Source organism: Gopherus flavomarginatus, chromosome 11 (assembly GCF_025201925.1).
Source record: "Gopherus flavomarginatus isolate rGopFla2 chromosome 11, rGopFla2.mat.asm, whole genome shotgun sequence".
NCBI classification, from domain to species: Eukaryota; Metazoa; Chordata; order Testudines; family Testudinidae; genus Gopherus; species Gopherus flavomarginatus.
Window position 1 is genome coordinate 49088501 of NC_066627.1, and position 141924 is coordinate 49230424.

General features: G+C 49.3%; 4 protein-coding genes across 11 annotated transcripts; 1 reads left to right on the forward strand and 3 right to left on the reverse strand.

Moving 5' to 3' along the window:
- Window positions 1–15563: 15563 nt before the first annotated feature.
- Window positions 15564–42551, reverse strand: LIME1 (Lck interacting transmembrane adaptor 1). Of its 3 annotated transcripts, none has more exons than XM_050918374.1 (6): window positions 42329–42551; window positions 29564–29711; window positions 27238–27289; window positions 25494–25581; window positions 24601–25037; window positions 15564–18756 (listed from the first exon to the last, which is right to left on the reverse strand). In XM_050918374.1, the coding sequence occupies exons 2-6, from the start codon at window positions 29659–29661 to the stop codon at window positions 18325–18327; spliced, it is 1107 nt and encodes a 368-aa protein (XP_050774331.1). In that variant the 5' UTR covers window positions 29662–29711; window positions 42329–42551; the 3' UTR covers window positions 15564–18324. The 3 variants fall into 3 exon arrangements, with proteins under 3 accessions (XP_050774331.1, XP_050774329.1, XP_050774328.1); XM_050918372.1 differs by having other exon boundaries at window positions 42248–42551; XM_050918371.1 differs by lacking the exon at window positions 42329–42551 and adding an exon at window positions 32623–32894.
- Window positions 42552–43618: 1067 nt separating this feature from the next.
- Window positions 43619–62068, reverse strand: ZGPAT (zinc finger CCCH-type and G-patch domain containing). The gene is made up of 7 exons (XM_050918320.1): window positions 62014–62068; window positions 58569–59362; window positions 51648–51781; window positions 49501–49659; window positions 48189–48320; window positions 46839–47247; window positions 43619–46118 (listed from the first exon to the last, which is right to left on the reverse strand). Exons 2-7 carry the CDS (start codon window positions 59201–59203, stop codon window positions 45980–45982), a joined length of 1608 nt encoding a protein of 535 aa, XP_050774277.1. The 5' UTR covers window positions 59204–59362; window positions 62014–62068; the 3' UTR covers window positions 43619–45979.
- Window positions 62069–62355: 287 nt separating this feature from the next.
- On the forward strand, window positions 62356–78262 carry ARFRP1 (ADP ribosylation factor related protein 1). 3 transcript variants are annotated; one of them, XM_050918418.1, is made up of 8 exons: window positions 62356–62473; window positions 64007–64106; window positions 64503–64590; window positions 65064–65146; window positions 66543–66624; window positions 67234–67304; window positions 75250–75350; window positions 77316–78262. In XM_050918418.1, the coding sequence occupies exons 2-8, from the start codon at window positions 64014–64016 to the stop codon at window positions 77401–77403; spliced, it is 606 nt and encodes a 201-aa protein (XP_050774375.1). In that variant the 5' UTR covers window positions 62356–62473; window positions 64007–64013; the 3' UTR covers window positions 77404–78262. The 3 variants fall into 3 exon arrangements, with proteins under 3 accessions (XP_050774375.1, XP_050774376.1, XP_050774374.1); XM_050918417.1 differs by lacking the exon at window positions 62356–62473 and adding an exon at window positions 62933–62953; XM_050918419.1 differs by lacking the exons at window positions 62356–62473; window positions 75250–75350; window positions 77316–78262 and adding exons at window positions 62784–62953; window positions 67742–70389.
- A 38074-nt stretch (window positions 78263–116336) lies between these two features.
- TNFRSF6B (TNF receptor superfamily member 6b) lies at window positions 116337–138494 on the reverse strand. 4 transcript variants are annotated; one of them, XM_050918382.1, is made up of 5 exons: window positions 138124–138494; window positions 129394–129576; window positions 127961–128339; window positions 125649–125846; window positions 116337–117249 (listed from the first exon to the last, which is right to left on the reverse strand). In XM_050918382.1, exons 2-5 carry the CDS (start codon window positions 129481–129483, stop codon window positions 116975–116977), a joined length of 942 nt encoding a protein of 313 aa, XP_050774339.1. In that variant the 5' UTR covers window positions 129484–129576; window positions 138124–138494; the 3' UTR covers window positions 116337–116974. The 4 variants fall into 4 exon arrangements, with proteins under 4 accessions (XP_050774339.1, XP_050774336.1, XP_050774337.1 ...); XM_050918379.1 differs by having other exon boundaries at window positions 116337–117296; window positions 138124–138486; XM_050918380.1 differs by having other exon boundaries at window positions 116337–117296; window positions 129394–129579; window positions 138124–138486.
- Between the last annotated feature and the right edge of the window lie 3430 nt (window positions 138495–141924).

A 141924-nucleotide genomic window follows, 5' to 3' on the forward strand; every position in this document is an offset into this window, starting at 1 on the left:
ACAGCTTACTTTGCTTAAAAGTCTTTGGTGAGGAACCTTGTCAAAGGCTTTCTGAAAATCTAAGTACACTATAGCCACTGGATCCCCCTTGTCCACATGCTTGTTGCCCCCCTCAAAGAATTCTAGTAGATTGGTGAGGCGTGATTTCCCCTTTCAAAAACCATGTTGACTCTTCCTCAACAAATAATGTTCATCTCTGTGTCTGACAATCCTGTTCTTTACTATAGTTTCAACTAGTTTGCCCAGTACTGAAGTCAGGCGTACCAACCTGTAATTCCCAGGATCACCTCTGGAGCCCTTTTTTAAAATTGGCATCACATTAGCTATCCTCCAGTCATTTGGTACAGAAGGTGATTTAAATGATAGGTTACAGACTACAGTTAGTAGTTCTGCAATTTCACATTTGAGTTCCTTCAGAACTCTTGGGTGGTGTAGAAGTGCAGACTCCCCCCCTGCAGTGCCTCCTGCTGGTGACTTCCAGGAACTAGCTTGTTGCAGCTCTGAAGCACCATCTGCAGGCCGGTGATCCGCCTGTCCTCTGGCCCCGTTTCCCTCCCGGACCTGGTGCCCTGTTGTCTGCCATGCTGCCCCCTGGCAGTAACCCCTTTCTCTCAGGGTCTCCCCTCCCCAGGGAACCCCCACCCACTATCCCCACCTCACCTCAGTATACGGATACTGCCAGTCATTGTCTAGCCCCCGCGCCCTGGGGCAGACTGCAGTATCAGCCTATTCATCACTGGCAAGGTTGGGTTTGGACCTGCTGCCTTGGCCTGCCCCTGGGCTGCCCTCTGCAACCCCCAGTACCTATTAGCCCAATGCTAGGTCACAGCCTGGGGCTTTCCAGGCTGGAGCTCCCCAGCTCCTCTGCCTTTCCTCAGCCCTGCTCCACTCAGGTACCCTGTCTCTCACTCCCTGCAGCCAGGCCCTTCTCCCTCTACAGGCAGAGGGAGACTGTTTGGGCTCTTGGCTTCCAGCCTCTTTATACAGGCCAGCTCTGGCCTGATTGGGGTGTGGCCCAGCTGCAGCCGCTTCCCTAATCAGCCCAGCTTTTAGAGCTGCAGCCCTCCCAGGCAGGAGCAGGGGACCACCCCACTACAGCTGGATACCATCTGGCCCTGGTGACTTATTACTTATCAATTTGTTCCAAAACCTCCTCTAGTGACACCTCAATCTGGGACAGTTCCTCAGATGTGTCACCTAAAAAGACTGGCTCAGGTTTGGGAATCTCCTTCACATCCTCAGCCGTGAAGACTGATACAAAGAATTCATTTAGTTTCTCTGCAATGGCCTTATTGTCCTTGGGTGCTCCTTTAGCACCTCGATCGTCCAGGGGTCCCACTGGTTGTTTAGCAGCTTCCTGCTTCTGATGTACTTAAAAAAATTTTTTTGCTATTACTTTTTGACTCTTTGGCTAGCTGTTCTTCAAATTCTTTTTTGGCCTCCCTAATTATATTTTTACACTTCATACCAACCTAGCCACCCAGAGTAGACAGCGTTATGTAGACAGGAGGGCTTCTCGGGGAGTTGGAGTATTGACGCCAATGGCAAAGCTCTCTCATTGGCGTAGGTAGCATCTTCACTAAGGGCAAGTCTGCATTACAAAATTAAGTTGCCCTAAGTTATTTCGACGTACAACCACCGCAGTAATTGAATCGCTTTTGCATGTCCACACTACGTTCCTTGTGTCGGCGGTGCGTGTCCTCACCAGGAGCGTTTGCACCTATTTAACTGTCAGTGTGGGACAACCAGTGCTTAATTTGTGCCAGGGCTTGCCAGGGCTGAGCCCTGGCACCTCTGGGCTTGCTACATCAATTATGAAAGTAAAACAGTTGCTAATTGGTTGAGCCCCGGCACCGTCTTCATTACAAATGAAACACCAGGGCCAGCTTCTGGAAGGCAGCAGGAGTCGATGTAAGCAATGCAGTGTCTACACTGACACTGCATCGACCTAACTACATTGACTTCAGCATTATGTCTCTCATGAAGGTGGAGTTATTGAGTCGGTGTAGTCAGCTAGTTACATCAGGGGATCAACATTTTAGTGTAGACGCTTACAGAGTTAGGTTGACATAAGCTGCTTTACACCAACTTAACTCTGTAGTGTAGACCAGGCCTTAGAGCAGACAAGCCTGCACTCTCATAACATCTTCGTGAGGTAAATATTACTCATTTTATAGATGGGTAAAATGAGATAAAGCAGGCTTAACTAGAGTATTGTTGGAGCTTCCCGTTGTAGTACAATATGAGAGTCAGTTCGTTTCGGTGCATCTTCTTGTGGGAATGTAAACCAATGAGGGATCTGCAGATGCGTCCGCAAGTCGGGCAGACGTGGCCACATTTTTACCACAGCTTTTTTCACTCACGCTTCTCTTTGGCTTTTTCTGTTCTGCTGTTCTCAATGGCTTTAACCATAGGCCAACAGGTCTGCTGCCGTCCTGATCTATCTGCAGTAGCAGCTTCCCATGTGTTCAGATCAGCTTGGCCAGCTGTTAGGGGAGCTTTAAGAGTGTCCTTATGATCATTTTCATCAGCCTCCCCATTTTCAACAGTTGATAAAATATGGCTTTGAGGAGGCACAGATTAGCCATACATACAAGATAATCAGTCTTGCGATGTTGCACCTTTATGGTTAGGAATTCAGTGCTAGACATGCAGCACTGGTCCAGGACCTTGATAGTTGGTATCCTGTCCAACCACTTGATGTTACAGATGAAACACTGACAATGCACATGAAAATGCTGTAGTTACTTTAGAGTGTCCATGTTTCACAGCTGTAGAGAAGAGTGCTCAACACAATTGCACAGTAAACACTACTCTTGGTGTGAAATCGAATGCCGCTTGCATTCCACAGGCAGTGACAAAGTCAACCATAGGGAGAACTGGCTTTAGAAATGCTCTGCATTGGTTTAATCATCAACCATGGAATTATGAGACAAAATGGCTTACTAAGACCACAGTGGTCAGTAGTACACCAGAAATAGGATCCAAATCCCTTGACTACCAATCTAATTCTTTCTTAGTATTTGAATGGAAGTAGCCCCATCCAAAACCAGGCCCCTGTTGTGCTAGGCACTGCACATACACATAGTAAAAGACAGTCCCTACCCCAAAGAGCTTACAGTCTAAATAGACAAGACAGTCAAAGGAAGTTGTATTATCCCCTTTTTACAGATGAGGAGCTATGACACAGAGAAATTAGGTGACTTGTCCAAGGCCACATAGGGAATTGTGACAGAGCCAGTGACTGAACTCAGTTCTCTTAAATCCTAGTCCACTTTCTGAACTGCACCACCATCCTTCCTCTCAAGCCAGTACTACATCTTACTCCTAAATAATAACTAATTCATTTTATTGCAAGTATTAAAAATAATATTTACCTACCTAACAAGGGTATTGTGAAGATTCAGGTGTATGCACAGCACCTTGAAAATGCAAAGCATGATTGAAAGGCTAATTATACAATGTCTTGCACTTCTACAGTGCCACATTTTAACCAAGGTTCTCAAATATATCCATAAACACTATCACTTTCTATTGAATGCAGCCAAAGGCATCCCAAAGCATTTCATAGAGCTAAATGATAGTTACAGAGGGAGAGAGAAATAAGGAGACATCGGCAAGGGACAAAAGGGAATTTCTCATCTGAGATTTGAAATGAATTTGAGTCAACAAAGTAGAAGGTCTTCCCAGAAAGAACTGCAGAAGAGGCTCTCACACTAAGGGCTGGCCTACACTGGGGGGGGATTGAACTAAGATACGCAACTTCAGCTACACTATTCATGTAGCAGAAGTCAAAGTATCTTAGTTTGACTTACCTGGCTGTCCCCACGGTGGCAAGTCAACTGCCGCGGCTCCGTCGTCAACACTGCTTACTCCTCCTGCCAAGGTGGAATACAGGCGTCAATTTGCGGGTCGATTTATCCGCGTCTAGAGGAGACGTGATAAATTGATCCCCAATAGATCTATTACTACCCGCAGATCCGGCAGGTAGTATAGACGTACCCTAACAGTGGCAAAATTATGTGAAGGCACAGAAACAAGGCTGGTGCTAAATCAGCAGAAGGAATAGGAAGGGAAAAAAAGGGAGACAAGATCCATTAATTAATGAAGTCCCATGACAATACACATTCTAACATACAGGGACCTGTTTTGAAAAAGTTATTGAGCATCTTAACAGGAAACCAAATTACATAGATAACAGAATATGATCAAAATATCTAAGATCTTTGTGAGCACACAGACGTCTGCCCAATACACAGTGCCAGGTCACATATGCATATGCAGTTACACTAACTAGTCATCCTTGGAACCTCTAAATATTATAGATGACATTTTCTTAACTCAAAAAGTGTTGCATCCACCACGGGGAGAATTCTATATTAGATCTCGTCTTGACAGATAAAGAGTAACTGATCACAGAGCTAAAAATTAGTAATTTAAATATAAGTTATCATGACTTGATAAAATTTACAATGTGCAAACAGAATAAAGTTCAGACCAGTGATCTCTCTCTGTCTCTCTCTCTCTCTTACAGACACACAGACACACACACACACGTGCTTTTAAAGGGCCAATATCACAAAAATGAAAACAATTATAAGCCACTTCAGCTGGCTGGAAGAATTTAACCAGAAAAATTTGAATAATAACTGGGAATTGTTAAAGAACACTTTACGAGCCAAAAAAACCACAATCAAGAAAGAAAACCATATTGATTAAAAAAGCCATCCTGGTTTAGAGGGAAAGTGAAGGCTGCTATGAAAATAATATATAACAAATGGAAGAAAGGGTAAGTTGATAGCAATTAATATAAATAAAAAGCTAGGAATTGTAGAAAATTGATAAGGGAAGCAAAGGAACACACGGCGAAATCTAGGGCCGGCAGAGTTAAGGACAATAACAAGGAATTTTAAAAGTATATTAGGAATAAAAAGAATCCTAATAGTAGTATTGATCTAGATGAAAATGGTAGAATTATGAATCATAATGTAGAAAAGGCAGATGTATTAAATAAATATTTCTGTTCTGTATCTGGAAGAAACAGATGACATAGTCATATGCTATGATAACACTCTTTCCATTCCACTAGTATCTCAGCTACTAATGTTAGACATTCTTAAATCATCATACCTGGATAACTTGCATCCAAGAGTTTTAAAAGAACTGGCTGAGGAGCTCACAGCACCATTGATGCTTCTTTTCAATAAGTCTTGGAACACTTCAGAAGTTCCAGAAGAGTGGAAGAAAGCTAATCTTGTGTCAATATTTAAAAAGAATGAGCCAGGTAATTATAGGCCTGTCAGTCTGCCATCAATCCTAGCAAAATAGTGGGGCAGATAATACAGAACTCAATTAATAAATCCCTGGATGAACAGTGCTGAGGAGGAGCAGAGAATTACTCTGTCCTAGGACATTGTCGGGTCATTTTTTCTTTTTACTCTGCAGCCTGTGGTGCAATCAGGCTGACTTGTCTTCTGCAGGGCACATTCTTCCACACGTGGAGGCTGCCTGCCACTAACCTACGAATCTGGGCTCTTTAGTTCTCTTTGGCTCTGTAGCTCCTCATGCTTCTGTGAGTGTATTTACAGTGTGAACTACAAGTTTGCTCCATTTATCTTACACTTGCCTGTCATCTTGTGACCATTGTGTTGGTGATTCATTTCCTGTCATCTGACGCCTTGACCTGCCAAAAGATAGATTCCAACTACTGACCTTCCCTGCTGAACCGAGAGAAGCCACAAGGTTTGAAGGTGGAGCTGAGCCAAGAGGTCTGGCTTGGGGGAGCCCGGTCACTGGACCTGAACTCTGAGCATGGAAAGGGAAGTTCAGAAACTGATCTGTGCGGTCAGTGTGATCATTGGGAAGTGATGCCAAATAAATCTCTGGCAGCCCAGCTCCTCCTCTAGCTCGGACACATAGCTGGTTACTCTGCTCCTGCTTAGCCTGAGCGTTCGTTGTCTCGCCCAGCTCTTAGCTCCACAGTTCTTGTACACAAGGAAAACCCTAGCGAGATCACGCGTGTGCAGACAGACATGGGGGGAGCTGAGAGAGGAAAGCATGAGGAGGAAGAACATGGACATGGCAGGCCCGTTAGCATTTTCTCTGAGCACCGTCTTCTCCCCCAGCATATGCTCAGTGCTGGCAGCCAGCACAGGGGGTAGAAGCCATCCAGATGCTCCTACTGTCTGCTTTGCAAACCGGAGGCTGAAAAGCCAGGACAGAGTCAATATGGATCCCTCGCCTTTCGCTGCCCGTGGAACGTGGACTTAGGTGTTTCCGTCCGTTCTGTTCCCTTGCCGCGTGACTTATCTCTCTGGGCTGACAAGAATATTGAGGTTCAAAAACTTCTCGCGTGCTCATCCTCCTCCTGCTCTCATCAGGACTGTGAAATGAAAATTGTGTTACTAGAAACCAGACGGTTCTGCAGAAACTACCCCCGCCATGGCCCTTGCACCAGGATGATGTTTTCCCCTCATGCACACACATAACTTCTTTGGCGTTATTTTTATATTTAGTTCCTCCCACATGGTTTCCCTCTTTTCGCCAGGGAACAGCAATTCCTTTTAACCCTTCAGGAACCAAACAGTAACTGAGTAAACCCCCAAAGCCCCGATCTCCACACACAGCAGTGGGTAACAGTCATATTACGGGTACAATTTGAGGTCCTGGGTACCCTACATTGGCCTAGGCTCAAGCTTCCTTAAGGCCCCACCTCACCAGCTCTGTCCCACCAGGTAACCAACCCAGAATGCTAGAACGTGATCGGGGAGCAGTTCTGGGGGCTGAAGTCAAACCAGACTCACCCCCTCTAGAGTTCACCCCCGTGCACCTCAAGGCCTACGGACCACTGAAGTCTTCGAAGACCAGGCATCTGGTTCAAACTGAAGTGGGTAGGACCACATCTGTATTTGCATCTAAGCCTGGGCTGGATGCTCATTAGACTCTAAGCTGCCCAGGGCAAGGATTCTCCCTTCATCTGTGTGTGTCCAGTGCCCATCCCCCAACTGGGGCCAGGGGCACCACCATCATGTAAATGCTCAGTAATATTATACCCCTCTCTTGCCTCCACTCCCTTAGCAGAGAGCCCCCAGGTCTTTAGCTTTGGGGTGCTACAGGAAAACTCCCCAGCCGGAGGCAGCCTATTGCAGGAGACTGTCCATCATGGAGCAGTTACCAACAGGATCTGTTTATTAGAGATTGCCTTGGGGCAGGAGGGTTCAGAGCTACCACTCTGGAGGATCCCAGATCCCCATGTCCAGGGCTAATTCAGTAACGATAGCCCATAACTGCACTCGGGTGGTTTGCAAAGAACATACAGATTAGGATTGTAGGCTTCCTTCCCTCACCCTCCCACCCACTCTGCATTCCAAAGCAATGCCTCCAAGAAACCTGTGTGGAACAATCTCCCCAGAGAGCTTCTTGGGGTGACCAGATGTCCTGATTTTATAGGGAAAGACCCGATTTTTGGGTCTTTTTCTTATATAGGCTCCTATTACCCCCCACCCCACCCCGTCCTGATTTTTCACATTTGCTGGTTGGTCACCCTAGAGCTTGTGGAAGTCCTGGTGCCATTGCAAACCAGATGGGACAAGGTGTTAGAGACCACTCCGTAGGGGAAGGTCCTGCAGAGGTGGAAGGAGCGTGGCGGATGGACTAGCCGGTCTCTTCCAGCTCTAGTTCCTGTGACTCCCTTGCCATAAACAGCAACTAGGCTTGATTTTGCAGCCTTTAAGCGGGCGAAGCGCCCACTGGCTTTGACTGGAGTTTGATGCAAGGAGGGCAGGGCCCAGGGCAGCCAGCAACCAAGGGTGTTGCTCGCTTTTCCTGTGACAGAGACACCGTCAGCTTTCACTTTAAACAAACCCAGTCACTGAAATTAGTGGAGTTAGGCTAATGCTCCATAAGACAGTCAAATGCAAAAAGGATCACGTGAGGGCTGCAGTATGGAGTCGGCAATGAACATGAGCTCTGACTGCTCCATCTGTCCAGGTACTTATCTGGCCCTCCCATCATGAATGGATTTGATCCTCGCAGCACCCCAGTGTGGTAGGGATGGGTTACCCCCATTTTACAGATGGGAAACCGAAGCACAGGTTAGATGAAGTGACTTGCCCAAGAACACACAGGAAATCTGTGGCGGTGTGGGCAGTTGAAGCCACGTCTCCCAGTCTAGTGCCCTCACCATAGCTGACTTTCCTTTTCTGACCCTGCTCCGCAACCCTGGGGTTGCGTAGGTCACCGTGCCGTTAGGAGCAGTAACTGTTTGGAATTCACTTACTCAGCACACAAACTTTTGCCCACCCAACTCACCACACCTGCAAACCTGGACAGGAACTGGCATCACTTGGGCAAATGGGACAGCTGGGCTTTGTGCGTGCGAAACGTGTGCAGCTGGAGCATTCAGCTGCTGGGACCAAAACTGGCTGTGAAAATTCCAGGGGAAGCTGGAAATGGACCTCTTAATGAACCCCAAGTGCAACCCATCTGCCTTCCCTGGACTGCTCCTTGGTAACCTTTACTGGCTAAAATGACCAGAATACTCATGGTCATTCAAACCCGAGCTCTCAGAGCCTGTCCACCTAAGGCCTGTAATTGCTGCAATTAGTGCTGTGCTTACAGCTGTCCCTGCTCATATGCAATTCTACGGTCATTACAAGGTATGGACCAATGCAGAAGCTGGGGGCAGGCTTGGTTAAACCTGCCTGTGTTAGCTGAGCTCAGAAAGAGTTAACTGCAGAACAACCTGACATTGGCTGGAAAGGCAACGCCTCTTTTTTTTTTCTTTTCTCAAATTATTATCGAAATAACAAGTCTGGGCTGTTATCATGCTGGGACCCGGGTGTCAGCTTGCAGGCCGCCTTTTTTCCAATCTTGTTTAATCTTTAACATAAAAATGCTGAGCTGGCTTCTTTAGTCAATTTAAATATTATGCAACCACAGCTAATGGAGTTTGCAGTCGTTTCACAAGAGATCCCCTGCATCGGGAACCCATGGCACAGGCACCCAATCTGCCTTTATCCTCCGGGGCAGAGGGGTCTCTTAGCTGCTACTCCATTTGTCCCAGCTACCTTGCTTCTCCAAGGGGGCTCCAGGATGTTATTTAGATGCTCCAGGAGATTTCCTTGTTGGTATTTTGTCTGGGGAAGACCAGATTCTAGCTGAAAGGGAGAAGATGCCAGATGGACAGTCCTGGGGCCTGACCTCCTCTGATTGTCCACAGAATCCATATGGGAAAGGCAGCGGTGGCACAGGCTTCCCCCATGCAACCCCATCAACAAGCCTCACCTCTAATTTGGAGTCCCCACCTAGCTAGGCAAGAGGGTAGCTTTGCCTTCTCACTGCCTGCAGCCGGCTCAGCCTGCTAACACCTGTGGGAAGGGGCATCTTTCATCCCGCACCTTGGATTGGCACATTTCCTACCCAAAGGGCAGACGTCTGTTTTCTTCATCTTGGAGATGAGCCACAGGGATCCCCTGAGAACAGTGCCCAGTATAAAGCAAAGGCACTTAGAAAATCAAAGCAAATGGCATTGCTCTACATGCTCCAGGATGGCTGGGCCGGCTCCACTCCTTGGCTCCCTAGATCTTGGCTGTTGCAGCCACACTTCTGCCTCCCATCCCAGCTCCCTGGCTGCAAGCTGGAGGCAGCTCTGGCTCATCAGCCCCCTGCTGACCAGCTCCAGGAACATGCACTGGGCTCCATTTAACTCCCCCTCGTGGGGAAAGCTGGAAGGTTGCAGCTAGGCAGGCCAGACAGACACCAGAACTCCTGTTCCCAGCTGCAGCAAGGCAAACCCTGCAGCGAGAAAGCTGAATTCTGTGGTATCTTGGGGACAATGCCCAGTTCTACAGCATGGTAGTGTCTACAGAGGCCTAATCATACCAGGGCAAGTTCCATGAGGAGCACAGCAGAGAGGAGCAGCTCTCAAGGGCTTAGGAAGAAACAGACGGGGTTGTGCTGCGTGGCTGGACCCCAGACACAGCAAACACGGTTTCCATTCAAACTCAGCATCACCAACCCCAGATGAGTCAGGCCTCCAAAAATCATGAGATTGAAAAGAAAATCTCCTGATTTTTTAAGTCAAATCATAAACTTGGGGTTCTTTTCACTTGGTTTTGGATTTTTGAACCTTTAGGCTGCACTCGGGCCATATTTTGATGCTTTTCTACACCTTCGCAAGGAGCAGATATTTGTGCTTCTTTTTTCATTGAAAGCTGAGATTTTCCCTTTATCCCTGGACTGCAGGAGCTGGGGCTTGACGGCAAACTCCAAATACCGTGAGACTGGTGACAAAACCATGAGCACTGGGCCAGCTGGCAACACGGCAAACTGCACCTTTTCGCCAAATGTTGCTCACACAATGCTGCTTAGAGCGGGTTTGGGAGACCTCTTGTAGTCACACCATTTAATGTGAGCAATAGGCGCATCACTGGCCTTGGCATAAGTGGGTGCAATTCCCACCACTTCCCAGAGCTGTGTGGGAGCCTGGCCACTGGCCCGACTCCAGCATTTTAGTCTGGGAGTGTAGTTGGGTCTTCCAGCCATCGGGCTAGTGAAGTGCAGGTGTGTTGTGGAGAGGAATCCATAGCAAGGTCTTTTCTTTATTCCAAAGGCATGTGCAGCCTAGGAGGAAGACCTCTGTCTTTCTGACCCTGTAGACTGGGATAGCTAATGCTTTTAACCCAGAACTCCCTCACATGAAACCTAGACTAGATTCTTGTGCCCATGTGGGATGGATTCTGGTTATGAGACCGGATAGAAAGAGCCTATCAGGAGCCTATCTGGGAACTCTGGGTGAGGATGCTGGTTAGGAGGGCAGGGTAAATTAAAAGGGCACTGTTCTTGGTACCAGATGCCAGTGTGAGTGCAGTTTGATGCCTCTCCGCAATACACTTTGGCCCATTCTGACAAAGAGACCTGGTCTGAAGGCACAGGTGCCATGGCCCCAGACAGAGATCTTTCCTGCACAGGAATAGATCACATGCACATCAGAAAAAGTCACAAGGCAAATGTTGATTAAAACGGTCCAGCTTTCCCCCCAGCCCACACAGATACAGCTATTGTTCAGGACACCCAGTCAGCAATTCCCTTTCCACACATCTGTGCACAAAGCCCTATGACAGTGATTAGACTATCCTTTTCTCCTTGATTTCTTCGCCATCAGAAGAAGAGAATGGGTTCCCCAGTGGTAAGAGAAAGCCCCAGTTCTTGCAGCATTCCAAACTGGGTTTGCAGACGGGACACTCATTTCCTTCAGCGCTCTCCAACCTTCGTTCCTGTAACTAGCGTGGGACACCATTTCCCAGCAGAAAATCTTACCTGTAGCAGGGTCAAAGGCCACAGGGGAAATCCTTGGATGAGCTGAATAATGAAACCATCCCACTAGCATTACTAAAGGCATGAATCTTAAGAGGCTTTGCAGCAGTGGACGGGACCAGTGGTCACATCACCCTCTTTGCAGGACACACTGAGTCCTCCCGAAAGTCAGAACCCCGATGGGAGCAGTTATGCGACATGGATAGACACACTTGACTCCTTTAGGGCCAGATCCTGCAGCCTCGGGAAGGCCTTGGAGCCAGGGCAGCTCTGACGCAGAGAGAAGAACCCAGCCGCAGGAGAGCACTAGTCCACGATGACTCTCCCTGCACTGCCTGGCAAGGGGCTTTGTGGGCCGAGCCAGGGTGTGGCAAGATGGTCCAGAACGCCCATGAATCCTGCAGCTGCAAGGTGAGTGCAGGAACCACAGATGTGAATGCAGCCCTGAGGGTGTGAAGCTTCACTCCTGCAATGAACCTTGGGTCCCACCTATTTGTACAGGAGTCACACATGGCTCAGGACTGGCCCCCACATCTTCAGCTGCATGTCCGATGGCTCAGCAGGTTCCTCTCTTTCTGGGAAGCTGAGGAAAAAAGGGTGCCCTGCCAATTTGCACTTTCATCTCTTCCCAGCTTCCGAGCTCACAGGGAGGGAAGCTGTTCTCACCCAGGTGTTTCACACCCATGTGACACTTCACATTTCAGGGCATGTTGCCTTTGCTGGCAGGTGGAGGTTAGCCAAATCTAGTATCTTTCCAAGAGTTTCTGAGCCCAACTAGGTTCTATTGTAGCCCACGGGCTCCGGACGTTCCCACTGCGGGTAAATCCAGCCAGCTGGGCAGTGGGACAGGTTTCAGAGCTCGCTGGCCAGAGATCTGGATCCTGCTGTAGTCTGTTTCATTGGCATCCAGGAAAAACTGGAGCTATGAACTGAGCGCTTTGGAAGATCTGCTACCCCCTACCCCCAACCAGCACTTTAAGGATTAAAAAGCTTGTGGCCATTCAGGCCTTGATGAATGCTTTGGCCAGCCCAGGTGTGGGAAACCACCTGCTAATGAGGGCAAAAAAACACTTTAGAGCTGCAATTGGCTAGGCATGAAAGTCAAGCCATTCCCAATGAGCGTTTCCGCTGCCCTCAGAACCAGATCCCCCCCCCCCCAACTTCATTGCCTTTGCCAGTATATGCTGCTGTCATTGCAATCAGTGAGGAGGGGAATGGGCATCCTAATCCTCAGCATCACTATCTCAGCACAGTAACTAACAAACTAGTTGGATGCCCAGGGCCAGAGGCTCAGCCGGTACCACTTGACATCCCTTCACTGAAGTCACTGACTGACGACTTCAGCAGCTGAAGCCCTGGTCCCCAAGCGCTGATGTCACGTCACTTGGTTTGGGTCCATCAGCATCATTACTCAGTTGTGTTACGTTAGCAGCTGGACGCTGTACCCAAGAACAGGGCTCCATTGTACTAGGCACTGCATGCTCTGCTAGTGAGCAAGAAGCTTTGCCCTGCAGAGTTTACAATGTACATAGATAAGAGAGACCAAGCGTGGGAGAAGAGGAAGATTAGTATCCCCATTTTTACAGACGGGGCACGGAGGAGCAGCGGTGCCCAGGGTCACACAGGAAATCTCTGGCAGAGCCAGGAATTTATTCCCCTCTAGAACCACATACTTTTAAGTTCAAAGTAGTAGCATACAGTGGGCTAATGTTATAACTACAGGCTCACTATCTGATATGTCCCCTATGAGGCAGAGGGGTGGGACCAGATATCTAGCAGGGCTTTTCTATTGCTAAGGGCTGCGGTTCACCATTGAGCATCCAGTCTGACAAAAAGGCCCATGAAGAATGTCCCATTAACTCCCTGCTGCCTGGAAGGCCATGGCTACACTTACAGTTCTGCAGCGCTGGTAGTTACAGCTGTGTTCGTACAGCTGTGTAGGGCCAGCGCTGCAGTGTGGCCACACTGACAGCTACCAGCGCTGCAGTGTGGCCACATTTGCAGCATTTGCAGCGCTGTTGGGAGTGGTGCATTGTGGGCAGCTATCCCAGCATTCAAGTGGCTGCAACGTGCTTTTCAAAAGAGGGGGGTGGGGTGGAATGTGACAGGGAGCGTGGAGGAGACAGACAGAATGGATTTTTGGAGTTGACACTGTTCTCAGCTCCCTGCCTTGCAAGTTCTAAGGACTGGAAGACACACAGTGCCTACCTTCAATCAATTTAAAAGTTCTGACCCCCTTCCCCCACCCCTCTCTCATTCACTAAATGCAAATTATGTACTCCTAAATACCCGTCAGACCAGATAAGCAACTGCTCAACACGGACTTCCCCCTCCCCCTCTGCCATGTGAGCGTGCTGTTTCTCTCTTCAAGCAAACAGCTGTGAACATTCCAAAGTAATTCCCCTGCCTGCCTCCGCTCGCTCAGCAAACAGGAGCTGTGTTTGTTTTTTAAATAAGTAGTTTGGCTGAACTCGGAGGTCTCCCTTTCTTCCGGTTTGTTGTGGACAGGAATTCTGGGATACCTCCTTATACCCCGGAGGTCAATAAAAGCGCTGGTGGGGTCCACTCTTGCTGATCAGCGCTGGATCACCAGCGCTGGAATCGCTGCACCCGAGGCTCGACCGGGTGTACAGCCAGTGCTGCAACCAGGGAGTTGCAGCGCTGGCCGTGCTTTGCAAGTGTGGCCACATCCTAAGTTGCAGCGCTGTAACCCCCTCACCAGCGCTGCAACTCTCTAGTGTAGCCATGGCCTTAGCATACTTAAAAGCAATGTGAGCATGATTCAATAGAGGGTCAAAGCCACTGGGAGAGGCGAAGTGATTTCCATCGTGTGAAGCAGAAAGCCGGCTCGGTCTCTGCACTGGGACCAGTGTCATTTTGGTGTTCGGAAAAATATTCAGCCTAATTTCTGCATCATTTATAAGTTGAGGTGTTAATACAGTGGTTAAAGGTCACCAATTGCTTGGTGCCTTGTGCTCAATGTCTGTCCCGTCAGGATACCGCTTTGCCAGTTACAATCAAGGATGCCAGGAGAGCTGTTAGAGGTCACCCTTGTTTCAGTGCTTGCAGAGAGGTGCCACTACAGGGCTATGTAACCTTTAGTTAAACTGAATGTAAACGAGACGGGAACTTCAATCAGAACCAACTGGAATTGAGTTGATTCCAACGTAGTAACAGTATGCCACAGAGATGCACTAAACCGCATTCAAATATTACTGTATTTGCATATTCCCCAGAATGCACAAGAGGAAAATATTTGATATTCTATGTTAATGCCACATGTTTGTTGACCCCTGTAGATTACCTGCTCTGATCACCGGGGGAAAGGAGAGTAGTAAATCTATCTTAGGTGTGTGTATTTGTGCATCCCCATTCCAGGGCACAATGGCTGCAATAGCACACAGCAAATGAACACACATCTTTGGCACCTGCAAACGAGGTGCACAGGTCTGAACATCTGGGCCACGGCCCCTTGATAACTCATGGGCAGCTGAAAGGCAGATAAGTGTTTCCTTAGCTTCCTCGAGGACAACGACAACGTCTACAGCCTAATCTAGTTAATGGTCTGATAAGTTTGCACTACCCCTGAAACATTTCCCTCCAGCAGCAATCCAGAAACCAGCCTATTCGACTGACGGTGGAGGGGGACAATGAAGTACAAAACAAGTTGTCCCAGCTGAGGAATGCAGAGTTTTACCTGTATCAACATCAAACCTCCATAGGGCAAATCCTGACTCCGCCCTAGGGTGACAAAATGTTCTGATTTTATAGGGACAGTCCCGATATTTGGGGCTTTTTATTACATAGGGTCCTATTACCCCCCACCCCCGTCCCGATTTTTCACACTTGCTGTCTGGTCACCCTACTGCACCCACACGGGCCCACAGAGCTCCAGGGGCAGGGGAGCTGGTGGCATTCTGCTGGTTGGGAATAAGTAGGATTTACAAAACTTGGGAGAGGGATTGTACTTCCAGCAGCCCACAGTGCAGCTCAGGGCTTTTCAAACGGTCAAGCATGCGCGTGCACAGGGGAGGTGAGCAGGCCTGAGGCTCTCGGAGCAGCCTGGAGTCCAGAACTCCCCACTCTGTGCACAGCCTGGTCCCTCCAGCTGTGCTCTGGATTCAGGTTTGACACAAAGGGAACCACTGCATGGAGCAAGTCTACACCATTTTTAGGCTCTGCAGAGCCACTTGTTACCTTCGCCTCCGAGCACCTTTGGTAACGCAAACACGCTGGCACACATGAAATGTAGCTCCTGTGTTTATTATAACCCTGACGCCGTCCTAGTGGACAGGACAGTAAAGTCTGTGTTGGGTGGGTTTGGTTTGTGTGTTACAATGTGTCAGGAAAAAAATACCTCAAACCAAAATCCAATCCTAAGCCTGTTCTTTAGGTGAAAGTTTAAAAAGATGTTTGCTCCAGTATAAAAATACTCCCAGCCCTTTAATGATATTATTGGGTTATTATAGTGATAGGAAACGGTAGGGGGCTGCAGGCGTCCTGACCTTCAAAGAGCCAGCAGGAGACATCTAGAAGGAAAACACTAATCCCTGAATCTGATCAGTAGTAGATCTCAAAGCACTTTACAAAGGAAAGCAATGTCATTATCCCCATTTTACAGATGGGGAAACTGAGGCACAGATCAGCAAAGTGACTTGCCTATAGGCACCCAGCAGGCCAGTGGAAGAGCCAGGAATAGAACCCACATCTCCTCTGAGTCCCACTTGAGTGCTCTTCTCACCAGGCAACACTGCCTCCCAAAGTTACCATCCAAACTATCAAAGCAGTGCATGGAGGTTTCCGCCACACGATTTCTGTTACAGGGGAAGGGCTTTAAAAGGGTAATACGTTACCCAGAAATGATCTACATAGGCCCCCATTTTGAACAGCGCAGCTAATCAAGCTCTCCTGAACCCAGTCTGTTGATGCCGGGATTTCAGCCACTAGTGGAAGACCCCCAGGTACCTCTGTCCCTGGCGCTGCATGATTTGAACAGTTTATTTGCGGCTAACCGTGCCAGTGGGCCAAACAGAGCCCTGCATTAGTGCAGCGGCACCACTGGCTGGAATCCCGGTGGAGATGAGGCCAGACTTGCTTTCTGGGTAGCAGTACCATTTCTGAAGCACCTAGGGGCAGAGTCCTGAATTCTCTCCTCCTTTGCTGGACTGTGGGTTTCTCTACACTGGAAATGCTTCTGCGTAGACGCTAGCGACAGCGGCGGGAGGGGTTCTCCCATCAGCGAAGTTAATCCACTGCCCCGAGTGGTGGATGGAAGAACCCTTCCCCTGACCTAGCGCTGGCCACACCAGGGGCAGGGGTGGTTTTACTATATTGAGCAGGGATGTGGATCTTTCACACTCTGAGCTACATAGCTGGGTCGGTTTGAGTGTAGACCCAGCCTAAGGCAGGGCAGATGTAGTGTGTCCCCACCGTGAAAGGGATAATTTGAGCACAGCCCCGGTTTCCCCAAGCAGCAAGCATCAGTGTCTGGGGTCCTCAGAGTGTTGTCAGCCCATGTGGGTTCCTTGGGTTAACACATCAGTCAGCAAGGAGAGGAAATTCCTAGATCCAGACAGGGCAGGCGTTAGCCCTGTGCAGTTCTGCAGAAATTCTCCCTCTTAATAAACTGATCTTAGTTTGCTAATTTGTCTCCGTCCTCTTTAATATTCCAAGCACTAGAGGAGCCAGTTACTCCATGTAACCGGTTAGTGGTGCCCCTCCGATAAGTCCCATGCTTAGCACATGGGTGCTCTGGGCCAGATGCTCAGCCCTCTGGCTGGCGTGCATGGCACTCGCAGAACAAGCAGTGCACCTAAACCGGGCACCCAGGGACTCCTCGGACCCTGGAGAATCCCAGGCTGGTGTACGAAGGGCAAAGCCTGTTCTCAGCTACCACTGGGGAAGGCTGGCAGGAGGGGCTGTGGCCAAGTGGCAGATCCTGGGCAGCGTAACAGGATCTAGAGGGCCATTCCTGCTGGCACTGTTTTTGCTCGGGGCTCAAAGGGCCCTGCTCAGCCCAAGAATGGAGGAGGTGGACAGGCGGCTTCGAGTCACCTTTCTCCTCTTGCCCTCAGGCCCTCCACTGAGCACAAGGCAATCTGGCTCCAAATCAGCTCTACCTGCTGTGCAGTCAGCCCCAATTGGCATGCTCCATCCATCCACTGCACTGCCTCAGTTTCCAGCCCTCTCCTTTTGCCCCTCCAGAAACTGTGGCCTGCGTCCTCCAGCCTGACTCTGAAATCTGGCCAAGGTTTGCCTTGTTTTGCTGCCCCTGAGCTGTTATAGCCCTGGGCAGCTCAGGCTGAAAATCAGAGCTCCAAGGGCCCGGACAGGAAACCCTCACCATCTCAACAGGAACAAACAGGCACCGTTATCCCGTGAAATGTGCATTCTCAGGCAATAAAAACCATCCTGTTTCTGGGCATCTCAGTTACTGCATTTTTAGCCTGCTGGCTGGGACAGATGCAGAAATTCAGAACAGGATTAAAATATATATGGGAGATTCCTCTTTATTAACTCAGCTGCCCCTTTCCTTACCTAGGTTTCTGTGCCCAGCTTCACTGGACCCTGCATAAAGACTCAGGGAAGAGAGGCACCTGATTTGGGTGTCTGTGCCCCCTAGAATGGGCACAACCCTCAACCAATGCCAAACCCATTAGAATTACTCAATTCTTTTGCCTGTAGTTCAGGCCACCATAGGTCCACCGAGTCCAGTGAACTGCCTCGGACAGCACCCAGCACCAGCTGCTTCAGAGGAAGGTGTGAGGCGTTCTGCAGAAGGAGCATTGGGATACCCGGCCCGCAGGGAAAGTTTAACTCCTGTTAGCGACAGGCTGGCCTGAGACCTGAGGCAGGAGGGTTTAGAGCGGGTTGATGTTTTTAGTATTTACTGTTGTGGTGTTGGATGTTCTTGTTATGCCTCGCCATGTGGCTGAGACCTGAGACAGCTGGAGGTCTCAGTGGAGGAGCACAGACCTTTCCAGGAATGGGGAAGCTAGACATAAGGGGTTATAAGTCTGTTACGTAGATCTCCAACCCATTGGGAGCCGCCAGGGTAGCTGTGTTCCTAGAGTCCCCTTCCCACATTTCACTGATGCTTTCATACAAGTTCTCGGCAGGGCAGTTCTTGGTATACTTGTCCCTTCTCTTGGGTTTTTTCCAGTTGACATCTACTGCCTCGTAGGCCGGTTCTGGGACTGGGTTCCTGCCATGCTCAGTCCAGGATCCATCACTGATCGACTCATAGCAGGGCTCAGTGAGTAAGACTCGACCCGGTGTGGACTGATACCCCGCCCTGACATCTCTGAGATGGGCAGCTGGCCACCCCTGTTCTCCTTGGCCTGTCTCCCTAGTGTCCATTCCTTCAGAAGGGGACAGAGCAGAGCCTTGGTGTTTCTTCTTCTTGCCAGCTTTGCACACAGTCGAGTACATTTCTTCTACCTACAAAAGAATACCTGTGGTTACTGGGAATTTCTGTACAGCAGTAGGACAACGAAACCCGCCTATGTATCCCTGCCTGTGACTCACGCTCTGCACACTTCCTTTATAAAGTCACCCCATCCCACCAACAGAATTAAGGGCATCCAGGCATTTACCCAGCAAAGGTCAGTCTAGACCGGGGGTAAAGGAGCCATGATACAGAAAAGGTTGAGAATGACTGATCTAGACTTAACAGGCCAAATTCAACCCTGGTGTAGCTGAGCTGTGCCCATTATGCCAGGCCTGGTTTCACCCCAAGACCTGGATTTCAAAGAGGTGCTACTTCTACCCGACCTGCCAGCACCCAAAGCACTTCCTAAGTCATCAGCCCCTGACCCCTGTGACGGGGTATTGTGTCAAGGCGCATTAACCTGAGGGCGACAGCCTGGGACTAATTCAGGGGAAGGCATGCCCAGCTCCCCGAGACACTGGTAGCAAGGGGGCGCAGATGGGGGAAGATGCCCCCCCATTAGGCCCAGCCCAGATGTGATACAGGGAATGCTGGGCAGCCATTTCAGTCGCCCTGTTCCTACCTGGGATGATCCTGGGAATAATTCACTTCCTTTGATTTGCCTCCCACCCTTCCCTCCGGGGAGACATCTGATCCACGAGTAACACAAGGAGCCTCCGAGAAGCCTTTAGCTGTGGTGATGGACTGACTCAGCTCCCGATACAAACCCTTGGACAAAGTGCCCAGTGCTTCTCAGTGCCCATCACAGACCCTCCTAGGAAGACTCCTGGTTTTCCCATTAGGACACCATCTACCGGTGAGGTTTTCAGGGTCTGAACTCAGCGAACAACCCCCTTCTCCGTTCACTATCTTCCTCCTACTCCGTGGGCAAACCCACAAAGCTCAGATTCTAGAGGGATTCATTGTCCTCACCTGCCTCTTGTGATTATTCATATTCCTCTCCTGCAGCAGGGACCAGGGCCCCACAGTGCTAGCTGCTGCACAGATGCACACTAGAAAGACAGTCCCTGCCCATAGACGCCCATGATCTAGGTTATAGCAAGAGAGCGACGTGCAATGGGGAGATGAGACGAATGGGGTGGGGGTGACGTAACAGCAAAGAGAGTAAATTATAGCACGAAAAACCAAGGTCCTGGAACATCCTCTGCCAAGCTGCGGTCAGCGGCAAGTGCTTTGCAGTAGCACAATGGGCTGGGGGCTCTCTGCACTCCAGCCTGACAGGTTCTAGCAATGAGACTTTGGCACATGGCTCTCCAGGCAGGTCACCGCAGCATCCTCGGTGGAGGCCTGGTGGCCGCGGAAACTCCCCCCCCCCCCCCGCCCATTGGGCAGCAGCTCAGCCCACATCTGGCTTCGGTCTCGCTTTGGGGAGGCGTTTTTCTGATGAGGCTGGGTCTTTGGGACAGAGGGTCTGAGCAGGGAGGAACTCTGCTGCCATTGGGGGGAACCCTGCATGTGCAGCCCAGCCTAGCACCGCATGGCAGGTGGGTGTAGGAACACACACGATGGCGCGTTACACCTTCAAACATCACCTGCACGCCACCCCTACAAGTTCAGCATCTGCCCAGGCCCCAGCGAGCTACTGCACCAGCAGAACAGGCCCCTCCTGGCACAGTTCCCCCAGTGTGGCATGGCCAAGAGAAGGCTGTGCTGCAGCTGGGAACGCACCTCCCAGCCTGGGTCGACAGCCATGTGCTAGCACACTACAAAGAGCTGGGGGGCCGAGGCTCAGAGTAGACACCAGAAGCTCCCCCCTTGGTGCAACCTCGCATGGCTAGCCCATGCCGCTGCCGCAGCGCCCACATGGCTAGTTACTAGTGCTCAGCATCACCCCCGCCACCAGCAGTCTGTCTACCCAGCTCTCAGCTGCAGTGCGGACATGCCCAGAGTGTCTGCCCAGGCACCTCTGGCCCCAAAAGCCAGGGAGTGGGAGCTGTGGTTTATACTGTTATTTAGCCCGGGGCTCGGGCAGCGAACGTCACTGGCTCCGGATGCTCCCGCGGGAGATAGAGAAGGAGATGTTGCTGGCACTCACATCCCCACACTGCCCCCACTGCTGGGGCTTGAGACAGTAACAATCAGCCTTTTGCTTTCTCTGAAGCTGTTAATGCTCTTCTGCCTTCTGGTCTCTGTAAATGCACAATCTTCACTAGGGCCGGCTGGAGATGCTGCCACAGACTAGCCAGCAATAGTCCCGGAAACCCCGTCGCATGCTGGAGCCAAAAAGCTGGCGAGACAGGAGGAATTTTAAAAATAACCCAGTGCGGAGGCAGAAGGACTGGCAATCTGCTGCTGAATTCCCCCTGCCTCGACATGCTTAGGGGCTCTGTTCCTCCTGTTTGGACCACGGTCTGGCCTCTTGCAAACTGAACCAAGCCGGCCTCCCTCCCTTTCTCCCCCTCCTGCAGAGAAGCCACCTTTACCCACTGGCCCCGCTCGCAGGCTGCATGAGACACTTAAAATCCTGTGACTCCAGAATTCCTGAGTTCTTAGTTCCTTGGGGGTAAAAGTCCAAACTGGTCCCTGCTTGTGTCATTGCCCGGAGCTCACTGGCTTCCCACAGTTCCATCGTAGTCTGCGGTGGAAACAATCTTCCTGTCTCCTTTCTGCCAGGCTGCTGGCTGTATCCTCTGCTAGCAGCTCTCAGCTGAGCCATGGCCAGGTCTGCGGCCATCGCCCAAACTCACCAAGGGGAAGGAGCATTATCCAGATGGTGCCTGTGATCTGACAACATAAGGAAGGAGGAGGGAATTGGGCAAGGCTGGAGAAAGGCCTCTTGCGTATCTGATATGTGCAGCCCTGCTAGGGGAACCCTCGCCATAACAACAGAAACAGGGCAAATTCTGCTCTGCTTGAAGCACCTGCCACTCCACGAAAGTCATCAGCGTTATCCTGGCTTACACCTGCCCTGGCCTTCTTTGCAGGGATCACCCTCTGCAAAACTTCAGACCTTGTATAAATGGGAGACAAACCTACTGAAGTGAATAGATTTGCCTCAGTCCCAGGGACCGGCTTCTGAGGACCCAGCCGGGCAGTCTCCCTGTGACCGGCTCCACTAGGGAGAACAAGCCAACCCAGTTTCACCTGTGCATAGTTAATCAGACAAGTCACTGAGCTGCAGTTAGTTAGTTAAGGAACACCAGGGTGCAAGGGCTCACAGGTGCCAGGCAGCCTTCCCCCCGGCCCACCCAGAACAGCTGGAAGTGAGAATCTAGCAGAACTCGAACCCAGCCCACAGGCACTGTGCACAAGAATCCAGACTGGGGATGATGATTGGCCCCACCATACTATTTAAGTCAGGAGACGGTACAGGGAGTTGTCCAAGCACTGAGAGATTTCCCAAGTGGCTACTGCTCCCTGATTCCAGCTCTGATCCATAGCTTAGACTCTGGCTCTGACCACTAGATCAAACTGTCCCAGCCCTGACACTGGGCTGTATAAAGGGTTATGAGCACTCAGTCAGGAGGTCCCAGGACAGAGGAAGCTCTGGGGGAGAGAGAAGCTACTCCCAGTGGTGCCACCCTGGAGAGCAGAGGCATCTGCTCAGATCCTCCCAAAATGCAAAGAGAGAAAGCTCCAGAGGAGAAAGACAAAGACTTCAGTTGTACAGACGAGAGGTTGCAGAGCTCAGGCAGTGGAGAAGCCTGGACACTTAGAGCAGAAGGAGATGGCTTATTTACGTGCCATGCTTAATAAACCAGACCCCTGAAGGAGCACTTTTCACTATATACAAGTCTCATTGAACGTACTGAAAGCTTACTAGGGGAAACTGAGGCACACATAAGTGTGGTTCCACACTGGGCTGCCAGGGGGCACCCCTGGGATGAGTGCCTGTCACTACAGCCAGGTCTGCATCCAGCACTTTGACTCAATCAAGCTTATGCCCACCCACCCAGAGCTGGTATTTGTTAAAAAGGGCAAATATATTTCACAAAAATGTCGATAGAAACAAAATGTTTGTTCATTTAATTGAAAATTCCCACAGTGTGTGTTTATTGGTGAAAAGACTGGCAATTCTCTGTGGATAAAAACCATCCCTCCCCACCCCCCAGTCTTCCCATGGAAAACGTTTGGGGGAGGAATAAAACCAAGGGGGAAAAGGCTGGGATTTCACCCATCAAAACACATACGCACAGCTCAGAATGGCTGGCTGAACATTTTTGACCAAAATTTTTTTTTTTTGGCAAAAAGTTTTATTTTACTGAAAACACACTTTCACCAAACTCCCCCCTCAACTTTTTATCAGAAAGATTTTCACCAGTTCTGTGGGCTATGTACACATGCAGATGTGTGCACGTTTAAGGGAAGTGTTTTCCCTGAGTCATTCCAATGGGTCTCGCTCTCCCAGACCAATCGTGTATCCCCCTCAGCCACCTGAGGGCCTGTGCCACAGGTTACCTAAAGCAAAGCAAAGCCTCTTGTTTCCTCCAATGCGCCTTGGATAAGGCGTGGACTGATCTGCCTGATGCCCCAGTGATCCCCCAAGGTGAGATCTGCCTTAGGGATTGTGGTGAACTCTTGAACCCAGCTGCACAGTTGATCCCCTGCAAGCTCATGGGCTCCTGAACTCAGCTGATAAGCTACTCATCAGCCCCGCAGATGCCCGGTTACAACAGCGAGGACAGGATAAACTGTTCTCCTCCCTCCCAGAAGCACAGGCAAAATCCAGCCTAATCCAAATCCAGAGTCAATCCAAACCCCCTCCTTTCCTTCTGATGTGTAGGTAAGGCAGGTCAGCTCACCAGTATGGCTGGGAGGGTGGCACACCTAGGAGCAGAGGATTTAATAGACTTAGAACCTTAGACCGATAGGCATCAGCACCAGCCCAATCAAGCTTTGTTTGAGGTGGACCTGGAATCTTCCTGTAAGGAAACCTTCCACGGGTCATCTTGCAGCTAGTCTGTACCCAGACCCCCCCCAGAAGGAAAGCAACACTGGTTACGTGTGTTCTTCAGTCGGGGAGGGGAGGTGGCGGGAAAGAAGGGGGAAAGAAATCAAGCCCCACATTTTCAGTACTGCATGTACATCTGCACGTGCATTTACTAAGATTGCGCACGCAATTCCCAACACTTGGGCCTTTCACAGGCACAATATTTACGCCTCTGGGGCCTCCTGCTCTAGTTCCACTTAGAACTTTCTGAGAGCGTAAAAATTATCCCAAGCTTCTGGCTTCCTTCTTGCATTCAAGTTCTGTTCCCCCCGTCCACAGGAAGGACCCAATCTCCCTGATCGGGGGCTTGCAAGTCGATTCCCACCTCCTTCACCTGTCTATACTAGAGGTGATGGGTTTGGATGAATATCCTCAAACTCTGGGCTGCTCCCACCCTGTTCGCTTTGACTAGTCACTCTTCATGGCGAGTGGTTGGCTGCTAAAGTCACATGCTACCATTTCTGCTCCCTGGTTGGATAACCAACATTTCAAATGGAAGGGGCTGACAAATAATGAATAGCTCGGTAGATTCATAGAGTTTAAAGCGAGATCATTTACCCTGAACTTCCTGTAGAACAAAGCACTGAGCTCTTCGGGGCTTGTCAGTCCTGGTGCTCTGTGTTTCCGCAGCCCCCAGCACAACGGCCCCTCTCGGTGCTATCGATAATAGACAGACCCTTTCTGCTGACATTCAGGAGGCTGGTGGGATTTGTAACCATTTCCACAGATCTCCCCGGCCACCTGAATCCTCACAAATAAAGAAAAATGCGACCCCCTGGATAATGGCAAGCCAAGCTCAGGACTAGGCAGCATGTTCCTACCCACCCAGCACCAACACTGCCCATCTCCCGTCCCCCAGCACTGTGGGGCTCAGTGTGGGAGGAGCTGATGGATGTTACGGTACCTTCACCGCTGCGGGGTTACAGGCAGCTCCTTCCCAGGCTTCTGGGTCTGCGGGCCCCACGGAGGATTCGCCCTGTGTCTCATCCTGGAGCTCTGGCTGGAAATTCTTCTTCACCTTGCGGACACAGGCGTACTCAGCCGTCACTGCCTTGTCCTCCTCGCTTAGAGGTGTTCCCAAGACAGGCATTGGCTGAGGCTCTTCCTGAGTCATGGCCGCACACTCATACAGCGCCTCCGGGGCTGGTTTTAGTGGGGCTAAGAAGGACAGGTTTGAGTAGGTCTGGTCAGGACTCAGGGCATCAGCCGAAGGGTTGGAATGGGGGATCTGGGGCAGCTCTCGGTGCAGCAGGATGCTGAAGCTCGAGCTATGCACAGCTCCTTCTCCATCCCCCAAAGACCCTGATGGATAAAGGAAATCCACGCTGGCTGGTCTTTGGTCTGGGAAGAGAAGAGAAGGTGCGTGAGGAGTCCGCGCTGGAGCCAGCCAGCTCTTGTAGGGGACACTGGCTGGCTCTTTCAATGGACTCACTAAGCAGAGTTAGAAAGATAAGTGATGATAATACCCTGCCCCTGCCAATCCCCCTTCACTGGAAAGCTGATTCACAGTGTGCAGCAAGTGTCATTGCTCATGCTAACGAGGAGGACTTGTATGTGCAATGACCCTGTTGGGACACGTGTGATCGCAGGAATACACCAGCCATCCAGTAGCAGGCAACGCGGCCCTACCAGAGAGGATGTGGGAAGAACCACCACCCTATCCCTGCAGCTGGAAGGCTGCGCTGCCCTGTGGGCACAGATAGTATCTCCCTTCGCATCCGTGCACTCCCAGCCCCAGAGCCGCTGGATCTCTCTGCACCTCAGCTCCAGCTACTGTAGAATTTTACAGCCACTCACGCTCGGAAGGGCACTTCACCCTGTGGAGTTCATGCAGTTTGGTGTCAGATTTACTGAGCGATCGGAGCTGCATCTGCCTCAGCAACGACTGCAAAGAAAGGAGGAGACACACCAGTGAGACTCATAAGAACGGCCACACTGGGTCAGACCAATGGTCCATCTAGCCCAGTATCCTGACTTCCGACAGTGGCTGGTGTCAGCTACTTCAGAGGGAATGAACAGAACAGGGCAATTTACAAAGTGATCCATCCCCTGTCATCCAGTCCCAGCTTCTGGCAGTCAGAGGCTTAGGGACACCCAGAGCATGGGGCTGCATCCTTGACCATCTTTGCTGATAGCCATCGATGGGCCTATCCTCCATCAATTTATCTAATTCTTTTTTGAACCCAGTTATACTTTTAGCCTTCACAACATCCCCTGGCAATGAGTTCCACAGGTTAACTGTGTGCTGAAGTACCTCCTTTTGCTTGTATTAAACCTGCTGCCTATTAATTTCATTAGGTGACCCCAGCTCTTGTCTTATGTGAAGGGGTAAACAACCCTTCTTTGCACATTTTCTCCACACCATTCGTGATCGTATAGACCTTGATTATGTCTCCCCTCAGTCATCTCTTTTCCAAGCTGAACAGTCCCCGTCTTTTCAATCTCTCCTCATATGGAAGCTGATTCACACCCCTAATCAGTTTTGTTGCCCTTCTCTGCCTTTTTTCCAATTCTAATAGATCGTTTTTAGATGGGGAGTCCAGAACTGCATGTAGCATTCGAGGGGTAGGGGTGCCACGAATTTATATCGTGCCATTATGATATTTTCTGCCTTATTATCTGTCTCTTTCCTAATGGTTCCTAATGTTCTGTTCACTTTTTTGACTGCCGCTGCCCATCGAGCAGATGTTTGCGGAGAACTATGCATGATGACTCCAAGATCTCATTTAGACCCAGCATTTTGTATGTGTAGTTGGGATGATGTTTTCCAATGTGCAGTACTTTGCATTTGCCAACCCTGCACCCATTTTTTGGGATCCCTCACAATGGAAGAGGGGACACCGTGCTCTACAGCCAGGCTGCACTGCCCTCGGCACTCCCAAATCGGCTCCGCCCAGCAAGCCTGCTCCAGCCGCCTAGGGCAGTGCTGGTGAACTTTACCCTCTGATCTATGCACCATCCAGCAATAGCTCGGGCTCAGCGCCCTCTCCCTGTCACATAAGACGGTGGGTGGAGGCTGGTCTCTGCTGTTTAACAAGCACTCCAGCCCCCTGCTGCTTGTGTTTTTGAATTATTGCCTCTGAACAAACTAACCGAGTTTTACAGTGCATCTCTCGACACCAAAATATGCTGCTTCGGCTAGAACCTGGCTCCCGGCTCAGCTGGTCCCTCCCAGAGCAGTATCACAGTCACCTTTCTACAGGCCGTCCCAAGGATTCCCCTTCCCACGGGCTGCTCACTCCAGGCAGAGAAGACTCACTCCACCTTCTACCTCAACAGCTCTTCCCCAGCGTCTTCCAGACAGTCCTAGCTAGGTGCTGAGCACCCCCAATTCCCACAGAGCCAGGAGGAGATGCTCCGTGCAGGACGAGGCTCTAAGACAGCTCATTTCTAGAGCTTTTCCTGCAACAGCTGCTGTCCAGGAGATAACTGTCCCGCACCTTTCCTCAGGCAGTGCTGCCAGGCTCCCCACAGGCCAGCTCCTGCTGGCTGTTGCGTGACTTTGGGGCCATAAGCTTATCTAGCCAATGTGTGCACTTACCACATCTACCAGCTTCACCCCATCTGGTGGGACCACCTTCTTTCTAGCTTTCCTGCAAGGAGAGGGATTAAGCCAAAGGTTGGATGATGGCAAAAGATCCGCCAGCAAGCACCGTGTGAGAAGAGCTCTCCTGTGGCCTGGAGGGCAACATTTTCAAATGTGATCAGCGTTTCTGGGGGCCCAAGTGGAGAGGCCTCCAACAGGCCCCATTTGCAGCCTGCCCCTGGGAATCTGGCCCCAGGGCGACCTCTCTAGTTGGGCACCCAAAACCAAAGGTCACTTTCAAAAGCCTCGGCATTAACGTATTGTCTCTGTGGAGCATTGGTGAATACTAATTACCCAAGGAATCTGCTTCTCCCAGCTAGCCCAGCAGATCCAGGTGTACAGTATCCAGGGTCTTACACCGTGCCCATCACGGTTATATCTGAGGCCACGTTTCCTACTGCAGTACAGCGGTCACGCTGACGTTAGGAGCGTATATCGAATATAGGGAACAATCCTAATGAGAGCACCGTCAGGGCGCGCTCTGCTTCCTGAGGCTACTCGGTGCATCGTACAGCTGCACGGATCAGTCAGACGAACACACCACATCCTGCCTGCGCGGGCACCAGCTGCAGCATGCCCATGACATTGTATCCTGTCGGCACTGCACAGCTCTAAAGTTTGTACAACACAGTGCATTGGGTTTGTGCCCGCCTCGCTGCACCCGTGCCCCGGGAGCCTGCCCACCACTCTGCATCTACGCCCACATGCTCCTGTGAGCGTGCCTGCCGCTCTGGATCCACGGTGCCCATACACTCTGTGACTGTCCTGCCTTGTATCTTTCCAGTGCTTGGACACTATGGGAGGGGGCAAGCCGACGCCCTGCGCCTCCTGCAGCACTGCTCTCCTGAGGGCAGAGGACATTTGGCCCCCCTCCCCTCTGCAGCGCAGCCATTGCCCTGTATGTCTGGGCTCTCTGACAGCCTGGTGCAGCAGAGCGCCCTGCCTGCTCCTGCTGTGCTCAGCGTGGGAATCCTGCCCACTCCCTTTACCTTGACAAGACCTTCGACATGCTCAGTTACATCTAACCCTGATGGAACCTTCAAGGCTCCCTCTTCAAAGGGCCTGGCATCTCTGCAGCTGCGCTGTGCCCTCCTTACACGTCAGCCTATGGGAAGTGCTTAATGAGGCTCTGGTGGGATTGACACATGCCTCCAGGCCCTGGCAGCTTTCCTGGGTTCATGCTGCTGCCAAGTGGCGGAGGGGTGTTGCTGGGAGCTTAGCTGCAATCAGGCTCCCGCCCAGCTGGGATCACTTCCCCCTTGCATTTCAGGCTCCCCTAACCTCCCTGCTCTGAATCTCTGTGGTGGCATAAGGGCCAACTCCTCCTATTAGCCACACCCCACCCACATGGCATGGTGACACTGGGAGCAACGGTCCAACCCCACCTCCAATGGGCAGCACTTTGTCCGAAGCCTCCCTAGGCCCTTCCCAGGACAATCCTGTCTGGCCTTTAGTTCAAGCCCTGCCTCTGCAAGGAGACAGATCTTTCCTGGTCCCTTGGTGGGAGGGTTAAGTCAGGTCTCACTTTACTTAGCCGGGACAGATACGTCCAGCCCCCTTTTTATGACAGCGATGGGCAGCTGCTCTGCCAGGGAAGCGCTGGGGCCTGGAGACCAGGCATCAGAGAAGCATGGGGAGAGACACAGTCGTAGCTGAGAGTACAGGGCTGATTCTGATCCCATCCCCACCCTCAGCAGGGCTGGGAGTTGCTCTGGGAACTGGGAGCCTGGCTGGGCTTTGTGGCTTGTGGTTTGGGTTGGCTGGAAGCAGCAGCCAGTTTGGGAGATACAGGCCTCTCCCTAGCCTGTGACTCATGTGTTTGCAGCCAGTGCAGCACTGGATTGGAGCTTTGTTCCTGCTTTGATGCTGGGGAACAAACCTGACAGGGATAGTCCTGGGTGGAGGGGACAGAAGTGAAGCAGGAGGGTGGGAGCTTTTGGAATCTAGCTGCATGTCTGCCGCTGGGGGTTTCATCCCAGGCAACTGAAATCCAGCCACTGGGGTCCTCACACTCCTGCTCTGCTGAGCTGCAGGGATAGGTGGGTATCCACACAGCATCAGCTAAGCCCCACAGCCATGCCCCAGCATGCACGGCGCCACGGTTGGATAGCTGCATTTGAAGGACAGCGGGTTGGGGTGGGGCTGACATACAGACTGTCACTTCCTAAGCCAAAGGAGATCCATGTATGAATAAACCCTTCCATGACCCATGCAAAACTCCTGAGGTTTGCTCTGCCCTGACTCACAGTTTACGCTGTGAGAGGGAGGCTCAGCCATGTACCTTCTGCAGGCAGCACACAGGGCTGAAAGGAAGACCAAGACACCAAGCAATGCCAGTCCCAGGGCAGCAGTGAAGGGGGGCAGATGGGGCCCAGCCATCCTTTCACCACGGTCTGGAGCCACTTCAGAAATCCACTTCACACGGAGATCTGCAGGAAGAGAACATGGGTAATTAGTGCACCCTAAGAAGAATGCAGAGGGCATGCCATCTAATGTCCCCATCTCAGGCAGGTGATCACGCAAACAAGGAAAGTAATAGTGCCAGGCTTAAAAATATTATTAAAGCTAATGTTAAAAAATTATAGAATATATGGTTGGGAAAAGAGTGTCTGGACATCTGGGAAGAGTGCTTAGATTATCCACAAATATAAGTTAGTTTTTAAAAGTCACATCATACATAATCAGCAATAACCCAAATTTAGGTGAATAGATTTAACAATACAGTTTAGATATTAGAATCTGAATGCTCGGGTACATCACTCCTGAGAAGTTGTACAGAGATTTGGTTGTGGAAAGCAAAATACATCAATGAGTGGAGAGTGTTCCTCAGTAATTGAGAATTAGGTAGGTTGTCCATTTAGAGCCAGGTCTGACAGACTGAGCATGATGCCAGGCCCCAGCAACTCCTGTCCTCCTGTCTGTCCCAAGCACAGAGCATCACAATAAGCAGTTGGTTGGCATGTCTTGAGCTTGCAACAACGTATCCCCATGCAGCAGCCCAGGCCAGGATTCAGGCACTGATTGGCCCAATGGGTCGCATCACCTGGGGGAAGGGTTTTAGCTGAATGCAACTACAATAGCATCTTCCCAGGGTGGATGGGAAGCCACAATCCTTGCAGCCGATCTCCTGCTCCTCCTAACTCCGCTTCCCAAAGCAGCGCCTCTCCTGCTGCATGCAGCTAGTGTGGTTAGGAAGTTTAGTTTGACAGCATAGACATGGAGTCCAACAAAAAAGGATCAAACCCCAGCACAGTGCACAGCTCCACCCTGGAGGTAGGTGCCAACCTCTCAACAGCCACCTAAAGGATCTGCCTCGCGAATTACACTCTGGCAGCCCGCATCTAGCTTGTCCTGCCAATGCAGTCTCCTAGAATGGAACTGCTGAAATCCATATGATTTGCCACCAGAGGGAGCCAATAAGGAAGAAAAGCAGCAGCCACGGCATTCCTGTGGGCAGCCACTGCCTTCAGATCTGGCCTGATTTCCCCTTTTCCTAGACAAACGCTGAATGGCTGGAGTAAACCGATCTCCCTCCTTGCTGAGTTTCTAGGGCTCCAGGGCTGTTCCTTGCACGTACTCTCTCTCAAATGTCCTTTGGGGAAGAGCGGGCTGAGCCCTGTGATCTCCCAGGCAAAGGTGTTTTGGGGGATGGAGGCCGTTTCTCACCTAGAAGGCAGAGTTGCAGCTCAGCAAGAGGGTTCCCTCTTCCTTGCTGCTGCTTTGCCCCAAGCCATGGGAGATTCCCCCGCAGCCGTTCCTGGCACAGCCCAGCCAGGTGGATTCCGGCATCACTAATTCTCATCGTTATATCACGAATCTGGCTCAAGTTGGCGCTTTTCTTGAAGCCCCAGCTCCTGGGGGCCTCACGTTATTAGGCGTCAATTGCAGCTTCCACTTAAAAGAAAAAGTTCCTAGCCCACGTGGTTGCCTAGAGACGCTCAAGAACATGACCCAGGTGCTCCTTAAGGACTCAAACAGCACAAGGCCAAGAAAAGGACCCCAAATATATTATTTTTCAAAATCTTGTCATTATTAAGCCACTCTGATGATTTCTGGGGGCCGGACACCTGCTCTTTGAATGCTTGGGGCTGCCAATACTAGGTTTCCAACTATAAGCCAGGGTTCTAATGATACTGGACCCAAATGGGCATGACAACACTGAATTCTGGAGCCGTGGCACTTTGTCCTGGAGCCAGCTCGATGCTGGAGTAATGGCACCTGCTTGGAAGAAAGGAAGGGAGGGAAAAGAAGAGAAAAAGATGGGGGCCCAGAGCATAAGACGGGATTTGAACTCTGACCCACCTAATGCAGCAGAATCAGAAAGTGCGGGCCGGGTTCACTCTGGCCCGTCAGCAAGTTCTTAACAGAGCAAGCATAGGGGTGATGTGTTTGGAAATGAATATGGAGTCAGATCAGCCTGGCATTTACACAGAGCGGGGCTAAGAGGGCATCTGCTCTGCATTCAAGCAGGCATGGGAGTTGCAGGCTGAATCCAGACTGGGATTCAGGGTCCATGGTGCTTCTGTCTCACAAGTCATTCTGGTACTCACTGGTGGAAACTTTGCAAGATTGTCTGTTCTCATGAGATTTCTCCTTACCTCCAAATCTCCCAAGAATGGCTATTCAGGACCTGAGATCTCAGTGGGTAACAAGCCCCTCTTGGTTCTGATCCTAAACTAAAGGTATAACGGCATGGAGGCGAGGCTCTGCTCCAGAGAGAGTCAGATCCTCCTGAAATTCAGGGAGCTTCAGCCGTGAGGCTCTGGGTGGGGCCCAGCTTTAGGTTTAGATTCAACACATTTTTAAATCTAAAATGAGAGGCAGCCCCCAAGCCTGAAATCCCCAGGCTGGGTATTGGGTTTATGCAAGGTTGGGAGCCTCAGTATAGCAAAAAATTCACAAGGGAGAGTTGGGTTGGCATTAAGTATTGCCATGGGAAGGGGAATATCCTTGGAGCTCCCAGTCCCAGTCCCAGAGCACCCGATCTTGGTCTGGTGGTTGCATCACCTATCCTGCCCCGCAATCCCACTGTCCTTCCTTGTACCCCCGTGTGCCTGCGGCCGGACCCTGTCAGGACATCACAGAAACCATCTGCCATTAACAGCCTGGCTGCACTAGTCCAGCTACCACACCATTACATGCCCCCTCCTGGGGACATGGCAGATGCAGTCAGCCTGTTCAGACGTGGAAGGGGTGCTCTGGCACTGGAACCAGGTGCCCCAACGTGCACATATGGCTTATCTGGACAGGCCAGACAGGCCCTGGCCCCAGCTGGACTTGGCCTTATCTGCCAGACTCCTTCATGCGTCCAGGTCACCCAACCACTCCTTCCCCACTCACCACTCTAGCCGGCACATCGAGGCCTTGGTCTCGTGGTTCCAGGGACGAGGTGGAGTGGAAATGCTGTGCCCGCTGTCAGAGAGCTCAGCTGCCACACATTTTCACGGCCTCTCGCAGAAGCAGGCTCGAGTTGTGGGGTGGGGTAACAATGGGAAGGCAAACAGGCTCTGTGTCAGCACACAGGAAACCATGAGGGCTTCACAGTCAGTCACACTGCCTGCCTCCCGCAGCCCAGCCAACCACCAGACCTACTTTAGCAGCTGTGTACAGTGGGAGTGGCTCTGGTGTTCTCCTTGGGGCCTGATCCTGTGGCTTCCACAGGCACTCTCCCCTCCCATGCTCAGGCCTTTAAGAAGTTAAGTTTTGTAGAGCAGCAGCTTGCCAGTGACATGAGTCCTGTAGGCAAACAAACCCCCAGATTCAGAGCTGGTGCGAGCGGATGCAATGGCGCCTGCTCCCATGGAGTTAAAACTGGTTTAACGCCATCACAGCATCTTGGACACCAGCTCTGTGTGTGCCCTATGGCTTGAAGACTAGGTCGCATCGGAGAGAGAAAGAAGTCCCTCTCTGGCCTTGAATATTACAGTGAGATCTGATCCTTGCTGAGGTCAGAATGGGGCTTATAGGGAAAGCAGAACAAACTCTGTGGGACAAAAGAGCAGGGCTGCAGGCTCATCACCCGTTACAGTAGACATGCAGCCGGTTTTGAACCTCAGCCTGCCCTGTGTGTTATTTCAGAATCCAGTGCTGTCCTGGTGCGGCCGTTTCCCAGTTCCTATGCACGCTAAGTCACCACTTGTGAGCCCAGCCACATCCTGTGCTCAAGGTATGGCCCCAACGACCGGTTCAGATGCTGTCTGTGACCAGGGGACCCAATAACCAGGATGGGTTTTTTTGGAGAGGACTGGCCAGCCGTTCCTCTGCCTGGAAAAGGCAGAGACAAGACGCAGCCTCTGCTGGCTGGATTCTCAGCCCCTGCACGTATCGCATCTGGTACTGCAAACAAATTCCTTTCCTGGCACAGCCTCTGCTAATTTCCCCTGGCTGTGGCAGCTTGCCCAGCCTCTGCTAGCCTGAGGAGTGAGACAAGACTGGGGCTTCAGCCCCTGGCCGTATTCACTGGCAGCGCAGGGCACCAACCAGCACAAGGTCTGTCCTGGGTTGTAGCAAAAGTCGCACGACTGGGGCGCTGCTGACTTACGGGGCTGGGGTGCATCCAGGGGCAGCTCTAGACATTTCGCTGCCCCAAGCATGGCGGCATGCCGCGGGGGGCACTCTGCCGAAGCCGTGGACCTCCAGCAAAGCCACAGGACCAGCAGACCCTCCGCAGGCATGCCTGCGGGAGGTCCACCGGAGTCGCCTGCCGCCCTTCCGGCGACCGGCAGAGCGCCCCCAGCGGCATGCACCCCAAGCACACGCTTGGCGTGCTGGGGCCTGGAGCCGCCCCTGGGTGCAGCCAGATATCTCACAGGAGCTCTTTAGGCCTGCAAACCAGTGACTGCATCTAGCTCCACCTCCAGTCTGCAGATAGACCCACACTGAGCAGTACCCTGCTCTCACCTGCCCCCTTCAGAGGGGCTGAGTGCTTCTACACAGCTGTGCTGGCGCCTCCCATGGCACACAGCCAGGCTTCTGGCAGTGCACCGGGGGCAAGTCTCGGCTGCTGTCCTTTCCTGCCCAAGCTGCTGGAGCGAGTGGGAGAGGACTGGGGACGTTCATCACCTGGCACAGGGGGTGTGGGCTGTTCTCCCATCCAGAGGGCTAGGAGAGAGGAGGGGCCAGGCTGGGAGAAGAGCCATCTTAGATCCTGCTTCAGCCTGACCATCGCCTTACAGCCCTGTTCACGAGCAGGCTTGGAACATGGCCCACCCACTCGAGTAGGAGCAGGCATTAAACATGGCACATAGGGACTCAGCCACATGACGAGCTCAGTAACAATCTGAAGTGCTGCTGACCCCTTTAACAGGCACCCCAATGCCGTCCCCAGGAGGCTGAGGCTTTCCTGCATGCAAGCAGGCATGTAGTCACATCCTCTCTCTGGGTTGGCTCCAGTTCCATCTATCGGGGCAATCAGTTTCCTGTGCCCCCCACACCAGGCGTGTTCCTTGCAACAGGCCCACAAAACGAAAAAGCCACAGCTCCCCTCCATCTGGCCTGCCAACCCCCCAAGCGCGCTCACTGTGGTCTCCAGTGCATCCGACGTGCTGCAAGAGAAACAAGACAAGAGAGTGCGCCGCAGTGCAAGGTTTTGCAGAAAAGAGCAAACTGTGCAACAGCACAAGGGGTTAGCAAAACTTCCTGTGACACGGGACATGAATCTGCTATTGCCTCTTACCATCTACGGGCCTGGCCCTGAGAGGGCACTAGCAACCGTGTCTAAGCACAATGCATGTAAGCAGGGTGCTTGCATGGTTTCCACGACCACTGTGCACAGGGGTTTCTAGACCACGTCTACACTTAGCTTCTTGTTTCAGTGGTGCGCGTCCTCCCCAGGAGTGCTTGTATCGATTGTACTATCAGTGCAGGGCATTGTGGGACAGCTTCTGGAAGACAGTCGATGTTAGGGATAGACAAGAAGACAGAAAATATCATATTGCCTCTATATAAATCCATGGTATGCCCATATCTTGAACACTGCCTGCCGATGTGGTCGCCCCATCTCAAAAAAGATATATTGGAACTGGAAAAGGTTCGGAAAAGGGCCACAAAAATGATTAGGGGTATGGAACAGCTTCTGAATGAGGAGAGATTAATAAGACTGGGACTTTTCAGCTTGGAAAAGAGACAGCTAAGGAGGGATATGATTGAGGTCGATAAAATCATGACTGGAGTGGAGAACGTAAATAAGGAAGTGTTATTTACTCCTCTTCATAACACAAGAACAAGGGGTCACCAAATGAAATTAATAGGCAGCAAGTTAAAAACAAACAAAAGGAAGTATTTTTTTCACACAATGCACAGTCAACCTGTGGAACTCCTTGCCAGAGGATGTTGTGAAGGCCAAGACTATAACAGGGTTAAAAAAAAGAACTAGATAAATTCATGGAGGATAGGTCCATCAGTGGCTATTAGCCAGGCTGGTCAGGGATGGTGTTCCTAGCCTCTGTTTGCCAGAAGCTGGGAATGGGTGACAGGGGGTGGATCACTTGATGATTACCTGTTCTGTTCATTCCCTCTGGGGCACTCGGCATTGGCCACTGTCAGAAGACAGGACACTGGGCTAGACGGAACTTTGGTCTGACCCAGTGAGGCCATTCTTATGTTCTTAAGCAACACAATGTCATTGTGCTGATTCACAGCTGCGGAAAACGTGGCGCTGCGGAGAACTGGGGGCCAGCACTGGACTTTACATAGTTGTAGCACAGACTAGGGATGGGGTAAGATTTGGTTCAGTGCCAGCCACATGGCAAGAATTAGCTATATTTGAACCTAACCAAGTTCTCCATTAGGCAGCACTTCCAGGGCAGAAAGGAGCTCTGCGCTGTCATAAACAGATAGTTAAGGGTTAATGTCTCTTTTACCTGTAAAGGGTTAACAAACAGGGACCCAAACACCTGACCAGAGGACCAATCAGAAAACAAGATACTTTCAAATGTAGGTGGAGGAAAGCCTTTGTTTGTGGGTTTTGGGTTTGTGTGTTGTTCTCTCTGGGTCCTGGACGGGACTAGATGTGCAACCAGGTTTCTGCCAGTCTCCCTGCTACAGTCTCTTATCTATTCAGAATAGAAAATAAGTAAAAAGGCGGTTATAGTCTTTTAACTTTTTTTTTTTTTTTGCAGATGTGTACTTGCTGGAAGTAGCGTAAATTGTGTTACTGCTGGAGAAAGCTTCTTTCTATTGTCTATAAGCTATAAAAACGCTGTGTATTTACCATCTTGATTACAGAGACAATTTTTGTGTTTTTCCTTCTTTATTAAAGTTTTCCTCTTTTTTTTTTTAGAATCTAATTGATTTTTTGGTTATCTTTTGTAAGACTCCAGGGAAGGGAGTCTGCACTCACCAGGGAATTGGTGGGAGAAAGGAAAGGGAAGAGGGAAGAAAAACCTGCTCTCTGTGTTTATCTCTGTATCTCTCTCTGGGGAAGAAGGGAGGGGGAAGGTAACATTCCACTCAGGGTGGTGATTCAAGAAGTTGAATCACGGTGGTCTCCTAGTGTACCCAGGGCAGGAAAGAGCTGGGAGGAAGAAAGGAGGGGGAAGGGAAATGGTTTATTCCCCTTTGTTGTGAGACTCAAGGAATCTGGGTCTTGGGGGTCCCCAGGGAAGGGTTTGGGGGGACCAGAGGGTATCAGGCCCTGGAATTCCTGATTGGTGGCAGCGCTACAGAATCTAAGCTGGTAATTAAGCTTAGAGGACTTTAGGCTAGTACCCATATCCTGGACGCTAAGGTCCAGAGTTGGGAATTATACTATGACATGCGCCTGTCTGGATAAAGCTCTGCCATGGGGCACAATTCACAGGCGGTTCTAAAGGTGGGAGTTTCAAGGCCACGTGCATGTTTGTCACACCATAGTTGAAAATAATGCACTTTCTGCCTTTGAGGTTTCACCCACTTCCCTCTTTATAAAAAACATCATCTTTTGGGAAGAGGGAACTCCTGCCTTAGCCGTTCCCTTGTTAAAGGGAAACAACAACCCAATGGAGCTTTAGAAAAATAGATGTGGACAATGTGCTTGGCTCTAAGATGACTGTGAATCCTCCTTGACCTATTCTCTCCTCCTTTGACCAGGGGAGGCAGCGCCAGGCAGCATGGAGAGGCCAGGGTGTCAGCAGCCAGGTGACCAGCATTCTCTCTGCCACTCATTCACTGGGGGACCACGGGAAGGTCACTTACACCATGTGCCTTGGATCTCCCTCTCTTTAAAAAGGGAATAATGCTACTTGAGACTCTTGAAGTGCTACAGAAGGACAAAAGTATTTTATTTTGCATAGCCCTATGGAATATAAGTCACATCTGGCCTAAGCCTGCTTATCTGTAGCTGGCCCTCCTCCCATATCCATGCATGCAGGCCAAGTATATGGGCACAGGGCCCTAGGCAACCCAACAGGCAGCATAAACCCAAGGACAACACTGCCAAGGTGGATGTGGTGCTGAGCCCAGGAGCTAGGAGAAGGTAAGAGTCCTATTCTCCAGGGCTTCTCCAGAATCCCACCTTCCCCAGAGGAGGTGGCAACGCATAGTTGTTCCCCAGCTGCCAGTGGCATTCACAGTTCTCTTCCTCACCCCCCAACCTCTATTGGCATGTTGAAAAATGGGCCGGGGGTTTCCACCTCCATGCAGATGAAAGGATGGAGGTGGGAAAAGAATGACTTAGGGCAACCTCCCATCATTGCAGCTGCCATGCTGAAAAGAAGCCATTGAAATAAGGACAGGCAATGAAACAGCTGCTGCTCACCTTAGCGGACAAGGTGGCATAAAGGCAGATTCACTACTTAGACAAACCGCTCGCAGTCTGGATTGTGCAGAGCAGAAGCGCACAACTGCAACAGCATCCCTGGAGAGGAAAGAACCAGCCTGGCCGTGCTGTCGGGCCCTTTGTGCTCCTCCTAACTGCCCCATCACCCTGCCCAATACTAAAGTACTTAGAAAAGGAAAACCAAGCCAGGCAGCTACCCGGCTTCAGTCAGCCTCCGGCAGGCCCTGGTGTCAGCCCCATGCGCTGAAATTAGGGCCCAGTCCTAGAAGGTGCTGATCTCCCTCATCAGCCCTTGCTTACAGTCAGAGAGCGCTCAGAAGCTGCAGGAGTGGCCTCCTAACAAAGCAACACAATCTGCGGCCCCAATCACATCAGAAACAGAGGCCCTCAACTCTTCCTCAGCAATCAAAGGCCACGTGCCTGGGGAAGCCTCTTGAGAAATGGGAGCCGAAGGAAGGAAAAGGTCCCGTAGACTGATCCATCTCTTCGCTGGCTTACACGCCCGAAGGTACAAGCCAACGTGCTCGACAAATCTTTGCCCAAATAAACAGAGTGCTGCACTCGGACAATACCTGCCGCCTGAGAATCTCACCATCCTTTGAAAAGGTTAATGACTGAAGGTTCAACACCCAGAGAGGAATTATTCCAAGTTTTACAGATGGCAGAGCTGAGACAGAGGTTAAGTGATCTGCCCAAAGAGACAGCGAGTTAGTGCCAGAGTTGAGAAGAGAACCCAACATTTCTGACTCCCTGTGTGATGCTTTTACTAGACAATACTGCCTTTATCTCCGAGGATACAGTTCTTTTATGCGATACTTGCAGAACAAGCACTCATTTTGGTCAGCTCCCTTAGCTAGCACAGTCCTAGCACAGGCTTTGAGTGTGGGTCCCGCCAAGCAAAGCTAACACTCAAATCGACAGGCACCTGGTCATGCACACGAATATTTTTCACCCCTTAGCAGACTTGCAATGCTGCCAAGGGTAGCTGCAGTCCAAAAGCATAAACACAGTGGAGGGTATGCACTACAGTACACTTACAGATTCTGCTTTTGCTGCACAGAGCTAACCCTATATCTACTCCCATCTGTTTTTGGAAGGCCCAGTGCTTTGGGACCGTATAATACAGATACAGCCTTTAGTACAGGGATCGGCAACCTTTGGCACACGGCCAGTCAGAGTAAGCCCCTGGCGGGCCAGGAAGGTTTGTTTACCTGCAGCATCTACAGGTTCGGCTGATCGCAGCTCTCACTGGCTGCGGTTCACCGTCCCAGGCCAATGGGAGCTGCGGGAAGTGGCACGGGTCAAGGGATGTGCTGGCGGACACTTCGCGCAGCCCCCAATGTCCTGGAGTGGCGAACTGCGGCCAGTGGGAGCTGTGGTCAATCGAACCTGTGGATGCTGCAGGTAAACAAACTGGTCCAGCCCACCAGGGGCTTACCATGACAGGCCACGTGCCAAAGGTTCCCAATCCCTGCTTTAGTATCAACGTACCAGTGTGAATAGGTAAACATTACTGTCTATGTAGCACCAGAGAGCCAAGTCCCCAGCCTCACATTATAGGCAGTTTTCTTCCTGAAAGTTTTCAGTCAGGTTTTAACATTTCCTCAGGCCCATCAAGTGTCCAGATAGCCTTGTACAATAATTCCACAAAATACAAATCACAACAGTAAGAACACTCAAACCACAAAAAATGATCCCAGAACCCACGATGAGGTAATGCTCTCATCTGGCCTCAAATTCTATGAATTTAAGAAAAAACAGAAGAACAAGGCAGGAATGAGGAGTGGGAGGGAAATCCTACATCTGTTGACAAAAGTATGATCATTTTTGAGATAAACCACTTTTGGGAGGCTGGAGTCAGCATTATGGACTATGAATCAGGGTCATCTGAAATTTTAAAATGTAATGGCTGACTCTGCTTACATGAGGAGTCTCTCCTCCTGCGAGTACCTCATGGAAGTCAGTGGGGCTCATTGCATGCATAAGGGCATGTTGCACAATTAAGGATTTGCAGGATCAAGTCCTTAAATGGACTTTGAAATGTGCAATTAAGCTATAGACCCAAGCCCCTGCAGCTGTTCTCTAAGGTAAAAACACAGCAGTGCTGCACAGAGGACAAGCTTCATAGGCCATAGCAGCTTTGATCAGGCAATTACATTATTAGCATGTGTCCAGAGTACAGAAAGACCCTGGCACGATGAGAATTAGCGGGGAAAGCATGCAAAGATAGGTGCTAATCAAGTATGAAAATAGTTCATTGCTGTTGATTTTTCTCCCCTATGATTGTTTTTGGTGGCGGTACAAGGACTTACATCCAGCTAGGCTTGGTTGTAAATAAAATTAACTCTGAGATGAAATTCTATAGGGTGTGTAAAATAGGAGGTCAAACCAGATAATCTAATGTTCCCTTCTGGTGAAAAATAAAATCAATGAACATAAATCTACATTTAAGAAATAGCAGCTTGAAAGAGAAGAGCCCACAAAATCTCCCAAAATATTGGCTCAACTTTTTGCTGTTATTTAAGGAGGAGAAAGAGAGGAAGGGTCCATGCTGGGCACCACCAGAGACCATCAGCTGGACTGGCTGACACACCTCTCAGGGATTCGGGGCAGGGGGCATTATTGAAAAAAAAGACTGTTTCTCTTATCAAGATTTCTACAACAGCACAAGCAACCATAGAGGTAAACTTCAATGAGAGCTGCAGTCAGCCCAGGACAGTATCATGGGAGGCTAATAATGATAAAGCACAAATGATCCTAGAAGAACTTTTCAAACGTGAACTGAGCACAAAAGCTCACGGCCAGCAATTCAGCACCAGAAGACCATGAGGTGGGCAGGCTCTGAGTGACAGTTTTTGCTAACGGATGTGTGTGTGGTGGGGGAGTGTTTGGGTTTTTGAAGAGCCACACTGGATTTAGGAAGATTAGCCTCAGAATGGCCAGGGCTAAGGGCACAGAAGAACAAACACTTCCGACTGCAATGCTTACTGCTCCACGTAGGGAGGGGTTTTTATGCTGGCCTAACTCTGCTCCCCTGGAAGGCCATGGGGAAATTCTGAATGATTGTCACACAGAGCTGGGCCAACACCAAGTGCTTATTAGGTGCCTGGCAGCTTAGGCCTTGTATTTGATCACAGCATAGGTGCTTCTGTTTACACTAAAAATAAGTACAAACAAATAAATAGAAGTAATAAAGAAAGACACCAGTGGCTTTAAATATTAGGTTGGCTTCCCGTATCTTGAATCCTTCTCTTCGCACCATGGAAAACTGGTTGAAACCTTGAGACTCAGAAATTTGATTGTTATTTTGTGCCTCCCTCCTGCTGACTGAGACAATAAAACTTTTTCTGCTGAACGGAGTTTATTTTTAAAACAGGAGCCAGGCACTGCTAGAAAGGTTTCTGATGCAAACATTGGGCTGGAAACAGCAAGGTAGCAGTTTCGGTGAGAATACTCATTGTTACGTTTATAGAAAGCCAGACTGCAAAATACCGAGTCGTGCTGTTCGCCAGGAAGGTGCTTTTAGAGAGATGTTTGGTAGTTACTAGAATCATTCACCTGCTTTGGAATTTTTTCCAACATAAGAGCAAGTCCATTTACACACAGTTTGAAGTCCCAGATATATGCTGTTATTTCTGTGATCAGTCTCTCCATCCCTAACAACCTCAACTGCAGTGGTGTGGTCAGCAACCCTGGGGATTTCTGCAAGAAGGTGGCTCACCCCCAAACAATCAGGGGCCTGACTTTTCTTCTCTCCCACCTCTCCACCCCAGGTGCTGAGCCTCCAGTTTCAACGGATTCCAAACTCAGCATTTCTGAAAACCAGGCACTAGGAAATTAAACAGCCCCCACTGTATTTAACATGGTGTCAACTGCAGGGCTGTGAAGTTCCACTCATGAGATGCCAAACACTATCAAGCTCAGCGGACCTCTCTGTGCATTTAAGCCTAGATGCTCCAATGGGTACAAATCTTAATTTGCACAAAGCTGATAGCCCGCATTGGCCAGTGATTAACACACGGGCATTTGTTAAGTAACCTGACCAACACACAAGAGAATCTTGCCATTCCAGCAGTGCCAGCCTAACATTGTGTACAATATTTAGAGGGTTATGAACAAAACTGGTTGATACAGGAGATGCAGCAATGTTTTTCAGTAGTTGACAAGGGAACACCGGAGTTTGCTTGGTAACAAACGAACAGCACTTACTTTACAGAGACTCAGAAGAAGCCAGATAGCATGAAGAGCAGAAATCCATCCATATCCTCTTCCTTCCATATCCTTCCTTACCTTCTATTCCTGCTCTCCTTGCACTGCAGAATGTGACTGTTCTGAACTACATATTCTGGAGTTTTTCAAACATCTTGATTGTGCCTCTTTCTCAGGCTGCTCCTTTGTTCAACCCTGATTTTCAGCCGGAGATAGAGATGCCTTTGAGCTGAGACACCAGGCAGTCTAATACCACAGCTCATTTCCTGGCCTGCAAAAGTCATCACATCACCCAACTGACTGACTTTCTCTCTACTTGGTTTTGCAAAAACAGGCAGGTGGATGGAATCAGTAGGACTATGTGCAACTGTGCCCTCCGCTGGCCATTCATCAGTACTTGACCTCATTTCTATAACTGATTATTCCGGGGGAAATTCTGCACCAAAAATTTAAAAATTCGGCACACAATATTTTAAAATTCTGCAAATTTTATTTGTCAAAATAACACTACATAATCATGCCAGTTTCAATTATTTTGGAAATTTTATTTCAGAATACGTATCAGTAAGTATGTCTGTATCAATAGACACACACAAAAATTCCCCCAGAAGTAGAGTTAAAGAAACCCCTGTGACAACCCAGTTCCTGTTTCTCTGGCACACACACACACACCCGCCAAGCCCAGCCAGGTGGCCAGACACCCACAACTCCTCTCTCCCAGAGCCCAGTTGCAGGCCCCCGCCAGCCAATACACCTGAACCCTGTACCCCCCAACCCCTGCTATGAGGTCCCTCCTTGCCCAGATACCTTTCCCCTTCTCCCCTTCCCCCTAGAGCTCAGCCATGGGATCCCACCCACCTTGACACCCACCCGCTACCCCTCAGAGCCCAGCTGTGGGCCCATCTCAGCCCAGACATCCAGAGCCCAGATAGCCACCCCCTCCCCTCAGAGCCCATGGATCCAGAGGGAGAAACAGCCTGATGCTGGGTCCCAGGCTTGTGTGGAGTTTCCTGCATGCTGCCCTCTCCTTCCCTCTGCGTGTGCTGGGAACTGCAGCTTCTAGGAAGTCTCTACTATTCCCCCCACCACCACCCGGCAGTGTCTTCTATGTGTAAGCTGGCCTCTGCCAGGTTCAGCATCCCCTATTGGTGGCCAGCAGCACTGCAGCTCATTTGTCAGGGGGCGGGGGGGAATTCTGCATGCACAACATTAATTTCTGCAAAATTCAGCATTGCACAGTGGCACAGAATTCCCCCAGGAGTACATAACACCTGCAGGAGTTTGCCTGATTTGTTTTGTAGATTAATATAGTGAAAAAGAATAAGTTATCTTTTGATATAGTACTGTTCATTGTGAAGGATCACAAAATGCTTTACAGAGATTGCTTTATCCACCATTAACATGCGATTGTCTCAAGGTGAAACTGTTTAGGACAGTACGTGAGGAGGCAACTAAAACCACTGAGAAAATTCAAGGGACTGAAAATGCAGTTATGCTTATTGGACAATGGAACTAATATGCCCACTCTCACAAAATAAATAAAAGATGGCATGCCCATGAATACTGGCGAAAGATGATAAGCTCCAGGGCAAGACTCCTCCACCGTGACAACTTTTCCAGTACCGGATCTCTCCAACAGAGACAGGTAACCATGTGGAACTGTGAATCTTATCACAAAGAGCACTTGTATGAGACTACTAACTGTAACTTGGGAGCTACATGCATTAACCTTCTTCGCTGCCTGTCTCCCATTTCCCACCCCAAACCAAGCTCTGAATTAACCCAATGCAGAGAGAAGACCCATACTTAGTCACAGAATGATAATGCTTGTGATGTTGGTGCTGATTAGTTGCAGGCTTGGAAGGATACTGATGTGTTCAAGACAAAATCCACATCACCTTCATTTACACTGTAAACAGAAGAGATGAAACTTCAGCCCCTGATCAGGGTCTTATGATAGTGCCCATTGCTGTAGCATCGAGTGCTTCTCAGGAAAGAACAATCACGAAAGATCTAATTTTCTTCCCGCATCCTGAAGTAGCCAAGAATTTTGTGGGTTTTTTTAAATGTATTTTCTCCCTCTCGTTCTTGCCCTCACTTCCTTTTCTGTCTCCTTTGTTACTCTTAAGTCACAGGGGGGAACTTCCACACCTCGGTCTGAGGCTGTGAAAGCTGTGGTCATTTTAATCACCCCTGCAGTGAATTTAATTGCCCTGACCTGTAGCCAAGGAAACACTGTCTCCTGCTCTTGTGACCATTACCCTTGAGGTTGATAGCTCTGTAATCCTTCAAAGGCATCTGAGAGGTGGAGATAAAAAGACAAAACAAGTCTCTTCTAAGATAAAAGGGGTCCGATATCTTTTACTTTAAAAAAAAAAAAAAGTGTTTTTTCAAGACACCTGCAAAAATTACAGAATCAGAAAATAAAAGTCCACAGAAAAAATACTCAAATGGATAGGCCACTGCCTAACACAGAATGCCTGACAGAATCAACACCTCCTCTACAGCAAGAACCAGCCACCACTGACAGAACCTGTCTGGGATATTTTCAACTGCCTGAGACTGTCTGTACCCACGGCAGGGCAGGAGAGTCTGCTCTCAGGGTCGCAGGAGCTCTTTGACAGGGATAGCTGTGTGTGGTGGGTACACCTGGACCTCGGGTCGTTTTGTATGGTTCTGTGGTGTTTCATAACAAGGAGAACCTACTTGTTCACATAGATATCTAGAGCAGAAAAACTCAAAGCAGCCAGAGTGAAAGCAAAAGGCTGCCTGTAGTACTGTTCCTGGCCAGCAGGTATGTAGCTGACCTGTTCCGTACATAGTTGTTTATGTGGTTGCCACATTCCCCTGACTCTGGCCCTCGGTGCTGTGATTTGGAAGGGGGGCAGCGTACTATACTGTCACCATTAGCATGCAGGCTGACTTCACAGGGAGGCCTAAACCTTTTGTACAAGGTTGGGACCCAGTAATGCTTTTGCAGTCAGCTGGCAATAGTGCAAGGCCTGGGGATCTCAGAACTTAACACTGCCCCGCCTCTTCTCTTTCTGTTCTTTGTGCTGGTGCTTTAAACAGCTACTCTAAATACCACAGCAACATCAGAACTAATAGGGGCAAACCCAGCATTGACTCCTGCGTCCCTGAGTGACGCCCACAGCCAAGGACAGCGGGACGCTGATAGCTGAAGTGACCTGCCCTGGTTTTCACCAAAACCAGACTGTCTTTTCTGCAGTGCTGGAATGTGTTTGGGACTCAGTTCCCAGCCTAATGGATAAACACACAGAGGCACAACCCACTGAGTCTCCAAGGCAGAGTGACATGCCCTGGGGCTCCCCGGGCTCTTCTCACCAGCTGATCTGCGGACAACCATGGTATCACCCGGGTGGCTATAGACTCTCTGGATGGAGAGAACTACCATGGTGATAACTGGGAAAAGGGAACAAAAGCAGGGTGCAGGGGCCTTATTTTGTATAGCAGATCAATGTAAGCAGCTTGGGTCTTCTGAACACCTTCAGGACTGAGCACGTACTCGCTCCCCCGCCCCCCTCCCCCCAGGAATGCTCAGCTCAGACAGCACCCGTTTTTATGGAGAACTGCTGCTTTCCACCCCAGTTTCACAGCTGGGCTGCCCAAGACGCAGAGGTGATGGCACAGCTCTTCCCGGTTGCAATGCGCTGAGCGCTGGCTCAGACGTAATGAAAACCAGTACATCACATCGACAACTTTCCTTGGAGACTAGAACTCAGTCATTTTCTTGTGTGTCTCTGCTTTCTTCTGCTCCTGCTGCAGGCTGGCCTCCTGGGCCCGCAGCTGCCCCAGCTGCCTGTGGGCACCAGCTAGTTTCTCCTCCAGCTGGGCCGTGGCAATACTGTGCCTGAAAGCAGAAGACAGGTACATTAAGGATATCTAGCACGTTAAGAACAACGGCTCCTCGTTAACATCTCCATTCTACTGCTAGGAATCTCATTTTCAGCAGTAGGTGGATGTAAATGACCCTCTGGGAGCCATGATGTGTCAGATATCAAGCAAAACATGAACCAGAGAACTGCAATTGTTCTTGCCACAATACTCATCACAGAAATGCTACAAGAATGGCCCCAATCAGTGTAAAGATGAAGAAAAAATTCTGCAGGACTCTGGAGGGTTCTTCTCCTTCCTTGATTTGAAGTCTGGCCCAGGGGTCTTTGCCTTCTCAAGGCAGCAATGAGAGAGACAATCTGGTCCAAGTCATGGCATGGAAGCTTTTGCCTACACTTTATTCTAGGCCTCCTCCCAAGACAGCGGTTAGAGCAGGAACAGTGAAACACCTTAGTATAAGCTCAGCTCTTCTCCTACAGACAGCCACCTCATAGAAGTATAGGACTGGAAGGGACCTTGAGAGGTCATCCAGTCCAGTCCCCTGTGCTCATGGCAGGACAAGGTATTTTCCAGACCACTCAAGTCCCCACTGAGTCCCCTTCAAAACTGGTACTTTTTAATGTAACATAATCCAACTTTTCACCTTCAGCTCCCATCACCTGCATGATCTGCCCCCAGCCTAAGCAACAGACAACCCAAAATCATTCTGGAACCCCAACCAGGGATTTCCCCATACCGTCCAACATTGCGTGCCAGGGCCTCCTGGATTCCCCTGATGGTCTTCTGCATTTGGTCAATCTTTTCCATTGTTTGGAAGAGGCGGACACTGAGGGCCTTCCTGGTGCTCTTACTGGCGTGGTAGATCTCCTTGTTGTTTCTCTCCATTGGTGTCATCCCTCCATCCTGCTCCCCAGAGCCCTTCCCCTGAAGCTTCTCATTCAGAAAGTCAAAGACATTGCGGGGGGGCTTGCGGCTCCCTGCAGAAGGACGGCCAGCATGGTTTGCCTTCACTCGCCGTTTCCTTGACTTGGCTGGATCCAGCTGCTTCTTCTGAAGGATCTCAGCACACTGGTCAAGCGACTTCCCTTTAGGCAGCACTATGGCTTGCACTGGCTCCACTCGGCCCTCTGCGTTCTTCCCCAAACCTGAGGGAGGAAGAAGGGCACCAGAGAGAAGTCAAATGCTAACAGTGGAGTCTCTCCATACACCAGTGATTCCTCCCATCCACCTTTGCACAGCCACCAGGCTCAGAACAACAGAAAACAGTCTGTTGGGGATCAATGCTGCTACCCTTGAAGACAACAGGAGCAGTGTTGGACTATATACTTGATGGTAAGGTTCACTGCTGAGTGACAAGACATAAGATGCACCTTCTCCCATACACACTTGATTCACACCATTACACACACAAGAACCTCAATGATACAGAACAGAGTCACGCAGCTGAGGCCTTGCAGCGAAGCCAAGCTTAGATCTGCACTGTCACCTCCTTGAGCAGAGAAGACATTCCCCTTCAAAAGCAGGTTCAGTCACTTCACAAGAACAGGAGGCAAGCATGGGCAGCAGACTGGCTTCCCAAGCCCACTGGGCTCAGCAGAACTTCAGTGCAAGCTGTCTTGAGTCAGAAGCTGGCTCCACAGGCTTTGAAGTCTGTGTTTGGGGCCAGAAGTCCCTGAGCCAGATTCCCCATTACCTAATGGCCTATAGGACAGCTGAATAGTTAAAGCCCTACTCTGACAGCTTTAATCATTTGGCCATTGCTTTAAAATCCCCTCCACTGATGTATCACGGAACATGAACATCAACACGCACACACCTGCATCCCCCCTGAAACATCGGTATTAAGACTTTACCCCTTAACTGTACAAGGTCATTCTTCAGCACCACCACACGTGCAATCCTGCATTTAGTACTGAATACATACCCCATTCTGGGCCTGATCCAAGCAATGCTGATTAGACTTACTGTCACCCCATTCCCCACTCCACAGGAACAAGCCCCATGTCCCTTTGTGAGGCTGGGATTAAGAAGCAGGTAACATACGCAGGCTCCTAGTCCTGCAGGGATTTTACTCTTCTGCCCTTACCTTTTCCAAACTCATATCCCATTTGAGCAAGTAGTTTGGAGCCGATGCCACGAGTATGAGCCTCCCAGCCACCAAAGGAGGAACTGCAAGGTTGAGCCCCTTCCCCATTCTCCAAGGGCCCCGAATCGATCACTGCAGCACAAAACAGAGATTGAGCAGTAAGGCTGGGGCAGCAAAGCACCAAGTGAAAACCTCAGCAGGCATGAAGCTGTGAGCAACATCGCAAAACCCAGCAACCTCTCCCTCCACACAAGCAACTTCACAGCCTCTTCTTTAGTCCTCTGCAGTACAATTAGTTCTGCCCATGAAATAGTTCCTACTGAACAGCCACTCCCTAATCCATCAGGCCAGGGGAAGAGCATGAGGAATAAGCAGGGTTTTAAATGCTGGGGTTCATGGGGAGATCCCTATTTACTGCACATAGAAACCCCTAAGTCAGGCAGAATCATCCAGCAGTGTTAGTAGATCCTTTCCATGCTCCTGGGGTCTGGATAGATTTCACAGCTTCATCAGGATACAATTCAGCATGCCGAAGAGCATCATTCTGTTCCGCCATTGTACTTCCAACAGGTTCAATGGCACGGAGGAGCCTTTTATCTATTTACCTAAAATTAAGGATCCCAGGACACTCCCAGTTTGTTTCTATGATGTGGTTAGGGCACTAACCTAGGACTGGAGAGAGCCAGATCCCTGCTCTGTCAGACTGCCAGTGTTACCTTCAGCAACTCACCCAGGGAACTGAGGCAGCCAGAGGAACCTGTAGAGCGGCAATAACAGCACTGCCCTGCCTCACAGGAGAAGTGCATTAAAGATTTCAAGGCACTCAGATACTACAGTGATGGGTGCCATGTAAATATGTAAGACAAACAGATGTCCTGGCATCCTGAGAATTTCCTTAGGAAATCTGAAGTCTCCTGGTTTTTCATTTCATTTTCAAAACTTTATTTTAGTAAATAGGTAGCTCGCCCAGAGTCACACAGCAAAACGGCAAAAAAAATGCAGGGGTTCCTACTCCCAAACCCCATTTCACTCCAATATACTCTCTAGTCCCATTGGGGATGAAATATGTTTCTTTTTCATTGAAGCCATTTATCTGCATCAGTTTAGTGAAACTCATTAGCATGAAACATCACAGAGATTTTAACTGGAGACAGTGATATGCATGATACTTAATGTCCTCATCTCCTCCTGCAGCAGAACAAGAGGTAAAAAACATGGGTTCTACTACGTTGGGCAGTGGTCCAAGAGGACCTGAATTAAAGGGCAGACCCTTGATCACTGACAGTTGCAGTTCACTCTCTGCCTTGTGTACCTTTAGCATAGCCAGAGTCATCTATGTTGTCTTCCTCAGACTCTGGGGAGGAAGAGTCTTCCTCGCTTCGCAGTGGAGGCATGATGCCATCTCCCTCCAGTACAGCTTCCTTCAGCAGCAGTGACTCAAATTTCACTGTGTAGTAACCACTGTCAACATCTGCGGGAGGAAAAGCAATGGACTGCATGAGCAAATCTCCACAAAATTACTCCTGGGGAAAGTCTGCACATCTGCAGACGTGCAAAATTCATCTGTCTCACATATTTTTTTTTTCCCCGCATAAAAAAGACTTTTGCCTATGAAGTGATGCAGTTCTGCCTTTTAACCACCAGAGGCCGCTGTGGCGCCATAACAGCCTACTGCGTTCATGCCTGCTGTTATGGCGCCACAGCGGCCTCTGGTGGGTAAGAGGAGGAACTGCAGCACTCCTTAGGTAAAATGTATTGTATGCGGGAAAATACAAAGTTCTATGCCCAGAATTCCCCTAGGAGCAGAGTTCCTCACAATACCCTGCCCGCGGAGCCAGGTTAGCAGAGAGTGGGGCACACAGGACTGCTGGGGGGGGGTCACAGATGGGTTCTGAATGGTTAGTGAGGGTGACAGACTGGAGCATGAGCTCAGGAGCTAGTGGGGTGACAGCGTTGAGTCCGGGGACAGGGGCTGCAGAGACCCACGAGGAGGAGAGGTGCAGTGACAGAATGGCAGAGGCTTGGGGCCAGCCAGGGTCTGCATGCGGGAGGCTTCCCAATACTCTAACAATCCCTCCCCCCACCACCAGAAAAATCTCCCACCCACACCCAACATCCTCCAGGTTCACTCCTAGGCTCCTTCCCTCTCCCTCAGCAATTCCGTTATCCCTAATCCCCAAAGCCTTTGCACTGCTTCTGACAGGTGCAGGAAATACAGTTGTGTTGTAATTTAAATGAATTACACAAAGCTCTGTGTGAATATGCCTAGTAAGGAATCAATTTGTCAAAAAACAATTACCAGATTTTTTTGGTGTATATTGTTACAGACATACTTGCTGACAGATATTTTGAAATAAATTACCAAAATAATTGGCATAATTATGTTATTTTGACAAATACAATATGTAGATTTTTAATTTTTTGGTGCAGAATTCTCCCAAGAGCACGAAATGTAACTAGAGGACCACGTTCATCCCAGCTAATCGCACTGACTTCAGTGGAATGACACGTGGGATGAATTTGGTCCAGGAACATCTATTTGGAGTTTTCTTTTGGAAGGTGGAACCATCATCACCCACTGCCACCATCTGATATTGCCACATGGTACAAACACAGTTAGGGTCATAGTAACCAGCACTAGGGTCATCACTTAAATTCAGTTTCTAATGGTACCAATGTGTTTCACAGCATCTGAGCACATTAGTCAGAGTTTGTTCTTACAGGGGAAGGAGGATAGGTCTGGGGAAATATAAGAAATGCTCCTTCACAGTAGCTTTGAGATGAAGCATGAGGAACAAATCTAACCTCCTCCTCCCTCCCCTGCCCCCCCCCCCCACACACACACAGAGTGACGCACCAGTCAAACACTCCTCTCGGTGACTGGTGTGCAGACGAAGTTCTCTGGCTTTGTTTAAACTGGAATTGGATTAAAACAAGGACCAGTGGTTCCAAGTATCTAATTTCAGTATTTGACAAGATACCAGGGATGATATTTGGACAAAGCTGAACAGGGGGTAGGAAAATAAAGGACAATTTACTGAACGTCTAGTTGATTGTATTGATTCTTTCATTCTCTTTTTCATTTCTATGTCCTCTATTCTGCTACTATTCCCTTCTCCCAGGTCTCCCCAACTTTCCCTGTAGGCCCCTGCCACCACTTTTCTGCCCTCCCATCCCTAAATCCTTCTCTGGTTTCCCTTTCGTAAAGATCATCTGCCTTTAAGGTTTGTAAAGTGCTTTAAGATCCTCAATGAATTAAGCATCACAACATCGGAGGTCCCCCATAAGCCACACCCAAAGCCTGTGGCAGAGAACCCAGTTGTCTCAGAACCCCTAGCCCTGTGCTTTAGCCTACAAGACCATCCTTTGCTCTGTTTACGTCTTAGGAGTTTAGTTAAAATGAAGACTGAAGTACTTCTGTTCACCTTTCAACATCCGCCCAGAGAAAACAAGACTCACCAGTGATTTTTGCAGCATACCATATTCCATCATGGTGCTTCGCCAGGCAGGCTGAGCCCACTTCTAGAGAGCTGAGATTGGGCTCCTGAAATGGATGAAGCTCGTCCACAGATACCACTTGCCCATGGGAAAACCTGCAGGGGATACAGGGAGAAGCAATCAGATCTGCCCTGGTCTGAAGGGGATTCTAGAAAAAGTTGCCTTCCCTTATGGAAGTATGGGCAAATTGTCTGCCCTGTCCTCACCAATAATTGTGAATATCTTACCACTAGAATAGTTTCAACTGCATAAAGCTTATTCTTCACTGTGTCTTTTTTTAAGACTGTTTTATAGCATTATTGTATTCTATTAAACAAAAGACGGTTACTCACCTTTGTAACTGTTGTTCTTCGAGATGTGTTGCTCACATCCATTCCAGTTAGGTGTGCGCGCCGCGCGTGCACGTTCGTCGGAAACTTTTTACCCTAGCAACTCCAGTGGGCCGGCAGGTCGCCCCCTGGAGTGGCGCCGCCATGGCGCCCAATATATATCCCTGCCGGCCCACCCGCTCCTCAGTTCCTTCTTGCCGGCGACTCCGACAGTGGGGAAGGAGGGCGGGTGTGGAATGGATGTGAGCAACACATCTCGAAGAACAACAGTTACAAAGGTGAGTAACCGTCTTTTCTTCTTCGAGTGATTGCTCACATCCATTCCAGTTAGGTGAATCCCAAGCCATACCTAGGCGGTGGGGTCGGAGCGAGAAGTCGCGGCATGGAGCACTGCAGATCCGAAGGCCGCATCCTCTCTAGACTGCTGGACCAGGGCGTAGTGGGAAGCAAAGGTGTGGACCGATGACCAGGTCGCTGCCCGACAGATTTCCTGGATGGGCACGCGGGCGAGGAAAGCCAGCGACGACGCCTGCGCCCTGGTAGAATGCGCAGTCACACGGCCCGTAGGGACGTGGGCCAAGTCATAGCAGGTCCTGATGCAGGACGTTACCCAAGAGGATAACCTCTGGGAGGAGATAGGAAGCCCTTTCATGCGGTCCGCTACTGCCACGAAAAGCTGGGGGGATTTGCGGAAGGGCTTGGTCCTCTCCACGTAGAACGCGAGAGCCCTACGGACATCAAGCGAGTGGAGCTGCTGCTCCCTGCCTGAGGAGTGAGGTTTCGGGAAAAAAACCGGGAGGAATATCTCTTGGTTGACGTGGAAGGCTGAGACCACCTTGGGGAGAAAAGCAGGGTGTGGTCTCAGCTGCACCTTGTCCTTGTGGAAGACCGTGTATGGGGGGTCTACCACAAGAGCCCGGAGTTCCGACACCCGTCTAGCTGAGGTGATAGCTACTAGAAAGGCCGTCTTCCAAGAGAGGTAAAGCAGGGAGCAAGTAGCTAACGGCTCAAAGGGGGGCCCCATGAGTCGGGACAACACCAGGTTAAGATCCCAGGTTGGAGCAGGGGGACGGACGTTAGGGTATAAACGTTCCAGCCCCTTAAGGAATCTAGACACCGTCGGGTGGGAAAAAACAGAGTTACCATCCGCACCCGGGTGAAAGGTGGAGATAGCCGCTAGGTGGACTCGTAACGACGATATGGCCAGACCTTGCCCTTTGAGGGACCAAATGTAGTCTAAGATGTTGGCTACTGAAACTTCCATAGGGCGGAGATTTCTCTCCACGCACCAATAGGAGAAGCGCTTCCATTTGGCCAAATATGTCGCTCTTGTGGACGGCTTTCTGCTGCCCAAGAGCACTTCCCTCACCGGCGTGGAACAGCGCAGCTCAGAGCCAGTCAGCCACGCAGGAGCCACGCCGCTAGGTGCAGCGACTGCAGGTCCGGGTGACAGAGGGTCCCGTGCTCCTGGGTAATCAGGTCCGGATGAAGGGGCAGGGGAACTGGGTCGGCTATGGCCAGGTCCAGCAGCATGGGGTACCAGTGCTGTCTGGGCCACGCCGGGGCTACCATGATCACATGAGCCCTGTCCCTGCGCACCTTCAGAAGGACCCTGTGGACCAACGGGAATGGGGGAAATGCATAGTACAGGTGGGTCGACCACTGGATGAGGAAGGCATCCGCTATCGACCCGGGTTCCCTGCCCTGAAAGGAGCAGAACGCTTGGCACTTCCTGTTCCCCTTGGCCGCGAAGAGGTCCACCCGGGGATAACCCCACCTCCGGAAGATGGAGAGGGCGACGTCCGGGCGAAGGGACCACTCGTGTGACAGGAAGGATCTGCTCAATCGATCCGCCAGCGTGTTCCGTACTCCGGGGAGGAAGGAAGCCATGAGGTGAATGGAGTGGGCTACACAAAAGTCCCAGAGTCGTATCGCCTCGTGGCACAGGGAGGAGGATCTGGTGCCGCCCTGCTTGTTGATATAATACATGGTCGTCGTGTTGTCGGTGAACACCGCGACACAACGACCCTGGAGCTGATGACAGAACGTTTGACAAGCAAGACGGACCGCTCTCAACTCCCGCATGTTGATGTGTAGCCGCACCTCCTCCTGGGACCACAGGCCCTGCGTCCTCAGGGTCCCTGCGTGGGCCCCCCAGCCGAGATCTGAGGCATCTGTTGTTAGGGACACCGAGGGCTGAGATGGGTGGAAGGGGAGACCCGCACACAACACTGACTGGTCCAGCCACCAGCCGAGAGAATCTAAGACCCTCTGGGGGATCGTGATTAACATATCTAGTGGCTGTCTTGTCGGCCTGTAATGACTGATGAGCCACAGCTGGAGTGGCCTCATGCGGAGCCGAGCGTAATTGGTCACGAAAGTACAGGCCGCCATGTGGCCTAACAGGGTTAGACACGTCCTCACTGACGTCAGGGGGGCTGTCTGTAGTCGTTGCACGATTGCCGACAAGGCCTGGAACCGCTGCAATGGCAGCAAGGCCCTGCCCACAGTGGCGTCCAGGACGGCCCCGATGAATTCCACCCTTTGTGTGGGGGCCAGGGTGGACTTGTCTGTGTTCACCAAGAGGCCCAGAGTGGCGAACATGTCGGTGATCACACGGACATGGCTGCAGACTTGTTGTTCCGACGTGCCCCGAATCAACCAATCGTCCAGATACGGGAACACGTGGATACGACTGCGCCGAAGCTGCGCCACAACAACTGCCATGCATTTCGTAAACACTCTCGGGGCCGTGGACAAGCCAAATGGGAGGACTGCAAATTGGTAATGCAGAGACCCCACAACGAAGCGAAGGAAACGTCTGTGGGGTGGCCAGATAGCAATGTGGAAATACGCGTCCTGCATGTCGAGGGCGGCGTACCAGTCTCCCGGATCCAGGGATGGGATAATGGTCCCCAAGGAAACCATGCGGAACTTCAACTTCACCAGGTACTTGTTGAGCTCTCGCAGGTCGAGGATGGGCCTGAGGCCTCCCTTGGCCTTGGGGATCAGAAAGTAGCGGGAATAAAACCCCTTGCCTTTCTCGTTCTCCGGCACCGCCTCTATAGCTCCTTTGCGGAGGAGCGTCTGCACCTCCTGCCGAAGGAATTGCTCGTGAGAGGGGTCCCTGAAGAGGGACGAGGAAGGGGGGCGGGGAGGAGGAAATGAAACAAACTGCAGGCGGTATCCCGACTGCACCGTGCGTAAGACCCAGCGGTCTGATGTTATTAGGGACCACGCCGGGAGGAAAAAAGAAAGGCGGTTGGAAAACGGGGGGAAAGGATCCAATGGGGAAACTGTTACTGCGCCCTCGGGCGCACCTTCAAAATGAAGGCTTGGGACCAGGCGGGGGCTTAGAGGAGCCTTGGTTTTGGCCCCCTTGGTTCCCCGAGTGCCTGCGCCTTCCGTTCCTGCCGCGGCGCCTGTTAAGGTCCTGCCGCTGGCGGAACTGGAGATACGGCCTGCGCTGTTGTTGCTGTTGCTGCGGCCGGAAGGGTCTGCGCTGCGTCACTGGAGTGTGCATCCCCAGTGACCTCATGATGACGCGGTTGTCTTTTAGATTCTTTAGTCTAGGGTCTGTCTTATCCGAAAACAGCCCTTGGCCTTCAAAAGGAAGGTCCTGTATTGTGTGCTGGAGCTCCGGCGGAAGGCCGGAAACCTGCAGCCAGGAGAGGCGACGCATTGTTACACCCGACGCGAGGGTACGGGCAGCCGAATCCGCAGCGTCCAGAGAGGCTTGCAAGGACGTGCGTGCGACCTTCTTGCCTTCCTCTAAGATGGCCGCAAACTCCTGACGAGCGTCTTGTGGCAACAGCTCCTTGAATTTGTCTGCTGCCACCCAGGAGTTAAAGGCGTATCTACTTAACAGGGCCTGTTGGTTGGAGACCCTGAGTTGCAGCGCCCCCGCCGAGTACACCTTACGGCCGAGGAGGTCCATCCGCCTAGCCTCCCTGGATTTGGGGGCTGGAGCCTCCTGACCATGACGCTCCTTATCATTGACGGATTGGACCACCAGGGAACACGGAGTCGGGTGTACGTGGAGGTACTCGTAGCCCTTAGAAGGAGCCATGTACTTCCTCTCGACGCCCTTCGCAGTGGGAGGAATGGAGGCCGGGGACTGCCAGATGGTGGTGGCGTTGGCCTGGATGGTCCGTATGAACGGCAGGGCGACCCTGGTGGGAGCGTCTGCGGAGAGGATGGTGACAATAGGGTCCTCTACCTCCGAGACCTCCTCGGCTTGTAGACTCAGGTTTTGGGCTACTCGCCGGAGGAGGTCCTGGTGCGCCCTGAGGTCCAGCGGGGGGGGGCTGTTGGAGGAGGTCCCAGCCACCGCTTCATCAGGGGAAGAAGATGAGGAGACCCCCGGCAAGAAGGTGTCTAAAGGGGGGTCTCCCTCGGCCCTCGCCTCTGCCTCAGGAGCCAAAGTGGAGTCCTGTTGCTTGGATCCTTCCTCCCCATCCGGGGAGGGAGGGGGGCGAGACAACGAGGCCTCAGGTGCCCTGCGCTCTGCAGTCGCCGGCCTAGCAGGGAGCTGTTGGGGGCCCTGGGCCTGATGATACGCCCAGGGTGTCCAGAAACCCCATTGCTGTGGGGCTGCGTCCTGCTGTGGAGGCTCGCTGAACAGCGCCGCCTGCCGGTCGGTGCCCAGCGCGTACCCACTGTCCGCCAGCGAAGACACGGACGGCTGCCTCGAGGGCCATGGCGGAGCGGACCCTGGATGGTAATGGTCCGCGCGGGCCGGCACGGGCGATCTTCTCGGTGCCGGGGACCGGTGCCGGGAGTCGTAACGGTGCCGGGAGCGGGACCGAGTTCTGCCACGGTGCCGGGATCTGGATCGGTACCGGGCGCCGCTTCGGTGCCGGGATCGGGACCTGCCACCGGTTCTGTACCGGGAGGTCGACCGGGACCGGGACCTGCCACCAGCTCGGCGCCGGGAGGTCGACCGGTGCGGCGAACGTCTGGATCGGCTCCTGGACTCGCGGTGCCGGTAACGACGGCTGGACTCTGACCGCGACCGTCTCGGTGTCGACCGGCGCCGCGAGTACGACCGGTACCGCTGAGGGGAGCGGTGCCGGGACTGCGAGCGGCGGCGGGATCTGGAGCGACCTTGACGTCGGGACCTGGAGCGAGAACGAGAGTCCCGGGACGGTGCCGACATCATAGGCTTGCCTCTGGACACAACCCGCACCGGAGGTACCGGGGGTGGTAGCTGAGTGGGCTCGGTCATGGCTATGAGGTCCCGTGCCGAGGCGAAGGTCTCTGGTGTAGATGGCACCACTATCTCGACCCCAGATGTCATGGGGGAGCTTGGCGGCACCGGACTCGACGGACCCGCCGGGCCCGGAGTCGACGGTGCCGGCGGCGCCGCGGCCGATGCTGAGGCCGGGCGCTCCACTCGGGTGTGCCTGGCCGGAGTAGTGGACTTCGACGGCCTAGGCTCTGTCCCCGGTGCCGGAGAAGGTCGGTGCCGGGGAGTCTTCTCGGTGCCGGTGCGATCCGGTGCCGGCGCCGACATCACGGCCTGCGAAGCCGCCGGGTCAAGTGCCGCCTCCAGGAGGAGAGTCCGGAGCCTTTGATCCCTCTCCTTCTTAGTCCTTGGCTTAAAAGCCTTGCAGATGCGGCACTTGTCGGATCTATGCGATTCCCCCAGGCACTTCAGGCACGCGTCGTGGGGGTCGCTCGTGGGCATAGGCTTCTTGCAGGCCGCACACTGCTTGAAGCCCGGCGAACCAGGCATGAGCCCGGTGCCGGGTGCCGGGAAGGGCTAAGCCCCCGGCGAAAAACTATTTACAACTACTTAACACTTAACTACTACTATCTAACTAACAGTCTAATTAACAACTACAATAGAGATAACGATAGAAAAACAAGGAGAGCTAGGGACGTGGAGGACAGCTATGCCGCGCTCCACAGTTCCAACGACCGACACGGCGGTAAGAAGGAACTGAGGAGCGGGTGGGCCGGCAGGGATATATATTGGGCGCCATGGCGGCGCCACTCCAGGGGGCGACCTGCCGGCCCACTGGAGTTGCTAGGGTAAAAAGTTTCCGACGAACGTGCACGCGCGGCGCGCACACCTAACTGGAATGGATGTGAGCAATCACTCGAAGAAGAACTGTCACATTCAACCCCAGAAGCAGCAGCATTTCATAGGCCAGTGACAAATCCATTAAAAAAAACCAACAATGCTCACATATTTTAGAACCAAATACACTAGCTAACTGCAAACTTTTTATTAAAATGTGTTACTTTCCCTACAGTAGATTTTATTTTTTCGTCTTTAGCCAATATTCATTTAGCTACCGAATATATTAGAACTAATCCTTGTACTTTTCCCTCTAAGGATTTTCCACTGTCTCCCTGGGTTAGCTGAAAGAGTGTACACCCACCGACATAGCACAGTAAAATGACAACACTTTAAACAAATAAAAAGTTGTTTGGCAAAATTACAGCTGATTTAAAAACCAAGTAAGGTGAGATATTTACAAGTGAGAAGTTATTCCCACTGGCTAACATTGCCACTAATTGCCCTCTGAGAGATAAGCTGTTTTACCGACAATTCTCTTTAAATCTGCATTTGCCATCCAAGAAGAATGGACAAGGCTTCAAGGACTTGTGAGTTGGGTAGAGATACAGCACTCGGACTCCTGCACTGCCATCTTCCAAACACTCTGTCCCCACAATCATGGCATTATGGTACTCCAGGGTACCCCATGGACTGTAGTACGGGGCTTTAACCTTCATCCCACTCACTTCCTCCTCCTCTTCCTCAGATGCTTCCTCCTCTTCACTGTACTTTGATTCATTTTCCCAATCAGCCTCTCCATCTTCCTTTGGAGAAGCCTCAACTTCAGTACTCAATGGCTTAAGTTCAGCAATAGCTTCCTTAAAAGCAGCATACTCCTCATCATTGCAGGACCTGCCTGAATTACAGTCCTGTTTTAGGTGACCTGCTGGAGAAACGGAGGGTGCAGCTGTGTCTAGAGTGGCCAGTAGTTTACTCTTTTTCACTGACACCAGGCTGGATTCAGTCAGTTCTATCAATTGGTTCAAATCCTCCTGCAGTTGGATCAAGTCAGATTGCTGAGACGGATCCGATCCCACCCCTAAAGCCAGTTCCACTTGCTGCAATTGTGCTTTATAGGTTTGAATTGCCGTTTCCAGACTCTCCTCATCCATTGTTATCATGCAAAAAACTGTTTTGCTGATTCTTGTCTGGGAATTCAGTACACACTCAAGCAGTTTACTAGATAGGGATGTGAAATATTGAACCTTTGTCCAAACTAGTTGTCAATCTTCTCGGCAGTCCTGTCTTTTCTTCGCTTTGGTGCGATCAAAGGGAGATCCCTGCAGTGAACAAATATAATAAAGCTGTGTTAGAGAAAGGAGTCACAAGAAAGGCAGACATCCTAAATTGAACAAGGTATCTTTAATGCAGACAGCTACCACCACGTGGCATTACACACACCTAGCACGAGTCGCACATTCAATCTGACATACCGCATTTGCAAAACTGCAAATTGAAGTGCAAACTATTAAGCTTTTAACTTAGCTCTGGGAATTCAAGCATGATTAGCTATGACGAGAGAACATTAGCATTGCTTCTCTGTCCCTTTAAACCTGCAGCCCCATGAAATGACACCATCACTACCTACCTCTTCTTTAATCATATCTTTCTGCACACTTTGGCTCCCGCTCAATGGCATGCAGCATCTCACCTGCTGCGGAACTGGGGGCAGAAAACCTGTTCCGCTCTCAACCTGCACCTTTCCAATCCCTCCCATCAGGAGCCCCACACTGCTTCCTACTCACTGGGGGCACAGAGTCTACCCTATCACAGAGGTGAGGTGCTTCAAATCCCCCTCATAGAATATCAGGGTTGGAAGGGACCTCAGGAGGTAATCTAGTCCAACCTCCCCTACTCAAAGCAGGACCAATTCCCAAATAAATCATCCCAGCCAGGGCTTTGTCATGCCGGGCCTTAACAACCTCTAAGGAAGGAGATTCCATCACCTCCTTAGGTAACCCATTCCAGTGCTTCACCACTCTCCGAGTGAAAAAGTTTTTCGTAATATCTAACCTAATCCTCCCCCATTGCAACTTAAAACCATTACTCCTTGTTCTGTCATCTGCTGCTACTGAGAACAGCATAGATCCATCCTCTTTGGAACCCCCTTTCAGGTAGTTGAAAGCAGCTATCAAATCCCCCCTCATCCTTCTCTTCTGCACACTAAATATGCCCAGTTCCCTCAGCCTCTCCTCATAAGTCATGTGCTCCAGCCCCCTAGTCATTTTTGTTGCCCTCTGCTGGACTCCTTCCAATTTTTCCACATCCTTCTTGTAGTGTGGGGCCCAAAACTGGACACAGTACTCCAGATGAGGCCTCATCAATGCCGAATAGAGGGGAATGATCACGTCCCTCAATCTGCTGGCAACGCCCCTACTTATACAGCCCAAAATGCCGTTAGCCGTCTTGGCAACAAGGGCACCCTGCTGACTTATATCCAGCTTCTCGTCCACTGTAACCTCCAGGTCCTTTTCTGCAGAACTGCTGCTTAGCCATTCGGCCCCTGGTCTCTAACAGTGCATGGGATTCTTCCGTCCAAAGTGCAGGACTCTGCACTTGTCCTTGCTGAATCTCATCAGATTTCTTTTGGCCCAGTCCTCCCTTATTGCTTGCCACTCACTGGGGTACAAAACAGGGGAAACAACTGCCAATACTCCCCAGTGGGAGCCCCTTCCCAGCCATGGAGACCCCAGGGGAGCAGTAACTTCCAATCCCCTCATGAGACCCAGCCCCCCCCCGCTATGTAGACCCCAGGGGAGCGGTAACTTCCAACCCCTCATGGGAACCAGCCCCCCCCCAAGCCATGGAGACCCCAGGGGAGCGGTAACGTCCAATCCCCTCATGGGACCCAGCCCCCCCCCCAGCCATGGAGACCCCGGGGGAGCGGTAACTGCCAATCCCCTCACGGGAACCAGCCCCCCCCAGCCATGGAGACCCCGGGGGAGCGGTAACTGCCAACCCCTCATGGGAACCAGCCCCCCCCCACCAGCCATGGAGACCCCGGGGGAGCGGTAACTGCCAATCCCCTCACGGGAACCAGCCCCCCCAGCCATGGAGACCCCAGGGGAGCGGTAACTGCCAATCCCCTCACGGGACCCAGCCCCCCCCACAGCCATGGAGACCCCGGGGGAGCGGTAACGTCCAATCCCCGCACGGGAACCAGCCCCCCCCCCCCAGCCATGGAGACCCCGGGGGAGCGGTAACTGCCAATCCCCTCACGGGACCCAGCCCCCCCCCCCCGGCCATGGAGACCCCGGGGGAGCGGTAACTGCCAATCCCCTCACGGGAACCAGCCCCCCCAGCCATGGAGACCCCAGGGGAGCGGTAACTTCCAACCCCTCATGGGAACCAGCCCCCCCCCCAGCCATGGAGACCCCAGGGGAGCGGTAACTGCCAATCCCCTCACGGGAACCAGCCCCCCCCCCCAGCCATGGAGACCCCGGGGGAGCGGTAACCGCCAATCCCCTCACGGGACCCAGCCCCCCCCCCGGCCATGGAGACCCCGGGGGAGCGGTAACTGCCAATCCCCTCACGGGAACCAGCCCCCCCAGCCATGGAGACCCCAGGGGAGCGGTAACTTCCAACCCCTCATGGGAACCAGCCCCCCCCCCAGCCATGGAGACCCCAGGGGAGCGGTAACTGCCAATCCCCGCACGGGAACCAGCCCCCCCAGCCATGGAGACCCCAGGGGAGCGGTAACTGCCAATCCCCTCACGGGACCCAGCCCCCCCAGCCATGGAGACCCCGGGGGAGCGGTAACCGCCAATCCCCTCACGGGACCCAGCCCCCCACAGCCATGGAGACCCCGGGGGAGCGGTAACTGCCAATCCCCTCACGGAGGCCCGGGGGGAGGGGTTACTCCCAACCCTCCGAAGGGGGCCCGGCCATGGAGGTCCCCCTCAAATGTGAACGCCCCCAACGCCTCACTCACCTCAGGCCTCCGGCTCCTGCTAAGCCACCGCCAGGACACCCTCCACTGCCCCCCCGAGTCCGCCCACCCCCGCTGAGTCCAAACGATAGATACCGGCCGACTTCCGGCTAGAGCTGACTTCCGCCTCTGCCGCCATCTTGGGCGAGAGGGCGAGCAGTCCTCCAGCTCCTCCTCCACTGGTATTTCCGGCGGGCTGAGGCCGGGGCGCTTAACGTCGGGTGAGCGCGCGGAGCATTCTGGGAGTGGTAGTCCACTAGGCCTGCCGCTTCCCAGTCGCTGGGGCGGGCCGTCTCAGCCGGAGGAACTACGTTTCCCAGGGTGCCCGGCGGGACGGGGGGTGCGGCCCACCCGGGTGGGGATAGCGGGCGGCCGCGGGGGAGCTGATACGAGCCGCAGCAGGAAGTGTGGGGGCTGCGGGACCACTGAGTGGCAGGAGGAGCCGCCGAGACCCGTCACCCAGGTAGGGGGCGGGGCCTTCACTGCCCCCCCCAGCCGCCGGCTCCTCGGGCTCCCCCTGCCTGCGGGGCCGGGCTGGGTCGAGCTGGGTGGTCCCGGCGGTGGGGATGGGTCTATGGGCAACGGCCCAGTTCTCTGCAGCCTGGGCCAGGTGGCCGGGGGGGGAGGGGCGGATCTCTGGGTCCCAGCCCTGCAGCCTGAGCCAGGTGGCCCTGGGGATGGGGGTGGGCTTGTGAGTCCTGTCCTAGACTTGGGGCTGAGGGGGCTCTGTGGGCCCTGGGTCGAGATGCTGTGACCCCAGCCCGCTGCCGTTCCTGGAGAGCAATGCTCCATCCTTAGCCGAGCAGCTCACAGGGGCTCCCGGTCCCAGCTGAGCGACTTGTCCCCAGGAAGGTTTGTGGCGAGCTGGGACTGTAGATGCCACAGGCTGCCCTTGCGCATTAAGAGTAATTTCCATTCTGGTCATGATGGGACCCAGCGCAAGGTGAGACCTGGAGTCTCAGGGCTGCATCCCCATAAGGGCTAGTTGCAACGTGTTCCATTTCACATGAGTCAGGTGTGGCCCTCTGGCTCCCAGGAAGAGGCCAACATGCCCCATCATAGGGGTAGAAGGGCAGGCACCTTCAGTTATAGAGTTCAGCCTCCTGCTAACACAGGCAACCCCATCATATCATCCAATTCATAAACTTAAAGTAAACTTGGCCTTGGTTGGGCAAAGTGTATGTGCGCACCCTGCTATGCAGACTTCATGGAAGAGTGCTTGTTTGTACACCAGCCATCTGGCTCTGTCTGATTCTGCCACCCTCACTCAGGGTACTGACTAGTCAGTTTCACTGTCTGGTCCTCACGCATGGTGATATAATGCGTATACTGCAAACAGGGTAAGAGGAGGTCCTGCTGAGGAATGTTTGAATTCTGACAAGAAACTGTTTTGCAGGCTTTTAAAACGTAGGTCCTGTCTGCTCAGTGTAATAATTAAGTATGCTCCTCAGAGTCAGGTGTTGCCCTCTGCATTCTTAGTCAAAATACCCCCTCTCTGCACATGTGTGGGTGCTATGCATCTGGCTGTCACCCTTTCTTTGTGGAGGTAGCTACGTTTCAGAGAGCTATCTAGACAAACACGAGTGCTCAGCTCCCATTTAGTCACCAAAATACATGGCTAGATTTTCAGAAATGCTCAGCATGAGGGGTAAACATTAGATGCTGAGCTCTTTTGAAAATCTGGCCATGAGTGTTGTGATAGAAGCTGCTGGGTGCTGAGCATGTTTGAAAATCTGGGCCTATTTAGATGCCTAAACAAGAGTTGAGCTCTTTTGAAAATCCACTCCCAGGTATTGTTTGAGCACTTGAAAATCTGGCTTTGAATTCTTTTTAAGGTCAGTCTCCTAGAGTCTGAGACTTGCTCTGGCATCCCTCAAGGTGAAGTGCTATATAAATATAAAATTGTATTATCATCTGGCAGTGAACAGAATTATACAGTTGAATGGAAGGCCCTGGGGAGACTCATTTGCTGATAATGTCTTGATATTTGTTGCAGGAGCAGGATGTATACACTGCTGTCTGGACTTTATAAGTACATGTTCCGTAGGGATGAGTACTGCATTTTGATCCTTGGGCTGGACAATGCGGGGAAAACGGTATGTGCTTTTAGTTACCTGTTAACATGGAGGACACATTTAGCCCCACTCACTCCTCCCCAAAAACACAACTATGTTATCATGGCCAATTTCTTCCCTGTTGTCACTTCAGTTGTTTCAGGGGTGTTATCCCAAGTATGAATTTGACCCCCATGCATCTAATTTTAGTACAATAAGCCTACAGAGAGAGACACACATGGGCTTCGTTAAGCACGTAATCAGCTGTGAACTCTTCCATGACTCTGTGCTATAATGGGAAAACTAAAGGCGATGTTGTGTTCTAAGATTTCATGGAGAATCCTGATCCAACAGGGGGAGAATGGGTCTTGGATAGGATTGTCCTTGCCAATAAAGTGCATATAATACTAGCTAGTTTTATTTCTTCTTCCCTTTCAGACCTTCCTTGAGCAGACTAAAACCCGATTTAATAGGACCTACAAGGGGATGAGCTTATCCAAAATCACTACCACTGTGGGCTTAAACAGTAAGTGAATCCTACAAAGTTAGACAACTAGTGATCATTCTAAGAGTTTACACTGGGAAAATAGTTCCTGATAAGAGGGACCCTACCAACACCCCACCTGCCTACATATGCTTTAAAGAGCAAATGGACTTCTCCATCAGATGGAGAAAACATGCTGGATCTGAAGGCGAGTGTGCCCCTTTTAATGATGCTAAGCCAAATTCGGCCCTGTAATGCCATTGAAGTTAGTTAGCCTGATTCCGATCTTATTTAGACTGGTGTAACTCTACTGAAATCAGTGGGTTTGTATCTGCTGATACCAAGGTGAATTTAACCCGCTAATGATAGGTGCTGCTATCCTGCTGAGGATTAAAAGTGTGTGTGATGACTCTTCCAACCTGCCTTCCCTCATGTGGGACTCTGCCTGCCTGTCTGCCTGCTTTAGAGATTAGTCAGTCTGCACTGGGTTATTTTTTCTTTTTTCCCTGCTCTAGTTGGTACTATTGATGTGGGCAAAGCCCGGCTAATGTTCTGGGATCTTGGAGGGCAGGACGAGCTGCAGTCTCTCTGGGACAAGGTAGGGAAAATAACTTTTTTCTATTTTAAATGTTTTGTCTCTCAGAGTTGCAGAGAAACAAGGGTTACTTTATAATTAGCCAGCCCTGCTCCTTAGCACTGACCCTTGTGCTGTTGTTCCACTTGTCTGTTTGAGAGAGTCATAAAAATTAATATTTAACGGTTACACATAGTTTTACAGACACTAACTACTTCTCACAGCACCCATGTCAAGTAAGTACCGCTATTATCATCCCTATGTAACAAGTAGAGGAAATTGGGAAAGAGCTTAATCAACCCAGAGGTTGTTATGTGCACAGAACCATAGAGAGATGTGGTAGCCTAGCCTGTATAGCTTCTTAAAAGATATGTTATTAAATGTAAAATAGGGATATTGATACTGACTTTCATTATATAGTGCTTCTCATCCATAATCTCAAAGTGCTTTACAAGAGCTAGGTATTATCGCTCAAACAGGAGCTATGGGTTTGATGCAAAAATTATTGGGGGAGCTTCTCTAGCCTGTGCTACAGGAGGTCAAACAGTCCCTTGTGGCCTTAAAAATCTATGAAAACCAGTATTAGAACTCAAGAATTCTTGGCTTGACCATGCCTCTTGGTTATTACAACACTGTGCAAAAGTAAAGTCTGTAACTGTTATCAGCACCAGTCTCTATCCCTAAGAGCCCTGCATTCTGGGCACTAACCTCTCCAGCAGAGTCTTGTGTTGTGTTATAAGCTACGTTGACAGGAAGAATTATTACACATCCATCACAATGGCATCTGGCAGCTGTCCAATGTAGACACTGAATAAATGTACCCACTGGTCAGACAGACAAGCCACCTTCGCTGTTGGGTGTACTTGTCTGACAATAAACGGAGCCTCATGGCTGCCGGATCAATAGTCAACAAAACACTTGACTAAACATACTTTGTACCATGCTCTAAAAGCCACCCAATCCACACTGTGGTGAACTGTTGGGTGAGGCCAGCTCAACAGGTTCAAATCTGTTTCCTGGAGTTTTGTCATCTCTACGTAGCCCTTTGTGAATTTGTGCATATCAGAAAACATCCGCACAGCTGAGTCCCACTGTCGGGCTCTGCCTAAGAGCGCCTGTGGCACTGGAATAGCACAAGGTACTGTAAGTCGTGATTGAGATGTATTGGCAGAATTCAGTAGGAGATTCATAACAGGAGGAGCAGGCAGCGCATCTTACCTGTCTGGATAGAGGAACTTCGGCAGATCTGTGTGGATGAAGCTTGCAAAATCAACTGCCGGCACAGTGCCTGGCTCTGGCTATTTGATCTCAGTCCGTCTCTTTCATGAGTACCAAAAATCCTATTAAATTCACATCAACATTGAAAAGAGAAGCAAACAGCCCTCGCTGTTAGGTGCTAACACCTGTGCTGTGATTTCAGTACTATGCTGAATCCCATGGGGTCATCTATGTTATCGATTCCACTGATGAAGAGAGGCTCTCGGAATCTAAAAGAGCTTTTGGTGAGTATGCTGGGCTTTTAGCGGCAGTTATGTACTTTTTATTATATCCTATGGAGACTTCCTCTTATTTCAGTCAACCCCCTTCCTGCCACTCTCATTGAAATATACAGTTGATTTTATTATGCATGTGACCACCTCCGTGCGTATCATGGCTTGCAGACTGCGTGGTCGTTCTTCGCAGGTATACATTTTGAAATCAGTGGGGCTGTTTGTGCGTGTTGCCTGTTCTGTCATTCAGACATTGTTATTGACAAAATCTTTACTTGTTGTCCCCTTTAGTTGTCCTGGATCTTTCCTTGGTCTTGTTTTCCTCACCTATCAGCATTTTGTCCCTTATTCCAAATGTAGCAAATTTTTTATAACCAGGTGTTAACCTAGCCAATTAACACCTGCATAAAATACTCACTATTGAGCAAAGTAAAGAGTGGAAGTTGTGATGTTTTTGTACCACGATGAATTTGGCTCTAGAAGGTTTGGTTAAATTAAACAGTGATGCATGTGGTGCCTTTCACTCCTTTCTGTCTATCCAGCCAATGTAATTTTTGTGTTTGGAGGAGTCTCTGTGTGCTCTAGAAATACCTAGACATTGTCTGTTTCTGTGCCTTACAGAGAAGGTGGTCACCAGTGAAGCTCTGGAAGGGGTTCCCATATTGGTGTTAGCTAACAAGCAGGATGTAGAGGTAAGATCATCTCCTGAGGTTCCAGCCCCATGAATTGTGTTCTCAACTCAGCAAATATTATTTTAGCTCAAAAAAGGTGGGCCGTGTCTTCACTCTGCATTTCTTTCATGCTCTTAGGCTGGTCTCTAATAGCACTGCCATTGCTCAGCAGATGTAATTGCTGTGAATTTAATTTTCAAGTATTTTCCACTTCCCCCCCTCCGCATTGTAAAATGACTCTATAGCAAATATTTCCATCTTTTCAGTAGCTGTTGTGTACTTTATGTAAACACCAACACGGTACATTTGTTTTTTTTAATAGTGACCTAATACAGCTGATCCCATTTTTGATGAGTAATAATACTCAGTGAAACTATTTTGTGCTGTGCTCATGTAACATCATACCAGTGTGACAAATCATGTGATGAGATGCTCTCATTCCTCTTTCCTTTAACCAGACCAGCACTACTCAATGAGACAGTCTGTGCTACCGCTCTCCATCGGAAAAAGCTGTGAATTGCAGAGGATACAGTCTGCTTTTTCTTGGGTTTATAATTTCAAAACTTTCTTGGATATATAGAATTACAGAATAGATCTACTGTAGTTTCAGATCAGATTGTGGATACTGTTTGGGTGACAGTTTGCTGTTCTAAGGAAATGTAAGACTTCACCCTTCTCTCTTTCCTTTTTGCATATGGTCTACCTGAATTCCAATAGCTGCAGTACCACCAGTCGTCCTCTAGAGGGTGCCAGATACATTTAATAGGCACATAGGATTTTCAACACCAGTTCACTGGTCTAAAGGTCTGGTATCCTGCTTCAAAGGAAGCTAATGCTGACTGCCCTCTGCCCCCGGGTAAAGCCCCTAGCTAGATCCCGCATCACTATGAAGTACCTTTCTGATACCTTAGGGGATTTGATTCTTATTTTAGAACATTGGTACAGATGTTAAATGTAACCATTTAAAAAATAATCTAGCCCTAATCAGGAGGCCACATGGTTTAGAAGAATTAGTATAGGCCTGAGAGCCAGGGCCTTCTGAATTCTAGCCCTTGTTTTGCCGCTGACTAGCTCTGTGACTTGAGGATGTCACTGAATCTCTTATTCCAGATTCTCTGTCTGTAAAAGGAGCTGCTTTACTGTAGGGAAATTGGAATATAAGCTGCCATGAAACACTGTAACTTACACCAGGGCCCCATAATCCATTTCCATCTTCGCTCTCAGATTCAGCCACTCACAACCAGTCCTAGACACTGGGTCCAAGAACTGTTCCAGTTTGCCCTGGCCCTTCAAAGTACCAGCATTTTGCATTGTCAACAGCATAAACTACAAGTTCAATGCAAGAAGGCTGCACAATGCTCACAGGAGCGTGGAACCTCGCCGCTGGGATTTGACGAGACGCTGTGTTGTATCAGATGCATAGTCAGTGCTGATCTGAATCTTCAAAATTAGAACTTTTTTGCATTTAGATTGGCTGCAGACAGACTGATTTGGTGACAGAGCTATGAAACCTCACAGTTTCTCCCACAAAGATATTTCAAGTGGTTTTGAGTGGGAATTCCTAATGTTTAGAAAAGTTTACCTTTTGTTTGATTGCTTATCATAGTAAAACCTGCACAAATGCGAACTTACTCTTTTTCCTATGTGAATGGTATTATAAAAATGTCAAACTAAAACTTCTGGGACACAATTATATCGTGGGAAAATTGTGGGGCTGAAACTTCATGCAAAAAAATTTTCGTTTTGGAAAACTGTGACCTGCCCATTTATAACATATGCTGAGTATTGGCTGTGGTATGTAAATCTAGGGAGATGTGGTCATTGCAGGGGATTCGTGTGTGATTTCTGAAAATTATGTCAAACTCCAGAGCTTTGGAGAGCCCTCATTTTTGTTTTGTTTTTTTGTTTTTTTCTGATAAGCCTTGCAGAAGGAGATGGGAGGATTATTGGTGATCTTGCCTAGTAGTTGTTAAGGGTGCAGAGTTGAGGAAACTTGCCTCTTTCTGCCGCTACTGGCAATTCCAATTTTTGATAATACCTAGTTTATGTAGCACTTTTCAGCAGTGGCTCTCAACTTGCTTAATAAAGGAGGCTTGTGTTAATATCCTCATTTTACAGATGGGGAAACTGAGGCACAGAGGCAGTGACTTGCCAAAAGTCACCTAGCCTGTCAGTGGCAGAGCCAGGAATAGAACCCAGGTCTGAATTTCAGGCCAGTGCTGCATCCACTAGGAAACACTGCCTCCCTACTATTTTACCCTCTCCATAAAACAAGATTATATGCTAGTAAACAAAGAATACTAGGGCCGATGGGGTATGCTAGTCATGCATTTTATTTTTCTTTAAATGTTTCTCACAGTCAGGGTTGCTGCCCATCCTGGAATTAGCAGAACAGTCCCAATCTTATTCCTGACGTGTTAGTCAGTTGCTCATAAGGCATTTAAAGAGCCCATATTTATTTCAGGTGTATTCCTGACATTGTGGCCCTGCATCACCAGTCGAGGAGGTGCAAATAGACAGGGTCCCTAAACGTGGAGCACTTCCCCTGGGGCCCTCTGCAGATCCTTCATAAAAGGATTTAAGCCTGCTCCTATGATTTAAAAGCAAGACCGTTTTGGGAAGTGACTGTGTCTTGGAAACAGCCATTCTTCATCAAGGGGAATTTGTGGAATTGGCTGTTTATGGAGAGCTGAGGTGCAGATTTATTCCTCAAGTGAAAACTCTGTTTCCCCTGTTATGTGACTTTGCTTTGAAATAGCTAATGAATCTGACCTTTGCAGAGCAGTCCCTGTGTGGGTTGTATTGTTGTAATGACGTGCTGTTCTGTGTGCTTACCGATCTGGTTTCCATCGCTTTGTTCTTAGTTTAGAAGCTTTTACATCAGAAACAAAATGACATTCTAAAACATCTCTTCACAAGAATGAGGGAAAAATAACCTTAAACTATGCTGACGTTCTCTCCCAAGCACGAAACCTTTAAATGTCTGTCCAAAAGGAACGGTGATGTAACTTCCTTCTCCATTGTCTTTTCAGGATCCCAATTTATGCCTTCCTTTTGGAGGCTGTGAGAGAGCAACTGCTCTGTCAAAAGGGGTGTGTCCAAGTATGATAAATCCTCAAAGCAGATTCATTGTCCTAGTGCTGCTTAATGTAGTCAGCATAAACCCTGCTTTAGTTTTCCTCTGACCTGCATTTCCATTGAGAGTAAATGATTGCCTGGTTCTATAAGTCACAATAAGGAACCATCATAGCAGGGGCAACAAGAAAGAGAAGTGACTGAAATAGAGTAAAAGTTGTTCCTAGCCCACTAGATGACTACAGCATTCAAAACTAGGGAGAGGAGGGAGTGGAGCCTCTCCAAGTTTGTTTGTGCCACTGAGTGGTGAAAACATCTCTCCCCATGTCCTTTGTAGAGATTTGGACACGGTGAAGTAGACTGACTCTCTCGGCCTCTACATTGCAGCACAGAAGGGCTTCCAGTGGCCAAACATGTGAAGTTAATAGATCATGGAGACTGACCATGATGGTGGCTGGCGTGCGTGTCCCTTTTGAAAAGCCTCGAGGCTGGCTATTTTGCACAGAACAGAGTGAGCAGCAGTGAAGATGGTCTTTATTTCTCATCCTGATTTCTTTTGTTCTGGACAATTCTCCAAAGCCTGTGAGTGGGAGCCTGGGATCTCTTCTGAAAGCCAAATCAGTTTCCAGCTTATAGTGAGTCTAATATCAAACTAACCTGGTGTTGTAGCGGTATCTACTGTTCCACGTTGGTAAGGGTCAAGTCTGTAAAGTCTTGTCCCTTCTGCAGGGGTTGGATGAGAGAAGTCACCACCCTACTATTGTAGCATAGCCCCTCTGTTGAGCAGTAGCAGATGTTGAGGCCTTGCTTGTTGGCTTCTGAGTGGAGGAGAAACCAGTGATGCAGAATCTGGCTATATTCAAAGTGTAACCTAGTGACTGTATTGACACACGTACCAATCCTGGAAGACAGAGATGCCAGCAGTCTCTTCTTTCAGCAATCTCAGCCCAGCACCAAAGCCTGATTCCCAGGGAGCAACTCTTCCTCTAGAATTGACTTGAACCAAAGCCTACAGCAGAGAGCAAATGCTCCTGCTTTGCACTCCACTCCCTCTGTCCCAGAACCTTGATCAGCCAAAATCTAACACAAGTGTTTCTTTCAAGACTAAAGTTGCTTGCACACAGAGGAAAAGAACTTGGAAGACTGGATGTAACAGTACCACCAGATGTCTGCTGTAACAATAGTGTGCCTTACTGGCCTATTTGGATTGGTACAAGTGAATTCACTGAAGCTGGTACTCCTTGGACCTAGCTGGCTGTTGTGGTACAGTTATAGCGCTTGGGGTTGTGATGTTGTGTGGGCTGTCGATGTGCCCACACTAGTGGGAGGGGGGAGATTAAAGGGGGAGTATCCAGTTGAGAGGTAAAAGCCCCCTATTATTTAAGGGCTAGATCCTGCCATTCAGGAGAGTTTCTACAGATTGGGGTAGCAGGGGAGCATATACCCCTCTGCTCTATCCCAAAATACCAGTTCAGGCTGTAGAACTGTTATCTTCCCTGAACTCCAGATCATAACACACAGCATCCTACAGGGCCCTCTCACCTCTTCTCTTGCATCTTGCTGCTCCTTGGAATTTTGGAGATTCTGAAAAGTCACATCAGATGTGATAGCCAAATGAGTCAGTGCTCTGTGCTAGCCACAAGCCTTCCGTGAAGAATCTGACGTAACTTATCAAAACATAACAAGCTGAATGTTGTCCCTTCAGCTTCCATTACCTCAGAGGTTTTAATGTCCATCAGCTTAGCACTGCAAAGTCGCACTTACCAAAAAAAAGCCATGTTACAGTAAATACTATGCATTTCCTAGGCAGCACTCCTCATCCTCACTAGTCCTGATCTTGGCCTGAAATTCCATTTGTCAGGAGGTGATTAGCTCTGCCCTTCTCGTTGCTCAGCGAACATTGTGCTGGGGTGACTCCAGTGGGTGAGAGGATGCCTTCAAAATCTGAGGAGTGCAGTCATTTCAGTGTGGTGGTGTCTCTCTCACCTTCCAGACCCTCTGTTGTGAGTTCTGCCTCTCCCAAGGGCCCAGTCAAACTCCCAACGCAATTAGTGTTCGAGTGCGCCACGCAACAGTTAGCTATTCATCAGGTGGCTGGACACGTGTTTACACATTGCAGCCTTTGCAGTTGGTTAAAGAAGCGTAGAGTTGATTGTTATGGCTCCATGGCTGGCGAACTGTAGCATATGGTCTAAGTAGTACAGTGGATTTGTACATTCACCTTTCGCTGCTGGAAAGCAGGAGTTCAAAGTCCAGCTTGAGGCACAAGAGCAAACGGTTTCCTGTTAGTCCTGGTTGGCTCACAAGAAGTTGCACAAGTAGCAGTCACTGTTCAAGTGCAAGACAGGGCTAGAGTAGCAAGGGGAGGGGCACAAGGCCACATTCGTGGCATTGGCTGAGCTGGGCAGGGAACCATATGCTAACCCTGGCTCAAACTGGCAATAGCCCCTCACTTTCAGGAGCACTGAGTAATAACAGAACTCCCTTACAGCACTCTTCCTCAGAGGACTCACCTATGTTAACCATGCAGCGCCTCAGTGCACTGCAATACATCTCAGGGATCATTACCCTCATCTTGCAGACAAGGAAGATAAATTTAAGGTCTAGCCTTGTAGAAGATGGATTTTCTTCTGGCGAGCACAATCTGCACAAATTACACCAGTAATCTTTTTTCGTTGTCTCCGTTAATTGTGAGTATAAAATCCTGCTCCTTGGACAGATAAAGACCTGATTTGCTCCTTGAACAAGATACTTAACTGGCTCAAAGGTAGGTATCAGTGTGTAACCAGCTGCAGGTTCAAACTGTGCTTGCAAAGAGGGAGACTGGGCTAATGCTTGGTTAAAAATAATGCACTTAAATGACCTGTCCAGGACTACTAAGAGAGCATCAGTGTTGGAACAGGAGTTAGAGCTTATAGGATCCCAGCTCTCAGACTTTTGCTTAGGCCACCACATCTCCTCTTCTCCACCCTCCTGCTCTAATTTAGAAATATGGTCTGTGTGTCAAATAATTTCCTGTGGCTAACATTCATATGTACATTAATCACTTTTTAATTAATCTTTTCAAGTCTGTTTAGATCTTTTAGAGGCTTCTTAATTAATCATTGCTAGTTTCTGGAGCCTGAGCTCTAACTGTCTTTTGCTTAAGTATGTAAGTCAGTGTGGCAGTTAGCAAGCAGGATGCGAATAATGAGGAGATCATGGCTTTCTGTTAACAGACAACAGTGTCACTGAGGGAACCCAGAAGGAAAATTTCAACACTTTCATTTGACCAGGGCCGGCTCTAGCAATTTCGCCGCCCCAAGCACGGCGGCACGCTGCGGGGGGCGCTCTGCCGCTCGCCGGTTCCGCGGCTTCGGTGGACCTCCCGCAGGCATTCCTGCGGAGGGTCCGATGGTTCCGTGGTTCTGGTGGAGCTGCCGCAGGCCTGTCTGTGGGAGGTCCACCGGAGCCACAGGATCAGCGGACCGTCTGCAGAAACGCCTGCGGCAGGTCTACCGAAGCCGCGGGACCAGCGGACCCTCCACAGGCATGCCTGCGGCAAGTCCACCGGAGCCGCCTGCCGCCCTCCCAGCAACCAGCAGAGCCCCCCCCCCCCCCCCCCCCCGTGGCATGCAGCCACAAGCACGCGCTTCGCGCTCTATGGCCTGGAACCGGCCCTGCATTTGACCCTAACATGTTCTAAAGTTTCCACAATCTGTGTTTGAATAGCATCACTGTGCGGTGACGGTAATGACACTTAGAGAGGTGAGAACTACAGGACTCCAGTGGTGCCAGGAGGAGGGGAGAACCAAAGTTCTCTTGTCATTCTGACACGGGAGGACTTAATCTGAAAGCCTGATTTATGGTTCTGAGAAGGTTAAAGCTTCCTCATGGCAATATTGTGTCAGGGAAGGTTAGGAGCAGGGTAGGTCACATTGGCCTTCGTCTTTTTTTATTCACTTACATGTTCTAAAATCAACTCATCCTAGCAGTCTGAGCATGTGTACAACATACCTGCGCCCAAGAACTGGTCAGCCTATGTCAACTGAGAACAGGCTGACCCAGCGGCATAGAAAGTACACAGGTAAAGCAAGTTCCAGAGTGAAGAGCCCTCTAAGAAGAAAATACTACCCCCTGCCAGAAGAGAAGTCTAGGGAGGCCACATCAGCTGATGGAAATATTGCAGAGACTTGAGGTGACATCTGAGCCGTTTTCTTTGAGTGCTGCTAGTGCATTCAATGCTCAGGAAACACCATCCCTTTCCCAGGGTGTGCTACAGAAACATACAAATCAGTTCCTTTCTGTCTAGGATTCTGGCCGGAGTGCGGGTTGGTGCAGGCCCCCTGGTGAAGTGGTTTTGGAAAGGCTGTGTGAAGTTCAGGTGTTGTAGGGAGTGATTTGGAGGAGAGCTTGTTTGGTGGATGGAAAGTTAGAAGCCTTTCCATGCACATGGGTTGGAAAGGGATACAGAGGGTGCTCTGCTCTGTACTTCACTCCGCAGGGGATATTGGTTTGTGTCACTAACCCATTGCACAATTTGGCATGTCAGTGTCTACTTGAGAGAGGCCTGTGCCTTGGAGAGCCAGGTTAATGTACCTAATTATAGACATGTCTGAAGCTAGTGAGATCATTGCTACGCTTTCAAAAACATTAAAGTTCACTCCAAAGGCAAGAACATTCTGTTTCAGATGGAAATAAATAAGGATGATGTTGTGATGTTCTGGTTAGCAATGGTCAGAAAGCAGAGTCCAAGTGGAGCACCCTGGACAACAGCTGAAAACCTCTCTGCTTTCCATAGGAGGCGGAATACTGGAAACTGCTCTGAGCACAGCAGGATCCATTTCGGAGGGGTGGGACAATGATCTCTATTGTAGCATATGAGGGTTATATTTTATGGCTTCCCTTACAGACCTGTCTGTCGATCCCTGACATCAAGACCGCATTTAGTGACTGCATTAACAAAATTGGGAGGAGAGACTGCCTGACACAGGCCTGCTCAGCTCTCACTGGGTAAGTGTGGGTCTGGACAGTGTCCTGGGGAAATACTGCCGCAACCAAGCGTATGTTGCTAGAACGGCCTAGCCTTTTCAGGGTGCTCAGAGAAAAGAAGGACATCATTATGTGGGTCTGGTAAGAGTGTCACAAGGGAGCCCTGCTTCCTTGTCAGAGCCCAGGGATTTCTGTGTGCATTGCTCATCTGCACTAAGACCAGGTACCCTCCCTGGCTCATGAACATGCTCAGTGCTATAGGACCTTGAGACTCTGGATTGTGCAACAGTTTGTGACATGGCTTTATTGCTCAATGACCCAGCACCGTGATCCCAGTTGCATGAGTTAACTTTGCCGCAAGCTATTTTCCAGAGAAAACCAAATGGGAATATGACTGCATCTGTGATGCTGGCAGTGGAAGGGCTGGGTGAGTGTATGTTCTCGGAAGAAGAGAAGTAACTACCCTCTAGCCATCCTTCTGGTTTCTCAGGCAGGAGATGTGCTTACTTTAAGTAGATATGTCTGAGCATAATACTGCAGCATGAATGCACAGATGACTGAGGTGCTGCTTGTGGTTAGAACAATGGGGTAGAAGTGAGGTGATCACCCAGTGTAACCTTGGAAAAAAATCACATAACTTCTCCAAATGTCACCCTCTGTACAGTAGGGCTAACAATCACTACCTACTTTGTATAAAGCTCTTGAGTCTTGGAATGAAAAGTGTTACACTGTATTAGGGTGACCAGACAGCAAATGTGAAAAATTGGGACAGGGAGTGGGAGGTAATAGGAGCCTGTATAAGAAAATGACCCCAAAATCGGGACTGTCCCTATAAAATTGGGACATCTGGTCACCCTACTCTGTACAAATGCGAAGTAGTATTATGAGGGCTTGTCTACATTACTGGCTGGATCGACGGACAGCGATCGATCCAGCAGGGGTCGATTTATCACGTCTAGACACGATAAATCGTCTGCCAAGAGCTCTTCCGTCGACTCCGGTACTCCGCCAGGGTGAGAGGCGCAGGCGGAGTCGCCGGGGGAGCATCAGCCATCGACTTACCGCAGTGAAGACACCGCGGTGAGTAGATCTAAGTATGTCGAGTTCAGCTACGTTATTCATTTTTTTTTTTTATTATTATTAAAGTTGTGTAACTCAGATCGATTTCCCCCCACCTAGTGTAGACCAGGCCTTAGTGGTTAAAAAAGGCTACAATGCAGGCTCTGAATCCAGGCAGGTCGAGTGTACCCCGCCAGCTTTGGTTAGCTGCTAGCAAAGCAGCAATGCCTTAGAGAGAGCAGGAGAAAAGAACCTTCTCAAATAGAAGAGCCACTGATGTAATCTTTGCAATTTCTTCCAAGGAGATGAACAAAAGCTCAGTATCTGGGTGATAGCCTGGAGCAGGAATGGAAGCCAATAGCCATGTGAAATGCAGCCTTTCCAGTTCAGAGTTGTGTGCAAACATTTTGATCTGAGGAATTTTCTTTCCCCTTGTTCTGAGTTTGGGGTTTGAACTAATGGAAAATTAATTTAATTAAACTCAAACTGTGTTTAACCCTGGCAGAGCTGTGAGTTCCCTGGAGCACCCGGTCACACAAGGGAGCACTGCAGGTGTGTCTGGCAGGTTTGCAGACATGGAGCCAGAGCTGGCTAGACATTCATAGTAAAGTCTCCATCTTGTTGAATGTTGAGTGATTGGATGCTTTGCATAAGACTTTCATGCAGCTACTAACTACAGCAAATTGGATCTAAAACATGGTGTATGAGCTGGGACCCAACTTAAAAGGCATAAACAGCAGGGAACCAAAGAGAAGAATGTTTAAAATTTGATGCGTACAACTGAATCCTGTTCCTCAGATGCATGAGAAGCCAGTGTAATAATCCAAAGGAAGGATTGCAGGGAACAGAGAGAACTAAACATGCTGGGGTGAGTGGTCAGCATAGCATGGCGGGGGCTGTGACTCTGCTGTTGTCTTGTTTCCTCAGCAATGGGGTGAACGAGGGAATCGAGTGGATGGTGAAATGCGTGGTGAGGAACATTCACCGACCCCCGAGGCAGAAGGACATCACGTAAGAAGTTGCTGGGTAACTGAAGCACAGATAGCTTCTTCTCATACAGGCTGCTCTTTCTACAGAAGAAGGTCCACAAGACTCCTATTACACCTGATTCTTTCGTAGTTTGTTTGGAGGCAAACATTCTTTTTCTATATCTGAAAAGAACTGTAAGAGCCAAGGATTTGGACTAGAAAATGTTTCTAGCATTGTGTATTAATCCCTTGGCCTGAGAGCACACAGCCTTCCCAAACATTGAGTAGTAACTCATGCTGCAGCGAGGCTGTGCAAGTGCAGAGGATTTAGAGATTTCTACTTCATCACTTTAGGCTGGGGATGTATGATTCTTGAGTTCTTAATCTAATAGATGCGAGAGACCAGTTCATTGGATTCTCATGTTCCAGTCACTGATGGAAGCTACTTCCAAATCTTAGTTGTATCACAGGTGGCCGCTGTGTGTGGGTGAAGGACAGAGGGGAGAGGACTCCACCATCCCAGTAATCATTGTAGGTGGTGTTACTGGCCTTATTTATGCAGTTGTTAATGCAATGGGTAGGGTCAATGTTGATTATATTTCTATTTCCACTGTGGCAAAGTTGAGCTGTGACTTTACAGTACCGCAGAGATGGAAGCCAGCCCCCCGGCAGCTGCATGATGGCATGTAAGCTCACAATGGGCTATTTTAACTGGAAAATGACCTTCAGAAGTGTCGCCTCATGTTGATTGTCAATAGCGCTATTGTGCTGTCTGTCTACCTGAGAGAATACCTGGTGTCTGTACTGTAATTAGGAGGGATTGGGGCCCTCTGTAGTATGTTCCAGGATGAACGCTGTGCCTGTAAGCTGGGTAGGATAAGTATACAATAAAACTTCATGCTTCTCTGCCTGTTTCCCTTGCTGATATGGTTGTTTAATAGGCCCCCACACTAAAGTATTAGTGGCACTTGCCCTTTGCAGCAGGCTTCTGGTCACTGGAAATGAAATAGACAGAATGCAGAAATGCCACTCTCCCTGCCAAACCACATTTACCCCAAGCCTGTTGGTATCTGCTAATGTGATCAGAAACTATTAATGAGATCAAGTATCAGAGGGGTAGCCGTGTTAGTCTGGATCTGTAAAAGCTGCAAAGAGTCCTGTGGCACCTTATAGACTAACAGACGTTTTGGTGCATGAGCTTTCATGGGTGAATACCCACTTCGTCAGAGGCATGTAGTGGAAATGTCCAGGGGCAGGTGTATATATATGCAGGCAAGCTAGAGATAATGAGGTGTTATCTGCACAAGTGCTCCCTTCATTCCTTTTTTGAAACAAGACACTTGAGTGAAGTTTAAGAGCAGTTGGCAGGGGTGGCTGGGTGCTGTGGCTATGCTAATGTCCAAACACAGCTGGACCTGAATGAGTGATAACTTGCACAAGACAGTAGAGTGGTATTTGTTCAAACCTTTGATGCATTGCATTAACGTGCCAGGTTCCTCTGAGGTTTTCCTATGCAGTTTAAACTCAAAGCTGTGTGATAAAGGCTGTGACTAATCCACTCGCCTCGAGGACAAGGGTCTGAACCAGCTCTGAGCACACTGTAAGAACATGAGTACACAGTCAAGTCAGTGGAAGTTTTTCGTGCTCACTGGAGAGTAGGCTCTGACCCAGGCCAGCAGTGGTGGGAAAGGGAGTTTAGGATTTTGGCAGATAGTTCTTTTGGAGAGGATGCGGCTAGGGTTGTTTTTTCAAACAGGCTGAACCCCATCTAATCAAATGAACCAGATCTGAGAGATGCGAGTCCTGTCCCTTAATGCACGACTGGAACCTACTCAGGTACTACTGGAAGGAGGGTGGTATAAGAACCTCTGAAGAGTAGCTGTAAAGGATCAGAGGGGTAGCCATGTTAGTCTGGATCTGTGAAAAGCGACAGAGTCCTGTGGCACCTTATAGATGAACAGATGTATTGGAGAATGAGCTTTGGTGGGCGATACCCACTTCGTCAGACGCAGCTAACGAGTAGCTGTTTGGCTGCTGCACCAGCCTAATGCTCTATTGGAAGCAAAGGGGTGAATCACTGAGAACTGCCTGCCTTTGAATTCACCTTTTCTGACAACATATCGAACCCTGGGGGGAGGGTGTTTAATAGTGGATGTGTTGGCAAATGCTGTGTTTTCGTCTGTCGCTGCAGGGAGTGCAAGAAAATGGGGAATGTACAAAGGGAAAATTCCACTGATGCACAGGCCTTCTCACAGAGTTCAGGACTGTGTGTTACTGGATGCATGTGAAGGGCTACAAACAAGGCATGAACCTATTGCAGAGGATGTTGAGACCCATATTGCTCACATTTAACCCAGGGTAAGTGCAGAGTATATCCACTGCAGACAGTCGGATTATTCTGAGTTTACCCCACTCAATGAGAGCACAATTTGGGCCATTTGGCTTTTGAAGTGACCCCAGTTTGGAGAAGGGGAAAGCCAGCGTGTCCTGATGAGATACAGGAACAATTTCAGGAGGCTGCATGCTCTTCCCAGCACCTAAGGTGACCAACTGTCTCAATTTTATAGGGACAGTCCCGGTTTTTGGGTCTTTTTCTTATATAGACTATTACCCCCTACCCCGTCCTGATTTTTCAAACTTGCTGTCTGGTCACCCTACCAGCACCAGTGTGAGATTTCTTCTCTCTTGCACCAATAAGTGATGTGTTACAAAGCAGAGGAAGGTAAGTGACGAGCTGACAGGTGTGAAGTGGCCTTGCTAAAGAGAAGCACAGCAGTTACAGATTTCTTCTTACTTTAAAACAAAAAAGCCTCCTTTGAGATGTTCTCAGCTGCCCACACTCTCCAGTTCTGTGCTGAGGAAAGGGTGAAGTGAGAGAGACTGTTCTCAGACAGCAGTCCATACATCCCTCTTCCTTTAGGAAATTCCAGCTGACCCCTGCAGCACCTACCAACACTACACAAGATGTCAGGGGGGAATAAATAAAAGTATTTAATTGAAGCTCGTGGGCAACTAGAGACTGAATGTAATTACTCAGTTTGAATGTTGCCAGGGCCCCAGCCTGGCTCAGAAGAGCTGCCAAATTCCAGTAAATTTAACACAAGGATGACAGATCCTGTTCACCAGCAACAGGCTAGTCTAACCGCAACTCCCTTCTCATGCACAGTCCATTGCTCAGTGGAACGCTTGCCGCAATGAGAGACACAGCAGGAATGCTGCAGCAGTTGAATTCATTGAAGTTCTCAACCTTAAACTGTGAGACAAAGCCCCCGAAAGGATGTAAGTGCACGAGTCCCATTAATTTTAATGGGACTTGGGGATTCAGATTGCCCAGGAAGCTTTGAAAATGTAAGTGTTTTTAGTGCATTAGTACAGGCCTGTTCCTCTCCTGGACAGAGAGGCCAACAGTCACAGTGAAGTAAGTGAAACAGCAGACAAAAGGAGACCTGCCTAATTGGTGTGGGTGGTTTTTATTGAGCAGTTGGCTTCCACAGGGTTATAAGGAATAAGCCCTTTTTGTTTAAGTAGATGCCAGGGGCATTCCAGCCATTCTGCCGCTCCCCCTTGCCTTGTGGATGTTGGGGGGCGGAGGGGTATGATGTCTCATTTCTAAGCCAAAGCCGTAATTGTTCTAACGTCCAGAAGGTACGGCCAGCCTGCAGGGCAGAATAACTTCCCCCTTTGCAGCAGGCTGAGCGGGGGCTCTGAATTTAGGCAAAACTCATTACGTTAAATCCAAGTTAAGAGTGGAAAGCACCAAACTTTCCTTTTCCCGTCAGCTCTTTATAAAATCAGTCATGTGATTTCCTCTCTATGCAGCAGCTCTGCCCAGGGCCCTGCTCTCCTGCTTACTGACCAATATTTCTAGAGAGCACCAGAGGTGTGCCTGGTGCTTTGCAGAGATGTTGGTCCCTGGCCTGAGAACCGTACAGTTACCAGCTCCCAAACCTGCAAGCTGCTCAGTGCAGTTAAAACCCTTTGCAGGCTTGGAGCTCCATGGCAGGCGATGGGTTCTGGTTCTGGACAGAGACAGGGCCACCCAGGAAGAGCTGCTTGTAGACTGGGGCCTTGACCTCACTCTTGTAACTAATCCAAGCTCTCCAGGGTGCCCAGATAGTTTCCCCATTGACATTTAAATCCATCGAATAGCTTGGAGAGGAGATGAAGCAGTTTTGAGCAACAAAAAAGAAATCAAGTTGTAGCAAAGTGGAAGACCAAGTGCCTAGGCCCTCAGGAATAACCCAGTATATTGGTGGGTGCCACACCTGGCATTACTCCAAAGAAAGCACCTGAATATAGCTTCTTTTCCAAACTGTTACCATAGAGCCATCCTTATTTCCTGTTGTTCTCTTCCTCTGGTATGACCAGAGTTTGAAAACATGTTGTATGGCCTTGCACTTCAAGCTGGCAGGTATTCAGAATGCACTGGGTTTGCTCCTGGACAGAAAGGCAAATGTCCGCACAATAGCTATTCGCCTCCCCCTTGCAGCCCCTTCCTCTTCCCGAGGAAAGCAGCTTTCCTTTATCTCGCCCAGTAGATGGGTTGCAGGTTTGCCATCTTAAAAACCAGTTGTCTTGTTTGCTCCAATCAAACAATGCTTGAAGTCTCTAACAAAGCATAGTCCCACTTGTGAGCAATCCTCTGATAACAAACCACTGTATGCACAACAAAAGGGGAGACCATAAGGCCATAGATGGCAGTTCACAAATGGTCACTTAGTGGATAGCTGGAAGAAAATGTGAACTATTCTAATTCTTTAAAGCGGTATGTCAAATTCCAGATGGTATAGGTTTTGGACAGTAAACTGTTGAGAATGGAAAACATTCATGCTTAAGCCTTTGTCTTCAGGTAAACCTTTCCAGTCACACACAAAAATTAGGTGGATAAATCCAGGGAAAATGCTAGATAAACAGAATGATTTCTAGACAGATCAGTATTTTCTTTGAGGCACCCAATTCTCTTAAACAGCTGTTAAAGTTAATCGTGGTGACTTGAATGAAAAGCGATTGGTGATGGCCTGCAGCCTACCAGAGATTACAAAAAACCAAAGGGGCTTGTTTTGCATTACTAGCCACGCCAGCTTTGTTCTTACTCTACGTACTTCAGCAAGTGCCCGGTGCTTATGTTAGGGAGTGCTAACACATTCCTTGTGCTGCCCACAAGGAATCAGGCACCAACTAATGTTACTGCTGGCAGACTGTTTGAGAAGGGACCAGCTATGTCAGGCAGACTGAAAGACTAGCATGCAGGTCAGCATGCTGTAATGTTAACAAGGAGGGTGAGCAATGGTTAGCTCCTAATGTGATAATGGGCCCTGCTCTCTTCCTGCACCACAACCAGACACCTCAGACCTCCCTGACAGGGGCCATTTAACAAAACAGTGTCTGTGTCAGTCTTTTCCAGCATTATAAATAACATATACTCCTCCCACCCACTCAAAGGCTTTTCCTGCACCCTGGGAGAGAACAGAAGGTGGAGGTCAATGTGCCAGGGAGAAGGAGACAGTTGTTAAGTACTCTTGCTATGTTGTCCAGGGCACAGCTGTTGTGAAAAAATCCAGCTCAGTTCTGTGAGGGAGGCAGCGGGTAAATGCTTTTCCTTGGTCTTTTCCTGTATTGTAATAGTGCAGTGAGTTACCTGCACCATAGATCTGTGCAGCTACATCTAACGCCAGCATTGGTCTCTGCTAGTACAGCATGAGCCTGAATTGCCACAACTGCATGCAATTATTGACTGCAGTGAAAATCAACACATTTTACACCCGCTTTGCACAGATGTGACACCCACATTCTAAGCTGTGGAGAGACTCAACCCCCATATGTCTGTGTGACGACGCCTTGGATCTAAGCAACCAAATCTACACCACAGAATTGTGCCAGGGTACTGGCACCATAGGTGTATATGACTACACAGGTATTTCTAGGGGGTAGGGCTCTTTTCTATGGCTCAGTCTCCTTGTTGCAGAGACTACCAAAAATAGGGATGAGGTAATTCATCTGAAGTGAAACTGTTGTTAAAAGGGAGCCTTGGTATTAGCCATTGCATAGATATTCCTGAAGAAGAATTCTAGTAAGTGATTAAAGGTTGGCGGCTAATGACAATTCCTGTTTCCTGGGCAGTAATGGAGGAGGCTGGTTGAGTTTGGAAGTTCTGTCTCACTGGAGGAAGACTGAAAGCTTTGATGATTTATCACAGCCTACGCAGGGGCATTGTTAACACACACACACATTGGTTTAGGTGCGGTTCTGTATCTGAGCAGTCACTGTACCTTCCCTTGGCAGAACAAATTCATTATCTGTACTTCATAATCTTTTTTTCTGAATACGTTCCAGGATTTGAATTAGTCCCTGCAGGAAGCTGGCGTCAACTGCAGAGGATTTTTTTTATATACAGAAGGGCTGTGGGAAACTGCTGTTTTTACTTACAATGGAGGGAATTCACTCAAAGCATGATATCCTAGGGGATCTATTGCAGGCTTCTTGCCTTACTGCTTTAATTTATATCTGTGACCCTTCTGCCAGGTGGAGTCAACGACAAGGACCGGATTCAATATCTAGGATCTAGGGGTTCCTTTTAACAATACAGCTCAGAACTGGCATGAACCCCTACCCCGTAATCTGGGAAAATTACACAGTGTCCCTGGGTGCCTCTGAGAGGCAGTATTGCCCCTCTCACAAGCACTGAGACTGAGTATAGAAAAGAAAACTTGTGGTGTGAAAGTCCAACAAATGAATGGTCCTTTAACATGCTACTCCCCTCTCCCTCCACCACACCCCGCTCACAACTGTTCTTGTCTTTGGTCAGTGAAGACCCAGAGGTGCGTTCGCGTGACGGGACATTGGTCCACAGGGAAGGCATTGAGCAATGCCTTCTTTGCTGATGCATCGTTCATTGTGTGCTGCTGCCACCACCACTCCACTGTGTCATCATTCACTTTGCCACCGTGCCACTGCTTGGTTGTTCATTCTGCCGCTGCACCACTCTGCTGCAACCTCTGTGATGTCCTGAGGTCCCACCACTTAACACCGCTTTGTGACTTCAGCGGTTAGTGGGGCAGGCTCACTGCTTGAGCAGGCTCGTCTGTCTCTTTTACTGCAGATGCTGCCCCGCAGCAGATCTAAGGCTTAGAACTTTGAGCAGGTTATCAGTGATTTCAGCCTTGGTGATCTATAACAAAACAAAATGATTCCCAATGGAGTCTAAGCAGCTCTGTCATTAAACAGGGACGAGATGAACGGTCAAAATGGTGTCTAGGACTCTAGGCAGAGACCGCAGCACCAGGTACAAATACCTGCCACTACCCACTTGCCTCTCCAGTGAGTTTTGGAACCCCTACTGCCTGCTTAGCAAGTGCAGTTCAGCTGCGGGTGACTGCCCTCAATCAGGGCATGCCACACACAGCTCTGCTGCCTCCACTCACCCAACAGCCACCTTTCATTACCCCTGCACCCAACATCAAAGTGAATTGCAATCCAACACCAGCCAAGAGTGATCATCTGGGGAAAACAGCTCCATCATGCTGCACTCCTAGGCAGACCCTGCTTACATCTCTATGGCTCATCTACCAAATACCTATACCCTACGCTATTTGGTGCAATGCTCAATAATCCCCTTTGCCTCACCAGTGAGACACATGTGTTGTCAGTCGTCACTGGTGTGGGGCTCTGCTCTGTCCAGTGTTGATAACAATTGTCTGCATGTGTGTTCCCTCTGCATGCTGCCCCAGCTCTGCAGATAGCTGACACAGCAGACCCCAAGAGAACCCCCAATGACCAGAGATGCCAATAAGGTACGAAGGCACACAAACAAAACAGGCTCTAGCTCTCCAGATCAGATGTCTACAGTTCTGCTAGTACATATGTGCTCCCTGATGCGCTCAGTAAGTGGCAGGACTTGCCACTGCCCTCTAGGCCAGACAAAGACAACTCCACAGGGGTGCATTCTTATAGTACAGGTACAAACAAGTTACACATCACTTCTGCTGTATTGAGATACAGCCCCTTGTACATGTTGGTTTGAACAAAACAACTCTATCCATCATAGAATCATGGAATATCAGGATTGGAAGGGACCTCAGGAGGTCATGTAGTCCAACCCTCTGCTTAAAGCAGGACCTATCCCAACTAAATCATCCCAGCCAGGGCTTTGTCAAGCTGGGCCTTAAAAACCTCTAAGGAAGGAGATTCCACACCTCCCTAGGGAACCCATCCCAGTGCTTCACCACCCTCCTAGTGAAAGAAGTTTTTCCTAATATCCAACCTAGACCTCCCCCACTGCAATTTGAGCCCATTACTCCTTGTTCTGTCATATTACCCTTTTGCCCATTTTTAGGATGGGTCAGCCTGTTCCTTATGTGTGGAATGTACAAGTATTGACGTGTTCTTGGTACCATCCTGGCACATGCTTATATCTCGAGTGTCCAGTCCCTCTTAGGTATGTGTATTTTTGCAACATCACCCTCCCCTTGCCAGAGTCTGTGAGCAGGGCCTGCCTCTGGCTCACAGCTTAACTTTGCGTTATGTTAACAAAGTCTTGACCATTACTTTAGTTCAGGCCTTAGGCCTCATACCAGGCCTCTGATCCCAGGGTTTATGTTTCAGGGCCTCATCTTACTACAGCATGTACATTTCATTCTTGAACAAGTCACAGTAACATCTCTGCTGGTTTAGCTCTCCTGGTGTGTTTCATTCTTGATGCTCTTCAACATACTAGTTGGACCTCAATAATCATACCCAGTAGCGACAACGATGAGTGTTAGCAGAGATACTGTGGTGATGAGAGCCATAGAAATACCTGAATAGAACAGGAGATACCGATTAAGTCAAAACATAATCCACAATAGGTATTTTAAAAATAGATCTTGTCAAAGTAAAATGCAGAGCTTGACGCTCCGGTTTCCCAACTTCTCTACTATCTGTCAGTCCCAAATCTTGCATCTGATTCTAAACTGAGAAGCTCTGCTCATTTCAGTAATAAACTTTTGACCTGCTCTGTCAAACTCTCTAAGCGGCCATTCAAATCTACACCCACTGCAGCATTCAGAGACGGGATATAGAAAGTTATTCTGTGCCTAGGACATGTTCTCAGGATACCGTAAGCTGTTTCCCCTCCAGAGCAGGGGACTCAGAAAAAGCCTAGACTCATAAAAAAGAATAGTTGCCCTTTCTTGATAAGAACAGCATGCTCCAGCTGAGCATTAAAGGCTGCATTCCTAAGGAGCTGAGAAGCAAGCTGAGCAGGAGCCAGAAAATGCACTCAAGCACCTCAATTTCCTGAAAAATAGCAATTGGAATGTGCTGAATGCTAGTAATCAGCTCATAATGAAAATCATCCAAGGATTTGCCTCTAAAATGATTTATGGGCCCCTCTCCTGTACACAATATTTCTTTTTGTTTCCTTTCCAAAGGGGCTTGAAGCCCCTTCAAATGTTCAGCCCTTTCAACTCACTGTGTCCAAAACCAACCTAGTGTGGGACAGTTTGATTTGTGCCCAGTATGGGACCCAGCCACACTTTAAATCTTCATAGATTCATAGAGTTTAAAGTCAGAGGGGGGCCATTGGATCATCTGGCCTGACCTTCTGTATGTCACAGGCTAGAGAATGTCAACCCATTACCCCATATTGAGCCCCATAACTAGTGTTTGGCTAAAACATCTTCCAGAAAGGCACCAGTCAGCGTATGAAGACACTGAGAGATGGAGAACCCACCACTTCCCTTGGGAATTTGTTCCAGTGGTTAATCACTCACCCTGGTAACAATTTGAGCCTTGTTTCTCATTTGAATGTGTCAGGTTTCAGCTTCCAGCCTTTCTCCACCAGATTGAGCAACTTGTGTTTTCTCCGTGAAGCTGTTTATGCACTGGGATCGTTAGCTGCTCTTCTTTTTGCTAAGCGAAACTAATCAAGCTCTTTAAGTGTCTCCCAGGGACAGATCCCTGTAGAACCCCACTAGAAACACCCACTGTTCAGTAATGATTCCCTGCTGACAGCTACTTTTTGAGTTCTGTCAGCCAGTTCTTAAGCCATCTAACGTGTGCTTTACTGATATTGTGTAGTGCTAATTTTTTTAATCAGAATGTTGTGCGGTACTAAGTCAAACACCTTACAAAAGTCTTCGTCTCTTATGTAGTTACCTTTAAAACCAAACTTGTAATCTCATCAAAAAATGAAATCAGGTTTGTTTGACAAGAAAATCACCTTGACTGTCATCAATTATATTCCCATCCTTTAATTCTTGATCAGTTGAACTCTCCATCAGCTTTTCCATTATTTCACCAGGGATTGATGTCCAGCTAACTGACCTATAGTTACCCTGGTCATCCCACTTGCTCTTTTTGAATATTGGTGCAACATTAGTGCTCTGCCAGTGTTCTGGGCTTTCCTTGGTCATCCAAGATTTATTCCAAATTAACACCAGTGGTGAGAGGTCTCCTTAATAAGAAGTCTTTTTGGTGCTTCTGTCTCTGAGCATCTGTATTAACTTGCCATACACCCATGAATGTGCCTGCATCTACCTGAGGGACTCTGCATGCTCTGATTGTCTCACTGTCTAGGCGATGTCCAAGTGTGACTCTGGATACCAATGAGCATATGCTTTACAAGCGATGGGACACTAAGAGAACCAGGAACTTCTTAAGGGAAAATTAAACAAATCTGTGCTATGAAAACAGCCAAGGTCAGTGCCTGTGGTGTGGAAAGCAGCCAGAGGAGAGTGGGGGAGGCTCTCTCAATCTGGCTTGGCTTTGATCTGTTTATATTAGAGCTGTTACTTAGTGGGGGAGCCGCTAGAAAAAAAAAGGGGAATTTACAACCTGTGCGGTTATCCATAGGACAGCTCTGCAGGAGACAGTCTCTGCATCATTCCATGCGGGAAACCACATAAATGTTCCATCCACCCGGGTATTTCAGGCCTTGAGAGTCAGGGACACATTTCACCTGGTCAAAAGTGTATCACTCGTAGCAGTAAGGAGATGACCCAGAGTTCAGGGCATGCACAGAACCAAGACCAACAGGAGGCCAATGAACAAATGGGGAAGTTCTCCTGATCCTAGTGTCTAAGTGTAGGTAAAGGCCGTTTAGTACTGGCCAGGAGAACAGAACAGTGACACCTGTGCACAGGCAAGAGGGTAGGAAACAGACATGACTTACTACAGTGCAAGGATGATGGAGGCACTACCGTCCCTAAGAGCAGAGATCTCTGATTGCTTGGTGAGGGTAATGGGAGAGCTTCCCAGGGGGTTGCGAGTGGATGTCACTAATGGAAAGGGGAGGATGGTGGGAGCATGCCATGGGTTTAAGGAGCAGACAGCTGCAGGACAAGGCTGGGAGCGAGGAGCAGCCTCATCCTTTCTCGGAAGAGCTAGCCCTGTTGCTCCAGTTATACTAGTGCTGAGAGGGGGAGGGGGAGATCCATGTTCAGGGCGCTACAGAAGGTCTCTCTTTGATGAGGGAGGACAGGAGTGAGAGGAGTCAGCCAGGGGCTGAATTGCTCCTCACCGAGAGTCTAGGGCCCAGGCTTGCACCCAAGCTGGGATGGAGGAGAAAATCACACACTGCTGGTCAGCAAAGCAGTGACCACCACAGTGTGTAGCCTGCATGTGGGATGAACAGCTGGAGGGACAGGTAAACCCCTCCAGGGAGGGCTCAGAAGGTCACCTAGGGATTTAGGAACCCAGTGCAGACCTGGCTAACATCACTTAGGTCTCTGAGTTTGCCAGGTAGATGAAGTCCTTTCCCCAAAGTGCTCAGCAAAGGCTCTGGAGGAAGCACTTGAGCTCTTTGTCCAGACACTATTTGCACCCTGGACCCTTGGAGTGCTGTGCCCAGCACTGTTAATATGGGGTTCACCTATCGAGGAAGAAGAGCCTCTTTGGATACAGACAGTCTAACCTAGTGAGGAGGGCATCAAACTAGGTTCGATGGAGGCAGGAGACAGAAGCCCACAAGTAAGTAAAAACCATGGAGCTCTAGGAGAAGAATCGGGCTCTGGGGGGAGCATGGGCTGTTCTAGCAGACAAGGGAGAACAGAGGGGAAATCAAATCAGAATCTCAGATTCTGTGTACTAATGCAAGAAGTATGGAGAATAACCTGGAAGAACTTGAAATGCTAGTTAATAAACACAGCTATGACATAGTAGGCATCACGGAGACTTGGTGGGGTAAGAAACATGACTGGAATATTGACATAGGAGCTCAGCTTGCTCAGGAAAGACACGCAAAGAAAAAAGGGAGGAGGTGTTGCCTTATATGTTAAAAATGCCTATAGCTAGACTGAGGTTGGGATGGAAATAGGAGACAGACTTGTTGAAAGTCTCTGGGTAAGGATCATCCAAAGCACACGACTTGGTGGCGATGGGGCACTTCCACTACCCAGACATCTGTTGGGAAAATAACACCACAGGGCATAGATTGTCCAACAAATTATTAGAAAGCATTGAAGACAACTTTTTATTTCAGAAAGTGCAGAAAGTTACAAGAGGAGAGGCTGTTCTAGGTTTGATTTTGACAAATAGGGAGGAACTGATAGAGAATTTGAAAGCGGAAGGCAGCTTGGGTGAAAATGGTCATGAAATGGTAGAGTTCATGATTCTAAGGAATGGTAGGGAAAACTGCACGATAAAGATAATGGCTTTCAAGAGGGAAGACTTCAGCAAAGTCAGGGATTTTATAGGAAAGATCCCATGGGAAGCAAGTCTAAGGGGGAAAACAGTTTGAGAGTTGGCAGTTTTTCAAGGATATATTATTAAGGGCACAAGAGCAAACTATCTCCCTGCGTAGGAAAGATATGGAGTATGGCAAGAGACCACCCTGGCTTAACCAGATCTTCAGTGATCTGAAACTCAACAAAGAGTCCTACAAAAAGTGTAAACTAGGTCAAATTGCAAAGGATGAATATAAAACAGCACAAGTCCGTAGGGACAAAATTAGAAAGGCCAAGGCACAAAATGAGATTAAACTAGGTAGCAACAAAGGGTAACAAGAAAACAGTCTATAAATACATTAGAAGCAAGAGGAAGACCAAGGCAGGGTCGGCTCATTACTCAAGGGGGAAAAACAACAACAGAAAATGTGAAAATGGCAGAAGTGCTAAATAATCTTTTTGTTTCAGTTTTCACCAAAAAGTCTAGTAGCGATTGGACATCTAACATAGTGAACACCAGGGGAAATGAGGTTGGATCTGAGGCTAAAATAGGGAGAGAACAAGTTAAAAATTACTTAGATAAGTTAGATGTTTTCAGGTCACCAGGATCTAATTAAATGCATTCTAGAATACTCAATGAGCTGACTGAGGAGCTATCTGAACCATTAGCGATTATTTTGAAAAGTCATGGCAGATGGGAGGGATTCCAGAGGACTGGCGCTATGTTTGCCCTTTTCCAATCTATAAAAATTGAAATAAGGACAACCCGGGGAATTACACATAAGTCCATTTAACTTCAGTTCCTGGAAAGATAAGGGAGTAAATGAGTAAGCAATCAATTTGCAAACACCTAGAAAATAATAAAGTAATAAGTAACAGCGTGGGTTTGTCAAGAACAAATCATGCCAAACCAACCTGACAGCTTTCTTTGACAGGATAACAAGCCTTGTGGATGAGAGGAAGTGGTAGATGTGGTATATCTTGACTTTAGTAAGTCTTTTGATGGTTTCGCATGACCTTCCCATAAACCAACTAGGGAAATTCTACCTAGATGGAGCTACTAGAAGATGGGTGCAAAACTGGTTGGAAAATCATTCCCAGAGAGTAGTTATCAGTGGTTCACTGTCAAGCTGGGGGCATATCAAGTGAGTCCTGCAGGAGCGGTCCTGGGTCAGATTCTGTTCAATATCTTCATCAATGATTTAGATAATGGCATGGAGAGAACACTTATAAAGTTTGCAGACGATACCAAGCTGGGAGGGGTTGCAAGTGCTTTAGAGGAAAAAACTCAAAATGATCTGGACAAACTGGAGAAATGGTCTGAAGTTAATAGAATGAAATTCAATAAGGATTAATGCAAAGTCCTCTACTTAGGAAGGAACAATTAATTGCACACATACAAAATACATGATAACAGTTTTCAAGTACTTAAAAGGTCGTTACAAGGAGGAGGGAGAAAAATTGTTTTTCTGAACCTCTGAGGATAGGACAAGAAGCAAATGGCTTAAATTGCAGCAAGGGAGGTATAGGTTGGAGATTAGGAAAAAATTCGTGTCAGGGTGGCTAAGTACTGGAATAAATTGCCTAGGGAGGTTGTGGAATCTTCATCACTGGAGATATTTAAGGGCAGGTTAGACAAACACCTGTCAGGGATGGTTCAGATAATACTTAGTCCTCCCATGAGTGCAGGGGACCGGACTAGATGGCCTCTTGAGGTCCTTCCCAGTTCTATGAGTCTATGAAAATGGGAAATGACTGCCTAGGAAGGAGTACTACAGAAAGGGACCTGGGGGTCATCATGGATCACAAGTTAAATATGAGTCAACAGTGTAACACTATTGCAAAATAAGCAAACATCATTCTGGGCTGTATTAGCAGGAGTGTTGTAAGCAAGACACGAGAAGTAATTTTTCCGCTCTGCTTCGTGCTGATTAAGCCTCAACTGGAGTATTGTGTCCAGTTCTGGTTGCCACATTTCAGGAAAGATGTGGACAAATTGGAGAGAGTCCAGAGAATAGTAACAAAAATGGTTAAAGCTCGAGAAAACATGACCTATGAGGGAAGAATGAAAGAATTGGGTTTGTTTAGTTGGGAAAAGACAAGACTGAGGGTGGACATGATAGTGGTTTTCAAGTACATAGATGGTTGTTACAAGGAGGAAGGAGAAAAATTGTTCTCGTTAACCTTTGAGAATAGGACAAGAAATAAAGAACTTAAACTGCAGTAAAGGCAGTTTAAGTTGGACATTAGGAAAAACTTCTGTCAGGGTAGTTAAGCACTGGAATAAATTACCTCAGGAGGTTGTGGAATCTCCATCACTGGAGATTTTTAAGAGCAGGTGAGACAAAACACCTGTCAGGGATGATCTAGATAATAGTCCTGCCTTGAGTGCAGGGGACTGGACTAGATAACCTCTCGAGGTCCCTTCTGCTCCTATGATTCTATGGCTGTATGTACAGTATGTGCACAAGGATAGCAACACCAGCTGAACCATGAGACCAGGTGAGAGCATCAACCCTGGGAAGGGAGGCAGTCCGTGGGACTTTTCCACATGCTTATTAAGCATGGGATGAAAGCAGGTTATCAAGCTGCATATCAATATGGAATATAGGCAGCCTGGCCTGGAGACAGCAGTACCCAGGGGTGGCTTTGTCCCGGGATCCCAGAGAGTGAGGCACACAGCGAGGGGGGACATCTGAGATGTACAGAACTCTCAAGACTCTTCTGACTCTAGTTTAAAAAATGATTAACAATGAATGGTGTGAGGGAGAGAAGCCCCTGAGGTTGCCAGGGCTGCAGCGTGCTGCGAGAGAAGGCTGCCTTGGAGATCCAGACACTCATCTCACTTTCAAAGATTTAAAGGGGAAAGAACTTCAGAGGCAATGCAGCAAGACGTACTGGAGTGACCTGGAATGCCTGAAATCCAGGGCTGTTGTCCCTGAAGAGCATTTCAGCATCACTTGGAGTCGCAGAGAGGCACAAGGAACCTAGCAAGGAGACCTCCCGGTGGAAGGTGACCATGGGAATGTGGTCAAGTCACATCAGGCCAACACAGCTGGGTTGCTGCGTGCCTCTCAGGGACTCCAATTGGCTCAGTAGCTCATTCCACTGCTCCCTGTTGCTTGGAGCATGTGCCTACACCCATTTCCATAAGACCATTGGAATTACTAGGTTGGATCAGAACAATGCTCCACCTTGTCCTGTTTCAGAAGAAGGTGCAAAAAAGAAAGCAGCAGACAGAGAACCGATGCCTGGGGGGGCATTCATTAGCCTGAGGTTGGTTTATATCCTGAAGTGAGGGTGGGGGTTATAGCTTTCCAATGTCTTGGGTTTTTTTAACCCTTACAATTCTAACTCTAGATGTTCTCAAAAGCCCTTCCACCACATCCACACCACCTTAACTCTCACCTCCTACTTCTTCACATGCAAATGACACATTAAACACTGCCCATAGGAAATGTTCATTACTCTAGTTGAGTACCTGGATGGGTGTCATGGCTGGTTGGAAGTGAAAGGGGAGTTTTATTGGAAAACTGAGTCTGAAGGCATACTTGGGCACTCTGACATTTAAGTGATTAAGACCTGTGAGCTGAAGTTGTTGGTTAAGTTAGCTGGTGATTTCCAGGATTTGTAGTGATTGCGTTAATTTAAAATAGATTAAAATAACAAAAAGTATGAGCTAATTATGTTATTTGTATGAGACAAAGGTCAAGACAGTCCCGAATGAAATGCTGGAGGATTCACAGTCCGCTTAGACACACCTCATTTTCTTCCAACTCATTGTGTTAGACTCTTGTACTTGGCAATTGCCCAAAAGGCTGAGTCACTCCAGCAATATTTCTCCAGTTGTATCTAGGCTGACCTTTCATTACATTCATGGTTTGGTTTGATCTCTGCACTAAGGGGAGCAGTGAATGGCAGCACGTCTGACTGACTGACTGGGCTGGCTGTTGGCCCAGAGTGGGAACTTCATAGTGAGGCAAGGACTGGAGTCAAGAGGAATCCAGTCTTCCTGGAATGCGGCAGTTACTAATGAATTCAAAAAGCAAATGTTCAAAATGACACATGTTCACTGCATGGACTAGGGATCACCAAAGATATAGGTGCATCGGGAGCAGGCAAATAGGAGCTGTGGCACTACAGAACTTCACCCAGGAGGGACAGCATACATGGATGCCCACAGGAGGCAGGGAAAGGCAGCAGGCAGGGGAAATCCTGTCACTGATCCTTGCCATTATTCCTTTAGAAAAAGAAAAAAACAGTTCAGGTGACAAGTGCTCGATTGACAGCCCCAGGCCCCACTATCCACAGAACAGGGACAGCTTGAGCTTGTCCAACAGTCCCCAAATCCTTCCTAAAAGGAGCACTTTGAAAGGTGAAGGAGGACATGAGTCTCCATTCAGTTCTTCACCTCTCTGTTGAGACTGCCAATCACGTTGGTGGGTTTGTGAACACCACTCCATTAAGAGCTGAACTGACACCCCTTAACTTATCTCCCAGAGAGTCCACCAGACAGCTGGGAGAGGGGAACAACCTTCTCTTTCTTCCAGCTCAGGCCAGTGGCCTACCAGTGGAAAGCTCCCTTTTATGGAGGAGAGGTCCATCAGTCTCTGTTAGCCAAGGTGGGCAGGGATGGAGCTCGATGTTCGGGTGTCCCTAGCCTCTGACTGCCAGAGCTAGGAGCAGACAATAGACGATAAATCACTCAGTGATTGCCTGTTCTGTTCATTCTCTCTAAAGCACCTGGCATTCACCACTGTCAAAAGACAAGATGCTGGACTAGATGGACCATGTACAGCCGTTCTTATGTTAAGCTATTCAGTGCCTTGGCACTATCTTTCTTGTCTTTAGTCCCCTCTTGCAACACAGCTGTCATTTTCAAAAGTGCTTCGCCTGCTTCCAACTGAAAAAAACATAACACAAATGTTTGGACTCTGGTGAGCAGTATTTCAGGGCACTGTAACTACAGAAACCCTTGTCTGATTCTCTTCAGATCTTGACAAGGTCTACCTTGGCTGAAGATCTCATCTGCCAGTTCTGAAGCATACACTCCTCTCTTTGTGGATTTTAGGATTGGAAGCAAAATCAGACTCATCATGTGAACTCAACTGCAGCCTTAACTATGGGATGGCAACTGCTGCTCTGGAATATAGGGATCCCGAATTGTCAGTTGCAAACTCCTCCTAGACAGAGATGGAGCTTCTGCCATAGGACACTAGAAAGGGAATCTTCCTTTGATGTGGAATCAGGTCTCAGATAATGGGATAGGTGACCGCGATGTCAGGATCATCTGTGTTTTCTGAACAGACACCTTCCTTCACTAGTTGCATACAAATAAGGTGGACACATGCAGGTTGAAGTTAGCTGCAACCACCTGTTTAAAGTCACTATTAACACCAATAGCATGTGAAGATTTCCTGACACCACTGTTCAAGAGAACATCTGTCCATTCACTGATTAGAACACACCAAGAATCTCGCTGGAGAAAAGGGTTTCCTTGGATGTACCATGCAGTTGCACCAGCTATGGCAGAGAAGGGGCTATGGCTTATGCTTCAGGCCATAAGTTGATGAACAGTTGAGGCAAGTAGAAACTACCTTCTATGATCTACAACAAACCCTCCAGATCCAAACACCCCGGAATATTGGGGTAAATCTGGATGTGAACTGTTCAGCCCAGGCCTGTCTGTCTGATCCACTGTGGCATTGTCATGGATGGGGAGTTTGCATCACCTTTTGCATCACCTTTTGCAGATCACTGTTGGAGACTAACTGGACTCTCCTGTCCCAACAGAGCAGATCTAGTCTTCCCAAGCCCCATTACTCAGTTTTGATGGGTTGGAGTTTTTTTTTAAACCAGTGACATGTTTTCACTCCAATGTTCTGGCAGGCCAGGGAAATGTCATTCGGAGAACTGGTTTTTTAGGATGAGATTCTCAATCATCCCACTGACTTCAGTGGGAACAGAGTTAGGCCAGCACTGGGTGCTTATGAAAATCTTGCCCTTAAAGCAGCAATTGTATAAGAAACAAGACGCAGCCAGGATATGTGTGTGATGTTGTCATATGCACTCTTCAACCAGTAGAGGGCACAACATGTCTCCATAAAGAAGTCCTCACTACTGCTGGATTGATGGTGCTGAAATTCTGGGTCAAGTGTGAAACTATAGCCCTAGAGGGATGCTGGGCCAGGGGAGCTCCAACAGCAGCTTGCCAGAGGCATCTCATTGGGGAATCCTTTGTTAATCTGTATGTCAGGAAGTTAAGTGATGCTCAGGGTTACAAAGAGCGTTGTTTTATCCTCTGCATTGCACAACACCAGCTAAATATAAGACAGCTCTTGGACACTGTGCCCAGAGACTATGGAGATGTGCGTGTTAGAAATGCCTAGAGAGCATCAAAAACTCAACACAGCCATCTCCTCCAGTCAGGACCGGCGCTAGAGCTTCTGGCGTCCTAGGCGCACGGCCATTTCGCCGCCCCCCGCGCTGATCCCGAGGCTCCGGTGGAGCTCCTGCAGTCGTGCCTGCGGAGGGTCCGTTAGTCCGTGGCTCTGGTGAAGCTGCCGCAGGCATGCCTGCAGGAGGTCCACCGGAGCTGCGTGAGCAGCCGACCGTCCGCAGGCATGACTGTGGCAGCTCCACCGGAGCCGCGGACCAGCGGACCCTCTGCAGGCATGACTGCGGCAGGTCAACCGGAGCCGCCTGCCCCTCCCGAATAATCCTGGTGCCCTAGGCGATTGCCTAGGCTGCCTAAATGGTAGCGCCGGCCCTGCCTCCCGTAGAGGGATCCATGAAGCTCAAGAACCATGAGGACACAAATTGCCAGCTCCTACAGCCAAAGAGAGCAGGAAGTTAAGGCCAAGGGATTGGAAACTCATTTCCTTATTCTGGTCTCCCCCTGCATCGCCCTATGAGGATGAGGTGCCCTCATCTCCCTGCACAAAGACATTTTTTGACTGGTTATGGGAGCAAAGTCTTCTTGGGCTGGAAGGAAGGTAGCTGGAAACAAAGAACGTGTCTAGTGGGCCAAGCAGGGGTCTGGGAGTTAGGGCTGCCACAGACTCAGTTGGTAACTGCAGGCCTATCATGTCACCTCTCTACACTGTACAAAACCATGGGGAGATGTCGTGTCAGACATTACCAAGTGGGGAGTGCTGTGAGATCCTTCATAGAAGACCCAGTTGGAACATAGAGGATTATGAGACAGAGGTTTGCGAGGCTCAGGGTACATCGGGGGCAGGAAGGAGGGAGGAAATGGCTCCCACCAGACATCATGCTGTGGTATCACTTCTCTTGGGAACATCTAGTTACGCGCAGTTCATGAAGACACTGCCAGCAGAGAACATGAATCTTTCAGCCGAATCCACGTGATCTGACTGAATTTGCTGATGTGGGCTGCATCTGGTGTGTCTGGCAATTTCCTAATTAAAATGGGATAATTCTCCTTTGAATGCGCTGACACAGAAGAGTACAGCAGAGCTCCAAGGGCAAGAAGCCCGCTGATAACCTCTCCTGGGAAAACCACCGGCTGGTTCTAGAGAAAACTGCAACGGGAACTCTGTTTGCTGACACTGCTTTGCAGAGTGCCCCCGGGGCACAGCAACAGGAAGGGATGAAAGACTGAAAGGGAGGCAATGGAGACCTTAGGGCCGGTCTTTTGAGTAACTGACTCCCAGAGGCTCTGGTGGAACAGCACTGACAGCCCTCCTGCCCCTCCTGCTACCTGCCCTGCATGTGCAAACAGCTTCCTGAGTGAGGAACACCCACAGCAGAGCACATTCTGCCTCTACAAGAGACCTGCAAGGAAAGACAATTGACATCACTGGCTTCCTAGTGGCTGGGCCAAGCCCTTGCAGGTGGTGCAGGATAATCATTGCCTTCTCTTAGAAATCAGCATCCAGCGAGCATTGCAGAGGCAATGACAGTCCCTTGGGAGACATCTGCTGAGATGTGCTTATTGCACAGGGAATCAAAAGCTGGGTAAGAACCAATGGTAGAGGAGCCTGTGGGTGCCAGTCTGAGTCATGCCAAGGCCTGTGCAGAGCAAAGGAGCAACTGCGAGGCATTCCTCGCAGAGCCCAGCCTGGTTTCTGATATACCAGGAATCCCTTCAGAGGGGTTTTTTCTTGTGCTCCTCTTAGAGTCAGTGCCCACTGAGGCCAACAGGGAGCTTTCCACTGATTTCCATAGGATGGATCAGGCCTTTACGATAGGACATTCAGTCAGAAAACAGCGTTCACAAAGCCTTGTCATGGTGTTGTCTGGGTGATGGTAACTCACAGGAACAATTCTAGTCACATGGCTCCTGTCGTCCCGCCAGGAACTTGAACTGGGGTCTCACACATCCCCAGGGAGGGCCTGAACACCAGGCTAGAGAGTCATTCTCACACTTCTTCCCCGGCCCAATGACTATGCATTGTCATTCTGAATGTCTATGAATTTGTCACGAACTAGCATCACCGCCACCTCGTCCTCCTCCTCCAGCCATTTTGTGACGGGCACCCAAACAAAAGATTTTGGCTGAAACTATTTGGCAAATTTGTGCTAAAGTCACAAATAGTTTTGGGTCAACTGAAAGTGCATTTTTGGTGAATAAACTATTCATCCAGAAAATTTCACCAAGCTCTATTCATAAGAGCTTTATTGACTCTACTAACTTATGAACAAAACTACATATTCTTATGTGCCAGCAAAGGTGCTTTTTCTGAGACCTCGCTACACATGTAGCACATATATATGTGGCTGTAGCTTTTACCCAGCACTCTTGTAACAGTTACCAGCAGTTGAGTTCCACCCTAGGTGGGTGCACTAGCATAGACAGCCAGAATTTGAACTACTGTATTGTCAAGTCTGCTCTTTCCTCCTGCAGGGAAAAATCGTCTAATGTAGGCAAGGCTAAGACTGTGTTTCTCAAACTTTTTGCTGCCTTCCTAAACTGTGTCAGGGAGATCCAAGGGACCAGCACCAACAGGTCAGTCGTTAAGAAACACTGAATTCAGAGACACAAAATGGCCAAGCAGGCGACTGCTGGTGCATTTCATGGAAAACCTGATCAGGCGACAATGGAACAGCACAGAGAGTCTTTGGAGAAAGCTGCCAGATTAAGCCTGGGCTGAAAAATAACCATGTGTTTACATGCTGTGCTGAATCAAGGCCCTGGGGAGTTCACCTCAGTTCAGGTTTGTCTTGACTAAAGCCTTTGGCTAGAAACTCCCGCGCTGAAGACCAAGAACCTTGGTGCTGGCTCCTCTTTAGACTTTATACAGCTGCTGTTCTGACTTGCACTCTCTCAAGCTGCTCTGTGCAGGTGCATAGATCTTGTGCACAACGTTGTAGAAAAGAACAAGGAATGCTCCCATTCTGAGCTGGAAACAGCCAATGCAAATGCAGAGTCTCTCATCTTACTCACTAAACTATAAAATGCAAATTAATCCATGATAATCCTGGATCTAAACACCACTGCTCTTTGAAATCCCGAGCTGCAGCCAAATTTCGTGGCAGGGAGCCACTGCAAATTCAAATGCATTTTGGTGCTTAGGGGGCAGAGCAGGTGCTCAGGCTGTGAGATGGGGCCTTGCGGCTTTCAAGCTGACGTCATGTAACATCATGCCAAAGCGGCTGTGCGGTGGGTGCAGGTACATGTGTGCCTGTGTCTACATGCCACTGCACGTTGGATCACGTAAGGGCAGTTGAAAGTGCATTTGTTTGTGTGAGGATATTACTAGATATGCTACGGCAGGAAGTCCTGCCCAAACGCCAAGGACACCATCAAGGCATTGGTAGAACGGATGTGAGGAGGGAGGCTCTGGTGCCATGTTAAAGTACGGCTTGCCAAAGGCTAGTCTTTACGGGAAATGGTAGATCACCCTCAGAACATGCTGCACAGAGAGAGACCAGGCAGCTAGGGAGTATAGACAACGTCTGTGTCTCTCTGATGACAGAAGCTCTGTCCCCATTGGCCACCCCACACTCTGGGATGTGGGAAACTAAAAGGAGAAGTTAGGGTCAGGCCCAGCACACGCGATGCAAGACCTCTGGGAAGGTCATTGACAGTAGAGCTCGAACCCAGGACCTCTGGATCTAAAAGCATAATTCGCTGCTTCCTGAGCTAAAAGACCCAGGTCTTTAAGCACATAGGCTGTAGCAGGCTCATCTATCTCCATTTGGCCCAGCTTCTAGAAGGGGGCTGACTGAGTGGGAAATGACCCCTATACACACATATGTCACAAGTTGTGCAAAGACGTTCTCACAAGGGCCAATCCAACTAGGGTGACCAGACAGCAAGTGTGAAAAATCAGGGTGGGTGGGGGGTAATAGGAGCCTATATAAGAAAAAGACCCCAAAATCGGGACATCTGGTCACCCTAAATCCAACCCCAAGGACAGACCAACTGAAAGAAAATAGTTCATTAAAAAAAATGAAAGGCCACGGAAAGTTCTAAAACCCCAGCTAAATCAAAAGAAAATTATTTGCTTCCCTACATCTCAGAGTCTCAGGTGCTTCCTACACTCCCATGCCCTCCCTGCACTGCTGTATAGGTCTGCATAGTCTGTTGATGTCAGTAGCATCAAAGAATTATGGAGGAGAAATACCCAAAGTGAAAGCAGAAACAAGATTCAAAAGCAACTCTACACTCACCAAAGAATGGAGCAAAAGCACCTAGGATTCCTGTCTCAGTGGGAGGGAGATTACTGAGTCAACCAGAGACTGTTCCTCAAAGCAGCCTACAAAATAGACATCTGGGCCAGCAATTCCCATTGTTCACACTGGGGCTGGACCCTTCTTAGATCTGGCCCTTTCATGCTCCTGCTCCCTCATCCCAAACTGTCACAGAGAGATGTTATCACAGGACATTCCATGCTGAGGGAGCTCTGCAAATTCTCAGAAAGCTTCAGAGAATTTAACAAATATCACACGAGTGCAGATGGGACATTGGAGAGTGAGCTTGGTCTCGGAGGGTCAGAACTGCTGTGTCACTGAATGACGAATCTGTGGTATCATGGAATATTCATGGTGATGTTTGAAATTCACATGGGCAAAAACCAGAGGTTGTTTTTGGTTTTGTTAGTGCTGTTGCTTTGGTTTCAGTGTCATCCTAAAAGAGAACATGTGGTCAGATTTTTTTCTTCCAAGTTTCCCCTCTGAGTAATCCTTTCGCTCCTTCTTGGAAGGCCAAGTGAAGTCAAATAAATCACGCTTAGTCCCAGCATCAGCTTTACATAAACACTGAGACCATCATTATCATCATGTTCCTATTACATCTCTGGTGTTTAGGGCAGTGACAAGGCTCCTCCACTCCTGTCTGTTTCTGGCAAGTCTTTCAATGGTTCTCCAGCTGCACCCCAGGTTTTTCAGCTCTTTGCCAGGTTATTTTCAAGCGGCCTCGTTTTCGCTTGCCTTCAAGTGTCCATCTTCTTGCTACTGTGGTGATGGAATCAGTTTCCATCTGAAGCACATGACCGATCCATCTCCAGTGCCTCCTGGCAAGGATGGTGCTCAGATCCTCTTGGCTGCACTGTGTCAGTAGATCTTGGTTTCAGATTGTTCTGGGCCAAAAGATACGGAGAATTTTTCTGAGTCAGGTTGTATGGAATGAAGACAGTTGTGGACATGTCATACTTCCTCAATCCCTGGCATTCTGCACTATGAAGTAGTGTTGAAAGTATGCAGCTCTGGTCAATCTTAAGTTTGGTTTTGGTGTAGTATGTTGATGATTTCCAGACTGTATTTAAGCTCCCGAAGGTGTTCCTGGCTTTATTGATTTAGTTCCAGATGTGCTGGCTTGTTCCACCATCCTGGCTGATGATGCTGCCCAAGTATGTGAATGTTTCTACATTGGTGAGAACTTGATCCTCTATCCAGACTGGTGATAATGAGGCAATATTAAAGGTTTTAAATATTTTAAATATTAAATATGTCTTATTGCAGTTGATTTTCAGTCCAATTTTCTGGCTGAAAGCATTGAGTCAAGTTGTTTTTTCTTGTATATGATGATGGGTATATGATGGGAGAGCGACATCATCTACGAAGTCCAGGTTTTCAGGGGATGAGAAGTGTGTCCATTTAATGCCTCTTGGCACGTCTTCTGCTGTATGCCGCATTACCCAGGCGATGGCAATGCTGAAGAGGGTGGCAGACATGACACACCCCTGATGTACTCCTGTTTTGACTTCAAAACTGAGCTCACTATGATCAACACTGCATGTAAAGTTGAAATAGAAGCTTTTGATGACATTGATTATACAGAGAAGGATTCCATATGCCCACAGAATACGTCATCGGCTGGTCCTGGGAATGCTATCAAAAGCCTTCTCAGAGTCTATGAAATGTAGATAGAGTTGCCGTTGCCATTCTAAGCACCGTTCTATTATGTTTCGTAGCATGAAGATCTGGTACGTGCATCCACATCCTTTCAGAAAACCACCTTGCTCTTTTCTGACATGGGAACTAGCAATAGGGGAACCTCAGGGAGTCAGATTCAGGGCTTCTTGGATGAGCAGTTTAGGGTGCTGACCTGAGCTATCCAAACCTCTGGAGAACCCACCTATGCACCAGACCCCTTCATGCTTTCATACCTGCCAGCTCCAGGATCCTCTGCAGCAGACCTTTCACCTCACACACACACTGCCCGCTCACCTGTTGTTGTGTTCCTGGCTGGAGATTCTGGCTCTTTCTTCCAGTGTCTTCTGGGAGGCCATAATCGTCCTGCGTTTCCATGTCCACCTCTCTCGGGCAAGTGACTGAGTCTCCAGACTGCAGCACTCCCTTGAACGTGAGCCAATCCTTGCAGGTCACTGTCGAGCCCAAGCTCATCAATGTTCAAAATGACATCTGGGCCCAACGCTGAGCGCTAGGCACTTGACTGTTCCTTCGTGCGCCCACCCAATCGCTGCAATTTTGAAAGTTACAGAGATTACTGCAAGGTGCAAATGATGCAGGTCAGGGGCCTAGATTTCAGGGGACTAGGGTATACGCCCACTCTAATGCTGATATCTGATACCTATTCCTCATTAAGAAACTGCATCCTTAAGATCAACCATCTTCCTAAGCACTCAGACCTGCAGTCTGGAAATAGCCAGGGTTTGTAAGGAGTGAGCAAAGAGAATTGCTTCAGGAAGACTTTTACCCAGCATTAGTATTTGGCATAGGATCAGCAATTATAATACTTTGCATTTAGACAGCACCTTTCATCCAGAGATCCTAAAATACTTACATCTATCAACAAACTTCATTATCCTCATTTCACAGGGGACACCAAGAGGAGAAAGTGTTTGCCCCAGGTCATAAGAACAGCCATTTTTGGGTCAGATCAAAGTTCCATCTAGCCCAGTATCCTGTCTTCTGACAGTGGCCAGTGCCAGATGCCCCAGAGAGAATGAACAGAACAGGGAATCATCAAGTGATCCATCCCCTGTAACCCATTCCCAACTTCTGGCAAACAGAGGCTAGGGACACCATCCCTGCCCAGCCTGGCTCATAGCCATTGATGGACCTGTCCTCTATGAACTTATCTAGTTCTTTTTTGAACCCTGTTATAGTCTTGGCCTTCACAACATCCTCTGGCAAGGAGTTCCACAGGTTGACTCTGCGTTGTGTGAAAAAATACTTCCTTTTGTTTGTTTTAAACCTGCTGCCTAGTAATTTCATTTGGTGACCCCTAGTTCTTGGGTTACGAGAAGGAGTAAATAACACTTCCTTATTCACTTTCTCCACACCAGGCATGATTTTATAGACCTCTATCATATCCCCCCTTAGTTGTCTCTTTTCCAAGCTGAAAAGTCCCAGTCTTATTAATCTCTCCTTATATGGCAGCCGTTCCATACCCCTAATCATTTTTGTTTCCCTTTTCTGAACCTTTTCCAATTCCAATAGAAGGTCACACAGTCAGTCATTAGAAGAGGTGAGAATCGACTCCCAGGTCAGTACTATATCCATTGGACCATGCTACCCCTCTGCAGTGTGCTGAGTGCTTTAGAGCGGCTGGGGAGATGAGCTCCCTGCCTCAATGAGAGACCTGATCAGAAATGACATTTATTTTCTGTTTAAAACTTTGATGAAAATGAAAAATGTTCATTTTTATCAGCTTCTTTGTTAGAATTTTTCAGTATTTTTTTTTAAATTCAGGGGTTGTGTTTGGGCCAACACCACCACCACCATCCCCAAAAAAATGGAGGTGAAACTTTCCATTTAACTTAAAACCCATTTTTCAAAAGGAAAAAAAAAAGTTTTGATGAAAAAAATTTCAGCCAACTCCAGTTTACAAGCGGTCAAATACTCCCAGGGGAGTGGATTCATGTCTGTGTACAGCTGTGGAAGGAGACCAGCTTAACACTGATGCTATTAATAAGCAATATGTGTCGTATGTACAATGCTTAACCATAAATCATCAAGCAGCAAAGAATCCTGTGGCACCTTATAGACTAACAGACGTTTTGGAGCATGAGCTTTCGTGGGTGAATACCCACTTCCTCAGATGCATGTAATGGAAATATCCAGGGGCAGGTATATATATGTGTGCTAGCAAGCAAGCTAGAGATAACGAGGTCAGTTTAATCAGGGAGGATGAGGCCCTGTTCTAGCAGTTGAGGTGTGAAAACCAAGAGAGGAGAAACTGGTTCTGTAATTGGCAAGCCATTCACAGTCTTTGTTCAATCCTGAGCTGATGGTGTCAAATTTGCAGATGAACTGAAGCTCAGCAGTTTCTCTTTGAAGTCTGGTCCTGAAGTTTTTTTGCTGCAGGATGGCCACCTTAAGGTCTGCTATAGTGTGGCCAGGGAGGTTGAAGTGCTCTCCTACAGGTTTTTGTATATTGCCATTCCTAATGTCTGATTTGTGTCCATTTATCCTTTTCCGTAGAGACTGTCCAGTTTGGCCGATGTACATAGCAGAGGGGCATTGCTGGCATATGATGGCGTATATTACATTGGTGGATGTGCAGGTGAATGAACCAGTGATGGTGTGGCTGATCTGGTTAGGTCCTGTGATGGTGTCGCTGGTGTAGATATGTGGGCAGAGTTGGCATCGAGGTTTGTTGCATGGATTGGTTCCTGAGCTAGAGTTATTATGGTGTGGTGTGCAGTCACTGGTGAGAATATGTTTCAGGTTGGCAGGTTGTCTGTGAGCAAGGATTGGCCTGCCACCCAAGGCCTGTGAAAGTGTGGGATCATTGTCCAGGATGGGTTGTAGATCCTTGATGATGCGTTTGAGGGGTTTTAGCTGGGGGCTGTATGTGATGGCCAGTGGAGTCCTGTTGGTTTCTCTCTTGGGTTTGTCTTGCAGTAGGAGGCTTCTGGGTACACGTCTGGCTCTGTTGATCTGTTCCCTTATTTCCTTGTGCGGGTATTGTAGTTTTGAGAATGCTTGGTGGAGATTTTGTAGGTGTTGGTCTCTGTCTGAGGGGTCAGAGCAGATGCGGTTGTACCTCAGTGCTTGGCTGTAGACAATGGATCGTGTGATGTGCCCGGGATGGAAGCTGGAGGCATGAAGGTAGGCATAGCGGTCGGTGGGTTTTCGATATAAGGTGGTGTTAATGTGACCATCACTTATTTGCACCGTGGTGTCAAGAAAGTGGACCTCCCGTGTAGATTGGTCCAGGCTGAGGTTGATGGTGGGGTGGAAGCTGTTGAAATCATGGTGGAATTTTTCCAGAGTCTCCTTCCCATGGGTCCAGATGATGAAGATGTCATCAATGTAGCGTAGATAGAGAAGGGGTGTGAGTGGACGAGAGCTGAGGAAGCGTTGTTCCAGGTCGGCCATGAAGATATTGGCATATTGTGGGGCCATGCGGGTGCCCATAGCAGTGCCACTGATCTGGAGATATATATTGTCATCAAATTTGAAATAGTTGTGTGTAAGTATAAAGGCACAGAGCTCAGCAGCCAGTTGTGCTGTGGCATCATCAGGGATAGTGTTCCTGACAGCTTGTATTCCATCTGTGTGTGGGATGTTTGTGTAGAGAGCCTCTACATCCATGGTGGCTAGGATGGTGTTTTCTGGGAGGTCACCAATGCATTGTAGTTTCCTCAGGAAATCAGTGGTGTCGCGGAGATAGCTGGGAGTGCTGGTGGCATAGGGTCTGAGTAGAGAGTCCATATATCCAGACAGTCCTTCAGTGAGAGTGCCAATGCCCGAGATGATGGGGCGTCCAGGATTTCCGGGTTTGTGGATCTTGGGTAGTAGATAGAATAACCCTGGTCGGGGCTCTAGGGGTATGTTGATTTCTTCTGGTGTTAGTGCAGGGAGTGTCCTGAGTAGATGCTGTAGTTTCTTAGTGTATTCCTCAGTGGGATCTGAGGGAAGTGGCCTGTAGAATTTGGTATTGGAGAGTTGTCTGGCTGCCTCCTTTTGATAGTCAGACCTGTTCATGATGACAACGGCACCTCCTTTATCAGCCTCTTTGATGATAATGTCAGGGTGGTTTCTGAGGCTGTGGATGGCATTGCGTTCTGCACGACTTAGGTTGTGAGGCAAGTGATGTTGTTGTTCCACGATTTCTGCCTGTGCACGCCGGCGGAAGCATTCAATGTATAGGTCCAGGCTGTCATTTCGACCCTCAGGAGGAGTCCATGTGGAGTTCTTTTTCTTGTGCTGTTGGTGGGAGGGCACCCGTGTATCAGTGCACTGTTCAGTGTTGTCCTGGAAGTATTCTTTGAGTCGGAGACGGCGAAAGTAGGCTTCCAGATCGCCACAGAACTGTATCATGTTGGTGGGGGTGGCAGGGCAGAAAGAGAGTCCCCGAGATAGGACGGACTTTTCTTCTGGGCTGAGTGCGTAGTTGGATAGATTGACGATATTGCTGGGTGGGTTAGGGGTACCACTGTTGTGGCCCCATGTGGCAGGTAGGAGTTTAGACAGCTTACAGTCCTTTTTCCTTTGAAGAGAGGTGAAGTGAGTAATGTAGATCTCCTGTCTTATTCTAGTGAAGTCCGTTTGTATAGAAGTTTGGTTATAATTATTAATCCACCAAGATTTCAACAGCTTCCACCCCACCATCAACCTCAGCCTGGACCAATCTACACGGGAGGTCCACTTTCTTGACACCACGGTGCAAATAAGTGATGGTCACATTAACACCACCTTATATCGAAAACCCACCGACCGCTATGCCTACCTTCATGCCTCCAGCTTCCATCCCGGGCACATCACACGATCCATTGTCTACAGCCAAGCACTGAGGTACAACCGCATCTGCTCTGACCCCTCAGACAGAGACCAACACCTACAAAATCTCCACCAAGCATTCTCAAAACTACAATACCCGCACAAGGAAATAAGGGAACAGATCAACAGAGCCAGACGTGTACCCAGAAGCCTCCTACTGCAAGACAAACCCAAGAGAGAAACCAACAGGACTCCACTGGCCATCACATACAGCCCCCAGCTAAAACCCCTCAAACGCATCATCAAGGATCTACAACCCATCCTGGACAATGATCCCACACTTTCACAGGCCTTGGGTGGCAGGCCAATCCTTGCTCACAGACAACCTGCCAACCTGAAACATATTCTCACCAGTGACTGCACACCACACCATAATAACTCTAGCTCAGGAACCAATCCATGCAACAAACCTCGATGCCAACTCTGCCCACATATCTACACCAGCGACACCATCACAGGACCTAACCAGATCAGCCACACCATCACTGGTTCATTCACCTGCACATCCACCAATGTAATATACGCCATCATATGCCAGCAATGCCCCTCTGCTATGTACATCGGCCAAACTGGACAGTCTCTACGGAAAAGGATAAATGGACACAAATCAGACATTAGGAATGGCAATATACAAAAACCTGTAGGAGAGCACTTCAACCTCCCTGGCCACACTATAGCAGACCTTAAGGTGGCCATCCTGCAGCAAAAAAACTTCAGGACCAGACTTCAAAGAGAAACTGCTGAGCTTCAGTTCATCTGCAAATTTGACACCATCAGCTCAGGATTGAACAAAGACTGTGAATGGCTTGCCAATTACAGAACCAGTTTCTCCTCTCTTGGTTTTCACACCTCAACTGCTAGAACAGGGCCTCATCCTCCCTGATTAAACTGACCTCGTTATCTCTAGCTTGCTTGCTAGCACACATATATATACCTGCCCCTGGATATTTCCATTACATGCATCTGAGGAAGTGGGTATTCACCCACGAAAGCTCATGCTCCAAAACGTCTGTTAGTCTATAAGGTGCCACAGGATTCTTTGCTGCTTTTACAGATCCAGACTAACACGGCTACCCTCTGATACATAAATCATCAGTGCAGCTAACCCGCTACGCTAGAATAATTTCACCTTTGTATCTGAGAGTAAAGCCCAGTGTGAGTCCCTTAAAAGTGAGAACATCCGATAACTCTCGTCTCCTTATTTGGAGTGGCAGAAGTGGTCCCACGCGTCACGCTCTCAGCAGTCTGTGGTGTGAGTGTGTGTCCCGGGTCAGAGAGCACCTGCAGTTCACCTCTCTGCTGCACCGCTCGTTTACAGGAAGCTGCTGCAGGTGCGAGAAAGGGAACAGAAAGTAAATACTGACCAAGCAATGCCTGAGGAGAGGAAGGAGCAGGGGACTCAGAGGAAGTACAAAGGAGAAGAAAGTGCCTGTGTGTGCGTGTGGGGGGAACAGCCACGTTGAGTCCACACCTCAACCTGCCCCTTCCTGCCACTCGCTGACATGGATCGCAGCCTGAGCTGCACTAAACGCATGAAACGTGATCCCATTTAAGGGGCCAGTTGGGGCTAGAGCGCACAGGGATGGGCCGCAGGAGACCCAGCTTCTTTTCTCAGCTGTGCTACAAGCTTCCCGCCTGACCTTGGGCAAGTTAGTGTCTTTGACTCAGTTTCCCCCCCTCTGTAAAACAGGTCTAAAGCTACTTTTGCCCCTCTGACTTGTTAGGACACTTAACTCCTTGAGGGTGTAAACTGCTGTGAAAGGCTCACCTATGTGGGAGACAGAAGCAAGGGTATGATTTCCATTGAGCTTCCACCGACAGCAGGGAGGGTGTAAGAAAACGTGATCTGGCTAGAATGGTTCTCAGTACACTCGGGTACAGGATTTGATTTGCAGGAAGTTTGTGAGCCCTGGTGGTATTTCCATTGCCACAAAGACGGGTGAGGATTCTCAAGGCGATTCATGCAACCCTGAGGTGCTCTCTAGAGGCCACATCATTTTTAGTTCTCCCCACTGCTCTGCAGACCACCTTGATCTAAATTCTCTCCAGATGTCATTATACCTCGCTGAAAATGTCCACTGCAGTTCCACTTAGCTACAGACTCTTCTTATTTCCTGTGTTAGGGTCTGATCCAAAGCCCATCGACTTCAGGAGAGTTTGGGATCAGGCCCCTAAACTGTTCTACAGTGATGCTGACCCTCCCTCATGCCGGAGTGGCTGCATTTCATTAGTGGGAGAAGCTGGAGCATACCCCACTGGAGCAGGGGCTGGAAGGGATGCTCTGAGGCGAAAGCCACAGCCGCTCATACCATTTATGGCATTGGGATCTTTAAACAGCCTCCAGGGGCTGAGGCCTTGATCTGAGGTCCCGCATAAAAGGTGGGTTTTGTTTGCTGGCTCTGCGCGGCTCTGCAGTGATGGCAAAGCTGCTGGGGAAAGAACCACAGCTCTGAGGGATATCATCTGGGGCGGAAGGAACCATTTGGCAAGGCAGCTCACGACACAGGGAAAGGATTTTTCTTCCCACTTTGCTTGGTTGTAAACTCCCCTGGGCTCCTCTTTGCTTCCTACAGAGCACTTGGCACTTTGGCCACCCTCTCTATAACCAGGAGCTCCTGCTGAGACATTTGTGTTGTGCTTAAAGAGCACTGGTGGAAGGATGATCGCTGGGGGCCCTGGGCACTAATGTTAAGTCAAGCCCTCCAGCACTGGGAGAGTGAGCAGAGTCATTTGTGCATCATCAAAGAGTACAGTCTTGTCCAAAGGTGGGCAGCGTTCACCTGGCACTGCCTCCCCCTAAGGAGTCAGTGAGTTCTGATGACTCACTGAAGCAGGTGACTCATTACCGCACCTAAAAGAGGGGCGTAAGTGGAAGAGAGAACCGAAAGTGCGGGCTGAGCAGTCCCGTGGGAGGAACCCCAGGAGCGGCCAACTTTGAGAAGAAGGTTTGAGCTGGTGTTATGTAAGTGTTAAGAAAGCCAAACCCCAGGATTGGCATGGGGTGGGGCAGCGTATGCTGTGAGCACAGGGTTTGGGAAAGCTACTTATGCTCTTTATAATAGATGAGTCACCCTCCCTGAAAGTGAGGTTCGTACATAATCACTTACTATGTAATAGCTCTTTACCACCGTAAAATAAACATTCTCCCTTCTTTGGGTTATTAGGCTAAAGGTACTCATTGCTGCCTGACAGTTCATTTGGGTCCTGGTCTACCCAGCGTGCCAACCCTTGGAGACAGCAACAAAAAAAGGAAACGAGGCGGGTACATTTAACTGGGCCAGGTGGCACCAGCACTCCTGAAGGCGAGAGTGGACGGAGCATTATCATTGGCTGTGCTGTCTCCTAAGGTTGGAGTGGAGTGAGCAGGTTGGTGCATATGCACATTTGTCTTTTACTCTCCACCAAAAATACCCTGTTGTTGATCAGATTGACCTGCGATGAAGTTTATCTCATGACTTAGTCACTGTTTGCATTTCAACAGCGACTCCAATAGCTGCCAGTGTGGGCGGGGAGAAGCCTGGTCAGCTATGACAGAGCAATGAATCTTATGACTCAGTCAGAAAAATAACCTGCCATTGTTAACGCCAGCAGACACGAGCCTTTAAAGCCCCCCGCTGTTTTCTCCAGCACAAAAGAGGGCTCAATAAACCAACCACAAAATAAATATTTTCTCAGCCCTATTTTAGGAGCCAGAACTTGCTCTCTGTGGCGTTTCGCCTCAATGGGAGATTTCCCACCCTCTTCTGTAAGTTGCCTTTCTTGGGCGCCTTCCATGCCAGCCCTCCCGTGGTTCTCATAAAAGGATTTCCAATCCCTCCTCTAGAAAAAAAGAGCCTTATCTGGGCGTTTCCTAACCCGTTCACCCACAAGCTGGAGTTCTCATTAACAGCATATTTATCATAACGAAACTGTTGTCTGGGATATCAAACTTCATGCTTTGGGGCTTAAGACAATCTCTGCCTTTTAGAGATCAGGATGAAACCTAATGTAGAGGGGGGAAGCTTATCCCACATCTGCTGCTGTGGGGTTCTTAATCCTTTCCTGAGGGGTCTGGGGCTGGCCACTGTCAGAGACAAGATAGTGGATGAGATAGACCTGGCATGGAATCCAGACTGCCAGTTCCTCTGTTCTTAACTACTTTTCTCTTCACCCTCCCAATTTGTAGCAGCCTAGGGGTTACAAAGAGGAGCAGAGTGGAGGGGGAGTGGGCTGAGCCATTTTCTAGGGGTTCAGGGGTTGGAACGAGAAGTGTGACTAGGGTAACCAGATGTCCCAGTTTTTTAGGGACAGTCCTGATATTTGTGGCTTTTTCTTATATAGTCTCCTATTACCCCCCATCCCCTGTCCCCATTTTTCACAGTTTGGTCAACCTAAGTGTGACCTACATAGGAGGAAGCTAACACATCTGAGGTCTGGAGGAAGTCATCCTGTTTCCAGGCAGGCTGAACTAACTGACACAGGGTTAACATGCAGGATTTAATGGTAAGATGAAGTTTCCTGGAAACTGAATGATTTCTTGGAATATGTGCAGGGAATTCGAGACCTTTGTAAATAAGAGAGCAGCCCCCATCGCTCTGCAAGTTCACACAGAAGGGAGACATTCTCAGCATGTAGAAATTCTGTGCAAGTCCAGATGAGGCTCCGCAGGGGGAAACCCCCTCCCATACACACAGCCTCTCAAACCAGCCGTAATCACAATACCTATCAACAACCTAGAAACCAAACCACATGCCAAAGCAGCCCCACTTGATGAAAAGTTCTCCAAATCCACATGCCCCAGCCTGACAAAGCAATTCCAGAAACAGAGCTGATCCCTAATGAATCCCAGCTCACAAACCCTCCCTACAAACTCACCCCAACCTCGCCCACCCCAGGAGAGGATGCTGCCGAAACAGACTCACCAGGACACACCTGCAATTCAGGATTTGCAAAGCATTCACAAGGCACCTCTGCATCCATAGGGTGTCTCTCTCACACTCATGACTGTGTCCCCCTTTCAGGCAGCTCCACCCCAACATAGCCCCTTAAAACTCCAGCCAACATCGATACCCCAGCACAAAGCCCAATCTGTGAAAAACAGCCCAGGAAACAGGCTATTTCCCCATTACGCAGCACCAAGAGAGTCACAGTCTGCAGAGCCCAGAGGCTGCAGTGAGGGTCTCTAGATGCACAGAGACCAAAACCCATGACACACAGAGTGCAGTGTCCAACGACTCACAAAATACAGAGACAAATGGACAAACCTGGCAGTTTATCCCAAACTGACACATATCCATCACTCCCTGGCCGAGTGGGAAACCACCTCCACCATCAGCGAGCAGCCTGGCCCATGCGAAATGGCGCCCACTGCTACACAGCTCCAGCCGCTTCAATGGTACGGGCAGGGTGAGTCATTTTCCACAGAAAGAGGATGGAGTGGAAGGAAGGTATGTGGTTAGCACCTGTCCTAATACCTGCATGGAGGTGCTGCGCTGTTTGGCTGCTCTGAGTGTGACACTGGGTGATACTTGGGCCCTGACAAACTTACCCTGATGAGCCAACGTCTACAGGTGACGCCCTAATTTATTCCATCAGAAGCAGGACAAGGAACTGACAGGGCAATGCCAGAGCATCCAGGAAAGTGGGGCCCTGCCCCGTGACTGGAATCCCAAGGGCACCTCCGTCATACAGACAATAATAATAGTTCAGAGGATGACATGGAGCCCACGCACCTCATCATACAACACTCCAAGGCAGGTGTAGCAGGTGACACCTGGAGCCAAGGGTCCTCAGGATTCCATCCTCCACCTGCTTTTTATTCCTACCAGGCAGAGATGGACCCAAATCAAGACGCTGGCTCAGAGCGGCCCTCAGACTTCGGGGCTGGCCTGCGCTTTGCAGATGCTTGTCTGGTTAAATCACATGGCCAGAAGTCAGGAGATCTGAGGATTTCTCCTAGGTCTGCAACCAACTCCCTGGGCAACTGTGAGCAAGGCCTGGGCCATGACTTCCCCATTGTTCCAACAAGCTCCTGCCTTCCAGGGGTTACCTGGGGCTTCATTTAGTGCTTTACAACCCTGAGCTGGAAGGGCCCTTGAGATGCAGACGGATGGCGTAAGCACTTCCTTGTTGGTGCGGTAGATGTTTAAACAAAACAGAGAAATCAAACAAATCAGCCAACTAAACCAACAGCCCCCAGGAGAACAAGACTCCCCTCCCTCAGCATCACACCCTGCACCCCTCTCTCCTATAACAGCCCCCGTAAATAGACAGGCCTGGTTCACCCCACAACAGGGAGCAGGTTCCTAAACTGAGAGCCCCTCCCCCTAGGGAGACCATCATGCCACTAGCCTCCCTCTTTTAAACTGAGGGCACGGAGGCAGGGCTGGCTCCAGGCCCCAGCGTGCCAAGCGCGTGCTTGGGGTGGCACGCCGCGGGCGGCGCTCTGCCGGTTGCCAGGAGGGCGGCAGGCGGCTCTGGTGGACCTCACGCAGGCGTCCCTGCGGAGGGTCCGCTGGTCCCGTGGCTCCGGTGGAGCTTCTGCAGGGACGCCTGTGGCAGGTCCACCGGAGCTGCGGGACCAGCGAGTGGCAGAGCACCCCCCACGGCGTGCCGCTGTGCTTGGGGTGGCGAAATGGCTAGAGCCGGCCCTGCACGGAGGCAGATGGCAACTAGGGCAGCATGGCAGGGGGCAAGTGGTGAAGGCAGGTCCCTGGCCACATAGGGCTTTCCTGGTGAAAGCCAAGGCTGTGCACCTCAGCTGGAGGCCAGCGGGGCAATTTCTTGTCCTTTGACCTCACAATGCGTCTCCCCTTCCTTCTGCATCATAGGAGAACGTCAGGTGGGAGCACCTACCCGGCCTTCTCCACCCCAGGCAGCAACAGACACACCGCTGCTAGCCCGGGCCTTGCTGCAAAGCAGTCGTCCTCTGGAGACTCTCCTTCAGCGGACATCTGCACCATTCTCAGCCCTGTCTCTGCCTTTCTTTCATAAGGGACAGGACATCAGTGGTTTCTCCATGGTTTTTTTATCCTTTCTTAAAAGATCCAAGATCTCCTATTCGGAAGGGATGGGCCAGGAGTGGGGAAAGGCAAGGGGAAGGGAGGGACTGGTATTCCCATTAACCAAAGCGATACCAAGATGGTAGAGGGGTTGAGTGAAGGGTCCATGCGGCTGGCAAGTGGTTTGGGAGAAGTTGCCCTGTTGTGGGTGAAATGACTCGTGGACAAAGGCCCTATCGGTTTAAATGGGATGTAAGTGGTGCACAAGCCCAGTGAAGGGGGAATTTCATCCCAGAGCCCTAACGCCATTACAGCAGTGATACTCAGACTGAGGCTTGCGAGTGGGTCTTTTAATGTGCCTCTTGCGGCTCTTTGCATCAAAAACTGTGTGATTTAATTATTAACCAATCAGGATGTTTTTACTAGGTTATTCACCAATTAAGTTATTCCCTTGCAATAAGTTATTAACCTGTCCTACTGCTTAAATATGAATATACAGTAGTGTAGTAAATGAAACTATGAATTCACACGACTGGCTCTGTTGGATCATGCTGATCACTAATTTGGCTCCTGAACCTCTGAGGTCTGAGTATCACTGCATTAGGGGAGCTGCTTTCTACACCAGTTTGCTGGACTATATGCTGGGTTGTGTTTTTTTGCACATTATCTATTACTCAAAGCCCAGTTCTACAGCGTTTTTGTGGTACATGCTCCTGATCATCAGCTCTGGGCTTCTCCCTAGTGTAATGCTGACAGTGTCCCATGGAACAGGGGAACCTCCTAGTAAAGACTTTCCCACACCCTGTATTCCTGACTGCAACCAAAACTGTCCCCGGCGGAATCCAAGGCAGGGGTCTGGAGCAGGCTCTGGGAGCTGTAGTGTCGGGCACATGTCCGGAGGGAGTAGGGTGACTAGACAGCCCAATTTTATAGGGACAGCCCCGGTATTTAGGGCTCTCTCTTATATAGGCTCCTATTAGCCCCCACCCCCTGCCTTGCTTTTTCACACGTGCTGTCTGGTCACCCTAGGAGGGAGTGGATTCACCCAGGAGACCAGTTGGTTCATTACATTAGATTTTTCAAACCCCTCAGCAACTTAATTTTCTAGGTGTGGCGTGGTTAACATACTGCTGCTTACATGCTGGGACTTTCACAGCCCGGACAATGTGTTAGTACCGGGATCTGAGATGACAAGCAACTATTTGGGTTTCCAATTGTAATAGTCCCATGGGGATCTCCACTCTTCGAGCAGTTCGTACCGAGAGAGCTGACTTTTAGACAGACTTCCTTGTACTGTAAGTCGTTCCTCCTAAAACTCTAGGGGGAAATGTTCAGAAGCAGATAAATTAAGGCTCAAACAGCCCATTGTGACCAGAGCCATTTAAAGTTGGTCTTGAGCAGTGAGGCTGCTCCAGGTGGAGACATTTTTCGAGTCCTTCAAACAACCAGTGATGCGAGAAAACTATTCTCTCCCTTCCCCCTCCAAACGACAGTCGGTTCCTGGCAAGCATTCAGATAAATAGCTATAAAAAGCTAAATGCGTCCCAGGGGGAAGCAGTGGTTTTGTGACATCATGGCAGATCAGCTGAAGTGTACATAGGGCAGTCATCCCCATGGACTTCCCTAAGGGTTTAAAAAACCAAAACTCTCCTCCCAGCTGAGCTGACGTGCGTGGTGAGACACTCCCCCACTTAGAGTAATGGCATTATTTAGATTATGTAACTGTACGTTGGCTCCATAGCAATGTGAGTGCTTGCTGAGGGATATGTGCACATGGCAGCGATCCAAGGCCCTAGGGAGAACATGGCCATGAGATCACCAAATGACATCCATCACTAAGCTGCATTTTTAACGCAGAGATCAGGCCAGGGCTGAGCAGCGCAACAGGACTCAGACAGCTGGAGTCTAGGGCCATGTCTACCCAGAGGGTTTGTCTCGGTTCCAGCAACTAGTGCAAACCCTAGTGCAGACAGGAGAAGCTGCTATTTGCACTGGTGCCTGCTTGAAAGCGATTGCACGGGTTGAATGGAGTCTGACAGAGGTGTACACTTCCTATGCCAGGGGTTTGCATCGGTGGCTGAAACTGATACAACCTCTCGGTGCAGACAAGGATTAGTTTTTGCAGTCATGGTATATGTGTGTTTGCATAAATCGAGCATTCCAAGACAGAGCCACATGAAGATAACGTGGAGACTGAGGCAAATGTGATCTCTGCATTTCTCTGTATCACACAGACATGACAAACTGTACAAAACAAGGCACTTTAGAAATACATTTAAAAGAGGCTGTAACGAGTGACCCCAGGGGCATCTTATTGCTGACATGTCTCAGTGATAAACCCCCCTTTGAAAGTAATTTAACATTGGAAGGTGAAAGGCAGCCGCCCCCAGGACACATTTGAATATTGTTTTAAAAATATGGTGCACTTTAAAATTAAACTCTGAACAGTGGCCCAAGGAAGGGCAACAGGGACCCTTGTGCAGTCAGAGAGAAGGCGTGCTCTCCCTGGAATCTTATGCATTTCATTTCTGATAAAGTAAGAACAACATCTCCTCCTCCTCCCCAGAGAGGAGGTTAATAGTCGAAGTGCAAGTTTCTCCCAGAATTCTCATCCAGCTCCACTTGCTGTGAAGTTCCGCTAGCCAGGCACAGACTGCGTTACAGACTTCACCTGCAGCCAGGTTAGACAGACAGTGCACACACCCTGGGACAGTGCTCAGCTGTCAGAATGGAGAGGATCAGGAATGGGTCAGAGACTCATCATTCACAAACCCACCATTCATCTTCTCCAAGGTGCACCTCGAGTTATTTTGTGGAAAGTTAATAAATTAATCAAGCTAGACAAAAACTAAAAACAAAAACCTAAACAGTTCTGTTAATCTTCTGACTCCAAGGAGAAACGTTTCCGCACCATCTCTTCCACCGTATACAGCTTCGCTGCCCGGAGTGCATTCAACAGCACTTTGATGAGCTCCAAGTGATACTTCTTCAGCTGGGTGAGGTATGTGTGGAACTTTTCCTGAAGGGCAGGCCTGGTGTCCGTGTGGAGGACCCCCTTTTGGTGCCGCTCGAGGATTTGCTGGAGGCGCTTCAGCTTTCTCACCGGGATGTTCTGGTAAACCACAAAATCGATCACTGCTTGTTCACAGTCCTCATTCCCTAGAGTGGGGAGAAGACCAGCATGAGGTTTAAAGCACAGGGATGAAAGAGTAAACCCCATTGCTCTCTGTGGATCAGAACTAGGAGAAAAACCCTAGTGCAACTGGAGAGGATCATGGCATGAGGTCAGCAGCTGAGCCTCCCAAGTGGGCAGTCAACCAGCTGTCAGACCCAGCAGCACAGCCCAAGCTCTTAAAGAAATACTGTTCAAATTAGACAGTCTAAAATTTGACCCTGACATTTGTCCAGTCTTATACCTGCTGGTCTCATCCCATGGCTTCCACGGACGTATTTGTCCTACTGATTCTTGCACAAGGCCTGTGGCATACAGAGCCTGATTTTCAGACCTTGGTTATGTACACATCTTGGGTCCACCTTTGTGCCTGTATTACCGGATGTACACGTCAGAATCCTTGTGTGCACACACGGCTAGAGAGAGATCTGTGTGGCCACGAGTGTGCACATAATGGGATTTGCTTGTGCACGTGCACACACACAAACATTGCAGTGCATGTGCATGTGCAAAGCAGGGGCACACTAGTGCACTGACCTAGCATGTGATTATTGGCTCCAGCCTGCATGAAAGCACCTGAATTATGCAGATTTGTTTGTTTACTGTAAATCAAACTAGCTGAGGAGAGAATATTGATTGCCTGTGTGAGTTGCTGGATTGATGGATTATGCATAGAGCTGAAATAACATGTTTAGAATCATAGGACCGGAAGGGACCTCAAGAGGCCATCTAGTCCAGTCCCCTGCACTCATGGCAGGACTAAGTATTATCTAGACCATCCCTGACAGGTGTTTGTCTAACCTGCTCTTAAAAATCTCCAGTGATGGGAGATTCCACAACCTCCCTCAGCAATTTATTCTAGTGCTTAGCCACCTTGACAGGAAGTTTTTCCTGATGTCCAACTTAAACCTCCTTTGCTGCAATTTAAGCCCGTTGCTTCTTGTCCTGTCCTCAGAGGTTAAGCAGAACGATTCTTCTCTCTCTTCCCTGTAATAACCTTTTTATGTACTTGAAAACCACTATCATGTCCACCCTCAGTCTTCTCTTTTCCAGACTAAACAAACTCAATTTTTTCAATCTTCCCTCCTAGGTCATGTTTTCTAGACCTTTCATCATTTTTATTGCCCTTCTCTGGACTTTCTCCAATTTGTCCACGTGTTTCCTGAAACGTGGTGCCCAGAACTGGACACAGTACTCCAGCTGAGGCCCAATCAGCGCGGAGTAGAGCGGAAGAATTACTTTTGTGTTTTGCTTTCAACACTCCTGTTATACAGCCCAGAATGATGTTTGCTTTTTTTGCAACAGTGTTACACTGTTGACTCATACTTAGCCTTTGATCCACTCTGACCCCCAGATCCCTTTGTGCAGCACTCCTTCCTAGGCAGTCATTTCCCATTTTGTGTGTGTGCAACTGATTGTTCTCTCTTAAGTGGAGTACTTTGCATTTGTCCTTATTGAAATTCATCCTATTTACTTCAGACCATTTCTCCAGTTTGTCCAGATCATTTTGAATTTTAATCCTATTCTCCAAAGCACTTGCAATCCCGCCGAGCTTGGTATCGTCCGCAAACTTTATAATTGTACTCTCTATGCCATTATCTAAATCACTGATGAAGATATTGAACGGAACCGAACTGTGTGGGACCCCTCTCGTTATGCCCTTCCAGCCTGACTGTGAACCACTGATGATTACTCTCTGGGAACGTTTTCCAACCAGTTTTGCACCCACCTTATAGTAGCTCCATCTAGGTTGCATTTCTCTAGTTTATGAGTATCAAAAGCTTAACTAAAGTCAATATATACCATCTACCACTTCTCCCTATCCACAAAACTTGTTACCCTGTCAAAGAAAGCCATCAGGCTGGTTTGATAAGATTTGTTCTTGACACATCCATGCTGCTGACAGTCACTTAGCACCTTATCTTCTACAAATTGATTGCTTAATTATTTGCTCTATTATCTTTCCAGGTACAGAAGTTAAGATCACCGGTCTGTAATTCCCCAGGTTGTCCTTATTTCCCTCTTTATATAGTGGCACTATATTTGCCTTTTCCAGTCCTCTGGAATCTCTCCCATCTTCCATGACTTTTAGAAGATAATCACTAATGGCTCAGATATCTCTTCAGTCAGCTCCTTGAGTATTCTAGGATGTGTTTCACCAGGCCCTGGTGACTTGAAGACACCTAACGTGTCTAAGTCATTTTAAACTTGTTCTTTCCCTATTTTAACTTTTGATCCTACCTCATTTTCACTGATATTCACTACATTAGATGTCCAATCACCACTAACTTTCTTGGTAAAAACCAAAACACAGTTGTCATTAAGCACCTCTGCCATTTCCACATTTTCTGTTTTGTTCAACCCAAAACAATTTACTTTTTGTTTTGGCAGGAAGAAAAATGAATAAATTTCAATTTTGGTTCAAAATAGGCCTGTCAAGCGATTAAAAAAATGAATCGCGATTAATCTCACTGTTAAACAATAATAGAATACCATTTATTTAAATATTTTTGGATTATTTCTACATATTCAAATATATTGATTTCAATTACAGCACAGAATACAAAGTGTACAGTGCTCACTTTATTTTTGATTACAAGTACTTGTACTGTAAAAAATGATAAATTAAATAGTATTTTTCAATTCACCTCATACAAGTACTGTAGTGCAATCTCTTTATCATGAAAGTTGGACTTACAAATGTAGAATTATGTATAAAATAAAATAATGTAAAATTTTAGAGCCTGCCTAGTCCACTCAGTCCTACTTCTTGTTCACCCAATCACTCAGACACACAAGTGGGACTGAGTGGACCTGTAGGCTCTGAAGTTTTACATTGTTTTGATTTTGACTGCAGTTATGTAACAAAAAAAAAAATCTACATTTGTAAATTGCACTTTCACAACAAAGATTGCACTACAGTACTTGTATGAGGTGAACAGAAAAATGCTATTTCTTTTGTTTTTCATTTTTACAGTGCAAATATTTGTAATCAAGAATAATATATACACTTTGATTTCAATTACAACACAGAACATAATATATATGAAAATGTAGAAAAACATCCAAAATATTTAATCAATTTCAATTGGTATTCTATTGTTTAACGGTGTGATTAATCAGGATTATTTTTACAATCATAATTCTTTTTTTTGGAGTTAATTATATGAGTTAACAGTGATTAGTCGACAGCCCTACTTCAAAACAAACCAAATTTGGTTTTTTTTTAGGATTTTTCAGTTCAGCCAGCAAACCAAAAATCAGTCCAACACTCAGCTCTCATGAGTTGAAGAAATGGCACTCGCCTCATTAAAATTAAGTGCTCAGGTAAAGGACCCAGATAGAAAATGGAGGGAGAGACAGAGGGAAGGTACCCCATTGGTCAATGTTAGACCCACATTCCTAGGGCTAGAGGTGCCACACTTGGGGAGGGGGTGCACTAGCGACTCTGGGATCTGGTTACTTTGATTTGGGTCTATGCACTGCAGTGTGGACGTCAGAGCCCTAGGATCGAACACATGTTAGAAAAAAGTCTTAACCTAGGGTTAAAATACAATGTACATACTCAAGCCCAGGCTTCCTAACACAGGTCAGCTGACGTGAGTGGCAGTAACCCTGGGCTTACCCTAAAGGGCCACGTTCATCCTCTGGGTAAATGCACAGAGTGAATTTGGCCCTATGGGCCTGATCCTATATGTCGTACTGCAGGCCAGAAGCTCACAACAGAGATGGACCCAAGAGATCAGGATCGAAATGCTCCCAAAACGTAGCAGTGCCCAGACCTGGATTAAGGCAGGGGCTTTCGGGCTGCAGCCCGGGACTCCGGCTCAAGGGGAGTCCCGCAAAAATAAATCACAGGAGCAATCTCTGGGGCTGTTAGGCTGCCTGTCCTGGCCCCACGCTGCTCCCAGAAGTGGCCGGCTGCTAGTATGTCTCTGCGGCCCCTGGTGGGGGAGAAGGGGAAGGGGAAGGGGAAGAAGGCTCCATGCGCTGCCCCTGCCCCCAGCACCAGTCCCACAGCTCCCGCCATTGGGAGCTATGGGGGCAGCACTTGTGGGCGTGGGCAGTGTACGGAGACACACTGTCCCCCTCCCGCCAGGGGTGCAGAGACGTGCCAGCAGCCGGCCACTTCCAGGAGTGATGTGGGGCCATGGCAGAGAGGCAGGCAGCCTGAGCCCTGCTGCGCCACTGTCCAAGAGCTGCCTGTGATAAGCACCTCCTGGCCCGAGACTGCACCTCACACCCTCTCCTACACCCCAACCCCCTGCCCCAGGTCAGAACCCTCTCCTGTACCCAAACTCCCGCCCAGACCCCATATCCCCTGGTCAGAATCCCCCTCCTGTACCCAAATTCCCTCCCAAACCCTGTATCCCCTCATGCACTCCAATCCCCTGCACCAGCCCGGAGCCCCCTTCTGCACCCAAACTCCCTGCCAGACCCCTCACTCCCTCCTGCACCCCAATCCCCTGCTCCAGCCCCCTCCTGCACCAAACTCCCTCCCAGACCTACCCTCCCTGCACCCCAGTCCGCTTCTGCACCAAACGCCCTCCCAGGAAAAAAACTTGTATACAGGGGCCCCACAAAATCTAATAACCCCAGGCCCAGAGGAAAGCTAATCCGGTCCTGGAGTCACATCCGTTTAAACTAGCAGACAATTTAAGCCTATCTACAGAGTTTGTATTTGTATACAATTACTGACGTGCCTGTGTGTGTCTGTAGCTATGTACATAGAGACATACGCAGGCACAGTACACATAGGCTACCCTGCTGCGTAAGAATACTCTTGCAAACTGAGAGTTAAAAATATCCCTCCATTCATAAATTTCCCGTTCTGCAAGTGCACTGTTGCTCAAGAGATGAGTGTGTGTATATAAACAGCTCCAGGGCAGGGTTCAGAACAAGTTGCTGATGCTTAACAAGAGAAGGGCACGTGCTGATGACAGATTGGAAAAGAAGCAAGTGACAATGAACATCTCAGCTGCTAAAAATTGCCCCTTTGGGGAAAGGCTGACTCAAGGAATGGGGCAAGAGTCAAGATTCCTATTATGGAATTGCCAACGAGGAGAGAAGAATATTGACCAGGGAGAGGGACTCTGGGGGGATGGAAAACAAGAGATTCCTTAAAAGCAGCCAAGAGTCCTGTGGCACCTTATAAACTAAGGCCTGGTCTACACTACATGTTTAAACTGAATTTAGCAGCATTAAACCAATTTAACCCTGCACCCGTCCACACAACAAGGCCCTTTATATCGATATAAAGGGCTCTTTAAACCGATTTCTGTACTCCTCCCCGACAAGAGCAGTAGTGCTGAAATCGGTATTGCCATGTCAGATTAGGGTTAGTGTGGCCGCAAATCGACGGTATTGGCCTCCGGGCAGTATCCCACAGTGCACCATTGTGCCCACTCTGGAAAGCAATCTGAACTCGGATGCATTGGCCAGGTAGACAGGAAAAGCCCCGTGAACTTTTGAAATTCATTTCCTGTTTGCTCAGTGTGGAGCTCTGATCAGCATGGGTGGCGATGCAGTCCCAAATCCAAAAAGAGCTCCAGCATGGACCGTACGAGAGATACTGGATCTGATCGCAGTATGGGGAGACAAATCTGTTCTATCAGAGCTCCGTTACAGAAGACAAAATGACAAAGCATTTGAAAAAATCTCCAGGCTATGATAGACAGAGGCCACAGCATAGTGCTGTGTGAGAAGAGTAACGGAAAGCCAAAGAATCAAATGGACACTCATGGAGGGAGGGAGGAGGTACTGAGGACTCCAGCTATCCTACAGTCCCTGCAGTCTCCGAAAAGCATTTGCATTCTTGGCTGAGCTCCCAATGACTGAAGGGTCAAAAACTTTTTCCCGGGTGTTTCAGGGTATATGTCGTCAATTTACACCCTTCCCCCCACACCCTTGAAAGAAAAGGGAAAAAAAAACATTTCTCGCCTTTTTTCAATGTCACCCTATGTCTACTGCATGCTGCTGATAGACAGGGTGCTGCAGCACTGAACACCAGCATCTCCTTCCCGGTGGCAGACGGTACAATATGACTGCTATCCATCGTCATCATCAGCCTGTGAGTGCTCCTGGCTGGCCTCGGTGAGGTCAGCTGGGGACGCCTGGGTAAAAATGGGAATGACTCCCGGTCATTCCCGGCAGATGATACAGACCGGCTGATAACCGTCTTCATCATAGCAACTGGAGGCTGAGCTCCATCAGCGCCCCCCACTCCTTCATGTCTAAAGAAAAGATTCTGTACTGCCTGGACTATCACAGCAGCGGGAGGCTGGGCTCTTCTCCCCTGACACCCTTTAATGTCCTGCCTGGACTATCATAGCAGCTAGAGGCTTCCTCCCCCTCATTTTATCTCACTAAAAAGTCAGTGTTTCTTATTCCTGCATTCTTTATTACTTTATTACTTCATCACACAAATGGGGGACACTGCCACGGTAGCCCAGGAGGGTTGGGGGAGAAGGGAAGCAACGGGTGGGTTTGTTGCAGGGGCATCCCTTAGAATGGCACGCAGCTCATCATTTCTGTGGGATCTCTGGGGCTCTGACCCAGAGCGGCTGTGCTCTCTGGTTCTCTAGTACACTTGCCCCATATTCTAGGCAGGACTGACTCTATTCTTAGACAAAACGTAAAGAAGGGAATAACCCGGGGAGTCATTCCCATTTTTGTCCACGCGCCCCTGGCCGATCTCAGCGAGGCCAGCCAGGAGCACCTATGACAGCAGCAGACGGTACAGAACGACTGATAACCGTCATCTCATCACCAATTTACAATGGCATGCCAGAAGGTGCAATAGGGATGGTAACTGTCTCTGCTACCTTGCAAAGGCAAATGAATGCTGCTGCGTAGCACTGCAGTATCGCCTCTGTCAGTGGCATCCAGTACACATACGATGACAGTGACAAAAGGCAAAATGGGCTCCATGGTTGCCATGCTATGGCGTCTGCCAGGGCAATCCAGGGAAAAAGGGCGCAAAACGATTGTCTGCGGTTGCTTTCACGGAGGAAGGATTGAGTGACGACATTTACCCAGAATCACCCACGACACTGTTTTTGCATTGGGATCTCAACCCAGAATTCCAATGGGTGAGGGAGACTGCAGGAACTATGGGATAGCTACAGGATCGCTACCCACAGTGCAACGCTCTGGAAAATCGATGCTAGCCTTGGTACATGGACGCACACAGCCAAATTAATGTGCTCAGTGTGGCTGCATGCACTCAACTTTATACAATCTGTTTTACAAAACCAGTTTATGTAAAATCGGAATAATCTCGTAGTGTAGACGTACCCTAACAGACGTATTGGAGCATGCACTACATGCATCCGACGAAGTGGGTATCCATCCACGAAAGCTCATGCTCCAATATGTCTGTTAGTCTGTAAGGTGCCACAGGACTCTCTTGCTGCTTTTACAGATCCAGACTAACACGGCTACCCCTCTGATACTAAGAGATTCCTTCTGCCACATTTGCTGGGGGAAGCATCCATTCTGCTGCATGTTGGGCAAAGGGAAGCTACTGTTTGTTGAAGACACAGAGGCCAGATTCTGCTCTCTGTTACACCTATACAGCCTCATGGAAGCCAAAGGGACAGATTCAGTACAACATGGGAGCAAATCCATTGTCTTCATTCCCGCCCAGAGCATTTGGCCCAGTGCAGTGGCTGCTTGGCTCAGGTATATGGCAATCTGCCTCAGTGGGTCAGCTTGAGACTGAAGGTTAAATGGGCAGGGGTCACTAATTAGAAGTGAAACCAAAATTTAAACAAGCTAAAAATAAAGCCTGGTGGCCGCAGTCAGGAGAGGCAGCACGAGCTGCCCTGTCTGCAGCACACCACTTCTGCACCTGCTGCAGACTTCTGAGCTATTTCCCCCTCCCTGCGTAGCTGTGTGTCTTGGGCTGCCAGAAGGACAGTGCTAGATACTGCAGAACAACATGTTCTCACTACTGCTTCAGACTGTACGTAACAGGCTGACTCTGACATGCAGGGACAAGCCAAGGAAAGTGCCATTAATTCAAGGAGACAATGGCTGGCGAGGGTGCTGGGGGACCCTGTCTAAGATGATCTTAGCCAAGCTTGCAGTGAATTCAGGGGGGATTAGTTTGTCCTTTTTGTAGTTCAATTAAAACAGTTTTGTACTTTTAAATTCCACTGGAACCGATCCTATATATTGGGGTAGAACAAGCTTCACTGGAAAATTTCACTCCAGCCTGGGTAGCAACATGATTCTAGCACATGGGTTCCCCTTCCCCCCGCCTAGGCAGACCTGAATAATCCCCCACTTCACGTTTGCTAATGCTATTCCGTCCCCAAGCCGACTTAGCTCCTCACCTGACTCCTGGGTGCCGTTTCCCTTGAACATCCTGCAAGTGGTGCACAGGGTGTCATGGAACTGGTTTCCTACGACATTAGTCTCCTTCCCTTGCTGCGAGCAGCTCTGGTGCACCTTGCACGGCTCTGTGCTGGAGCTGGAGGATGAGAAGAACCCCTGGGGGCACTTCTCACATTTCGTGTTCTGATGGGGAGTACCTGCAAAACGGGGCACAGAAAGAGTCTGAGCAGTGAAATACCTGCAGTACATGTCCATTGTGTTTGGGATAATGGCCCCTTAGGGAGCATGGTAAAAGAAGATGGCCCGATTCATGGCTGTCCTGTGCCTATGTAGCCATTTGCACCAGTGTAAAGTGAGCACAAGCCACTACCTGATGTTTGGCACCCACTGTGCACTGGTGTCAATGAGTGCTTAAGGTGAAAAGCAATGGTGAATCTGGCCCTAAGTCTGCATCTGGTAGTGCTCTGAGTTCCCCCTGGGCATAAGGGGATGTCAGACAGAGATTAGCTCTGTGTACACATCATTCACAGGATCAGAGTCCAGTCCCCATCCTTCAAGGAGGATGAGCAGTTACCAAACTTAGGATCTGGCTGCAAGACAGCCCAATGCTGGGACCCCAGCCAGCTGGGCTGGGAACACCAACTCGCGTGCTGATGATCATAAACAAAGAAGGCAGAAAATCAAATCATAAGAGAACAGCCAGCGAGCCAGGAGAAACCACATGAGACAGAGCGCTCAGCCTTTATGGAAGCCGACGAGACCTGCGCACGAAACTAACAGGTGAATCTCTGATCTTAGGAGTCACTGCTCCAAAGCATGCAGCCCGCATCCTGCTACAAAGCCCTCTGAAGAACTTGCCATCTCTGTAACATCAGCCCACCGCCTTGGTGTGCGCCCAGACTCCTCTCTATTTCTGGATACCCAAGTAGTCACAAATGTGAAAAATAAATGCCATTTCCAGCTATATTGAGAAGCCTGCCTGCACCTCACGGTGGTTTGCATTCATGACTTCTGGGCTTTGTTACCGTCATTCCCTGGGTAGGATGGTAGCATGCTTGGCATGAAGCCACTAACCTTAAAAAAGGCACAGCTGGTGCAGAATGAAGGAGCCCATCACCCCACAGTTTCACTCCCTTCACCTGGCTCCCCTTCCTACTTATATGTCCCTCATCACTGTCATCTGAGCACCTGGTCAAATTCAACCTACATGGAACTGGCCTAAATGACCTTGGCACCTAGCTCACACTGCCTAATCATGGCATCTCACAATAGACATATTCCATGGGAACAAGCCGTCAACTACCCACAGAAGACTCATGCGCGCAGAAGACAGGGCTTTTCCGGTGACTGGCCTATAAATCTGGAATGCAGTCATGGAGACTGTCAGGAAAAGATGGCCAAAAAAACATTTCTTCAGAGTAGGAGGCAAAACACACTGCTAGACTGAGCCTGCCTACTATAAAACTGCAGCTTAAAACCAAAATAAATAGAGGCCAATCCTTGATGACTGGAGTGGGGACGGAAAAAGACCGAGAGAGAGAAATACATCTTGGTGTGCATGTTGTAATTCTGGACAGCCCTCAAATACCACAGGGAAGGGGGTAATATAAAAACTAGACAGAGTTGTGATATGGAAAAAATAAAAACTCCCTAATATCCTTCAGTAATCTATGCATCATCCTGAGCTAGAGAGCTACGCTTCTGAGTCACCCTTAAATGCTCTTTGTTACATACCTGCTTTTGGGGGGCAGGAGGGAAAGATCAGTCTTATTTTCATTTGCCCCTTTCCCATCTTTAATATATGCTTTCAAAATCACCAAATAAGGATTCCAGGAAGCAGCCCCATGGCTAAGTTCATTTATCAGTGCTGCCCCCATATTGAGACACCAAGCAAACCTCTTCTGGTCCTCACAATGAACCTTCCTTGCCCACATGCCTTATTGCCTTCAGTCCTGGGTGCCCACGAGAGATTATGGCCAAACTAGCAGGAACCCTTGAAATATTTATACTTATATCGAGGTAGCGGTGTACTTGGACAACAGTGGTAGGATGTTGCTCGTTCAGAGGATGTAGCCACTAGATGACGACATTCTCTTACTCACTTGAGCGGATCTGACATCCCATCCAACAGAGGGCAGTGGTGCACATATATATGGTGAGAAAATACACACGCATAACCTTAGATTATCCACTACTGCTATTTAACAGGTGTCTCCTGGATTCTGACAGGACGGTAATAGCATGAGACTATAATAAGGCCTTAGACACAGCTCTACACCCCTTGCCTCAGTACTCCAGCTGCAATACCTACCCAGCTTTACTACTCCAAACCCGGGAGGACACTTGGCATGCTCGATGCAGAACTCGGACTCAGAGTAGTAGCCGTGCCGACACTGGCACACTCTGTTGTGGGTGGAGTTGCACTGATGCAGCTCGACCTGCAGCTCTCCGCAGATGACGTTGCAGTATCGGCATTTCTCCAGGTAGTTCCAGTACTGCGTGTAGTGCAGATCTGGACACGGTGCGCACACTGTGGGTTTGTCTCTGGTGCAGTGCTGTGCCACAAAGGTTCCCGGCGGGCACTGATGGCACACCACTTTGTTGTTAGTCACGGGGTCTCTCCATGGGTAGGTGGGAGTGGTGCTGGAGATAGGCACAGCCAGGAAAAGCACAATAGCACCAACCATCCACTAGTGTAAAAAGACACAAAGAACTATCAGACTTTCACTTGCCTTCTTGTAGAGGGGCGTCACAATTACAGCAGCTGGGTACCAGAATGGCCTCCCATGATTACCACTGGGGCCATGAAAAACCATTTTGGATCACACTGTTATCTGCCCCATCTATTTCCTCCTCCCACTCATCTTTCCATGCTGCCCCATAGGCATGGGATGTGCCCTCCATCCTGACTCTCTAACCCACTACTTCTGCCCACCCTAAGTGCCTCCTTAAGAGCTGCTTCTCGCCATGCCCACAAGAAGTGATTGAAACCAATTTTAAAAAGCCACTTCATTCCTCCTGCCTCTGGGCTTCCCAACATAAGCCCTCTTGTCCCTGCTGGCTCTCAGCTGTTCAGGGCAGGGCCTTTCTATGTTGTGTCTTGTACAGCACACTGCAGACAAGGACCTATTTGAGCAGCCAAATTCACTGAGATCCCTGAACAAGTACTGTCTATGTTCCATAATCCTCTGTAGTGCCCCACGCTGGTCCGAAGGGGAGTTTTGCCATTGACTTCAGTGGGGCGAGGATGTAGCCTTTAGCGGCCCCAATACTGAAGTGCAATGTTTGAGTGAATAGAGCTGCTTTGGGATTACAGGTTTTCCCCGGCTTGTAGTGATGTAGGGAATTTTACCAGACAGGAGCCCCATGAAAAGCAGAAAACAAAGACACTCTGATACAGAACTCTCAAAGAGGAGCAGAGTGATTTAACTAACTTCCTGAAATTTACCAACACCCTGCCAGGTTTAAATGAAAAGAAACAAGTTGGACTTTGAGATGGGAGAAAATTACAATTTAGAGCCTTTTAGAATATCAAGTTCTGACTAAGGACTGAAGGCCCTGGGGTGTGTGGAGCAGGAGTTATCCATAAAATACAAAGACACTAACATTTTCATACAAATTTAAAACCCTTTGAGAAACAAGGGGGGCTTCACTAAAGGTCTGGAGAGCCACAGAGCTTTCTTTGGTTCCCCCCTTCCTGTGAAAAACACATTAGAACAACATCAAGAGCAAATGGGCTGTTACCTTGGATGAATGTCTCACATGCAGTGTGTGGTTGGACAGCATAGCACTGTGGATGGTATTAGCATTAGAACTCATGATATTTGGAGACATCTTCAGATGCTTGAATTGGGCCCTAGAATGATGTCTGGGCAGCTTCTCTTCTCCTGGGATACAGCGATGCTAATTTCTGCTCAAATTCCAGCTCTGCTGCATTCAGAGAGAGACACAGTAAACGGCACGAATTATTAGTGGGCCGCTCTTACCCAGGATGCTGTCAATATCACTACACCCTGCTTGGTCCTGGTGTGTCCAAAAGGCTGCTGAAGAAGCCCAACCAGAACAAGAGTTACAGCTGCTCACCAACGGCAGAGATCTCTCCCTCCTGGCTCTGATTTTAAATGATCCAGCCTAAATAAGCAGAGATCCTCTTTATTGGGATTTCAACAGGAACATTCAATCAGCTCCAGAGTTGGGGCCACAAGTCCAACGTTCACAGGGTGCTCTGGAACGCAAGAATGTTATGCGTGATTGCAGTAACGGTTATGCAACATTGGGCCATTGTGTAGTACAGATGGGATCTTAACGAAGGGAAGGGACTCAGTGACTTGGAGACAGGGAGTGAGAAAAGAAAGTCACCGCAATCCACTCAGAATGAGGTTCCTAGAGCATACCCCAGGGACCGTCAGAGTGAGCAATTTTGAACTGTCTGCACTTCCTAGAGTTAGAGTCGTCTGGTTGTTATAGGCCCCTATGGATTTAAAGAGAACATAGAAAAGACAGTTACTCACCTTTGTAACTGTTGTTCTTCGAGATGTGTTGCTCATATCCATTCCAGTTAGGTGTGTGCGCGCCGCGTGCACGTTCGTCGGAGAAACTTTTACCCTAACAACCCTTGGTGGGTCGGCTGGGCGCCCCTTGGAGTGGCGCCGCTATGGTGCCTAATATATACCCCAGCCGACCCGGCCACCCCTCAGTTCCTTCTTGTCAGCTACTCCGACAGAGGGGAAGGAGGGTGGGTTTGGAATGGATATGAGCAACACATCTTGAAGAACAACAGTTACAAAGATGAGTAACCGTCTTTTCTTCTTTGAGTGATTGCTCATATCCATTCCAGTCAGGTGATTCCCAGTTGGAGTGAGATGTGGCAGTATGTAGAACTGCTGCGCCAAAGGCTGCATCATCTCTTGATTGCTGGACCCGGGGCAGGGACCACCTAGACGTAGTGCGAGGTGAATGTGTGGACCGATGACCAGGTTGCTGCACGGCATATCTCCTGGATAGTTACGCGCGCCAGGAAGGCGGCTGATGACGCTTGAGCTCTAGTGGAATGCACTGTGAGGTGGCCAGAAGGGACATGAGCTAGATCGTAGCATGCGCGAATGCATGCAGTCACCCAGGAGGAAATCCTCTGAGAGGAGATTGGCAGGCCTTTCATCCGCTCCGCGACTGCCACAAACAGTTGGGGAGACTTTCGGAACGGCTTTGTTCGCTCAATGTAGAAAGCAAGTGCTCTGCGTACATCTAAGGAGTGTAGCTGCTGCTCCCTCCGAGAAGAGTGGGGCTTTGGGAAGAAGACCAGGAGGAAGATGTCCTGGTTGGTATGGAAGGCAGACATAATCTTAGGGAGGAATGCCGAGTGGGGTCACAGCTGTACCTTGTCTTCATGGAAAACAGTGTAGGGTGGGTCCACTGTGAGAGCTCTCAGCTCGGAGACCCGCCTGGCCGATGTAATGGCCACCAGGAAGACTGTTTTCCATGTTAGGTACAGGAGTCAGCAAGTCACTAGTGGCTCAAATGGTGGGAGCATGAGCCTGTTTAGGACCAAGTTAAGGTCCCAGGTAGGGGCAGGGCAACATACGGGGGAATAGAGACACTCTAGGCCTTTAATGAACCGAGCGACCAATGGGTGGGAGAACACGTAGTGGCCACCTTCTCCTGGTCGGAAAGTGGATATGGCCGCTAAGTGTACCTTCAGGGAGGATGTCACCAGGCCCTGCTGCTTAAGGTACCAGAGGTAGTCTAGGACTGTGGGGATCAGAGCCTCCAAAGTGGTAACGCCCTGAGTTGCATACCAGCAAGAGAAGCGTTTCCACTTCGCCGAGTACGTTAAGCGGGTGGAAGGCTTCCTGCTGCTAAGGAGAACATGCTGAACTGGCGCGGAGCAGCTCAACTCCTCCGCGTTCAGCCATGTAGGAGTCACGCTGTGAGGTGGAGGGCTCGTAGGTCCGGGTGACGGAGCCTGCCGTGGTCCTGTGTGATCAGGTCTGGATGGAGAGGGAGGGGGACTGGAGAGTCCACAGACAGATCCAGCAGTGTGGTGAACCAATGCTGTCTGGGCCACGCAGGTGCGATCAGGATTAGACGTGCTGTGTCCCTGCGGAGTTTCAACAGGACCTTGTGCACTAGGGGAAACGGAGGGAAGGCATACAATAGGTGGTGCCTCCACGACAGGAGGAATGCGTCCGTGATCGACCCGGGAGAGAGACCCTGAAAGGAGCAAAACTCCTGGCACTTCCTGTTCGAGCAGGAAGCGAACAGGTCTATGTGGGGAAATCCCCACCTCTGGAAGAGGGAATGTACGACGTCCGGTCTGATCGACCATTCGTGGCAGAGAAAGGACTGGCTGAGCCTGTCCGCCAGTGCGTTCCGGACCCCTGGAAGAAAGGACGCCACAAGATCTATCGACTGGGCTATGCAGAAGTCCCAGAGTCGAATGGCTTCCTGACATAAGGGAGATGAACGGGTCCCTCCCTGTTTGTTGATGTAGTACATGGCCGTTGTGTTGTCCGTGAATACCGAAACACAACGGCCGTGTAGGTGTTGTTGGAACGCCTGGCAGGCGAGGCGGACTGCCCTCAACTCCCGGACGTTTATGTGAAGTGTCAACTCCTGGGACGACCAGAGACCCTGGGTACGCAGGTGCCCTAAGTGGGCCCCCCAACCCAGGGATGATGCATCCGTTGTCATCGACGGTGGCTGTGGATGGAAAGGCATCCCCGCGCATACGAGGGATGGAGTTAGCCACCAGTCGAGGCAGCGGAGGGGGCGGGGGGGACTGTCACCAGGACGTCTAGGTGGTCCCTGCCCCGGGCGGAATACTGAATGAAACCACGTTTGGAAGGGTCTCATGCAGAGTCTGGCATACTTTGTCACACAAGTACATGCGGCCACATGTCCCAGGAGTGCGAGACAGGTGCGAGCTGAGGTGATTGTGGAGGCCTGCAAGCTTCGTATGATCGAGACGATCGTCTGGAAGCGGGGCTGAGGTAAGTAGGCCCTGGCTTGAGTAGAGTCCAGGGTTGCGCCTATGAAGTCCAGCCTTTGCGTGGAGACCAGGGTGGATTTCTCAGCGTTGAGGAGCAGGCCTAACTGGGAGAAAAGGTCCGTAACCACCTCGACATGCTGCCGCACCTGCGACTGGGAGGACCCCTTGAGGAGCCAGTCGTCCAGGTACGGGAACACATGAATTTGCTGACGACGGAGGTGGGCAGCCACGACGGCCATGCACTTCGTAAACACCCTCGGGGCCGTGGAGAGGCCGAAGGGGAGGACTGTGAATTGGAAGTGCTGGTGTCTGACTGTAAAGCGAAGGTACTTCCTGTGCGGTGGAAAGACGGCAATGTGGAAGTACGCGTCCTTCATGTCGAGGGTGGCATACCAGTCTCCAGGATCCAGGGATGGGATAATCGTTCCCAGGGAGACCATGTGGAACTTCAACTTGAGCATCCATTTGTTGAGGCCCCGCAGGTCTAGGATGGGTCTGAGGCCTCCCTTGGACTTGGGAATCAGGAAATATCGGGAGTAAAACCCCTTTCCTCTCTCGTCTAGAGGTACCTCCTCTATAGCTCCTGCTGCAAGGAGAGATCGGACCTCCTGCAGGAGGGTTTGCTCGTGAGAGGGGTCCCTGAAGAGGGACGGGAAGGGGGGCGGGAGGGTGGTGAAGAAGCAAATTGTAGGTGGTATCCTTGCTTCACTGTGTGCAGAACCCAAAGGTCTGATGTTAATTGGGACCACGCTGGGAGGAAGTGGGAGAGGCGGTTGGAGAAGGTAGGGGAAGGATCCTGTCCTGAGGCTGGTATGCCGTTCCCGGGCACACCTTCAAAAGCCGGACTTGGGGCCCGGTGGTGCCTTAGAGGGCCCTTGGTTTTGGCCCCCGTGGGAGCTGGACTGGCGTCTGCGGCCCCCCCCGTCCGCGCCTTCTGCTGAGGTCCTGCCTTTGCCGGGGTGGGAAATATGGGCGGTGTGCTTGGGGCCTGAAGGGTCTACGCTGGGTCGCAGGGGTATGCATCCCCAGCGAGCGTATGATAACTCGACTGTCCTTCAGGCTTTGCAGCCTGGGATCCATTTTGTCCGAGAACAAACCCTTGCCATCAAAGGGTAAGTCCTGGATGGTGTGCTGCAGTTCCGGGGGTAGTTTGGAGACCTGAAGCCAGGAAATGCGCCTCATGGTAATCCCCGAGGCCAGGGTTCTGGCTGCTGAGTCGGCCGCGTCTAGGGAGGCCTGGAGGGAGGTCCTGGCCACTTTCTTACCCTCCTCCAGGAACGCATTGAACTCCTGGCGTGAGTCCGGGGGTAGTAGCTCGGAGAACCTACCCACCTCCGCCCAGGTGTTGTAACTGTACCGACTCAATAGGGCCTGTTGGTTGGCCACACGGAGTTGCAAGGCCCCTGCTGAGTACACCTTGCGACCTAGGAGATCCATCTGTCTAGCCTCTTTGGATTTAGGGGCCGGTGCCTGCTGGCCATGTCGTTCCCTTTCGTTGACCGACTGGACAACTAGGGAAGAGGGAGGAGGGTGGATGTACAGGTATTCGTACCCCCGAGAGGGTACTATGTACTTTCTTTCAACTCCCTTAGCCGTTGGTGGAATGGAGGCTGGAGACTGCCAAAGGGTATCGGCAGTGGCCTGGATGGTCTTGATAAACGGCAGCGCTACCCGGGTGGGAGCATCCGCAGTGAGGATGCTCACTACTGGGTCCTCAACTTCTGGGACCTCCTCCACAGGGAGATTGATGCTAATGGCCACTCTGCGCAGGAGGTCCTGATGGGCCCTGAGGTCTATCGGCGAGGGTCCTGAAGATGAGATCCCTGCCATGGCTTCATCCGGCGAGGAGGAGGAGGATATTCCGGGGATGAGTGTGTCCCGGATGGCCTCCTGCTCCTGGGTCAGTTCCTGCTCCAGCTGCCCCGGGGAGTCTGGTGGTACCTGTTCTTCTGACTCAACCGCGGGGGGGCAGGAAACGGTGGCCTCTGGTACCCGATGTTCCGAGGTAGCAGAATGGGTCTGGACCAGGGGAGCACCCTGGGCCTGATGGTACGCCCAGGGTGTCCAGAAGGACCACTGTTGGGATCCTATGTCCTGTGGACGGCGGTCCTGGAACACACCCACCGGTACTTCCGGATCACGGTCCCAGTCGTAGTAGCTGTCCGCCTGGGAGGATGCAGACGTGTGTCTGGACGGCTATGGTGGAGCAGCGAAGGATGGAGCCGAAGTCCCAACGGACCTCACATCCCTCGGTTGTGGCGACCGGTGCCGGTACTCATATCGGTACCGAGAGCGAGACCAGGACCTGCGACTGGCTCGGTGCCGGGAGGTCGACCGAAATCTCGAGTCTCTCTGCCTTGACCCGCTCCTGGAGGTGCAGTGCCTGGTACGGTGCCGGGAGCTGGAGCGGTACCGCGAGTATCGGGTTGACGCTCGAGATGTTGACCGGTGCCGGGAGCCTGAACGGTGCCGAGGTGAAGACCGGTGCCGGGAGTCCGAAGGGTGCCGAGACCGGGATCGCCGTCGAGAGTGGGAGCGACGTCTCGATCTGGAGCGTCTGCGGGATCGCGATCTGGAGCAGTGCCAGTCCGCCACGCTGACAGATGATGGTCTGGTCAGGGTCGGCTTGCCCATTGATTGCAGTACCCACATTGGCGGTGCCGGGGGTAAGGGCGGTGCCGCATCAGTGATCGCGATCAGGTCTCTTGCTGCAGAAAACGTCTCCGGGATAGACGGCAAAGTAAGCTCTACAACGGTGGGTACCGGGGAGCTGCGAGGCGTCGGACTCGATGGCCCTTGTGGGGCTGGAGTCGACGGTGCCAGCTTAGGCGGTGCCACGGCAGGTATCGGTCCCAGGCGGTCCGACTTCGGTGCAGGCTCTGGCTGCGAGGCGGGTGTTGGCAGGTTCACCTGGGTCTTCGCCATCTTCGACCTCCGGGAGAGGGAGCGGCTCGGAGTAGGTTTCGGTGCCGGCGGGGGCCGGTGCCGGGAGTCCTTGGTGGCAGCGCTCGGTGCCGTGGGGGTGCCTTTGCTTACCGGCTGGCTTGTGCTCGGTGCTGAGGACGGAGGTGTCAGGGCCGCTTCCATGAGGAGCTGCTTTAACCTGATGTCCCGCTCCTTGTTAGTTCTCGGCTTGAATGTCTTGCAAATTGAGCACTTAGCGGATAAGTGTGACTCCCTGAGGCACTTTAGACAGGAGTCGTGGGGATCTCCTACTGGCATAGGCTTGTGACAGGCCGAGCACTGTTTGAAACCCGGTAAGCCAGGCATGAGCTCTGGCTCCGGGTGCGGGGAAGGGGTTGACCCCCGATCCCCTCAAACAAGTACTAACAACAATACTATTAACACTAACTAACTAACTAACTATATATATATATATATATATAACACAACACTTAACTACAACTATGGATATAACAACGATAAGAAAAACTATGAGCTGCTAGGGAATGTGGTGGTCAGCTAAGCCTGGCTCCACTGTTCCAAAGACCAACATGGGCAGTAAGAAGGAACTGAGGGGTGGCCGGGTCGGCTGGGGTATATATTAGGCGCCATAGCGGCGCCACTCCAGGGCGCCCAGCCGACCCTCCGAGGGTTGCTAGGGTAAAAGTTTCTCCGATGAACGTGCACGTGGCGCGCACACCCCTAACTGGGATGGATATGAGCAATCACTCGAAGAAGAAGAGGGTATTGCAGTAGCCACATTGAGGAAATAATACATGCATAAGGGTTTTGGCAGAGCAGACATCTAGGTAAAGTTTAATTCTCTTGAGCCTGGAGATGTGCAGCAGGTGGATTCACAGATAAAGGGAGATGTGAGAAGGAAACTGTTAGACAAAGATGATTCAGAGTTTACTGAGAAGATCTGGATTAGAGAGAGCAGTAGAGAGTCAGACACAAAAGTCACAGAATTCTTTACTCAGAAGGTGGCCTCCAAAACATTTAACATGAGGAAGTTATGTGTATCTAGGAGCTGGCAAAGTCAAGACCGGCATAAAGATGAGAGCTGGAGGGAGAAAAGAATGAGATGATCTTTTTGCACTGGAATAATTGCATGACATTTGGTAAACAATTATCCCCTATGCTATTGTTGCCCACTGCTCAGTGCACGTTACGCATCCCCTTCTGTGCCTGATCCACAGAGGATGTCTGCTACAGCTACCAACCAGGGGACTTAGTCCTTTGGCTCAAGCTGTTGAAAGTCTGGCATTAGCTCCAGAGATCCTGGGTTAACCCCCTGGTGATGACTAACATGATAATTGTTACCCTATCACCTGATTTCATTCAGTATTTTAAAAAGAAATAGCTGAGCTACAGCAGTTTAAATGTTAACTCTGAGCCTTCAGTAAAAAAGTGATATGGATTTTTATCAAGGGTCTAACTGAATATTTAAGAAGCACAATGCAGTAATTCTGAGACTGATACATACAAATTTATACCAGAAAAACTAGAACAAGCTGCCAGGCAAGTAGTCTGGTTTATCAGCTTAAAACCATCTGCTTTATAAAGTTTGTAATTACAAATTAAAGCTCTTACAATTTACTGGGGAGAAAAAAGGACACTCAAAAATGTTACCCCATTTAACAACATGACGTAGGAGCCTTAGTCTCATTGAAAGTCAAGGAGAACATCACACACATTTCATCAACCTGGTCTGCAAAGGTGCTGATGGCTTCCAACTCCCTCTGAAAAATCAGTCTGCTATATCTGTACCTCTCTCTCTCTAGACACACACACACAGTTTGCATATATACATGATCATATATGATACACAGACATATATGATGCACACTCATAAAAATCAGTCCTAATCACACAAGGGTACAAAATTATGAAATAAAAAAGACTGATGCAAACCTTACTTTCTATCCTGTCCTGTATTTCTACGGCATTTAGTTCTAGCTTTTCACTGATAAATACTGCGATAACACCCCATTACAAAAATAAATAGAACTATGTTTACCCAATAAACACGAGAAAAACACTGGAAATTGTTACTTGTAGCTAAGGGCTTGCCTACACAGAGCACAAGTGCGCATTACAGGGGGTATGATTTCTAAAGCACACAAATGTGTTGGGCATAATTAGTCCCTGATGACCCTGCTGGTGCGCACTGAAGTGTCCCTAGTGTGCTTTAATATAATGCTGTTTGAACCAGAGACACACCAAAGTGCGCCAAGGAATGTGACAAAGAGCTTATGCTTTACAGTGTGTGCTACTGTAATGAGTAACACACTTGCTCACTGCGGTAGCGTATACAAAGAGAAAGCCACTGAAAAACCTCAGATTTCTGGGCACCTACATAAAAACTCAAAAAATAGCTAAAAACACACCCATCCCCAAAATGAAATTATAAACTCTGAAAAACTGAAGCCTGGCTTAATAAAGCGAATTCTCACACACAGGTGGACACGTCCACAGGCCATACACCCTCCTCCCCCTACACACACACACACCCCGCCAGCCGCTGCCTTTCCCCTCCTTACCTAGCTGAGCGCTGGTGCTCACAGCTGCTGCCCTTGCTGTCTCTGCCTCCCTGCTCACATACCCAGCCACTTTATAAGGCCGAAGAGCGCAAGCCCTGCCCCCCGAGCAAGGCCTGGAATCGCCTCTTGCGTAAGAGCGACGGCGCCGTGATGAATCATCAGCTGCCAGCTCGGGGCAGTCCGCACGGAGCGGGGCCGCTGCAGCACAGGAGCGAGCCCCTGCCGGCTGCTCGCTTTGCCTGCGGCCCGGCCAGGCGCAGCGCCCCGGGGTGCGCGCTCTCCCCGAGGGCTCCAGCCCCTGCCGGCTGCCTGCTTTCCCTGCGGCCCGGCCCGGCCCGGCGCAGCGCCCCGGGGTGCGCGCTCTCCCCGAGGGCTCCAGCCGCTGCCGGCTCGCCGCGCCAGGACGCAAAGCAGAGGGGACACGTGTCCCTTACCTGGGAAGCCGCCGCAGCTCCCTTGCTGGGGAAAGGCACAAGAGGCCAGTGCTGCTCCCCACCCAGCAGGGGGGACGGGTCCCCCAGCGAGGGCCGCAATACAGGGTGACCAGCAGTGTATAAGGCAGCACCCCACTGGCTCCTCTTGGAGACTCCGTCAGGGAAGGGGGCTCTAATCACACTAGACAGCTCCAGAACGGGGGTCACCTCCCCTTTTCAGCCTGGCTGGGCTTGCGACTGTATTCAACTGCAGGTGAAAGTACCTGGGAGCTTGGTGCTTTCTGAAAAGCAGGCCTGTTTAAGGTATCCCAGGTTGTTCCCCCCACCCCCACCCCCTTGAAGCACCCAGAATCATGGGGGCAGGAATAGCTCAGTGGTTTGAGCATTGGTGGCTAAACCCAGGATTTTGAGTTCAATCCTTGAGGAGGCCACTTAGGGATCTGGGGTCAAACCCCCCCAAAAAAACAACCTCTCAAAGCTAATACTTAGTCCTGTTAGCCAAGTCAGGGTACTGGACTCAAATAACCTTTCCAGGTCCCTGCTTTATGAGACAGGTATATCCATAGATATTAGGCACTTCGGAAAATCAGGACTTCTCTCTTTCCAGGGGGAGGAGGGGGGTCTGGTCCTGTTCCCACTGAATTCAATGGCAAAACTCCCACCAGAGCAGGACTGGATCCACACTCTACAACACTGAAAACACACAGTTCTAAAAGACATCCAGAAAGCTACCTAACTTATCTGCTTCCTTTTTATGGGAATACTTTCTTCTTTTGCCAAAACACAACATAAAACCCCTATTACTCGAAAGCTTGGCTTCACTTTCCCATTCACACCCGGGCATGGGTTAGAATTTTCTAACAATAATTAATTGCCATGTCCAGGCAGTTTTGTACATACTGTATTAGAATCAAAACTGTGTGTACACACATGTATTTGCTGTGAATATTTGTCCAGGAAGCAAATGATACCTGAAATTTTGCACATCCACCGTCTACACTCTCGTTTGAGTATTACACATTTTACCCGAACACATCAGGAATTGAGTTACCCGGGGGAAGGCAGGGAAATTCCCCCTCTATACATTCTCTTCCCTAGCTGTAAATGTTCAATAACTTCCCAGTCAGGGAATCTTTTCGTCACATATATTTGTTGCATGCATCATCAGTAGCTAAATATGCTCCATTCCCCAATGTCATAAGATCCCAGCACAGCATCACAGGCCACAAAGACCATTGCTATCATCATTACTAGGGGAAGACGAGGAATCTTGCAGAGAAAAAACTACCCCAGACACTCCATAGAGTTTCACTGTGTAAGTTGCTACTACACTATCCCCCTCCATAGATCTAGCAAACTGCTCCTCTGGCTAAAACTCACAGGAGCAGGGACCAAGCGTTCTCAGACCATGGCCACAGCTATGCATTCCCCTCATATAAGAGCCATGATTGATCACTAGACTGACCACCTTCAAACGAAATGGTAAAGCGCTTACTTGCCTTGGCTTTTCTATAGTAACTGAACCTTCCCGGGGTGTCCAATATAAAGAAAGTCAACGTGTAAATACTATAGTGATGTTCCTTAGCCAGAAGCTATAGATCCTAAGGATCCATGGGGAAAGCAGATAACCACACTGATCCACAGCCATCCCACTGGCTAGATCTCTTCTCTGCCCTGCAGCCTAGGAAATCTTCCCACATAAGGGTTCATCGCCTAATCCCCTCTGGCTGCACAAGATCCCTCTCTAAGTGTTTGGGGGGAGAGCCGCAAAGCAGAACACCCTGACTCGGGTCCTGCGAGAATCAATGCCCCATATCTAATTCTCATCAGAAATCCTCAGGCAGCAGCAGCTTCTCATTTCTGACCCATGCTACCCTAGCCACCCCTCACAATCCAGCCAAACCCAGTGGTACATCTGCAGACAGCCTCCGTGCACTCCATGGCAATGAATGTGCGCCAGAGTCCTCTGCTCGCTCTTGTGCCCACCTTTGCTTACAAGTACTTCTGTCTTCCCTTCGCTAGCACAGGTGGAAGGAGCATGAGCTGAGTTACTCCAGACTGCCTGTAGGCACTATTATCAGCACTTCAGTATAGGGGCAGAACTGCTCCCCTACCAAGCTGGTATTTTGCCTCTAATCTCCTTACACTCTGACTCCTATCCCCGAAACAAGTACATCTTGTGTTAGAAAGTGAGAGAAGCAGGGCAGAAATTGATAGCACTGTGCTTGTTAGAGAACAGGAAACTCATGGCACTTTTTTTTCATTTTCTTCCAACAAACAGGAGAAAAGAAAACATGCTAGGTACAAAGCCATGCAATGTCATACTCGGCATTGATCTTGGGGAATCTTCTATGGAATATTTTTCCCCTTTTGATTTTGCAATTGCTGCCCACAGACACACACACATATAGCAACACACCTTATGATCACATAAGCCTGAATTGTTCTTCCACTTATTTTCCTGGCATTCCAAGGATGTTTTGTAAATAAATGTTCAGTTGTGCTCACTAGATATTGACAAAGCATTTCTGAGCATCTCCTATGTAAAACACAAGTATAAAACCTCTTCATTTAATTTGTATTGTAAACCATTCAGGATTGTGCCACAAATTCAACTTTAAGGTGTTTAACAGTGAAAAGTGATTATGCAGAATAGCACCTGCTTACTCTGCCAATCAGCAGCTGGCCTTTTAGTTTTTACTACTTTTTATTGTTGTTAGCTCTGCAGAGCCGATGCAGTATGGGAGAGGGAGCTGAATTCTATTCAGGTTTGCACATAAACAGGACTGTTAACTAAACTCCTATTGCAGATGTCTACTGGTGATGCACAAGCCAAAAAGAATGTAACTTAAGCTGCCAGGGCTGCACAGTTAGACTTCCCCAAAATTGCTTTTTTACTTGCAAACTGGACAGATTTATCTAGACATCATTGAGACAAAACATAGAAAACATCATGTTGCCATCGTTAGACATTTTTCAAAATAAGACTCCATTTTAGCTCTATTTCTTATTACAACTCTCCTACATAGGTTCTAATCACCACAGTATCTCAGCATCTTCCCTTAGTGCGTATTAAGCAACATGACTAACTTCTGTCGCATGTTTGTTTTCTCATCCTCTTCCCAGTGTGAGAAGCATGTGCAGTGGAGTGCCTTGTTTTGGTAGGGTCTCCTCTTTCTTTAATAAATATTCATATTGCTGTGTATTCAGGTTACAGAAGGCAGTCAAAGAAATGCACTTTGCACTTGAAGCAGAAAGAGGTGAGGTCTGTGATGGGTTCTCCAAGGACATTGCTCAAATAAAGACTGCAAGGTCAAACACCTAATGTGCAAATCACTCAACATCCATGATATTGATAATTTAACAC

Coding starts and splice junctions, on each gene's coding strand:
- LIME1 (XM_050918374.1), bottom strand. CDS start 29,661: ATGGCTGGGCCCCATCTGCCCCCCTTCACTGCTGCCCTGGGACTGGCA. Junction 27,290..29,563: donor CTGTGTGCTGCCTGCAGAAG/GTACATGGCTGA, acceptor CTCTCCTTGCAG/GAAAGCTAGAAAGAAGGTGG. Junction 25,038..25,493: donor GGTGAAGTGCCCTTCCGAGC/GTGAGTGGCTGT, acceptor TTCTCTTCCCAG/ACCAAAGACCAGCCAGCGTG.
- ZGPAT (XM_050918320.1), bottom strand. CDS start 59,203: ATGATAACAATGGATGAGGAGAGTCTGGAAACGGCAATTCAAACCTAT. Junction 51,782..58,568: donor AGATTTAAAGAGAATTGTCG/GTAAAACAGCTT, acceptor TATCCCCTGCAG/GTTTTCCCATGGGCAAGTGG. Junction 47,248..48,188: donor GGGATATGAGTTTGGAAAAG/GTAAGGGCAGAA, acceptor TTCCTCCCTCAG/GTTTGGGGAAGAACGCAGAG.
- ARFRP1 (XM_050918417.1), top strand. CDS start 62,934: ATGATGGGACCCAGCGCAAG. Junction 62,954..64,006: donor ATGATGGGACCCAGCGCAAG/GTGAGACCTGGA, acceptor TATTTGTTGCAG/GAGCAGGATGTATACACTGC. Junction 75,351..77,315: donor GCCTGCTCAGCTCTCACTGG/GTAAGTGTGGGT, acceptor TTGTTTCCTCAG/CAATGGGGTGAACGAGGGAA.
- TNFRSF6B (XM_050918379.1), bottom strand. CDS start 129,483: ATGTCTCCAAATATCATGAGTTCTAATGCTAATACCATCCACAGTGCT. Junction 128,340..129,393: donor ATGTGAGACATTCATCCAAG/GTAACAGCCCAT, acceptor TTTTTACACTAG/TGGATGGTTGGTGCTATTGT. Junction 125,847..127,960: donor GTTTGGAGTAGTAAAGCTGG/GTAGGTATTGCA, acceptor CCCGTTTTGCAG/GTACTCCCCATCAGAACACG.